The sequence below is a fragment of the Ptychodera flava genome, chromosome 12 (assembly GCF_041260155.1).
Source record: "Ptychodera flava strain L36383 chromosome 12, AS_Pfla_20210202, whole genome shotgun sequence".
Taxonomy (NCBI): domain Eukaryota; kingdom Metazoa; phylum Hemichordata; class Enteropneusta; family Ptychoderidae; genus Ptychodera; species Ptychodera flava.
This window is the reverse complement of record NC_091939.1, coordinates 5,573,842-5,718,020: the sequence shown is the minus strand read 5'-3', so window position 1 is coordinate 5,718,020 and position 144,179 is coordinate 5,573,842. Positions and strand designations below refer to the sequence as shown.

Sequence of the window (144,179 nt, the reverse complement as noted above, 5' to 3'; positions counted from 1 at the left end):
GACCTAGGCTCGGTCCAACAGTCAACCCAGCTTGACACAGAAAGGCCAGACTATGACTTTGTTATGCAAATTAAAATGCGACAGTTCAGTCGAATTTGTTGCGACACACTTTCAATAAAATATCATTATATGAAGTTATATGTACTTGGATGACAGGCTGGATAGAATCATGCAAAATAAATCGCTCATTGTCTAGATTATAAAAATCACATCCTTTACAAAAAAATCTCTTCATTCATGTATGGGCTACCAGACCTTGTCACTGGGCTACCAACTTCAGAAAATGGTAGCCCAATTGACTACCAGGGAAAAAAGTAAATTTCGAGCCCTGAGATGTGTACATCGGACACAAATGCGAATGCACTGTTTTTTGCGCCTCCGTCAGACTCAGTTGCTATGTCTTTCCCTTGCACGTCAGCTTTCTCGAAAATGTGTTTTGTATAAAAACAACTTTACAGTGAAGGATGTGATCCCTCGAAGTTACTAATACACTTGTCGATTTGATATGCGAAGACACACTGACGACCAGTTATTTATTAGTACTCAAACCTGGTGAAAATCATTCCGCGACACTAATCGATTATATGTCTTTTGGAGAACGTCCTAAGAACCTGACATGACCCTTGTTTGATGCGTTAGATAGTTGAGTATAAGGATTGATAAAATAATGTATCAAAATGTACACAGATTCACGCGACTGCACTATCATATTCTTGGCAACTCAATGACGTTTATGGCCGAGAGGGCGGGAGTCTCGGACCCAAGGAGCATAAGCATATGCAGTACATTGCATGCTTTCCATGCAAAATCCGACTTTGACTAATATTCCCGTCCTGTTTCCGAGCATAACTTTCGAGCTGAGTAGCTAGTAATGTTGAGGTCAAGATATCCGAAACGTTCGTGTTCGAAATGCTTCTTGATTTGCAGAGAGAACACTCGACCTTCTTGTTTGTGTTTTAACTTAGCGCATGGGGTCAATGGAAAAATTCAAAGCAAAATACCGCGGTGTATAAAATCTGAAGGCACGTAGGCACCAACCCACAACACTTCTTGTACTGCAGAGCACACAATCGGTCGTACGTAAAACACGTCTTTTGTTATTTGAAAAAAAAAGACTAATACATAAGGGATGGACCATTAGATCTTGGGAGGGGGGTGGTCACAATGAAATTGTGAATTTTTTTTACTATTGTAAATTTCTAAATTTTTTTTTTCCAATTGAGATTAGCTGTGCAATTTTTTTTTTTCAGAGTAAATTTTCAGATTTATAATTTTTTTTTTAGTTCGTCGCTGTCTGAGGATAAAGAGGGCAAAGATGTGGTGCAAAGCACCACAAGCGGCCGCGCAAGTGGTCGAGGGGGAGGTGAGGAGGGGGTGTCCCCCCCCTGCCATTGGAGCTTTTTAAAAATAGAGATGAAAATGGTGTTATTTGGTGGCACTTGGGGAGTATTTTTGCGGGGGGAGGTCAGGAGGGGGTGTCCCCCCTCTTGCCATTGGAGCTTTTGAAAAATAGAGATTAAAATGGTGTTATTTGGTGGCACTTGGGGAGTATTTTTGTGGGGGGAGGTCAGGAGGGGGTGTCCCCCTCCTGCTGTTGGAGTTTTTTAAAAATAGAGATGAAAATCGTGTTATTTGGTGGCACTTGGGGAGCATTTTTTTCAGATTACACATCTTCCTCTGAAACATGGTCTTCTTGCTCCTCAGTAGCTTCCTATAGTTTTGAAAATTGATTATTTTGGTTTCCTGGCTTTTCTTTCTACTGCCTGGTGAAATGCCTATATTCACCCACCAACATCATGCATATCTCATGATTTACAATTGATTTTGACAAGCTGAGAAGCTGTTTGCAAAATATAGTGAAATTTGCATATTTGTGTTTTAGAGCAATTGTTGCCCTTTTTGATCAAAACATCTATTTCTCTGTAGCAGCATGTCCAAATTGATTGGATGTGTATAGATGTGGTGAAATTTTAATATTTGTCTTTTTAGGGCAATTCATGCCATTCATGGTCAAAAAAGCTGTATTCTCTGAAAGGGCTTGTCCAATTTCTTTGAAATTTGCTACGTAAGTCCCTTAAGATTTGTTTAAATTATGCTCTTTTTTTGTGGTGGTAAAATTCTTCAGATAATTGTCATTCAGCATTTGCTACACATTATTCATGCAAATTTATTCAGTATTTGCTATCGAGAAACTTTCAAAGTTCAACCCTTTTGTGTTTTTGTGTTGGGATTTGTTGGATAGATGGCATTCTACGTAGTGTATTGTTAAATGTAAAAAAATGTGTTGCGGTTGTTTTATGAGGCTGTTTTTTGAGAAAAAAGAATTGAAAATGCCTTTTTAAAAGCAAAATAATACATAATGACTTGGTATGTTGTTTTATCATTATTGACGTGTTTCTACTTGTTCACGCATTCTTGCATTCATCATTGCAATTAAATGCTGTGAAAAAAAATGAACCTGATGTGGCCTGCATCTGTTTACCTTGAAAGGCAAATATAACTTTCTGTTTTGACAACCATACCATAGTTTCAATGTTTTACCTAGTGTACCTGCTTTGTTTGTATGCAGCAAACTACAAGTAGAAAACAGGCTCTATAATTTTATAATTTTCAAGTGATCAGAATACAAAAGTCCTGAAAAGATAAGATAATCACAACTTCCAGTATAAGGGATACAGTCACTCTCAATGTATACGGTACATTAAAATTAAAAATGTGCCTGGAGGATTCACTAAAAATACAGAAAGTTGCTTCCTGTTGGTAAAATCTAAAAAAATTCAAGATTTTAAAGACTTTTGCAGATTTTTTTTTAACGCATATTTCTTCTTATTTATTTTTTTTTATTTTGCAAACTAGTTTGAAGATTTTTTTTTCCTAACTTTCTGCTCTGAAAATTTTTTTTTCTGTTTTTGACCACCCCCTCCCAAGATCTAATGGTCCGTTCCTAAGTGTACGTATTGCAAGAACGCAGTTGATAAACTGGACAAGTTGAAGGCGAGCTCGAACGTCGAGTTAATAAAGTCTTTTCCGTTCTTGTTCTCGACTAACACGGAATTTTGCAATATACCCGTGAAGTCTGATTCAGTTCGATGCGGTGTTAGGCACGTCGACCAACGTGTTTTTGCCGGGCCAGCAGGAAGAGTATAAACACATCTCCGATACGTTACAAGGTGTGTTCAACACATACCACGTATTCCTGGGAGGTCCTCCTTTCCGACCTGTTCGTTTACAAATGAATATTCAAGTTTGTTTTGCCTTCTGTTTGTTTCTGAATACGTGAATATAAAGTGTCCACTACTTTTACGCACCACCTCTGGACACGGCTTTTGAGAGTTTCAGCCCTTTCTTCAGTCATACCTTGCTTGTGCGTTCGTTATTGACTTTGTCAAATTTAATCGGGTGATAATCTGGTGAGAGCGTCCACAGATTAGTAATATTTACGCTTGATTACTTTGGCTAATTAGGCACTCAAACTCATCAGATAATAGACGCAGCATGTTGATAAAACGTATACGCAAGATTGTCAAGGGCAGTGCTAAGTTAATACCGAAACACCAAAGGTTGGTAGAATATATCTTTATTAGCGATACAACGAAACACCTACCCACCCCTGGGGACGGACATGTAGACAACACCCTGTGACGTAACTCTACTCGTATCACTTTCAAGTGGAAGGCAACCTCACGAGTTTTTCCGTGAGGTACTCCGACTTCTATTTAGAAATAAAACTCTTAAGTTTTCTCGCCTTTTCCCACAAAGGTCAGGAAAAGTCGCAGCGCGGCGCCAATTATAGTGTTACCCAGTGTATAAACTCAGTAGACTTACCAAGTCTTTGTTGCACTGGTTGATTCCGCAGAAGGCTTCACTGTAGTCGTCTGCTCGCTTCTGCGGTTGGTATCATTCTGCTGTTTGAGCGAGTATGTACATGCGAGGCATTCCATGAATAGTTATTTTACCGGTTCCATGATGCAGTGCGCGCCAGGGTATACAAAGCGTACGTTACGCATAGAACTTTTTAGCCGTAGGGCAGGCCTGGCCGTAGGGTATGGTACACGCAGGGTACGTTACTCATAGAACTCTTAGGGGTTATTACACGAAGTTTGCAGTGCGGACGCAGATACCCGAGACGCGCAAAATCGATTTTCCTTCGTGGGTGGTATGGAACGCGAAAATTTCAAAAAAAAAATCACTAAATCTAGCGCTACACATTGTAAAGAAATATCGCCTGTAGTTCATCGAGAATTCAACTTATGTTAATCATAACTAGGCGAATTGAAAGATAAGTAGTTAGATTTACCAAATCGTACATTATTTAGTGTCTTATTAGTTTATATCGCTGAAAAATGGCGAAGTCAAAATGTTGTCTCGTGCGTTTTGACAGAAAATACAACTCATTCATTCCTGGATTTTCCGGTCATGCTCATTACATGTTTCGTCTCCAAGTTCGATTTTATCACTGTCCTTTTACACAGACATCCAACTGAAACGCTATGCCCTCAGTTTTGGCGATAAGGCCGTGAGACGGAAATGTTAACTTAAAATAGCACTGACAGGTATGTACAGGTAGTCCTTGCAAATCCCTTAAATAACAGCTAGAGCGCATGCGTGAAGGTTGCCCTCTAGCGACGATACTCATTGTAGCGTTTCTCAAATATTTTTACTATAACCCAAACGGGATTCGAACCCCCACACACTCGCAGCAACATCGCCTAGCTGCTAGGTCTCAAACAAAACCAGTCGGCTACCGTTTACCGTTTCTCATCCTGAACTTTTGCGCCGAAGAAAGTATCTCCCCTATAAAAGTGCAGAAAATTAAGCATAAAAAATGAGGCGATTTACTGAAGCCTTGTATCTCTAAAGTGGCCAATATAAATTTACTAAAAAAACATAAATGAACTATTACTGATTGTCACTGATTTTTCTGAAATGCACACGTGCATATTGAGCCAGAAAAGGAAAAAAATTACATGTATAACAGCTTCAAGGCTATACCTGAGTTCAGTTATTTTAACAATTATTGTTCTAAAAGTACAGGTTTAATTAATGATGAGGTTATGCGATTTACCTGAACTAAAATACGTATTTTTTATAAATCTTTTACAATTTGATGCAATAAGTATCTTATAACAATACAACAACAATAGGCCCTACTCTATAGGCATGATAGGTATTCACCTCTTTTCACAAGGGTCGAGCGCAAAGAAAACTTATACACAGAAGACAGAGTACAGGATAACAACAACATTACAACACAGACAGGTTTCATGTAAAAGTGTCGAAAACGCTTTGTCGATAAAATTTGTAACAAGCCTGCTTAAAACCTCTAACACTTGTAGAACTTCTTATTGCTGAAGGCAAATTGTTGTACAGGTAATTACTCAAAAAGACTGCTCAAATAATTCGGTTCTAGCAAATGTAACTTGTAGAGCTTTATTACCAATAAATCTTAAAATCTTTGTGGATCTTTGTACTTCGTTGTTATATCCCGGATGTATGGAGGAGACTGGCCACAACATACCCTTATAAACAGACACTACTAGGTTGTACTTATAGCGATGGGATAGCAGATACCATTGTAGAAGTGTAAACATTTCAATGGATGAGGTACCAATGTCACAATTCAAAATCAGTCACATTGCCCGCTTTAAAAGACAGTTCAAGTGATCCACATCCTTTTGACTACAACAACCAAAAATACCGAGACCATAATCAAAATATGGTAAAATGAAACTGTTATAAAATTGACGCCCTGCTGAAACTGGTTAAAATGCTTAAATTCTGGCAAGAAGATACAGATTACTCTTTATTTTTTCACAATACTATCAACATGTAATGTTTATGATAAATGACTCTGAATCTTCCATACCAAGCAGCTTTTCGCTTTCTACATTTTCAATATCACTGTCACCATCTTATAGGCCTAATGGAACTTTGAGTTCATTTTCAACCAAAATTCATAAACTCCAGCAAATCTAGATTGTAATAATGATTAATGTCTTTAATGGCAATAAATCATTGTTGTAATGACATGTCAAAAAGAAATTTAAATGTTTCAGTCTTGTCACGCATCACGCTCACTGGCCGTCAGTTCATGTAGAGTTGATCTGAAAGAATAAGTTCACACCACTTATTAATATACATGCATATTAAAAACAAGCAAATTTATTATTTATTATACATATGTTTAAAAGTATTTGTCAATGATTATTTATCAAGTCCTCAGTCAATTGTTAGGACAATTTAGTGCGTAAATTGTATAACGAATGACACTCTTTGAAAATATCACTTCAATGGATAAACATGCATGATATATTAACAGATATCAGTAGCAGATATTGTTATATAAAACAGGATGTTAACAAAACATCCTTCCATATCAGCTATTCTGTGGAATCGTCCGACTTAAATGCTCTCATTTGTTTCTGATAGGATCTCATCTCACAAACTTAATGCACATCCGATGTGCACTCCCAATAGACCGGGCCAATAGACTCCCTATACTTGATATGAACTTCAGCCTAATTAGTATACAGCATCGCCCTCTAGACTATAATTTTCTCTTATATGTACAGGTGAAGCTAAAATATAGCCACTGCTATGGCTAAAGACGCAGGTCATAGGAAGGGGACTTTGTTTTTTTCATGTTTAATACTACGTCACTTGTAGACACTCAGAGAAAAATCAAGAGAAGAATCGGAAATCGTACCCAAAAATGCAAGAAGATCGTTATTGACGATAAACTATAACAAGTATGGATTCAGAGACGTATTGGAAGCCATCGATGCTGGTTATTGAGTAAACTATAGCTTTTTGACAGGAAAATCCGTCTCCGAACTCGGCTGTACGTGCGTATAGCGGCTATTCCATTTCCCGACTTCCTATGTTTCTAATGCATACCAAAGCGGCCATCGCCGTATATCGAACAGCAAGTGACTGTGGCTCGAGGGTAACTTGCATGTTTGGGCGATACCGCGACGTATTCGAGTGATGTATCCGTATTTTGACCAGTTGCGCAGCAACGAGTCAAAATACGGACACATCATGAGAATACGACGCGGTATCGCCCTAACTTCGTGTAATAACCCCTTAATCATACATGCATGCTTTGGTTATGACTGTTTTCCTACAGACGCTCCGAAATTAGCAACGAAATCAACTTGAAATCGACCTTGCTTCCTCCAGGCTGTACTTATAAAAAGTTGGTTGCTAAGGAGTGATGACAACCGTATCACTTCTTGATATTATTCCGCTATTGGCCATTCCACTGCAAAGGAGGGTTTATGGAGCACTTTTACAGCAAACAATTTAAATATTACGATGTCGACACAGGTTTTCACAATTTGAAGAAGATTTATTTTTAGTTTAAAATGACGGTGGATGTAAAACATAGGCGGGAGTCCACAAAATGGGTGTGTTTTCGTGTTTTAATACATAACCCCATCCCTGCGTGAAAGTTATGAGGCCGCCAAAATCGGGTCAAAATACTCGCGCCACGCTCAAACTCTTATCGAGTATGAACAGCTGAGAGCACAGAGCAAGCAGCTCTGCGACATCTATGAATGCACATACAGTGGATATAATACCCGTACCAGTCAGTTTATCTCGAAGAATTATACATGTTCCCAGACGTCAAATATGCCGAATTTACCATCTCATTAAGCGGATTAGTGAAAACATGAAGTGAGTACAGTGTAAGCTGTAGTGTCGTAACTCGTTCGTGATTTTGGTGCTGTACGAATAAAAGTGCACATTTCAAAGGTATTTCCGTCGTCTGCTCGTATATTTTCCTTCCTTGCTTGCCAAATAGAACTAAACATCCTTTAACAACCGAAGCGAAAGTTTGACTTTCCCTAGATGGGCACATTGTATCTGAAACCCGCACCGCATCGGTGCCACCAGACACGATCATGACCTGTGAACTGACAGGTACAAATCGGAAATATCATGTGCACCTTCAACCTTGTCTGTCGCGAGTATTTTCAGTGCGGTTGGATTTTCGTGGCTCATTTACGACTGTAAACGATGTAATTCACCGCCCAGATACTCTAAGGGACGGACCATTAGATCTTGGGAGGGGGGGTGGTCAAAAACGAAAAAAAAAAAATTTTCAGAGCAGAAAGTTAGGAAAAAAAAAATCTTCAAACTAGTTTGCAAATAAAAAAAAATAAATAAGAAGACAAAGGCATAAAAAAAAAATCTGCAAAAGTCTTTAAAATTTTGAATTTTTTTTAGATTTTACCGACAGAAAGCAACTTTCTGTATTTTTTAGTACATCCTCCCGGCACATTTTTAATTTTAACCCTTTTCCTGCCAAGTCGGTGAAAATCCGCTTGAAATTCGGTGTAGCTAGAATCTGAGCAGCCACGGCCGTTATCCTGCCAAGGCGGTGGAAATCGGGCTACTTTTTGGTACCCCTTTCCTGCCTAGTCGACGGAACTACGTGTAGCAAACCCTTGCTCGCGCTAGGGGTCGTTCGAGGACAGGTTTTGGGCGAGGAACGGCGTTTGCTCTCGAAATGGGTTCACAGAGAGTCCAACGACAGGGAAAGGTGCGGAAGCTACCCAGCCAGTCCCCCACCCCGTTGGGGGACTGGTTTTTTTGGGGGGGACGAGTAGCGTACTTGGCAGGTTAGCACGGTGACGTATCCTAGCGGAGTTTGGGCTAACTTGGCTCTGAGGCACTACATAGATTGCGGCCGAAATTGACCGTCTCGGCAACGCTAATCTGTAAGGCAACCGCCTAAGACCGCCTCAGCTGGCGGTGCAATTTTTTGCCAATGGTGCGAGACGAAAATCACGGACTTAGTCCTGATTGACGGGAAGTGCGGACGGATTTGACGGACTCGGCTTGATTAGTCCCTGACATGGAACTGATCCGAACGGACTTGAGCGACATTTGTGAAGGGTAACCACCGCTTTTAACCGACTTGTTACCTTCTCGAAAAGACTACCCACTCAGATGTCGGACGTTGTCGGCTGCACTTGCTCTAGACGTTCAAGCCGTGCAACGAAACACACCGCCTCAGCCTTGCCATTCACGAACATGGCCTCAAAATTTGATACCATTGTTCACCGACTTGGCGGCTGCGGTTAGGTGCGTGAACCGTTGTTCACCGACTTGTTACGCCTATGTTGTCCCTGTGAAGTTCGGCTAACGGCCGAGTCTAACGGGAGTTGGCAGACCTGTGTTTGGTTTATACCGTAGTATGACCGACTCAGGTAGAGGTACCTGTCGGTATATTCCGAGTTTTACGCACGCGGGCGTCAATGACGGGTCGTCATCACCGCTGATGACGTAGACGTGCTGGCCACGTTATTTGAAGGAGCCATGTTTGCCCAACGGACGAGGCCGAGACAGCTGTTGACAATTTTGGCATCCTTCATCTTTGACCGCCTTAGTTGGGTAAGCCGCTCGGCAGGCGACGGTTATGACCTAAACAAGCCGCTGAAGCACTGTTCGTTGCCGTACAAGAACGAGACGGCCAGTCCATTACTGCTTAATGGGCGATCTGTCGGGTTGGCTTGTCACCGACTTGGATGACAATACGCCCTGCGCAGGCGTACTTAGAAGGGACATGAGATTAAAGATACGGGTTTCCCACCCGTACTAATCATGGGCTTGGGCCAACGTCCTTGGGTGGCAGGTGCGCATGCCACGTACCCAGTTGGACGGAATGTCAAGTTGAGATGCTAATGACATTCACTATGTTATGCTAAGTGCTCGAGGGATTTGCATCGCAAATGAGTATTATTAGCATATCAAATGGTGCGGACAGGCAATTTACATGACGGGTAGGAATGTCAGCGCCGGTTGGTGGACTGATTGCCGTAGGTCAATTATAATAACAGGTGGCTGCATATATAAACACCCCTGCGTCCAATCATGTCCAGGGCTTTGTTTCCCTGTGGCTTTAAAAGGGTGGGACCTGCTAGTCTGTCGACACTGTTCCAGACATGAGCTTGACGGACCGCAAAAGTTTTCTGAAGGCGAGCAGACGACTGAAGCTCAAAGATGCAGAGTCTCCGGCGGTAGTGGTAGCGATCGTTGTGATGTCCCTAGTAAACGTTCTAAGAAGTCGGGCAAGAAACGCTCCCGTAAGGCGAAGCTATCTCCGGCTGAAAAACCCAGTGGTAAGCGTAAACGTAAGACTGATCGTTCTGCCGATGAGGATGATGACGGGTCACCGGTTGCCAGTGGTTCTCACCCGCTGCTCCGGAGAGACTACTTCACCTGCAGAGACTACATCTGCTCTTGTGGGAGATACTTCACCTGCACAGACTACGTCTGCTGTGCTGCTAGTGAGACAGTGAGTAACGAGACGGCTGATGCCATTGGTTCTCCCCCGGCTGCTCCGGGAGAGACACCACCTGTTGCTGTGCACCATGAGCCCTCATCCTGCGTCAGGAGAGGTTCCTGTGCCCGGTGCGAAAGGGCTTGGGTCCTCGTCACCAGCAGGGGCTGCCCAGCCCGCTCCTGCCATAGTTTCGTGTGCTGCGATGTCCCCGCCGAAAAAGATAGTGCGGAGGGTTCGTTATCAGGATAGCCCACCTGATTTTGAGCCAGATATGATCCTTGATGCCGCTACAGGCATGTTCAGGCCCAGACGCCCAGACGACGGTGATATCACCGCTGAGTCCGACTCGGAGGTTGACGAGGATGCGGCAGAGGACGATGACTTTTATGACAGGCAGTATGTAGGTGAGGCAAGCTCTGACGACGATGATGACGTTGCTGCTGTGTTGGAGGAGGACGACACCCCTCCTGTCTGGCGTATGTCGGAAACTACCGATGCTAATATATTTGAGGAGACCGATTTTGACCATGAGAGAGGACCGACTTTCACCTTGCCCAGCCACTCCCGTGAGATCGATTACTTTTTTAAGTTTATCCAGCTACACAGATCAGATTGGCCAAGGACGAGACTAATAAATACGCCAAATTCCACCAGCGATATATCGCTAGGAAAATAGATAAATACTGGCGTAACGCTGACTACCGAGAGGTGCAGGCGTTCATTGGCGTCTTAGTCTGTATGGGTATCGACCGTAAATCATCAGTGGAGGATTATTGGTCTAGCGATCCCTTTCTGAGAAACCAGGGTATTTCTACTGTGATTACCCGCAGTCGCTTTCAGCAGCTTATGCGATACTTTCATCTGGCAGACCCAGAGAACGATCCACGTCGTGATCCTGATGAGGCACGCCGCCGACGTCGGTGTCAGGAGGATGCCCTTTATAAAATCAATCCATGGATGGAGCCCATAGTTGACAGGTGCATAAATAATTATAAGATGGGTAGAGAGATCTCCATCGACGAGGGCATGGTGCGATTTAAGGGCCGTTCTAAATTTAAGCAGAGATTACCGCATAAGCCTGATCGAGACGGTTTCAAGATATGGCAGCTGTGCGACTCCAGCACTGCATACATCGCTAACTTTGCACCGTACCTAGGTGTGAAATTTCGGGATCGGACTGATGGGAGACGGCAGGAGCGAGGTGTGGTGAAAAGAATTACAATGGAGCTGGTCCAGCCATTCTGTGGATATAATCACAGCCTATTTTGTGATAGCCTGTTTAGCACAGTCGTTACTGCTAGAGAGCTGATGGAGACCGGGATCTACATGGTCGAAAGTTTTAATCGCCGTAATCGTCGCACCATGCCCCCTCAATTAATTCAACCGGGTAAGAGGAAGCGCCTTCCTCTGTCTGTTGGGGATATGAAAGCCACGACCAGAACGGACTCTCGTCTTAACATCACTGCTTATCAGGATAGTAACGCTCAGGTGCTGATCTTGAATACGGTCTATCCACCCTTGGAGTGCGTGCCAGTGGGGGAGGGAGATGAGCAGCGACAAGTGCCTCTGTCGCTGTATAATTATCGCCGGTACATGGGAGGCGTCGACCGAGCCAACCAGAAGCGCAAGTACTTTCACACTGGGCGCAAGAACCACAGATGGTGGACATATCTGGCATGTTACCTGATTGATGTTGCCCTGGTAATGCATATATATGCTTCAAGCATGTACACCCTGATAGTAAGCTGACCCATAAGATGTTTCATCTGCGTGTCGGGAAACAACTCATTGGCGGTTATTGTGGGCGATCGCAGCCCAGTGTGAGAGAGGTCGAGGCCACCGTTTCTCTTGCCTCGTACATAAATCCACAAAATCAGCCGATGCACGTTGTCAGCCGTTTGGAGGGGCGGCAGAAATGCTGTAAAGTATGCAGCAGAGAGGGTAAGACCACTGCGAGCGGACGACTGTCTGAGACGTCCAAAGGATGTAGTCTGTGCGGGGTTCATCTTCACGAGGGCGAGTGTTTTGCGGCTTTTCATCATCGCATGATGCTACGAGGTAAGAGGAGCGTTGGCGTGCAGACCTCTACTCACACAGCCCCGACGACACCCATCAGCAAGAGAACCCGACGTAAATAACAGACAGGGGACAGCTTCGCCTAACAGTGGCTTGACTGTATCTTAACACGGACCATGATCACATTTTGAGCACGGTTGTGCCGTTTGTTTGTGCTTTACGATCCCGCTGATTGTAAATTGAAACACGGATTATTTTGTACAATCCCCCCGATTGTAATCTTTGTAACACGGACCATGCACTCGGACGTCGAGACAGACTCTGAGATTTATTATTCGGCATAATGTAAATTATTCCCGAATAAAATACTATCTATGGATCGCATATTTTCGTTTGTTGTTTTGTTAGACGGATTATTTTGTACAATTCCCCCTATTATAATTTTTGAAACACGGATCTGCCACCCCGATTGTAATTTTTGAAACACGGACCATGCACTCGGACGTCGAGACAGACTCCGAGATTTATTGTTTTGCATAATGTAAATTATTCCCGAATAAAATACTATCTATGATCGCATATTTTCGTTTGTTTTGTTTTTACCCCCACTTTCGTTTTTGGCAGATCCGTAAGGACGCTATAGTAATGGATGAACGTGCGTTGTATCACGTGGGAGGGGCACAGCCCAATGGAGGCTGTGCTCGTGCGACGTAGACGTTGTACCAACCATCTGTCGTTTGGGTTAGTGCATAGAGCAGTTGCACCACATGTCCAGAGCTAAGGTGGTACAAAACTGCACCTTAGTAACAACTGCACAACTAACCTGTTAGGAAACGGTAACACTAACGAGCTAAGTGTGCACTGAACTGGCCAAACTACGTACACGCCTTCCTTCAATGGCGAAGCTATGTCGTTGACACTACGTCAAAGCAGACTGCACTGTGCGACTCTTCCAAGTCGTTCAAAGTACGTGGCCAAGTGACACAACCCAGGGGAAACAGGACAGGTTTGAGGGTGCTGCCGCACCCATAGCACTAACCCCTGGGTCTTCTACTAACCCACGAGCGAGGTGATGTTTCCCCGGTGTGGCCGTGCGTGCCGGCGAACGAGCTTTACTTCCGCAAAAGTAAGCTAGAAAAGGGCATAAAAGTGCACGTCCCCCGGGGCAAACAACGCCCAAGACCTCGTCATTTTCTCGACACAACCTCATCAGCGGTTGCCCCTCTATACGGGCATGCAAAAATTTTTGAAGTCTAACACGTATATGGTCGGTAATCGTACCCCGAAAATGCGGTATTTTCCCGCCAAATGCCTGGCAGGAAAGCGTGCAGGAGAGCCTATCTTCTGTAGACACGGAAAAGGGGGCCGGTTTTGACCGACTTGGCAGGATAACGGACAGGGGCGCTCGGCAGGAAAAGGGTTAATTTATACATTTAGAGTGACTGTATCCCTTATACTGGAAGTTGTGATTATCTTATCTTTTCAGGACTTTTGTATTCTGATCACTTGAAAATTATGAAATTATAGAACCTGTTTTCTACTTGTTTCCTGCGTACAAACCAAGCAGGTACACTAGGTAAAACATTGAAACTATGGTATGGTTTGTCAAGACAGAAAGTTGTATTTGCCTTTTAAGATCAAGGGAAACAGATACAGGCCACATCAGTTTCATTTTTTTCACAGCATTTTATTGCAATGATGAATGCAAGAATGGGTGAACAAGTAGAAACACGTCAATAATGATAAAACAACATATCAAGTCATTATGTATTATTTTGCTTTTAAAAAGGCATTTTCAATTCTTTTTTCTCAAAAAAACAGCCTCAAAAAACAACAGCAACACATGTTTTAACATTCAACAATACACTACGTAGAATGCCATCTATCCAACAAATCCCAACACAAAAACACACAAAAGGGGTTGAACTTTGAAAGTTTCTCGATAGCAAATACTGAATAAATCTGCATGAATAATCGTTTTTGTGTAGCAAATTTCAAAGAAATTGGACAAGCCCTTTCAGAGAATACAGATTTTTTGACCATGAATGGCATAAATTGCCCTAAAAAGACAAATATTGAAATTTCAACACATCTATACACATCCAATCAATTTGGACATGCTGCTACAGAGAAATAGATGTTTTGATCAAAAAGGGCAACAATTGCTCTAAAAACACAAATATGCTAATTTAACTATATTATTTAGCTTATTTTAGCTTCTCAGCTTGTCAAAATCAATTGTAAATCATGAGATATGCATGATGCTTGGTAGGTGAATGTAGGCATTTCACCACGCAGTAGAAAGGGAAGCCAGGAACCAAAATAGTCAATTTTCAAAACTATAGGAAGCTACTGAGAAGCAAGAAGACCATGTTTCAGAGGAAGATGTGTAATCCAAAAAAATGTTCCCAAAGTGCCACCAAATAACACCATTTTTATCTCTATTTTTCAAAGCTCCAACAGCAGGAGGGGGACACCCCTCCTGACCACCATCCGCAAAAATACTCCCAAGTGCCACCAAATAACACCATTTTAATCTCTATTTTTCAAAAGCTCCAACAGCAGGAGGGGACACCCCCTCCTGACCACCATCCGCAAAATACTCCCCAAGTGCCACCAAATAACACCATTTTAATCTCTATTTTTCAAAAGCTCCAACAGCAGCAGGGGGACACCCCTCTCCTGACCTCCCCCCCCCCCCGTGACCGCTTGCGTGGCCGCTTGTGGTGCTTGGCACCACATCTTTGCCCTCTTTATCTTCAGACAGCGACGAACTAAAAAAAAATTATAATCTGAAATTTACTCTGAAAAAAAAAATTTGCACAGCTAATCTCAATTGGAAAAAAAAAATTTCAGAAATTTACAATAGTAAAAAAAAATTTTCACAATTTCATGTGACCACCCCCCCCTCCCAAGGTCTAATGGTCCATCCCTAAGCTCATCAACAGGAAACTTGTCGTAAACCGATTCTATCATGATGCTCTGTCAACCGATATCTTTACGTGTAATGATACTTCCATGGTGTAAATATTCAGCAGCGTAGACGACACGAAAACACTGCACCGTGCACCGCCACGGGACCGGCCGTGAATTGACAGGTGTCGGCAAATTATACAAATTTTCAATACGTTTGTTTGTATGTTTTTGGTACAACTGTACTTGTGCCTAAGGGCAATGCCCATGAAGTGACTGCAAACAACAGAATTTTGACCATAATCATAATGACGTTTCGGATTGTCATTTGTCTTATTCGCTCAGCTGTTTTATATGTACATATACCAACGAAGGTCATGCATACAGCGAAGGTCACGCGTCCGCGTCACTGTAAGTAGTTCGGTTACACTGAAAATATAATTCGTATTTTCACTAGTTAAAATATGGGCTCATATCAGTATACACATATTGACTGGTCATGAGGGCAACAGCATACGTCTGTACCCCGAGGGACTGTGAGTCACCCCCAAAAACAGACTGTTTCCCGAGGCCGTAGGCCGAGGGAAACAGTCTGTTTTTGGGGGTGACTCACAGGCCCAAGGGGTTAAAGACGTATGCTGTTGCCCTAATGGCCAGTCAATATGTGTTTTGTAACACACCTCATCCGTAGTCATAAATAAGCACGTACCATACACAAAAGTTGTCGCATGATGTAATATGTTGGAGTGTTTCAGCAAGAAAAGTTTTTGCCGACAGGGTCGCAATACTTCAGTCTACAAAACGTTCAATGCACCTTTGATTATCGTCTTCTTTCGTTTCGAGTCCTTGTTTGAAACCAGAGCATTCAGTTCTTCTTCAGAAAGTAGGATAAACCGAGAAATTTCTCGACTATCGTTTCGCTTGTCCGCAGACGGCATCTTTGTTTACATTCCAGTTCGCGCATGCGCCAATGTTTTTTTGACGTCAGCGGGCATCATTTTTCGGAACTGATGCCTGGCAGGCAACAGTTCCGACAAATGATGCCTGATGACGTCGTTTACGTGGATCAGCACAAAAAGAACGCATCCCACGTGACTGTCAATTGGCGAATTAGAACACAGACTGCGGATGAGGTGTGTTACAATACCGTCTGAACAATAGAAGAATGGCAATACAGGCATAGCAGATTACACCCAGACCTATATTTTCGTCGCTGATGGTTAGATTATACACGGGGCATTATTTGGCAATGCAAATTTGTGTCATTCTTCTATAACAATCTGTTGTACAACATAAATCAGTATGTTTTCGCTGTTTTGAGCTTATACGGTGTTTGATAAAGTCACTGCAATGCATTGTGGGATAACCAGGAAAAGGTCTATACAACGGCGGCGAAGACACTATTTCCCCATCCAGTAAAAGCAGGTCATTTGCATAATCACGCGTTTGACATATGACGTTTACAGTGGGCGGGCCTGATATGTAAATATCCTTTGCCATGTCAGTGCAAACCAGTTCTTGTCCGCCATTGATACACGACTTCGACGGACAAACCGCTCATGTTACACACATCGCCTGTCGTTCCAAATTGAATCCTTGCGTGCTGTAAGTGTTATTTTTTATCCATGATTTCTGCAGTTATCAGAGACACACTTGTGAACAAGATAGCAGTCCTTGTATCTTTTTAAGCGACGTATACTTACCTGCAACTGCATAGTCTGAACATGGTGAAGGTAGTTTCCCATCCAGTATAAAATGAATGGCTTGGCTATCCATTCCTCACCATAAAAAGATTGTGTTGTATACGACTGTGACTATTTACCATCCAGTAAAAGTAGCTAGCGTAATGCAGGCAGTCAGTTAGTATTTACCATCCAGTAAAAGTAGGTAGTGTAATGCAGGCAGTCATTTTGTATTTACCATCCAGTAAAAGTAGGTAGTGTAATGCAGGCAGTCATTTTGTATTTACCATCCAGTAAAAGTAGGTAGTGTAATGCAGGCAGTCATTTTGTATTTACCATCCAGTAAAAGCAGGTCAACAATACCCGTGACTATTTACCATCCATTAAAATAATCGCAATCATACCAATCCATAATCCAATAACACTAGGTCAAAATTTGTAAGACAATAGTTGTAAACATAGACACAAAACAGCACAGAACAGACAGTAAATAGACGGTACAAACAAAGTCAAATCCATGAAAGAAAGATATATGGACCTCTGGCCAAAAGACCAAGAAGTGATGTCAGGTGTTTCGAAAATAGTAAGCGCATCCTGCCCCACATGTGGCACCCGCCATATATCAATCTGTAAGTCAGATAGGTAGTGGTCACTAACTAAGGCCCAATGTCACCGATACCATCAGTGATCATTTGTCGAAGAGAGATATTGTATTTATCTACCAGCTTGCGATACCTGCCAAAAAAGCGTTTGAATGTAGAGACAAGTCTTGCTCTGGTGTAACCTTGATTTAACAGTTTGAAAGAGAGATGGCCATGTCTCTCTACAAAATCACCATATGAACTGCATGCTCTTGCATATCGTATAAGCTGGGAAATGTATACCCCATAAGCAGGTGAGAGTGGAATATTACTGATGAGGTGTGGAAATTAATTATACTAAAGTTGAAATCATCTCTCTTGTCATATAGCCTAGTAGAAAGGTGACCATTGGAGTCAAATTCAAGTAAAATGTCCAGATATGAAGCAGAAGAGGCCGTTTCTGTAGTTTCTTTAATCTCCAATTCTGGAGGATAAATCATAGCGAGATATTTACTGAATTCAGAGTTATTCAATGAAATAACATCGTCTATGTATCTAAATGTTAGGTTGAAAGTACGAGCTACAGAGACCTTTTTCTGCTTGATAAGGTTCTGGATAAATTCTGCCTCGTATGAGAACAGAAATAAGTCGGCAAGTAAGGGAGCACAGTTAGTGCCCATGGGAATTCCTATACACTGTTGGAAAATGTGTCCTCCAAATTCAACAAATATGTTGTCAATGAGGAAATCAAGCATACTGATAATGTCTTTCTCGGTATAAAACACTTTAGCATTAGTTGTATTTTTAACAAAATATGTAGAATTATACCCTAATACCACATATTTGTAACGGCGTGAAGTAGGTACAGTAATACAGGCAGTCAGTCAGTATTTACCATCGAGTAAAAGTAGGTAGTGTAATGCAGGCAGTCAGTCACTATTTACCATCCAGTAAAAGTAGGTAGTGTGATGCAGGCAGTTAGTTAGTTTTTACCATCCAGTAAAAGCAGGTCAACAATACCTGTGACTATTTACCATCCAAGAAAAGTAGGCAGATTAATGTCTTTGACTGTGCCATCCAGTTAAAATAGGTAAACAAAAATCCTTGAGCATTTGCCATCCACTGAGAGTAGTGGGGATATCGTTTGTAATATGGTATCAGAGAAAATATTATCTTAGATTTACTAGTATTTCACATTCAAAATGGCTTGCATTTTTGCTTTACTTTATGGAGAAAAGTGAATTTTTCAATTTTTGAAAAAACTGTGATAGTGACAATTTTTATTACTGTATGAAATTTAAAATGCGCCCAAATTGTTGGTACATCAGAAAAGACATCCATGGCCAGTAGTCAAGAATTCTGCACGTTTTACATTTTTTACATTTATCCATGCACGAAATACATTCTTTACATTTAATACATTTATTACATGAAAGGTCTGCACGAAATACATTCTTTACATTTTATACATTTTTAGCTCCACATTTGGTATACCAATGTAAGGTAATCGTATAAGCTGAATCAGTTCATTTGCATCCAATTTGCATGTCTGTATGTATGTATGTATGTACGTATGTCCGTCCACGTCAAAAACAGCTGAACGGCAGAACCTACTGTCTTAGTATTTGGTGTACAGGTGCACCTAGGGGTGGAGATGTGAATTTGTTCAAATGAACTTGTCAGTGTCAAAAATATGCAAATTAGGGGGAAAAAAGGAAAAACCCAGCTAAAACTCTGTAACCGTTGGTCAAATAGGATTGAAACTTAATGTGCAGGTTCCTTTAGGTATTCTAAAGTAGGTGTTTGAAATTTGCATGTTTCTATTTTTCAGGTAATTTTTTCAGTTTTTAGTCAAAAAATGGTTAACTCTGAAACCACTCATCTGATTGCTTTGAAAATTAATATACATGTTCCTCAGGATGACCTCAGTCAAGTGTATACAAATTGAATTGAAATTTTCATATTTGTAATTTTTGGGCAATTTTCCAAATTTTGGTCAAATTTTTTTTATTCAAGAATAACTAATCTGATAGCTTTGATGTTTGGTATAAAGGTTACTAAGGTTGATCAAAATCAGTTTGATGAATATCGTGAAGATATCTTGAATTTTATATTTTTGCTGAATTTTTTGGTTATTTTTCTCATTTTCAGTAAAATTTATTCTTCTCTGAAACCGCTAGCCCGATTGCTCTCAAATTTGGATTGGACGTTTGCAAGGGTGTTACCCTTCTAATTGTTGAAATTACGACAAAATTGGAAATATTACTGTTTTGGGGCAATTTTTGTCATTTTTGGTCAAAAAATCGTAAAAATATTTTTATTTTAAAGCCCCTGGACATACAGCTTTATATTTGGTGTACAGATGTCCAGGGATGACAATAGTCAGATATGTGGAAATTGTCCTGAATATACAAATTTGTATTTTTAAGACTATATTCAGAGTTCGCCTTTACGCAAAAATCGTGCGTATTTACGCATTGAAATTGACTCTCTACGCATTTTTTTCATCGTTATGCGTTTTTTATACGCAAAGGATGACACCGAAAGCACTCCCCACGACTGAGCTTAGGCGACAACCAGACGAAATTTGTTGCAACACATTTCTGTCAATCACTCATTTTGTGTGGAAAGTTTCGGATTCTCTGGGCGTTGTCTGAAAAATCGGCATCGTAGTCCACACATTATCACGTTAGGCGCGTTATCATGTCAGCTGTGCCTATGAATTACGTTGCTAATTTTCAGGCGAGCGATAGTTTCTGAAAGTGAGTGATTCACTGAAATGTTGCGACAAATTATATAAATGCCAACCGTGCACGATCATCGCGTCTAGCTGTTCCCGAATTTTGATCAAGCACACATGCAGCATGGCGTCGAAGCAGACGAATCTGTTTTAATTCCTTTCAACTTTGCTCTACGAGTCCGTGAAAAAATGATTCATTGGTAGAGCTCGTCGGAATCCCGATACATATTGAACACTGCAGAAGTGTCTGGATGGTAACTGGTTGTTCAGGCACGAAGTCGTTTCGGCCTCTCAATTTCCGGCCCCAAGTCACTTCGGCACCGCAACCCAAGAGGCACGTGTTTCGGCATCTGTGTTTCGATTTTTTTCAAACTATTTAGTAATTGACTGATCCGTCATATTCGTAAGCGTGACCTTTGCGTTCTGACCAGTACTTTATGTGCATTTTGTGTGAATTTTGCCGTGCTGTTTCCTCACCGCTTTCAAACTTTTGCCCTGTCGGCGGCTATTGATATCGATAAACTTGTGTCACAGATTTGAAAATGATATGAAGTTTTTTCTTACGGTCTCTTCCCATGTTCTCACAAAGATTAAGCATGTACGTGAATGTTAGTTGACACTATACTTTTTAGTACTTTGATTTGTAACATTACGCTCCAGCACTAGTGCCCACAGGTAGCCTTCAGCGGTGCAGAAACGTCTTGGGTTGCGGTGCCGAAACGACTCGGACTTGGGGCCTGAAATTAGAAGGCCGAAACGACTTGGTGCCGAAACGTCCAGAAACCGTCTTGATAAGCTGCCATAACTCTTAACTTTTGGGTTGCCCGATGTGTTGTGACGGTTGCATGTATACCCTTCGCTGTTACGTTTCAACATTGTTCAAGTTGTTCGTTAAACTGTTTTCATTAAAATAATGTTACATCGTACAATCCGAATATGTAGTGTAGGTTTATTCAACGGCACATTGTATTTTGCTGTCAGTTTTTTCATCAATCGAGTGCGGAAGTGAAATTACGCACTCAAATCCAGCCATTACGCAATTTTAGCAGACTAATGCGTATGCCGTACGCGAGGAGAAAAAAGTCACCGCGAACACTGTATATTGTCATATTTGGTCAAGAAAACTTGTTCTCAAAATTACTTGTCTAATAGCTTTGTAAATTGGTACAAAAGTCCCGAGGGATGTTATAAGATAAATTTTCTGCTCAAAGTGTTGGGAAACCCCCAAATAGTTATATTTTAGGTAATTTTCTTTTGTGACCTTAAATGACCTACACCAACCAAAGATTTGTTGTGAGACAGTTTCGAAGGCTGTGAACATAATTTTGTCATATTTAATATCAATTTGTAGTAAAATTTGATCCTGAAAACAAAGCTGAGGTAAATTTTTTCATTGCGAATCCCCCCCCCCCCACAGTGGAAGGAATTTCACTATCTGTAACTGATTTAAGTGCTGTTTACATTTGAATGATAGCACTCATAGCATTAATTAAAACATCCCCAAAGTTGTAAATATACTGCCAGCTGGTCTTATGTAAACATGGTCAACCAAGGGGTGGAACATTTGATATTCAGGAGGGGGTAGGGGATAGAAGATTGATGAGGTAGCATTCCTTTTTAAAAGATCCCTTTTATATTTTTTCCCACTCTTTTTCCCCCCTCTCCAACCTTTTCTTTTTGTCAAGCTTCTCTAGCTAATTTTTTGTTGACATTTGCTTATGTATGTAGGATCTGCTTGTCCCATTGCTATAGAAGTTGGTATGCATGTTTCTAAAGTTTACCTCCAGTACCTAAGTTGCAGACCTTACTTGCTTTTGTCATTCTTGTTTTTCTGGTTGATCTTTGGTACCCATACTGGTATGTACCAATTCTGATAAAATGTGAGCGACACTGTATAATTGCGGTATTTTTTACATTTATTACATGAAAGGTCTACACAAAATACATTCTTTACATTTAATACATTCTTTACATAAAAGGTCTGCACAAAATACATTCTTTACATTTAATACATTCTTTACATAAAAGGTCTGAACGAAATACATTCTTTACATTTAATACATTCTTTACATGAAAGGTCTGCACAAAATACATTCTTTACATTTAACACATTCTTTACATGAAAGGTCTGAACAAAATACATTCTTTACATTTAATACATTTTTTACATTTATTACATGAAAGGTCGGGTCTAGCTGGGTCCAGCTTGGCTTGCACGAAATCCATTCTTTACATTTAATACATTTTTTACATTTATTACATCAAAGGTCTGCACAAAATACATTCTTTACATTTAATACATTTTTTACACGAAAGGTCTGCACGAAATACATTCTTTACATTTAATACATTTTTTACATTTATTACACGAAAGGTCTGCACGAAATACATTCTTTACATTCAATACATTTTTTACATTTTTTACACGAAAGGTCTGCACGAAATACATTTTATGATCGGGAACGCGTCTAGATGGGCTTGCACGAAGTACATTCTTTACATTTAATACATTCTTTACAATTAATACACTTTTACATGTTTTACATTGATGACATGAAAGTTCTGCACGAAATACATCATAAGCTCGGGGCAGGTTGTAGATGTGGCTTAATGTAAAAGTTCAAAATTGGCGAAAAATTGTCCTAGCACAACGTACATTACCGCTGAGCGACACTTAGAACAAGTTTGACACGACAAAGTGTTACATAATCTATTGTTATTCAGCACCCATTCACACCTATGGCCATGTCGAAGTCCAGATAGTTAAACCACGGCAACTTATTATTTCGTCTAAGAAATGTAAAAAATGTATTAAATGTAAAGAATGTATTTCGTGCAGACCTTTCGCGTAAAAAATGTAAAAAATAGTGACAACATCACTGTTCGCTCCCACATATTTATCAAAACAAGTCAACAATTGTATGAAACATGGACATACATATACAGACAGACTGACATACACAGACTGGCACAGAGTGATGACATTGACCCCAAGTGTGCCTTGGCCCATGGAGAGTAGCAAAGATATAACAAACAGCTGAAAGTAATGATAAAATAGTCAAGTATAGGCCTATACAGGCACTGAGAGTGAATATGTTACAGCAATTTGATTAGTTTCTTTCCCTTTTCTACTTCTGTTATAATCTTTAAGACAATCAATCTGCAAGGCAGTTTATGTATTGACAAATATGTTATCTTTTACAAGCACACAGCAAACTGTTCTTGATTTCAGAGAACAAGATTTATTTGACTAAAAAAGGGAAAAAATACCCTAAAAATACAAACATGCAAATTTCATCCCAATTTTTGCACACATAATTTAGAATACCTAAAGAAATCTGCATACCAAGTTTCAACCAAATCTGACCAATGCTTAATGAGTTTTAGCCATTTGCAGGATTTTTCCTTTTTTTCCCCTCATTTGCATATTTTTGGCACTGACATGTTCATTTAAAGAAATTCACATCTCCAGCCTAGGTGCACCTGTACACCAAATACTAAGACAGTAGGTGCTACGGTTAAGGAGTTTTTGATGTGGACGGACATACATACATACATGTACATACATACAACAGATGACATTTTTCCACCTTATAAGAATACCTCCCATTTGCGTATATACATATGCATATATGGGAGCTAAAAAATGTATTAAATGTAAAGAATGTATTTCGTGCAGACCTTTCGTGTAAGAAATGTATAAAATGTAAAGAATGTATTTTGTGCAGACCTTTCGTGTAAAAAATATATTAAATGTAAAGAATGTATTTCGTGCAAGCCCAGCTAGATCCGACCCGACCAAAGAATGTATTTCGTGCAGACCTTTCGTGACATAAATGTAAAAAATGTATTAAATGTAAAGAATGTATTTCGTGCAGACTTTTCGTGTAAAAAATGTATTAAATGTATTAAATGTAAAGAAAGTATTTCGTGCAAGCCCAGCTAGACCCAACCCGACCAAAGAATGTATTTCGTGCAGACCTTTCGTGACATAAATGTAAACAATGTATTAAATGTAATGAATGTATTTCGTGCAGACCTTTCGTGTAAAAAATGTATTAAATGTATTAAATGTAAAGAATGTATTTAGTGCAAGCCCAGCTAGACCCGACCCGACCAAAGAATGTATTTGGTGCAGACATTTTGTGTAAGAAATGTAAAACATGTTTTAAATGTAAAGAATGTATTTCGTGCATACCTTTCGTGTAAAAAATGTAAAAAATGTATTAAATGTAAAGAATGTATTTCGTGCAAACAAAGCTAGACCTGACCCAACCAAAGAATGTATTTCGTGCAGACCTTTCGTGACATAAATGTAAAAAATGTATTAAATGTAAAGAATGTATTTCGTGCATACCTTTTGTGTAAAAAATGTAAAAAATGTATTAAATGTAAAGAATGTATTTCGTGCAAGCCCAGCTAAACCTGACCCGACCATAGAATGTATTTCGTGCAGACCTTTCGTGTCATAAATGTAAAAAATGTTAAATCGGCAACTATTGGCCATAGCTCAGAAAAGAATTGTAAAATTTTAAAATATGAATACTAGTGAATAGCCATCTCTGTTTATTAGGGTGGCTCTCCTGTACATGGCCTCAAACATTTAAAATGTCAAACGACTATTAATGTGAAGAGGTAACCGCTTTGATAGGGACCGCTGGAAAAGGTTTGACTGTGTAGCTTTTGACAGTATTTCCTATCACCTGAACAAGGTTATTATTGCAGAGATGATTTCCCATTGACAAAAATGAAGTTGCAACAAGTATTCTTGTATCTGATATTTGAATTGTTATTTACGTGTGGCTTCTCTTCTCAATAAATCTGTCTTTACCATTGTTGTGAACTGTATTATAATTGACCTGCACTCTTGCTGAGTGTCATATTGCAGTTACAATTAAGGAGTCGAATGGTGAGTTACTGCTTCAATGCTTGAATTGTCACTGGTAGTTCAATGCAAAAAACAATAAACATAAGACGAGTATGTATCAATATTGGTTGAATAGAGTATCTTTTATCAGGCTTATACCAATAGATCTTTGACCAGGTGAAAAATTAGCCCGAATAACATGAACTGAGCAATAATAGTGTAGTAATATGAATTTTATTTCTCCATAAAGTTTCCAATCCACTTCAATGGCATCCTCTATATTTTCAATCTTAAAGATGCATTTTTGTCATTGTAAATATTTTTAGATCATGTGATTTCACACGTGTAACATTCATTTAAAAATGTGATTTTCTGCAATGTGTCTCGGTTTTATTGAGACATTCACAGCCTCTATGGCTGCGCCCCCTAGCGGTCCAGAGACAATAATTCTTTACTTGAAATATTTGGTTTCAACAGAGTACTGCTGAGGAAAGAATTGTTTGTCGCTTAACCATGAGCAGAATTCAATCGTCATTAGTTAACGCAGCCTGAGCTCGTCCAAAAGTGAATGGCCGGACATGGCATGCCAAGTACTGACTGAATTTCGGGTCCCAGGCTTTGGTAGTCTGTGTAGGCTACCATTTCATGGATTTTGGTAGCCCCAGAAAAAAGTTGGTAGTCTGAGGACGTTGGACTACAGCTAATTTCAAGTCCTGCTCTACAACTAAACTGCTAACACAATCCATTAACACAGCTACCCTGTGAGCATCACAATAGGACTGTGTGAGATGTAGTGTATGAATTAATTCTTTACCTTGAACTGTTGAAATCGAATAACTTCACGCATAATAACTTGTGCAGGGCAACCAACCCTCTTAGTTGGTTGGACAAGGAATCTCTTCTTCTTATAACTTCCATGATCATCATTATTCTGATAAAAAAGGCAGTTGTTGTACAAGAGGGTTATCAATTTGCTGAAGAAAGTATACAGTGATTTGAATGACAATTGGGAGACTTTGCTGGTTTTCAATGTTGGCAACCAATACAATCTAAACAAAAACTTGGTGGAAATGTAATTGACAGTCGAAGACATCATCTAATGTTAAAAGTGAAACATATAAATCAGAACAGTGAAGTTAATTGCACATAATTACCATGATGTGACAGTTGAGAATCTCCACACCATCAAATTAAAAAAATAACTTTATTTTCATGTGGATTTGCTTCATCAGGCAGACATGGTTATGCTAGTTATTGATGTCATATAACAGAATATCTCAGTGTTATCAGTTAGACTACCCATGTATAGCATAGTATCAACCTATTTCATTTGTTTTCTTTTATAAATGCAAGAAAACCATACCATTGTTATGAAACTGTTACAACATTGTAATGTAATTTTGTACAGTTATGGAAATCTCATATTGGTTTCATTTCATATTCAAATTGTGTATCAATCAAGACAAGTCATTGACAATGACATAGTCCCCACTTTTAATAGGAGTATTAGTCTTATTGGGGCAGGGAAATGTGGTCATTAAGAAGTATCACTGGAGTGTATATGTTGAGATCTATGGGCACATAGGTCTATGTCGTTGTTTCCAATTTGAAACACATGAGGCATGTCTAAGTTATGGTTCTAAATCGGGAAAAAAGATCAGACCTTGGTTTGGTTTATTACCATGAAAAGTAGTAGTACACTTCACAAGTCATAACAAGCAAATACAAAATTTACATTTCAGTGGTAATGTGGAGCCAGAAAATATAGCTGTTCGCTAGTCGAGCCTGGCCCATTTACAAAATTTAAATTAGTTAGGTAACATGTACGCTGTTATACAAAGAGTTCTACAATTATTATTTTATATTTATATGATACAAGTTCGATATCAGAGCGAGGTATTCCTGAAAATTCTTACACAATGATGTGACGACTATTATGATGTAACTAGTTCACTGTAGGTATTCCTGTAACAGATACTCTCTCAGTGCTTTCGTAAAGCTATGCCTGGAAGTATGAACTTTAATTACATTAGGCAACGAGTTCCATAATTGAGCACCCGTATACGAAATTGCCGATTGACCTTTACATGTGTACATTTTCGGCAATGTTAAATTCATCCCTACTTTTTGATGGGTGTCATAACAATGATCCACAACTTGGAAATAGTCTATCAAGGGATGTGGTACATTTTGATGATATAAATCAAATACACAATTACCAACAAGCAGCTTGTAAAGCTTATAAACATCTAAGATGTGTAATTTAAAAAATAAAGGTAATGACGGCGTTCTTAATCCAGAAAAAGTTATTGTTCTCATACACATTTTCTGGGTGATAAGAATGGAATTAAAATAGGATGAATACGTATTTCCCATTACTTCTAAACCATATGTTAGCTGTATTGGCCAGCCACGAAATACACATGCGTATAATAATGAGGTACAAGATGTGACATCTTAAGGTCTAATATCCTATCAGAATTGGAGGGTATAGAACTTGTGGTTACTGAGTTATGCATATATATGTATAACCAAGGTCATAAGGTCACGTGACATTTTGAAAAAAAATTGTATTGCTAATTAATCCCTATATGCCAAAAATCAGACCTCTAGCTCTATTCGCTTGCCCAGAATTAGATGTGTGTATAATTAATGAGGTAAAGCGTGTGTTGTCATAAGGTCTCCCACCCTACTAAATATAAAGGACATAGCACTTGTGGTTACGTATTTATCGACATAAACATATATTTAAGGTCAAAGGTCATCGAGGTCACATGACATTTGGTCAAAACATTCCTATCCTATAGTTATCCCTATATACCAAAAATCAGACATCCAGCTCTATGGGCTTGCTCAGAATTAGATATACGCATAATTAATGAGGTACAGTATGAAGCATCATAAGGTGTCCAATCATACCATATATGAAGGGTGTACCACTTGTGGTTACTGAGTTATGGAGAAATATGTACATTTGAGGTCAAAGGTCACCGAGGTCACGTGACATTTTGTCAAAAAAATTTTATTGCTAAGTTATCCCTATATACCAAAAATCAGACCTCTAGCTCTATTGGCTTGCTGAAAATTAGATATGCGCATAATTAATGAGGTACAATATGTGGCGTCATAAGCTGTGCCACCATACCATACATGAAGGCTGTAGCGCTTGTGGATACTGAGTTATGGACAAATATGTATATTTGAGGTCAAAGGTCACCGAGGTCACGTGACATTTTGTCAAAAAAATTTTATTCCTAAGTTATCCCTATATACCAAAAATCAGACCTCTAGCTCTATTGGCTTGCTCAAAATTAGATATGCGCATAATTAATGAGGTACAATATGTGGCGTCATAAGCTGTGCCACGATACCATACATGAAGGGTGTAGCGCTTGTGGATACTGAGTTATGGACAAATATGTATATTTGAGGTCAAAGGTCACCGAGGTCACGTGACATTTTGAAAAAAAATTTTATTGCTAAGTTATCCCTATATACCAAAAATCAGACCTCTAGCTCTATTGGCTTGCTCAAAATTAGATATGCGCATAATTAATGAGGTACAATATGTGGCGTCATAAGCTGTCCCATCATACCATATATGAAGGGTAGCACTTGTGGTTACCGAGTTATGGACATATATATATATTTGAGGTCACCAAGGTCACCAAGGTCACGTGACGTTTTGTCAAAATATCTGAGATATCTGCGTGAAAGGATGGACTCACGGATGGACTCATGGACGGACATGACCCAATCTATAAGCCCCCTGGACTTCATCCGTTGGGACTAAAAACTGTGTCACTGCATCCTTTTTCCAATATGAATACGATGAGAAACTAATTTTTTATTTTTCTCGGCCTTATACATGGGAGTCTATGGAGACGGCCTTATACATGGGAGTCTATGGAGGTGAAAACTAAAAAGTCCTCTAACACGACCAAATTTGATCGCATTGTGAAACAAATCGACGTGCATCTGTATGGGGTAGGGTACTATCCTTGTGCAAAGTTTGAAAGAAATTGACCTGGGCATCTCTGAGATATCTGCGTGAACGGACGGACGCACACACGCACGCACGCACGCACGGACACACGCACGGACATGACCAAACCTATAAGTCCCCCCGGACGGTGTCCGTGGGGACTAATAACGACTAAGACAACGACAACAATCAGATTATTACGCTTCCCTCCTTTTTTTTTTGAGTTTCCCTCTTCCGTCTTCGTCTTGTTGATCGAGTGCGCCGCCAGGCGCGTCAATTCAGCTTTCATTTCTATCTGAAGAACATATTTTTACCGCTAGCGGGCGATATGTATTTTGACGCCTACAGTCTGCCTATCACCTTCCTCTCACACCTAGGTTTGGTCATGTCTGTGCGTGCGTCCGTCCGTCCGTTCACGCAGACATCTCAGACATGCCCAGGTCAATTTCTTTCAAACTTTGCACAAGGATAGCACCCTACCCCATACAGATGCACGTCGATTTGTTTCACAATGCGATCAAATTTGGCTGTGTTAGAGGACTTTTTAGTTTTCATCTCCATAGACTCCCATGTATACCGTAAGGCAGTCTCCATAGACACCCATGTATAAGGCCAAGAAAAATAAAAATTTAGTTTCTCATCGTATTCATATTGCAAAAAGGATGCAGTGACACAGTTTTTAGTCCCCACGGATGAAGTCCAGGGGGCTTATAGATCGGGTCATGTCCGTCCGTGAGTCCATCCGTGAGTCCATCCATTCAAGCAGATATCTCAGATATTTTGACAAAATGCCATGTGACCTTTGTGACCTTTGACCTCAAATATACATATTTGTCCATAACTCAGTAACCAGAAGTGCAACACCCTTCATATATGGTGTGATTGGACACCTTATGACCCGACATATTGTACCTCATTAATTATGCGCATATCTAATTTTGAGCGAGCCAATAGAGCTAAAGGTCTGATTTTTGGTATATAGGGATAACTTAGCAATACAATTTTTTTGACAAAATGTCATATGACCTTGGTGACCTTTGACCTGAAATATACATATTTGTCCATAACTCAATAACCACAAGTGGTACACCCTTCATATATGGTGTGATTGGACACCTTATGACGCGACATATTTTACCTCATTAACTTTGCGCATATCTAATTTTGAGCGAGCCAATAGAGCTAGAGGTCTGATTTTTGGTATATAGCGATAACTTAGCAATACAATTTTTTTGACAAAATGTAATATGACCTTGGTGACCTTTGACCTCAAATATACATATTTGTCCATAACTCAATAACCACAAGTGGTACACCCTTCATATATGGTATGATGGGAGACCTTATGATGCTTCATATTGTACCTCATTAATTATGCATATATCTAATTCTGAGCAAACCCATAGAGCTGGATGTCTGATTTTTGGTATATAGGATAACTGTAGGATAGAATTTTTTGACCCAATGTCATGTGACCTCGATTACCTTTGACCTGAAATATACGTTTATGTCGATAAATACGTAACCACCAGTGCTATGTTCTTTATATTTAGTAGGGTAGGAGACCTTATGACAACACACGCTTTACCTTATTAATTATGCACACATCTAATTCTGGGCAAGGGAATAGAGCTAGAGGTCTGATTTTTGGCATATAGTGATTAATTAGCAATACAATTTTTTTTCTAAATGTCAAGTGACCCTAGGACCTTTGGCCTTGATTATACATATATATGCATAACTCAGTAACCGCAAGTTCTATACCCTCCAATTAAGATGTCACATCTTGTACCTCATTATTATGCGCATATGTATTTCTTGGCTAGCCAATACAGCTAGAGGTCTGATCTTTTTTACCGATTTAGATGCCTCATGTGTTTCAAATTGGGAACAACGACATAGACCTATGTGCCCATAGATTTCAACATATACACTCCAGTGATACTTCTTAATGACCACATTTCCCTGCCCCATCAAGTCTAATACTCCTATTACAAGTGGGGACTATGTCATTGTCAATGACTTGTTAAACTAAAGTCTCCCACTAACTTCGGGGAGCATCAAGATGTCTGACTACATTGAGGCATCACTCAATGTTGGGAGGACAAAATATGCTACTACGAAGAGAGATGTTCGCGACATTAATGAAATACGAATTCATTCATATTTCACATCTTGTTGAGCAACTTGCACAGGCCAATTAGACATTGTTTGAGTTGATTTTTTCCTGTTATGATAAAAAATTATTTATCAATATTAATAAATTATGAATATGAATGTTACTGAATAATAAAACCTTTAAAATGTCGTCTATTTTGTGTAAATACCTTCTGGAAACTCCCATTGTTATAATTATGATTATTGATAAATAATGATTATGATTAACAAATCATATTTTACATGTTGTAATCTCTTCTTACATAAACACTCTCTGGAAACCCATAGTTCACAATCTATGCAAAAATTTACAAGTGACATCATAACCCATGTTCAGTTTATGGCGAAAGTTACTACACTGTGTACACTGGTATTTATATAACATTAGCGGAATACATGCTTAATGTTTTTGTAGCCAAGTCTTTTTGTTAAGGGCAGAAATACAGCACCAACGTTCAGTAATTACTCAAGGAAGTTAAGTTCTTTGAAAGTATAGCACCTGTAGGAAGGCTGGTTTTTTTTGAATATCATTGAAATATTTTTGTGAATGATGGATCACAAATGGTAGTAAATATTTGGAGATTGAAAAAGGTAGAGTTTCGCATTTTATCATACTATTTGAACACATCATCAGTAATTCGCATATGATTGGCATTTTCACACAGGATGAATATGATGATTGCACTGTCAGATTGATTTTTCTATTCACAAATTGACACTGCACCCGACTGATTGTCGGACTTTGTCTATTTGAGGGACAAACTGAAAAAACTGTAAATACTCATCAATTCCTTTCAATTCTTATCATTATTTATTAAGTTGAAAAATATACACTTTGTATTCTGTAAAAATTATTTTTATGTCCAATTTCGATTTACAGTCAAAGCAGTCTCCTCAACACTACATGATTGGTGAATCTCACTCAATACAACCCTGTCACTGTTGTAAATTTGTAAAAACACAGCACACATTTTCCACTTCAAATATTTACACTATGAGGAATTATGCAACAATACAACCATGGACAACAGTTATTCTTCTTTTGGAGTACACTGTACAAGAGGCTACAAGATTCAGCCGTGTCCAAGGTGCTCCTTGACCTCTGACTGGGTCAGAGGTCGTGTGAGCCGGAGCACTCATACACACCCGAATCTTTCACTCTAACTTATAAATTTGTCCTCTAAAGTTACATGTATTCATGCTGAATATCTTTAAGAGTAAGGAAATAATGTACTTAAAAATCTGCTTATCCATGTAACAGATTTACAGATGCATTTATAACTGCATCTGTTTGTACATATATTTTTAATCTCTAAAAATGTCATGTATAAATCATCATAATTTCAAAGTTCGTATTCTCCCAGCCCAAGATATTCAAAGGAAAATAAAATCACGTTTCCAAAATCCAATCCAGCTGTCAACAGAAAGACACTCATAGAACCAATCATGCAATTATGATAAACACGTACAATCTTACATCAATACTGTAAGGTTGGAAACATAAGGCCAATAATGCTCGTGTCAACATACAAACTTTACTCTTTTCAAATCATATATATAGGCACACTATACCTCTAGGTCTACTAGCAGGAATTATTTTGAAAGGAAATGTTTTCGTAAATATTATTTACTAATTCAAAACTTCCAACTGTTCAAAGTTGATGGTATGAGAGTTTCTTAACCTGATTTGCATACATTCTTCTTTGCCTTCCCATCATTCATGTCCACAAATTGGTGAAAGCAAACAATTAATGTATTCATGAAACATGATAGATAAATATTAAATATTTTGATGTATGCAAACCTCTGTATGGTACTTAAAAAAAAAAGCTTTTTTCAAAAATACAGATGGTTGACAATTTACATAACAATGCATAATTAGCATATGCCTTTATTGTAAAAATGTATTCACTTGTATATGTATGTGTTTATTCCTTGAAAAAACAGAGCGTTGGCCAACCCCTCCAAATCATCTTGTGGAGAAACCTTATTGCTATTGAAAATATATATAGTGTACTATCCTGATTGAAAAAAATCCTAAACAACTCATATAGTAAACCTTACAAGCTGTTTCCAGGTTGAGTTCTCAATATGGATAAATGGTAGTGCTAATGAACAGAAAAAAAATAGGGTGGGCAATTTACAGATATGAACTATTTTCTCTTCAATGCCATACAGAGATAGTAAAGACCTGTCCATCAAAATGTATAATATTAAGTATTTTTTATCATATTTGATGAATCAATCAACTCTGTCATTTCTGAGTGGTCTGAGCAGTTGTTTTAGCATCCTCCTTACATAGATATAGTCCTCTTACAGGTCCCATGATGTGTTCTATGTGAGGACAAGTAACTTACAGCAATTGTGGCTGATACTACCCTGGATGATACATTCGTTGCTGATTGAAATACAATGAACCAAACTATTTTGGCATTATGAATTATATTACTGGGACAATGTGATACAACAATGTGTATATAACAAAAATAGCGTCAATGACACTGTAGCTCCCATCCTGGACTATTTAGTGTTTGTTCTCTGGTCAGATATTTGAACATGTGTGAAAGGGATAAAGTGCATGAAGTGAAAATACTTAAATGAAATGTACTAGAGACAGTGAAATATGTTTAATGTAATTATTCAGAATATAAAATGAAAAAATACAGAATTAGATATATCGAATACTGTGATACAACCATTAACTCAACAAGTCATTTACAATGACATAGTCCCCACTTGTAATAGGAGTATTAGTCTTGATGTAGGGAGGCCAGTAGGTCACCCAGGACGTGCTGAATTGACACTCAATCACCAGTGACTTAGTCATGTTCAAAATTGAAAAACATCGATAACGGGAAAGAAAATTGTGGAAAAAAATACATGAGGCTAAAAATTAAAAATGCAGCTATTCTCTCATATGTTTTTTATTTCTTTATATGAACTACTTACTTTTTGAATAAACTGCAAAATTGAGCTAGAAACGGTACCGGGAGCGGCGATCTGAAACATGGCAGCACCTAATATTTACATCGCCGATTTTGAAACGCATGTTTGAAGGTGAGCCAATCAAAACATCCCTTACATCGAATACTCATTTGAAAGCCCAGATCTCGCTCTTTCTCGCGATATAAGGTTCTTCACCAACATAGGGCAGTGTATATGACCAAATCCGAGACAAAAATTGAGAGCGATTTTTCCGAGACCTAACCCGACCAACTCTCAGTGAAACGTCCTCTAGTACGCAGTTTATCATTATTTCTTTTGAATTTTTGCTAGAAAAATGAGAAATTTTGAACAGCTCACATATTTATTGACGGAGATATTGACCACGCTTCACAGTAAGTGAGGCTACCCACAATTCTCCATGATCCGTACACATGGAGATCACTCATTGAACTGGAGCAAATTTCTTCTGTACACAGAACAGCTCAGTCCATATATCAAAATTCTGGGACCATAGTTTTGATAATCATAATTCTCTAATTTCTCACGGTGAATAATGAGAAGATCAATCCCTTTTGCGCAGAGGAGATAGCAATTTTGTGATTTTGTCGACATAGATTTTTGACAGCCATACACAATATTTTCAAGGAAACTAAGGGAATAAGTTGCATCTGTGTTGGCAAAAGAAAGGGTATTGATTTTTTTAAATGTTTGTAACAAAGGAAATTTGCATGTCTGACAGGTGGTATGATGAGACCATCTTAGTTGCTGATAACTTTACCATGACAAGTATGCAATTTTTAGCACCTCCAAACATCGACTTCTCATTCAATTTACTCCTGAATTTTAAAGATGATCTGTAATTTTGGAACATAGTTTTAACCAATAATCCTTAAATTAAATTCTAAGTTTCAAATTGTTCAGAAACTGATAAAATTGAAGAAGCCTTTACCAAATAATGTCAAAACTCCACATGGCCCCAGTGGTGATGTTTTGAAAGCCTTTATTTGGATAAAATACTTTTTGTAGGGAGTTTTAATGCAGTAGAGCTATTCAAAAGTGTCATCAGCTCAAAAAGACCTTCAATTTGATATATAACTTATGCCATTTGAGCTTAATATTTTCATTTTGTCATTTCTCGTTAAGTGTCGTTCGTCCGTTGCCATGGATAAATCCAATATGGCCACCATCGTAATCGCGTGATTTTAGGATACATTTGTGTGTGCCATTGAAATCTATCTCCATGCCAAATTTGGTACAAAAAGACGTTTTATTAACAAAGTTACAGCAAATTTACTGTAAATTTCAGCTAAAACTCCTTCATTTTTGTCCCATTGTTCCCATTGTTATTATATGTATTGTCTTTCTACAGAAAGAGTAAAAGTGACTGTTTTAAAAAGCTATAAAATTGTAACCGTTCATCCAATTTCGAAAATTAAAAAAATGTTTAGCTTCTCTCATTGAAATCTAAAAAACTACATTAATTAAAATGCAGATTGAACATTTCAAAATTTCAGTTGGCCTCCCTACTTGATGGGGCAGGAAAATGTGGTCATTAAGAAGTATCACTGAAGTTATATGTTGAGATCTATGGGCACATAGGTCTATGTCGTTGTTCCCAATTTGAAACACATGAGGCATGTCTAAGTTATGGTTCTAAATCGGGAAAAAAGATCAGACCTCTAGCAGTATTGGCCAGCCAAGAAATACATATGCGCATTATAAATGAGGTACAAGATATGACATCTTAAGGTCTAATATCCTATCAAACTTGGAGGGTACAGAACTTGTGGTTACTGAAATATGCATATATATGTAAAATCAAGGTCAAAGGTCATCGAGGTCACATGACATTTTGGAAAAAAAAATTATATTGCTAATTGATCCCTATATGCCAAAAAATCAGATCTCTAGCTCTATTCGCTTGCCCAGAATTAGATGTGTACATAATTAATGAGGTAAAGCGTGTGTTGTCATAAGGTCTCCCATCCTACTAAATACAAAGGACATAGCACTTGTGGTTACTTATTTATTGACATAAACATATATTTTAGGTAAAAGGTCATTGAGGTCACATGACATTTGGTCAAAAAATTTCTCTCCTATCCCTATATACCAAAAATCAGACAGCCAGCTCTATTGGCTCGCTCAGAATGAGATATGCGCATAATTATTGAGGTACAGTATGTGGCGTCATAAGGTGTCCAATCATACCAAACATGAAGGGTGTAGCACTTGTGGTTACCGAGTTATGGACAAATATGTATATTTGAGGTCAAAGGTCACCGAGGTCACGTGACATTTTGTCAAAAAAAATGTTTTGCTAAGTTATCCCTATATACCAAAAATCAGACCTCTAGCTCTATTGGCTCGCTCAAAATTAGATATGTGCATATTAATGAGGTACAATATGTGGCGTCATAAGGTGTCCCATCATACCATACATGAAGGGTGTAGCACTTGTGGTTACTGAGTTATGGACAAATATGTATATTTGAGGTCAAAGGTCACCGAGGTCACGTGACATTTTGTCAAAAAATTGTATTGCTAAGTTATCCCTATATACCAAAAATCAGACCTCTAGCTCTATTGGCTCGCTCAAAATTAGATATGCGCATAATTAATGAGGTACAATATGTGGCGTCATAAGGTGGCCCATCATACCATACATGAAGGCTGTAGTACTTGTGGTTACTGAGTTATGGACAAATATGTATATTTGAGGTCAAAGGTCACCGAGGTCACGTGACATATTGTCAAATAATTGTTTTGCTAAGTTATATCTATAATCCAAAAATCAGACCTCTAGCTCTATTGGCTCGCTCAAAATTAGATATGTGCATAATTAATGAGGTACAATATGTGGCGTCATAAGCTGTCCCATCTTACCATATATGAAGGGTGGTAGCACTTGTGGTTACTGAGTTATGGACAAATATGTATATTTGAGATCAAAGGTCATCAAAGTCACATGACATTTTGTCAAAATATCCGAGATATCTGCATGATGGACTCACGGATGGACGAACAGACGGACATGACCCAATCTATAAGCTCACTGGACTTCATCCGTGTCGACTAAAAATTGTGTCACTGCATCCTTTTTGCAATATGAATACAATGAGAAACTAAATTTTTATTTTTTGTGGCCTTATACATGGGAGTGTATGGAGATCTGCCTTATACATGGGAGTCTATGGACGTGTAAACTAAAAATATGCAAATTTCACCACGATTTGCCCAAATTTGGGAAAGGTCACTCCTATGCACTTCCATACCAAGTTTCAAATCAATCCGACTTGTGGTTTCAGAGCAGGAGATTTTTTGACCAAAAATGGGAGAAAATTACAAAAAAATTCATGAAAAATAGCAAGTCCAAGATACTGACCCAAGATGCGCACAATCATTTCATGTCAGCCCAAAGTACTTACATGCTAATTTTTCATGTAATCTGCTCAGTGGTTATTGAGTTTTTTCAATTTTGACTGTTTTTACATTTTTTCACTTAATTTGCATATTTTTGGCAATGACAACTTCATTTGAACAAAATCTCATCTACAGCCCATCATCCATGTACACACCAAATATCAAGATGAAATGTACAGCGGTTTTGGAGTTTTTGATGTTGACATACAGACATACAGACATACAGACATACAGATATACAGACATTTTCCTAGCCTATAAGAATAGCTTCCATTGCCATATATACATATGGCTATGGGAGCTAAAAATCATGTTTTGTTTCAAGCGTGTAGGAAGTTTTGCATTGCTCAAGCAATGCATTGTGGGATAAGTGTAAAAAGGTCTACATCACTGAACTGACTCATCCCTTAACCTAGGGCTACAAGTTTGTGAAATTAAGATGTAGTTAAGTTTAAAACATTGACTGGCTGGTACTCTTACTAAAATGCTGATTTCACTAACATATATGCAAGCTTTCAGCTTTCTGCTACCAACACAAAGCTTTCCATCAGTCATAGTAGAATGAAGTACGTGTCATCAGCAATTGTATTAAAATTGTGCATTTTCAGAAAGTTTACCTTGACATACTTAAGTTTAAAACAGACTGATGAAAACCGTTGAGTTGATGGCGGCCTACAAACATATCATTCGTCACGAAGTATGCTTCTCGAAAGTGAACGTGAAAGACTTAACCTTTTGCTCAAACTTTCCTGAATGAAACTTTCAACCATTCTCTTACCAAATCAACGATAAAAATTGGGGTCACCGTTCAAAGTTTGGAACTAGCGAAACAAATTACCCAACATTTTGCGATATTTGAAATTCAAAATGGCCGCCACTAACTCTATAAGGGAAACATTAAATTTCATATTTTCAAAAAAACTAAGCCAATGAAAGTTTTTCTTTTTCCAAGAGCTTTAAAATGAGCCCCCACAAGTGGTAGATCAGAAAAAAATTGAAAAAGTTTGAGAGTCCGATTATCTGTCCCCGAGGCGCGTTCTACCTTAAACTGGGTTCAGCACAATAGTCTGCAGTCTCTCACAACCCAAACTGTTCTTTCCACTGCATCAGCTGTTGAATGCTGATACTGCTTCCACCACAGACAATGACAACTACGTTCTTCAAATCTGCTTTCAGCTTGCCTTCCTTCTGTAGTTTCGGTATCACGTTGCTATAGATACCGGCCAGGGCAGCACCGCAGGCAGGTTCCACCATGATGCGATGGTCATCTGCAATTTGACAAAAGTACTGTTACTGAAAAACAAACAATGTCTCAATGTAAAAGGAGCTATTGTAAAATCTGTCATTAAGCCATTTCAAGATTGTTCGTGACCTCACATCAGGGAATAATTTGAAAAGGAAACATACCTAAAAACCTGAGACAAGCAGACACTGCCTCTTTGTCCTTGACCACTTCAGAGTGAATGGTATGCTTACTGTAATTCTCAAAACTTCTTTCACAAACACGCAAGGCTCCAAGACAATGAGCGACACTGTTGCAAACAGATGAAAAACACTGTTAATTTAAGCCATACATGACTCGTAGAGCTTTTCAGCCAACAAGAAATTGTCCACAGATGCATTTCAGTATTGACACGACTAAGGCTGACCAGGTTAGAACATTTAGAGTTGGGCAGATTTTTCCATAAATCATCAACACTGTGAAATTGTGCCTTTCTCAGTGTGTGTACTCTCTAGGCAAGTTAAAATTCAAGGACTTTCAGGAACTTTTGTCAGCAAAAGAACTCTTTGAAGTCCAAATACTATATACAACATACAATTTTATATGTTGTTCTACATATAACTTCTATGACATTGGAAAACCATGGCTGGATTATCATTTTCCCACGTTTCAATTTCATTTTTAAGGACTTACAAGGCGGCTTTAAAATTCAAGGACTATCAAGGACTTTCCTAGACCATACAGACCATGGTTTCTGTTTGAATGCATGTAATATGTACTAGTGTGTATACCCGTGTGTGCTTCATAAAAATTAAGCCCTATGGAATAAATATTGCACATGCAACCAGTGAATATTTTTGTTAAAAATGGCACAAATGAATCCATTTTTCAAGAAATTTACCATAAAATGGTTATCAGGATACCAAACAAAACTTACAACTGCTTAACTTGGGTATTTGAACCACTTAATTCAGGATGGGTACATGGCTGGGTACCTTCGGATGACAACTTCTTTGCAAAGAGTACATATACTGTAGGTTGCAGGTTCAAAGTCAACAGGAAAAGGACTGAGTTGTCTCTTTTTCTGAATTTGTTACTAGTTTATATATCTACATACCAAATCACAGATACTAGAGGACTGCTCTTTCAAAGGTCTTTGCACCCAAATGTATTCCAAATAGCCTGGGGTGACTTTGACCTAGTTTGGCAAAGTCACCTAACAACAAAATTTGATTTTCTTATCTCATTATGCTTGATATGCTAAAGTCATAGCAATGACCAGTCTATTTATTTCTAGTTAAGTTTGGTTGAATTAAAATTGGACTTGATTTGAACTGGTTTGGTTGATTAAGTCACCACATGTTGTTATGGTCAGTAAAATCACCAAATTTTTATGGTTGGTGAGGTCATGAATGACAGACTTTGATTTGCCTACCTGGATATGGTTGGTAAAGTCACCAAATGACCAGCTTTGACTGCTTGGTTGTATGAATCAGCACCGACTGTTTCCATGGCGATGACAGGAATATCATTCCATCCTACTCTCTGTAATCCCTGGACGACGCCATTGAGTAACCCACCACCACCGACCGAGGTAATCACAACGTCTGGTTTCTCTTTCAGATCCTGTTGAACTTCAACCATCATGGACTCGTGGCCTTCCCTGTCAGAAATGAACATGAGAATTGATTAACCAACCAAAAGATGGAGAAACAAGATTCAAATGGCCTGAAGATGTAACTTTTGATGATTTTTTCCCACTATTTTTGTTTTACATGTCAATCGCAAGTCCATGTAACCTCGTCAAAACAATGTACTGTGTATGAGTAACATGCACTGCTATTGTTTACATTTGAATTTTGTTCCAGACTAGAACTCACTTGTCAACAATAACAAGTCATCGTTGATAACACAGTCCCCACTTGTTAATGGGTAGTACTTTGATTACAGGTCCTCCGAGAGGATAAGAGTCCTCTTCATTAGGTCTGTGATAAAAATACTTTTCAATAAATTCGCTTGATACATGTCTGAGCTGTAGTTCAGTACATGAAAAAATCGTAATAAAATGGCCACATGGCAGCCTTATTGGATCGTATCACAGAACAAATCTATGTGCATATGAATGACAGACATTCAGTTCTATGGGTTTGCTCAGAATTAGATATACGCATAATTAATGAGGTACAGTATGAAGCATCATAAGGTCTCCCATCATACCATATATGAAGGGTGTACCACTTGTGGTTACTGAGTTATGGACAAACATGTATATTTGAGGTCAAAGGTCATCGAGGTCATGTGACATTTTGTCAAAAAAATTGTATTGCTAAGTTATCCCTATATACCAAAAATAAGACCTCTAGCTCTATTGACTCGCTCAAAATTAGATATGCACATAATTAATGAGATACAATATGTGGCGTCATAAGGTGTCCCATCATACCATATATGAAGGGTGTAACACTTGTGGTTACTGAGTTATGGACAAATATGTATATTTGAGGTCAAAGGTCACCAAGGTCACATGACATTTTTTCAAAAAAATTGTATTGCTAAGTTTTCCCTATATACCAAAAATCAGACCTCTAGCTCTATTGGCTCGCTCAAAATTAGATATGCACATAATTAATGAGGTACAATATGTGGCGTCATAGAGTGTCCCATCATACCATACATGAAGGATGTAGCACTTGTGTTTACTGAGTTATGGACAAATATGTATATTTGAGGTCAAAGGTCATAAAGGTCACAGGACATTTTGTCAAAAAAATTGTCGTGCTAAGTTATCCCTATATACCGAAAATCAGACCTCTAGTCTATTGGCTTGCTCAAAATTAGATATGCGCATAATTAATGAGGTACAATATGTGGCATCATAAAGTGTCCCATCATACCATACATGAAGGTAATAGCACTTGTGGTTACTGAGTTATGGACAAATATGTATATTTGAGGTCAAAGGTCACTGAGGTCAGGTGACATTTTTGAAAAAAAATAGTATTGCTAAGTTATCCCTATATACCAAAAATCAGACCTCTAGCTCTATTGGCTCGCTCAAAATTAGATATGTGCATAATTAATGAGGTACAATATGTGGCGTCATTAGCTGTCCCATCATACCATATATGAAGGGTGTAGCACTTACGGTTACTGAGTTATGGACAAATATATATATTGGAGGTCAAAGGTCACCAAGGTCACGTGACATTTTGTCAAAATATCTGAGATATCTGCATGAACGGATGGACTCAAAGATGGACTCACAGACGGACATGACCCAATCTATAAGCCCCCTGGACTTCATCTGTGGGGACTAAAAACTGTGTCACTGCATCCTTTTTGCAATATGAATACGATGAGAAACTAAATTTTTATTTTTCTTGGCCTTATACATGGGAGTCTATGGACTGCCTTATACATGGGAGTCTATGGACTGCCTTATACATGGGAGTCTATGGACTGCCTTATACCTGGGAGTCTATGGACTGCCTTATACATGGGAGTCTATGGACTGCCTTATACATGGGAGTCTATGGAGAATGCCTTATACATGGGAGTCTATGGAGGTGAAAACTAAAAAGTCCTCTAACACGGCCAAAATTGATCGCATTGTGAAACAAATCGACGTGCATCTGTATGGGGTAGGGAACTATCCTTGTGCAAAGTTTGAAAGAAATTGACCTGGGCATGTCTGAGATATCTGCGTGAACGGACGCACGCACGGACGCACGCACGGACATGACCAAACCTATAAGTCCCCACGGACGACTAAAAACACAATGTACTGGCTGAGACTGCAAGCTAAATACTGTGTATCATCAACATGCTTTTTGGAGTAGAACAAGAAACAGTAGTTGTCTGACATAAAAAAAGAAAAACAGTGAAAAATCATCAAAAGTTATAGCTCCTAGCCATTTAGAGAAAGCCCAATTTTCGAAGGTCCACTTGACAAACGATATGGAGTTTGTGTGAAAATTTAACAGCCGTGTCTGTGATGTTTAATCAAACAATATGATAGATCCTCAAAGGCTACTTTTAACAGTGACTAGAGGAAAAAATGGCTTTATAACCCAATAGTCATGAAAATGCATATAAAGGAAAAAGAAAATTACACTCTCTGCTTTATCAAATTGTAGACTAACTTGGACAATGGATATACTGTACATGGAATCAGAGGGTTGTGAATGCATTATAAGACAGAGGCACGTAAAGGAAACTAACCAGACATCTGGATGGTCAAATGGATGTACATAAGTACAGCCTGGCTGCTTTGCTAATTCCAAGCCCCTCTCATGTGCATGGTTCCAAACCTGAACAAACGCAACGAATAAAACATTGACTTGTTGTTTCACTGAAATGAAAAACATGAGCTATGAGAAAGCATATCTTTCCAAATGTGGATATTTTTTTTTCACTCTCTGAATTTGTCAAAAATTTCCAAAACCAGAAAATATGCCAATAAAATATTGGGTTTAAGCATGACTTGCAATGCTAGCTGTTCTCATACTGTTAAAACAATTCACACCCAAGCTTATCCAACACTAAATAACCTTCCAAATTCTCTTACAGGAATCCCGTTGGAACTCTCCTATAGGATTGTCACAGGATTTCTAAAGAACAAAAGGATATACAAAAGATGATGTTCAACGTAACAATCAAGTCCCTCAAACATCAAAGTGGGCTCCCACTTGATTCCGGGGGACTTTGTCCTATGGAGATTCATATGGAATTTTGGGAGAGGTTTCAACTACATATATTTGTTAAGTGTCAAAGTTACTACCAACTTAAGTTTACAACCTTGTCTTCAAACATTCCTATTTACACTATCACTTTCTTTAACAATTTTAGTGTTAATAAACACATTCATAAAAACTTTTGCTTCTTACTCAGTCATAGTATGCCCAGAATAAAATATTGTGATAACTCCTTTTCTGTAACAATACACTTATTCTCTAGATCTACAGAACTACAATTCCACCATTGAATGTAGGTCCCACCTCACTGCTTGGCAAGTGTAGCTATTCCAACTAAATAACAAAATTTGGTGACAAGCTTCACACAAACACTAATTTTGTTTACCTGACCATGTATTTCTACGTTTGCACCCAGTTCCTTTCTGAGTCTCTCAGCGGTGAACTTCGGTGTGCTCTCAGGTATGATGATTGTACACGGGATTCCCAACTTTTGAGCTGCATACGCTGCTGCTACTCCTGCATTCCCACCTGTCAAAGGTCATCACCATGACAACAACACTGTCAAATTTCCACATACAATAAAATACCAGATTTTATTGTGTGCATTTGTTTTCTGTGTTGCATACTTGCTGGTTATCTGCAAAACACTAGTATGTACCCTTATATTTTACATTGAATTATTTAATGTAAATTCACAAAACAAAAACGTGAAAAATGTACTTTAATGATAGGTAAAAAGACTGACTGCACATTTTTTAATTTAAATAATGATGATCAAAAACACAGTTCTGCTGTTAAATGCAAAGATATTGTTTGAAGTTTCTTTCAAGACTAGAGCACATTATACATGCAATAATGATAAAATGTAAGTCTGCTGCCTTCATTGATTAGATGAAAGTCAAAAAGTCAGTCACAAAAGGCACACATTGCTAGAGTTTCTTTTGGTGCTACCAATTGTCATGTTGCTATTAATATTTCCAAGTATTAAAACCTAATGAATAATTGTGAACAGTGTTATTAAACTCACTGTTGGATGCTTTTTAGCCATCATGTCACAAGCAATTGCATAATGCTAGTGTGCAAGACAAATATGGAAATTTATAAAAGCATTGATATGGAAAGGTTTACATTTTTGCTCAAATCTTTGTACATAATGAATAAACATACATGTAAGGGGCTGTAAGTGGTTAGAAAAGAAATACTAGGATTACAGAAACAAATTCAACTCAAAATCTTACCAAATATTTGAAATTCAAAATGACTGCTGGTGCCTTAGGCTAACTCAGTTGGAATTTTGAGTTTCAAATATACTTGGAAACAAGACAAAGTACACTTTATTTACTCTGCAGACTTCAAAATGAGTCTGCAAAAGTAGGAGACAAGGACCAGGAAAGTATTGTAACATTTGAGAATCCTAATATCTGTGCCCAAATTCATAGGTACATTAGTGTATTTCTATGGTGTATTTTGAATTAGATTGAAATTCAAGACACTTACAGATGTAGTTGAACGTGTTGCAAGAAGTGAATGATTTAATGACTCAACATTTCCACAGCTAATATGCTCTCACTACGATGGTCTCACATCAATCATAATTTCTTCTTTACAATTGCGCATTTCTTACCTGATGCACAAACAATGTGTTTGCAGCCATTTGCCTTGGCCTAAAAATAACAAAAAAAATCTAGATAATGAGTAAAAACTTATCATGAAAACCTGATCAGCGTAATGAAAAAGTTTGGTTATGGAAACATGTTTTTACTACCTCAGTGAGATGGAAAGACCAGATCAACAATGTACTCTTCATTGTATTGTTTTCTTTTTTAAAGCCGCAATTTTCAATCCCAGGTTCTCGCATTAGTGGAGTTCTCCTCCCAGTCAAACATTTGGCCAGTACAATGTTTGATTTCTACAACATTAATTACACGAACTGATCTCAACATTTTGTCACCCTTTGCTAATCCTGCAAACAGAGTTTAGACAAGCATTTGATTGACGGTCAGTTTGAATTGTCAACGGTCATTGATTCCCCACCACCAATGCTCGAATTTCCCAAAAACTCGTCTTCCAGTCATATTAGAATTTGAATATAACCACAGAGTTTGATCGGCAGCAGCTTTGCGCTGACCGCTTGGCAGTCTGTTTGCGTTTTTGCGGCTGGAAAAAAACTAAAAAGTGGCATTTTTTGGAGTGTGTGCCCGCATGTTGCCTGTTTGGTGCCCACTTACACAATGAATGCCGCCACAACTTCGCGCCCTTTTAAAGGGAAGCTCCACCTTTAAGGTAGTATGCGACTTGGAAGTAAAAGACTTAAACTTTGCTCAAGCTTTCTTCGATGAAACTCCACCATTCTCTTACCAAGTCTCTGTGCAAAATTTAGCACTTGAGAAACAAGTCACTGAACGTTTTTGACATTCAATCTGATTGCCATTCCTGCATTAACTCTACAGGAAAAATAATGAAAATTTGGTTTTTGGAAAACTCAGACAGTAAAAATTTTTCTTACACAAAAAGTGCACTTTCAACTTTAAAACTACTCACAACACAGAAAATCCCTGAACGTTTTTTTCTACAAGTTGTCATGAGAAGCGAACTTGGCCCACCTTCTTGCAAAGGTTACCGACTCCTCTGATTTTGAAGGTGTCTGTTGGTTGGACATTCTCACACTTCAAGTTCACAGTCAAGCCAGTCAGTACTGACAGAGGACGGCTGTGTATCAACGGCGTGTGAACATGCAATTGTACATCATCGTCTTGAGTACTTCCCATGTTGAACAATGATCTAATATGAATAAATCAATAAACAAACAAATAAATAAATAAATAAATAAATAAATATTTGAATGATAGCTTCTAATAATCAAAGACAACATGGAAGATACTGAAATAAATTAGCTTTATGGAAAGGCAATATTTTCATGCACGGAAAAATGTACAGCATTTTACACATTCATGACAGGCCAAAAGATGCATCGCTTTATAATTTGTTGATATCATAATATCCCGCAATTTTTTTTGTTATTCTTTGAATTCTACCAGTTAAATGAAACAGCCTCTTACCACATTACAAACACATTCATTTTTGCCAGAAAAAGCTACCAAAGTTCTGAACTTCAACTTCATTTTAAATTTATCTCCACTTGCAAAAATTTGGTCATTTCGTATGAAACAAAGCATATACCATTGAAGAGGAGGCATTCAGTGCCACATATGCACATGGATGATGACATGTCAAATGTAGAGATTCAAATGTTCCTATGCACTATTTATCATGGAGGTGGCCATACATTTGTATTTTAGTAGATCATCCATGTATTACTTATCTTGTTGAAAGTTGTACTTGCATATTGAGTTCAATATTCAGAATACCCTTGTGTAAACACACTTCAATAAGTACAATTAAATGGTCTAACTTTAGTTAGATAATAAAATCATGAAAATAATGTGAAAAGTTGTGACATGGCTTCTGAAGACTATATATCCCCAGAATGAGCTGGCCACTGTAATGATCATCCCAGAGGACAGCAAGGCAGCAATTATCAAGTTCATAAAACTAGGTCAGATTTCAGAGTCACAATATTGATATGCACTTTCAACAGGAAATCTAAGGGCCAGTGCATGAAGTTCTTTATCATCATCAGATTTTTTCCGATCAAACCTGTCCTGGAACCCTACATTTTGATTTGATAGTGGGAAAAATAACAACGTTGTTATTGCAAACATCTAGAGAGGTGGCAAGGCTGGTTATTACTGTAATATGTTACACTGTCCTATTTTTCAATGGATGATGGATTTCTCATGCCACAATTTCAACTCCTGAGCTATCATACATGCGATGTTTAACGACCTGCAAATCTGAGACAAGATTCATCTACACACTGAAATGAATAGGTAACACAGTGCTTTCAAATAACATAAACTTGAAAAAGAAACCAAACCCTGCATGTTACATACATTACCTCTGGTGGTTCAATGACAGAACTAGTCCAATTGCCACATTGTGGCCCTGGACCCTATGCAAATGACATGACCTGTCAGAAAGTCTTCAAGCTCTTTCAATACGTGTCAGTTGACATGTGTACAGTGTGATGTGGCATTTTATCAATATATTTGATATATTGAGTTTAAAAGTGGGATGCAGCCATAAGTAACTAATTTATGACTCACAGAAATCGCTTGACCTACAGATAATTATTAATTAATAAAGATCATTGTCCAGAGTTGACCATCTACTGACCAGTCCGGGTTATGTCCATAGAGAGGATAGTACGATTGACCAATCAGCGAACCTGCCGCCGCCAACGTCATGAATAATTAACCATGCAATCCTTGGCTTGCAGATTGTAATGAGTTCGGAACTTTCGGCCAGATTTCACTCTTTATTTTTAGCACTAGGTAGTTTTTAGATGTAGACATTATGCACAATGTTCAGTACGGTCGAGATAGCGACTGACACTGGTGGTTATTACATCGAATATTACTTCTTTGGATGATTTTCCTGGCCAGGTACCGCTCCCAGAAATCAGGATTTGACCCTTGTAAATTTACAGCAAGTTATTTGTCGCCAAATATCGCCTATTTTTGGTCAAATTTAATTTAACCTTTCCATCTGTAGCATGGAGAATGTTTCAAGCTTTGCAACGATGGGTCAACTGTTCTTGTCAATGATCGGAGCACGATGGAGCACGGTTTTTTCGATCACCATGCATTTCCCGGTACGATTGACCCTTCGCTCAGAAAAACGCGCGCAGAATCAATCGCCGAGAAGTTAACCAGAAGCTGGTAAAGAGTACGAAAAACGTCCAATAACTATTTGTCGAACATAGTCTAGGGTAAAGAAACTCAGAAAACTATTCCTGAAGAAATCCTTACAATTTTTAACACGGTAGAACGTCGCAAATTGACTCGACACAGCTGGGTAGCCAACATTCTCACTCGATTGGCCACGGTGGATCTGTCAGGTCAGATCGCGATGTCAGCATAACATTTCAAAGTGAACTCACTTAACCTTTAACCGTCATTACATATACAGTATGTGATTGGTTCTTGCCTTAACCTCATTACATATACGGTACGCCATTGGCTTTTCCCAACTATCCTCTCTATGGACATAACCCGGACTGCTGACAGTTGCTGCATTGCCTAAGCTGTTACACTGCCCCAGTTACAGTTTGTTGCTAATATCAAACACAAATGACCCTGAATCCCAATGAATCAATGCTTGATTAACCCTTTGAGCGCCAAAGTCTAGTTTTGTCTCCTTTATAAAATAAACCCTTGTCAATTTTTCTCAGATTTTTATCAAAATTTTGAGAAAAAACTGTAGCAAATGAAATGTGATGTCCATTTAGTCCAAACTTATCAAAAAATCGGTAACATTGGTAAAATTTTGCACTAAAATTTTGGCGGGAGAAAATTACAGCCCTCAAAGGGTTAACTGATTCAAACATCTTCTGTTTTATGCACTTATAAAGCTGTTGCGAGTAGCTAGCTCTTCTGATGCTAAAGTGCATTCATCTTATAATCTGAAAAACATGTGTTCAATCGTGTGTTCATCATTGTGCATATCAATGTGGGGTTTACACAGAAACCCAATTCAAGATCTTGATTTTTTTCCTTGACAAGCTACTATCAGGGAGTAACAAAACGAAATAATGGGAAGATACAAGCTTTTCTCTATAAACTGTAGCAGCCTCAATACAGGTTTCATTGCAAACTAAATGTGACTTCATTTGACAGAACGCCATCCTAAAAGTGGTGCCACTCAGAAATTACATTTGTTCTTAATCATTTCGTCTCAAAACCAACCCGTCCCAAATTACTGTTCACAGTAAAGGCTGTAAATGCATTAAAGATGCACTTCTTGAAAACTGACAAGACTAAGGTGAAGAGAAGCGCCAATCTTTTTAAAAGACTTTGTTCTATGATTCTATGATCTTCGCTTCCACAGTCCTAAACTCTACTACCGCTAAAGCACAGACCATGGTGCCTATATGATCTTCGCTTCCACAGTCCTAAACTCTACTACCGCTAAAGCACAGACCATGGTGCCTATATGATCTTCACTCCCACAGTCCTAAACTCTACTACTACTGCTAAAGCACAGACCATCGTGCCTATATGATCTTCGCTTCCACAATCCTAAACTCTACTACTGCTAAAGCACAGACCATGGTACAATTGCAAAAAAATGACTGACACATTTCTACGTATGATTTTAATCAACTTGCATGCACAGTTGTGGGGATCTTCTCATCATGATTGTCAAACACATTGCAGGTTATTTCCCCTTTTGCAAGATGGCATTATTTGCAAATTGGTTTATTGTCTGGCCTAACATCATGGGTGAAACACAACTGGGAATTTTATTGTTTATATCCCAAGAAATCATTAGCTACACCACACAAGATGTCCGGAGAGAAAACTGTTATAACAGATATGCTGGAATGGCACATTATGCTCTAGAGTGACGTTCTGTTGTATAAAATTGTTAGGGTGGGCCAAAAAAATTGCAGAAAAACTGTTTGATGTCAGGTGGGTACTGTGATGAAGTAGTTTGGGGATGTTGTAACTCTAACCTTTTAGACAATGAGCTTTTATATGAGGTGTCTGAGCAACATTAGGAACATGCAGACAATTGCAAACAGCATGTAAGTACTTGCTATATGTAGTCAAAACATTCTTAAACATTTGATCATGAAGTTGTAAGTTAAAGGAGAGCTTGAAGATGGAGGTCAAGCAGTAAGGAGTAGAAAAAGCGAATCCTTTCTGCTCAGAATTTCAGTATCAACCTCTGATTCCATTGCGATCCTAGCAACATGTTAAATGAAGAATGGGAGAGGGTAGTCTATACAGCTCTGTATGCAGGTGTCTGTGTTAAAAGGGGCAGCTATTTTTACCAGCCTGGTCTTTTAACATACTGACAATTTTCAAAGGAGATCAAAGGACAAATATCAAGTAAATAATAAATATAACAAGCGTTAATGAAAAAACTGATTGGGGTCTGCAGTTTTAACAACTAGTATGTCTTCAATTGACAAGTGAGCTGGAGGCTACATGACCATGATTCAAAGGGATAAAGTCGTAGGAACTGCGCTCAAAGGTCGTATGGACCAATACGACCAATGGCAATACTGTATCCAAGATACGATGGTGATTGATGAAAGTTAAAACATGTCTGTCATAATCTACATCGTATAATTTAAATGTTGCAGCTATGATGATGAGGTGCATCTTGATATCGTGCACGAAATACATTGCTTGTAAACAAGAAACTCGCACAGGCGCAGTTCTGACGACTCTTTCCCTTTAACTTGAGGCATAGAGTACAGGGTTTTCTCTCGACTGCGCAAATTGCGCATTTCGAGCCATTTTCTGCCCTTTAAAACTTACTGATAGTGCAAAAATCGCACACAAAACACACCAAAGAAATAAGCCCATTTGATGGTGACCCAAGCACATAGTGTAGTGATCACATATGAATTTGCTGTTGTCACTGTCCCCTAATGTCAAGTCTGCCCCCTAATTTTGATAAATGGGGTAGAAATGGCCCCCTTCAGTGAACATGCAGAGAAAACACTCAGAGTATATTAAAAACATACCAGTCGTGCATAGCTACTGGTAATAAGTGGGTGTAGAGATGTCACCTCCAGCTTTCTCAACGTATGTGCGTAGTGGAGACTAGTCAACAACCTGGACGGCCAAAGACGGAGTCCGAGGTTCTAGAGTAAGTGGAGATAGACTGCTGCCCTCTACACACGTACATTGAGGAAAGCCGCAAGCTAGCTACATCAGTGGGGTTTAAAAGGGAGTTTACCTACTAGAACCATACAGTACCTCCAGGGTCTATGCTAGAATTTGTAAAATATAAGTCCGAAATATCCATAGGATGATAGGGCATTGTGAACATAGTAAGTCTACGCATGGAGACCTCCATGGTCTGAGCTTATCATTAGAAATGAAGTCTGCACTTCTCTCAGGTGTTTATCTGGAAATTCCCCATTGGCTTAGGCACGGTTTTATAATTTGTATGTGACAATGTCAGTCGTGGGTGTAGTTTGCGAATGAAGATAGCACATAGATAGTTTGAGTCACAGGCATTCGACTCAATGCAAGCAAACCGTCACTGATGCAACATGTACGGTTGCATCAGTGACGGTTTGCTTGCATTGAGTCGAGTGCCTGTGGTTTGAATGACGTTCACGAGGGAAGCCTCTATTTTGTACATCCATAGATAGAGAAACCATGGAGGTAGGAGAAATATAATAGAGCCTATTAGAGGTAGCATGGAGGTAGGAGTGTAACACTGGCCGGTACCATTCTGAAAAGCAACCCCATTCTCATCCAGGACATTACAGAAAGTTTGCAAATATCCTCTACGGTGTAAATTAACAGTTCCCCTTTTCCTAAAGAAATTTACTCAAAAATGACGATTTTCCAGACTTACCAATTTCAGGGTAAAGACGAGTTGCTGCAACAGCTGTGTGCGAAACACAAGTGGCTGGGATACCCCTGCGCAGACAGTAGGCGCAGTAGCAACAGATCAATCCTTTACTGATAGCGAGGCTACAGGATTTCCCACATACGACCCGGTGTGGCGAAAACGATAAAAAGTACACCACCCGGCAGCATAAACCCCGGGCATAGACCCTCCCCAAACCAGATATGAACTGAAAATGCTCACGTGTTTCATAATATATTGCAGTTATGTGTAAATTTGAACCTTTGCCTTTATATATGTTTGCAACTTCATTGAAAGTGTTATGATCAACATAACGAATAATATTCACCACAGATTAATTCTAAATCTAAGTATATATCCCCCATCAGGAACGTTTATTAAAAATATGCAAATAAGGAATTGACTGAAATGTTCTAATTAAATATGTAAATTAGGAATTGGCTGAAGTAAAAATGTTAAATGACTTTTAATGATATTGTATCATAGTATCTTTAATGTACAAAGCAATTTGTCAGCTTTGGTCTAGTCAAGACAGATAAATATCCTTAATTAGGAAAGTTCATTAAATTTGCAAATAAGGAATTGGCTAAAGTAAAAATGCTTAATGACTTTCAATGTTGTATCATAGTATCTTTAATGTACATAGCAAGTTTCGTCAAATTTGGTCTAGTCAATAAAGATAAATATCCCTAATTAGGGAAGTTCATTAAATATGCAAATTAGGAATTGGCTGAAGTAAAATAGTTTCATGACTTTCATTAATGTTGTTTTATAGTATCTTCAATATATGTAGCAAGATTCATCAACTTCGGTCGAGTCAATTCAGATATATATCCCTAATTAGTGAAATAAGGAATTATGTAAATAAGGAATTGGCTGAAATAAAACTGCTTAATGATTTTCAATAATGTTATATCATAGTATCTTCAATATACATAGCAAGTTTCATCAACTTTGCATTGGTCAAGTTAATTCAGATATATATATATATCTAATTAGGAAAGTTTATTAAATATGCAAATAAGGAAGTGGCTGAAGTATAAATGTTTAATGACTTTCAACAATTTTATATCATAGTATCTTTAATGTACATAGCAAGTTTCATCATTTTTGGTCAAGTCAATTCAAATAAATATCCCTCAGTTAAAAAGTTCATTAAATATGCAAATTAAGAGTTTGATGAAGTAAAAATGCTTTAATGACTTTCAATAATGTGAAATCATAGTATCTTCAATATACATACCAAGTTTTGTCAATTTTGATCAAGTCAAATCAGATATATGTCCCTAATTCGGAAAGTTCATTAAATATGCAAATTATCCATTACCTTTTATGTCACCCCTTAATATCTTTCACAGCTGATATATCTTGGTGTGATCAACATTTGTAGCAAATCTCATCAAATTGTGTGCAGTCGTTGTCAATATATATCTGTTTTTTCTAAAATCATTATTTATGCAAATGAGCAAAAATTAAGCAAGCCACACCCACCAAAAACTAATCTGTTCTTGCCATTTGCAAACTGAATCTATGTACCAGATTTGATTCTGATCTGATGAGCCGTTTTTGAGATATCGAGCACACAGACAGACAGACAGACAGACAGACACACTGACGGACAGACAGTCAGACGGACAGACACACAGACACACAGACAGACAGACATCGCTGCAACATATGCTCACGTGTGTCAACACGTGAGCAAAAAACGGTAAATGGCAGAACCCCGGTCAGAACCACCATCGTCCGCTCTCACGGGCCCGTTACTTCGACCCAGCTGACAAGAGCCCTTGGCAAGCGAAGGTGCAGAACCACACTCCCTCCAGGAACTATAGGTCAAGGAGGACCACCTTTATATACTCCTAGCATGGAGGTAGCTCCTACTAGTGTACGGGACGCTCCGGCCTGCCGTCCTTGTTATACATAATCTTATACACATACAGTGATTTTATCGAGTGCTTCTCCGCAGAAAGGAAGCTCAATCCTGATGAAATACTAACTCGGTTATGTGATATCAATATTTCATAATTACGATTTATTACTTTTAAGAATTATGAAAATAATATCGTATTTTAGACTATTCATTTCAAGTTGGCCTGTGCACATGTACAATTACAGAGCGGCGTGGTTCTTTTATCTCAGTCATGTTCAAGTCTCGTGTGGTTCTGAAATGTGGACTGAACAAGTTGATGTCATAGGTGTTTGTTGTACTACAGACTATAGCCGCACGAACAGTGTGTTTTGCATTAATATCAATAATAAACATGACGTTTGAAGAGAAACAAAACGCTGCCATAAATTGGATGCCGCGGGAAAAGCATGAACACTTCAAGTTGTCATTAGGGAGTGTTCAGATTTTAATTTGGAGAGGATTTTCCTCTTTTCTGGTGATATATTTATGGCCCCAGAATGTCATGCCCCCTTAGAATCCTTGTTTTTACACTCACAATCTAATAATTTCATCACACTTTGGAGGGGAGGAGCAAGAACTTAATTTATTTTCAAAAACGAAGATAATTATTACTAACATTTGTCACAGATTTTGCCCAGTTTGCTTACATCTATCACTGGGATTTTTGGGAAAATATTTAATAGTTCACCCTAGACTATCATGAGAAGTAAATTTATATTTTGAGTGAAATTCAAATCTCATATTTGTTGTTCCCATCTGCACTTTCAAACACCCTATTCTGATCAAGTACATTTGTATCACTTTTCAAACACTTATAAAAAACACAAATTAAATTAGTTTTTTATTGTCAAAAGTGTTTATAGTTTTCTCATAGACTCAAATGTATAGTGAATCAACATTTCATCAAATTATTTGTACACACATGCACTTGTAACCACTCTAGTCAAACCAAGTACATTTATGCAAAATATCCAACGTCTATATATGCAAAAGTATTCCGTATTTATATTGGAAAAAATATTCACATTTTGTCATGACTCCAAGTATGGCGGATTATACGTCAGTATATACGCCAGTATATCTGATTATTTCTCAGGCTGGAAAGAGTGTGGATGATGGTTCAAGGCGATGTTTTCAAAAGGTAATCTTGATTTCGTCAGAAAAATCGATTTTATCATCAATTGCCAACAATATCACCGACTGTGGTCTAGATCTTCAAACTTGACCTGGTATGTTTGAAACATTGCTACTTAGTTTACAATCGCAAAGATGAGTGCTTCTTAATTTAGATCGCGACCGAAATGTGCTATCGCATCCTTATGTGTCGTTACTCCTACCGACCGTTCTTCACAACCACTCTGGGTTTTGTAAATCTGTGAATTAAATGTTTAAACGTCAATGCAACTGTAACAAAGGCAAAAGTATGGATATCGACCCATCACATCCATCGAAGTAGCTTATAACCGCAGTGTTAACATAATTTTTGTCACTAATGTAACCAATAAATACGTGCGGTACATCCATCTGACAGAATTTAGGGCGTGAGGAAATGTTGGACCGATCCAAAAGTTAATTGATATATTTTTTCAGTACACGTGCAAGTTCATCATCAATCGACCGTATTTTATTTTGAAAAGCATTATGTTTTCATTACGATTGAATGACAAAGAAAGGCATGAACGATAGACACGTATCTCACGTATCATATTTGTGTATTCCATCTGCATAGTCTGCCTTTAAGGCAAAATCGTTCATTCTCAGTTAATTTACGTCGTTACAGCGTTACATGTTGAAATGTAAACACTTTCCTGCTCTCACTAAATATTATTTCGTTGTGTCTTGGCAGCCATCGATGGGTTCCAAGACTTTCCAACGTCTATTTAACACGATGGGAAATTGATAAAATAAGGAAGTTGTTGATGATGACTTGAAATTTTTGAGACTCACTCTGATCTGTCTGTCTGTCTGTCTGTCTACCTGTCTGTGTGCCAGCCTGTTGCTCTCTCTCCCACCCCTCTCTCTATTTTTGTTTATGTATGTATGTATGTATGTATGTATGTATGTATGTATGTATGTATGTATGTATGCATGCATGCATGCATGCATGCATGCATGTATGTATGTATGTATGTATGTATGTATGTATGTATGTATGTATGTATGTATGTATGTATGTGTCTATGTTGCCCATATGATATCAGATTTAAGGAACAGTTCGTCCGCCACCGGTGGCTTCAAAATGCGTGATTTGTCTTGTATCACTAAGTAATTCCAGCAAATTGGCTGAAAATGGAAAAATAATGATTACTAGCAAATTAACAGAGAAGTAACAGTAATAACTGCTTTTGCAGAATGTACCATATTCTTGTAAATAATTAAAAGAACAACATATTTGGACTTAGCGCCCAGGAGATTGAAAATTAATAAATTGCCGAACAGGCCTATATTTCCATCTTTTAGTGTTTTTTGTGTATTTTCTCCGTTAGGAAGTTGTCATTTTTCAATTATTTTGATAGCTCTTTTTTCATAACTGTCCATCGTCGGAGAAATGTAACATATTGCGCGCAAAATTGATTTGTTATTCTGAATAACCATTCTCTTTCGGTCAGAAATGACACAAAAGTATGTCCGGGATATGCAGGCAAGAATTCGGAAAATTATGAAAGAAAAACAACAGTCATAGTTAGATATGTATTATATGAACAAGATGGCGGATTTGGCAGTTGAGTCTATTGAGTCTCATGGACATGAAAGGGCCCTGTACTGAGCTGTAGCTCTTGATAACTTTTTCTCTCTCATTATTTTTCTTTTCTATTTCAACGATAATTTCTTGTTCTAGGCCTACCCCACAGAGTATGGTGAGCTTGCCAACTCAGCCTATGAGTAGAGTGGACTGTTATTGTTGACAAGTGATTTCTGGACCGGAGCGGACTTGAATTCAAATGTTAACAATGACATCGCATTTTACACATAGCTTTGTCAATACCAGTAAATTTGTGACGTCATTCCCAGATTATTACTGATAATGTGTCCGATCATCCAGTATAGTGGCGCCAGATGTTTTATTCATCCACAAAGTCACTGGCATTGCCAAAGCTTTAAAATAATGGCAATAATATACCCCTCCCGGCCCATAATGGACTCCAGTAAACTTTGCACTCCATAACTTCGCCTCGTACGAGTCAAAGGTACGAGTTTGCTTTCGTCCATTATGGACAGGGGGACGCTGTGTTGACAAGCTAAATAGCAGGTATTTCAAAGTACTTTGGGAAGTGGAAAAAGAAATTGTACTTGACATACAAAACAAAGCTATGATGAAAATATTGTCAAAAGTTACAGCTACTGGCCTTTGACCGATTAAAGTTCAATTCTTAATTTCTTTACACTACTCATGCATTCTTTAATATAAACGACATAAAATCAGCATGGCGTTACTTTTGTTTTTCATTAGCTTTGTTATGCACATGGCAAATTTGCTGAAGTCCCGTCTATCGACGTTCCTTTGTGTCCAAAGATGGCTCTTTATAGCTGTATATACACGGATATACAGTATGCATCTCGTGAGTTGATGCCATTTGTCATAATTCCCATAGAAACCTGTATTGCAGTATCTAAGTTTAGTAATATCAATACAGTGTTTCAAAAAGCGACGCCGTACTCGTGTTTCTGGAGTTAAAGAACATCCAATAAATCTTCACACTAATGTTACATATTAGGCATTGTTAGTAAGCAATTTAATCAGAGAGCTTGTTTGAACACAGTAATGTATATCGGCGTTATAGAATCCATAACACAATGGTACTCTCTTGTATAAGTCGATATACATCGATTCATCTAGACTCTATTCGACTCACTGGAGATGACATTCACAAGTGCACACATTGATCTGAAGTTAATAATACTGATGGACAGGAATCCATTTCAAGCCTCCATTTTCGTTCAATTCTTAAATGTAAATGATATCTAACGTCAATTGTGACTGAAACTTGTCACATGAGTAAGCAAAACTTAGGCATTTCACTGACCAGCCGTAGGTGTATGTAGGCTAAAATGTACAGTTTAACCCTTTTTCGGCCAAGTTCATATTTCACCATCAGGTCAAGTTGGCTAAAAGTAGTGGAGCAAAACATGTCCCATATTGTGCATTGTAACAAAGACTTGCAGATTTGAAGGTTCCTGAAGACATAGATACTATATACACATTATTTTTACAGACTAAAGCTGCTATAACATACCAAGCTAAAGTGGGTGAAAATACATATAGTTTGGGCTCAATACCACTCTTTACTGACTTGTCAGATGGGGAAGTGATACTGACTGGCAAGTATAGGGTTAATGTTATGTTCGTCACTAGCTCATCGCTACGCAATTGTTGTATCCGCGTCACTGTCAGGTTATCTCAAAGGGTTAAATGTCATCTGGGTCCTCGATAGAACTTCAAAACTGCTCATATTCACATTCAAAAAACTGTTCTGTGGAATGTTTTTTTTGTCGACACAACAATCATAACTCGTTGTTAGGGTTATACAACTTTGAGCGCGTTCTTTTTACAAAAAAAACCTTCGATTTAAAAGGACGTCTGAAGTTCCCCTTTTTATTCCAAAAATCGATAATTCGATCAAGTAAACAAGTTTTTATTGAAATATGTAATTGCTCGAAAGGTTAAAATGCTTTATTCAAATCGTCAGGGATCCATATGCTGATCAATGTAACGCCCTTTAACTTTAAAATATTTGCCTTGTACAGCGGTTCACAAATGGGCCTGTAATAATAGTAAACTCAGTGACAATTTTCATTTTCCTATGGGCCAGTAGTTCTAACATTAGATTTTTTTTGTACTCTTTTGTTTTGCATGTCAATTGCAAGTTCTTGTTATACTCCCCTTAGCATGTTGAAACATCTGTAATTTAACTTGTCACAACAGAGCGTTGATACCCGAATACTGTGTACCTCGGCAAGTTTTGGGGAGCAAAACAAGAAACTATAGTGAACATTACAAAAACCAACAAAACTGGTGACCAAGAAAATCATCAAAAGTTCCAGCATATACCCTGTTAAAGCTACTGGTCCTTTCATCAATCTGTCGAATTTTGTGTTAGAATTTCTGATTGAGAAGGACCTGTACTCCTCGAAAGTCGAGGACAGTTAGTGATTGTGTTTATTGGTTTTGGATCAGTATTTTTAAGTCGAATGGAAACTAACAAGACCATGCTTATTTTTTGTACATTTATTCAACAATTTTTACCCTTATGTAGTCACCATACAGGAAAATAAATCTTTGAGGAGGAAGGACTTTTAAACGGTTGTAATCGCTCCCTTACAGAAGTGGAATGAAACTCAATGCGTTTAACTTAACACCCCTTCCCTGACAAAACTTTTGGAGGGGCGACAATTCGACAGCGAAATTTTGATTATTCTTACTTGAAAAGACGATATATGCTCGATCAATATGATATCAAGGACGAAAAGAATTGAATAGGATTGAATGCTGAACTACTGCACAATACAGATTTGCCTCGATTTTTTGATGTGAACTCACTCGGCTACTTTGAAGTGATGAGATTCTCAAAGTGTGGAACTTATGTAACACATCCTCATCCAAAGTATCTGCTACGGTTTATCAATTTGCGGTCACGTGGTGTGTATCATTTTGGCGCTGATACATGCAAATGGCCAGTTAGGAACAACTTGTTGACTGGGTAAGTTAAAGCGCCGTCTACGTGTGCGCACATTCTGGAACGGCGGCCTACGGGAACTTCTCGATTTTGCAGTGAGAAAATCGAATGAGGTGTGTTAAAAAATACATATTTTGACTGTCCATATTCGGGTAACAGTGTACCTTTGTTTTCGGGTCCGAGAGTCGCCCTTAAATAGTCTATTTCCCTCGGTTAAGGCGTCTTGGAATGTAATTTTTGGGGCGACCCTTTATAGGGTCGTCCGGAAAACAAACGTATGCTGTTTCCCCATGGCCTCTCAACATGAGTATACTGTCTCAATAGGGCTGTTCACATTTTACGTCATCGTTTTCTCATTAATATGCAAAAATAAATATTTGTCCGCATTTGTAGATTACGATTTTGAAAATTACGCATGCAGGAACGACGAAAACATTAGGTGACTACTAGTGTAACAGTGAATACTAAAAGCCATATTCACAACTCAGAGTACAAGCTGTAAAAACAACCATGCATGCAACATTGATGAATTATTTCCGCATTTCAAGCAGCGTTGTTTGATGTCGCGTACAGCTATATTTAGTGACAAACCTGTGACCGTGAAAAGCGCTATCGCACTTGTACATCATGAAGAAAAGAAAAGCTAAAGTTTCCATTCGAACAATATGACTGCTTTAAAAGGTAGAGGAAGAACACAAACAGCCTTAAGTTACATTTTTTTTTTCAATTCTTAATATGCTGTAACATGACTCGCAATTTTTCAGACCGATTGAAATCTCACACTATCCCATTAAATTTATGTTTGATTTTGTGTAGCATGGACTGTTCAATTACGCTTACAGTGACTTTACTTTGTGCCTACCCACGGTCCTACCTAACATGGGAAAATGTTGAGAGGAAAGCAGGTGTCGAAACGATATCAAACAGGCTGATGCAAACTAAAAAAAGCGATGTTGTTCGATTTACCCACTTAATAAGAGAATAAATTTTATGGTATTTGAAGCTATGCTCAAAGTACCTTAGTTACTCATCCACATAAATATTCCCAAGATTTGATTTTCCTTGTTTTTGCTGGGTAATCCGTTGATTACACAGGCTAGCCTGATAGACATGGGCAGGGGTTACCCCATAGACAGGTATACTGGAGTGTCACCATCCGAATGAATCACTGTTAACTTTTTAATAAAATATCCCCAAAACCCTAAACAAGGCTCAATAACATAGGAAATGTCCTTATGTGTAAGGAAATCCTTCACATCCGTTGCAAAAAAATAAAATAAAATAAAATAAAATAAAAATAAAAAATAAAACTGTCAAAATTCGTCTGAAAATCCTTAACTAAGGGTCATTTTTTGAATGAGAGATAAATGGATAGATGTTTTTAACTTTATTGGCACACTCCCGACTTGTAAATATTTTGATGGAATCCGGGAAGCATTGGGGACAAACATGCCTCTTCTGCTGAGGGGCTTGTTGTGTTTGTGCCTGGGTATTTTACAAAGAACGTCGCCCTAGCCCCGTAAACATTATCTTATTGATATCGCGGCAATGCGTTATGGGTTCTTTTGGAATGTTTTGTACCATTTTCTAGTGTCCGGATTAGTAATGTTTCACTGCGTCATTTAACACATACTATGACCACTTCTAATTATTATCTGTGGCATGGAGGTCCAAATTAATAATCTTAATACACTTATTTCTGATATTTCTCCATTTGCTATGATCATTGTTAACAAAAATTGTTAACATATGTCAGAATTTAATTTATTTGGCATTCAAAGTTGTCGCGGTGGCGCGTCAGCTTAATGGAATCCAATTTTGCGTCGTAAATTGCGATCATTTCCGTCGATACGGTCCTGAAAATGAGTTCCCTATGGTCATCGATTCCGCACAAATTTGATTAGAGTTCTGTTATTCAGGAACTTTTTACGTTCTGGCGTTGTCATGACATGGGTTCGCTGCGATCTACTTGATCAATCCTCGATGGAGATATAACAAGCTCGACTGGGTAGGAATCTGTTCACATTGTCCGCCTCCGTATTCGGGAGACATCGTTCTTGCGCATGCCAAGGAAAGTAAGGAGGAGAATGACTGGGCTTTCGGCGGTCCTTCTGGTCTTTCCCGTTTGTTTTCCAGGTAAGCACGTGAATTCAAAATACAACGAATCACGCCAACTACCTATTTTATGTACGTGCGTTTTTACAACGCATGTGTGCTATCGTCACTGGCAATTTAACGACTGGCGACACATTTAGAGGTCTCATTCGTCTCACTGTTTCGCATTTTATCTAATTGGGACGTACTATGTATGTTTGAAAAAAACCTGCATCTTCCCGCTCCTTTAGTTATGTCTTGGAGCATGTTCGTAACTCCGCAGCCGTAGATAATTGACAATTTGTGTAGCTCGCATTTGTCAGTAAGTGACAAGTACACACATTAGGAAGAAAACATATCTCCGGCGCAAATTTTTGAGTATCTGAATAGAATAAAACCTTGTCAACAGTTTGCCAAGACTCATCTTAAAACTTCGAGCGAAAACTAAATTATCATTGTCTTGGCTCTTGTTCAAATTCGATATTTTCCCCGTCGAGTTAATAAAGAACACTACGATGGCCATTTTGAACAGCCATCGTCGGTGAATATTATTGACGTAACTTGCTTCCACGATTCAATAATTGTGTTATAACGTGTCAACATCACACAATTGTGAAATATTAAATGGTTTCCCATTATTACCTTGTCAACAGAGAGACAAGTGAATATCCCAATAGAAAACATTTCTATTTTCCACTACTTAATGCAAAGAAATGCAAATTAGGCCTTCATGCAAAACTCAAAATGCAGCTTCTGCGTATGGATGTGCTAAAGAAGTGCTTAGAATTTCTCATGTTTCAAAAGTTTATGTGATACATTGGTTAAAATTCAGGGTATGGCTACTCATTTGTGAATGCAGCTTCTATATTATATTATGTATATTATCATGTGTATCCTATAACATGCTTTTAAAGACAAAATACATAAATAAATTAATGAAAATATGAAGACACTTATAAGAAGGTCTATTTTACGGCAAAGTTTTGCACCCTTGTCTGACCTTCATCACTTTCCATTGCAAATGCTGTGCTGTAGAATGCACCTCGGAGACAGACATTCGGACTCTCAAACTTTTACAATTTTCTTCTGATATACCACATGTGGGGGTTCATTTTACAGCTCTTGGCGAAAGAAAACTTTTCATCAGCTTAGTTTATCGAAATTCGAAAAATTTTATTTTCCTCCATAGAGTTAACACAGGTATGGCGGCCATCTTGAATTAAATATCGGTAAATGCTGGGTGATGTGTTTCTCTTGTACCAAAATTTGCTCGGTGACCCCCCTATTTTTATTCTTTATTTTGAAAGAGAATGATTGAAAGATTCCTTGAGGAAAGTTAGAGCAAAAGTTTAAGTCTTTCACTTTCGAAGCGCATAATACCTTAAAGTTTTTAGAAAGAGAAAGAGAGTAGTTCTAGAAACATTCAATATTTGAGTGCAAGAACAACTTTGTGATAGAACGCGCCTCGGGGACAAATATTCGGACTCTCAAACTTTTACAATTCTTTTCTGATCTACCACTTGTGGGGGGGTCATTTTGAAGCTCTTGGTGTAAGAAAACTTTTCTCTGCTACCTCCATGGTTTTCCGAAAATCGAAAATTTTGTTTTTCTCCATAGAATGTCAGATATCGATAAATCTTGGGTAATTTGTTTCTCCAGTATACCAAAATTTGCATGGTGACCCCATTGTTTTATTTGCGATTTTATTTTTAAAAATTCGCTAGTAAAGTTTGAACAAAAGTTTAAGTCGTTCATTTTCGAGGCACATACTACCTTATGGGAAACAACTACTGTTATTGACAAATCATGATGATGTTGAAAAATCATTGTAAAGACTAGCAATGGACTCACGATATCCAGTGCAGGCTATGTGGACAAGCTGAATTGGGTATGTAAGACATTTTCAGGTGTAAGGATGAGAAACTGTAGCAGATGCACAACAAATGAATAATGCTACTTAATGTTTCAAATTAAAACACTGTGTACATGTAAAACAACAGCAAAGTGTGAGATAAAACATGAATCAAATCAGGGCATTAGTGAAACCAGATGTCATGAATTCAGATGTAATGAAAATGTCGTGACCAAAGGGTGCGCAAAGAATATCTGATGATATGAAAATAAGAGCGCGCCGACATCGAAAGTTTGTATAAAGATTGGGCATACCGAAAATTAAAATGGGGCGCTAAAAATTGAAAGTATTGATTTAAAGTTAAAGAGATACAGTCGTCGGAATTGCGCTAAAAGGTCGTACGGGGCCCATAAGACCGATGTAAACACTGTATCTAAGGTACGATGGTTATTGATGAAAGTTAAAAATGTGTCACGGTCACAATCTACATCGTGTTATTTGAATATTGCAGCTAGGTGCATCTAGATATCGTGCACGAAATACATTGTAAACAAGAAACTCGCACAGGTGCAGTTCCGATGACCGTTTCCCTTTAATGTCCGTGCATACTTCATATCTACTGGCCATCTTTTCTGTATTTTTCTGCCGTCCTTCGCTGAACCTTTCTCGGAATCTTTTCCCGTGAAATCTTCCAAGCCCCTCCACCGACGCGGTATCGAATTTTATTTTTTTTATTATTTATTTAGTTCAGGAATCTATACATCCCATATCAAAAATACATATCTTACTATGGTATAAAAAATAGTAATTAAAAGAACACAGGCAAGTGTGAATATAGATACACATTATAGACAACAAATAAAGCAGCCAGACTAGAAAAGCAGCGAGAAAAACGGACGATAAAAAACCCACGAAACATGACTGTTTTAAAAGTTAAAAAGGATTAATTAAAAGGAACCAAGCGGGTACTCCCGATTACACAGTATACATCGACTTTCTATACGATTCATTATATTTTGAGACGACGAATGCATGAGACTTCACAATGTGGTTCAGAACACAATTCTTACTATTGTGCAGTCTGATGAAGAAATTATACGATAGTTTGCGTCTGAGAGCATCAAAAGATGGAATGTTGTTTGATACAAACATTCTATTTGCACTGCAGTCACGTGGTAAACTTAAGAGAATGCGAAAAGCATTATTATATGCCACTCTGACGTTATTCATGTTTTTCTTAGTGTATAACCACCATAAATGGGAGCAATACATATTAGTGCAATAAGAACGAAATAGAGACACTTTTACATGGTTATTGCAATTTGAGAATTTACGAATCAATGAATTAGCTTGACCATAAAATCTACGAATGATCCACCCATGTGAGTTTTGTATTCATTCATCTTTGCAGTAGTGGTTATTGGCGGTTGCATTAACACAGGCTGGCAGAAGCTCGGCTCCTTCTGTTTTAATTACTTCAACGATCCGAGGAATTGGATCGAAGCTCATTCAGAATGCATCGCCATGGGTGGAACATTAGCACAATATTCAGACAATTTCCAGTATGGTCACTTCACAGGTAATATATCGGTCTCGTGCATAATATCTCTTTTTTATCTCAGTATAATATCTCTTTTTCAAACATCTCGCTCATCTGTAATAAGTGAAACTGTTTGCCGAAAAAGTGAAGTGAACGTATAGAAGAGAGGAAAGGTTTGTTTTAAGTAGACATTTGAAACTGAAGGAAATCACAACGTTATCATTGCATAGGCACAAGTACAACTGGGTCCCTTGCACCCTTTTGTCTTATATAACAACCACAGAGAAACATAGACAGAGTGGCAACACTTGCATGCCTTTTGTTCCATGGTCGTCTTGGTAGACTATTGGCTTTTCATATTAAAATGAGCTTCAAAGGTGTTAAACTTTTTGGAGGCTTTGTTTGTGGTTGATAATTACACGAGATTATGCGAAAAATACGAGGAGATGGCATCGTACTGCCAGTCGCGTAGCAACCATAGTTACTTTGTGAGCTCTCAGGCCAGAAACACTGCTTCACGCCAATCAAAACATAACACGCCAGCAGTTTCATAAACATGTCCTTCCTTGACGCACGTGTAAAAGACGGTATGACTGACCGTAAACCATTGAGTAAAACCAGACAGTATCGATAACAGACTTTCAAATTTGGTTCAAACACACTCATTATATATTCATAAAAATATGAGAGGAATTTTTAAAACGGTAAAACTCATTTTCCTGAAGCTCAAAACACTCCCGTTTTCGCCAGCACGTCAATTCTGCTCAGCACCACACGACAACTACAACACAAACTTTGCCGAACATACTTTCGCTTAACAATTGGCGAAAATCCGAAAATTACCGAAGGATTCATGGTCGGCACTCTTCGGAAAAGAGAGGCGAGAGCAACCTGAGGCGAGGCGAACATGGATGAGTTACGTAACCGCTTCACGCCTTAAACAATACCCGTTGCCACTCTATCTATGTTTCTCTATGATAACAACGGAATGCAAGTGACTGGAATATGTAAAGGACTGAGTCCAACGATCCACAGTGTTGTTGTTCATTGGTTGGTTAACTATATCGTTACACCACAGTAGTTGCGTAATTTGAAGACAGACCAAATTATAAGATTTTCTTAGATAGATTTATAAGTAATGCAAAGTTATCTTTCATGATAAATAAGGCTTGTAAATAGGATACTCAAAGAAGGTGAATTCGCGGCTCTGTCAAAACACACTCTGTCACTAGCTTATCTATTCCGTCAAACCTGTCAGCTTGTGTTATGGCATGCGTACTTACGTCATCCAATAAAACAAACACAGGAATAGAAGCCCCTGCTTGGGTTGGCGCCTTACGCAGGCAAGATGGTAACTGGGTATGGTTTAAAGACGACTCGATCAGCAATTTACCTTGGGCAAATGGTCAACCAGACCCAAATCCCGACAGTCTTTGCGTACAAGAAGATAACAGTGGGAAATGGTACAGTGCAGATTGCGGTCTAAAGACGGGATATATATGCAGAGAGGGACATGAAATTCTGCACTACTCGCTTGCTCCTTTGGTCACAGGATGGTTTAGAGAGGGAAACAAGTGTAGGTACACCTTGAAAAATAGTTTAGCCGGATGCAAAATACAGCATCACGACTGTATCACTGCTGTAGCATGAAGAAAAATAGATATGTGAACTTCCTTTTTCACACTACAAGATAAAATCAAAGGTTATTATTTTTGGCTTGAATAAACAACAAAATTTACAGGAATTTGAAATTCAAATGAAATTGATTCTCTATTTTTAATCAGCGGGGAAATATGAATTCGATATTTACACAAAAAAGCATCCATAAAAAGTTAAATTTCCTTTCCAATTTATTTACGATTACTCCATGCTTGCTCAGGAGAAGAATTGTCGAGAGTCTAAAATCTATCTCGAAGCAAATCCAGTAACAGTGGAATGTGAAACCACCTTTCTTTTGAACAGTGTGTCCCTATACAGGATCCTTAGGTATGGGACCAGATGACCCCGTTTTAAACCCATACACTGGATTCTGCTACGTCAATATGGGAAGTGGAAGCTGGAATGACATGATATCAACATGTGATCACAGTGATCCTGATTGGTTAAGTCGAGCAATGGACATATTGAGTCAAAACGAGAACTTCGCTCTATACGCAGAATATGTGGTGCACACTAGTGGGTAGGTTTACATGTTCTACGAACTTTTCAGGGTTTTTTTCAGGGTGATGAGTACTAGTTTTGGCAAATAAGCTTATTAAAGTCACTTTCCGGACTTGCGAATTGTAATGTGGCAAATGTAGACTTACCCTCCACTAGAGAAGTTGATGACCTATTTGCTTAAAATGTGGAATTGCGTGCATTTGACAATCATGTGATTCATGTCGATGCAACTCTGTTTCCATGGCTACGCATCGGGCAGGCATTTGGAAGAGGGCCGAACCATTCGCTTTTAGACGGTCGACACATCCCCGGTTCCTACAGGTATTGGAAGGCCAACTATCATGGACTTCTTTTACACGATCGTATGTCATTGCAACGATTGTAAAGTGGCTGAAGCAACAAGAACAACACATTTGGTTGTCTTTGAACAGTGTTATTGTCAACTTGGAGAATAATGGCAATAAGATCACTACGTCCTGTGGTGGGTACCTTATCAGCTCACTAGCACTGTGGAATCATGAGAAGACGTTTTGACATCCACTCGAATACGTGTATTTATGTTTTTTTAAACAAACTGTAAGAAAAGTGCTCGAAATCGGGTCTTTGCCTTCGTTATCATATACATCGAGCCACGCTATGGGAAAAGACGAGCTCACTTGTGTGTAATAATTTGCCTTATATTACCACAGGGCACCCAGACATCTGGTCGTTGTTGTTTGTATTGTTGTTTTCGCTTATTAGTCATGTTCTTGGTGACCAATAAAATTCAACGAACATAACTGTTGTGTTGCTGTTGGTTCAAACGTAATGTAGATGTCATAAGAAACGCTACATGGACACTATCATTATTTTACCTCCCTGCCAACGTAAATGTAGAGCGTACGTTGGCATTGGCGTTCCTTATGACATCCACATTACGTTTGAACGAACATAACACAACAATTATGTTTGTTGAATGTTATTGGTCAACAAAAACATGACTAATAAGCATAAACAACAATATAAACAACAACCTGATGTCTGGGTACCTGTGACAATACCAATAAGGACTAGAAACATGTATACTTCCAGGTCTAGGCTGGAATATTCGTCGCTCGAAGCAGGGCAGCACCTTCCTACAGAGGAAGTGGGGGGGGGGAGGGGAGAGACCTAGGGAGACGAATGTTACAGCCTATCAGCCTATTCCAGGTGTTAACTATGTCTTTTGACTGCAACTTACTATACCAGGGACGAAATCTGGGTCGGCCAAAACACCATCGATAACAACAATCAATTCGAGTTGTCGGACCGTTCGAGTGTGGCGTTATACACCAATGTGCACTCTGATGATCCAAATGAGTCTGGTAAGAATTGCCTGAGTATGAAAGTGTATGATGGAGGCACATGGAGGCGTGATGAGTGTACAACCACGAAAGAAACGTGGTGCAAGTTTAAACCCACAACGTGTAAGTATTAAAATAGTCTGTCCGCCTCTGTCTGTCTGTCTGTCTATGTATGTATGTATGTATGTATGTATGTATGTATGTATGTATGTATGTATGTATGTATGTATGTATGTATGTATGTATGTATGTATGTATGTATGTATGTATGTATGTATGTATGTATGTATGTATGTATGTATGTATGTATGTATGTATGTATGTATGTATGTATGTATGTATGTATGTATGTATGTATGTATGTATGTATGTATGTATGTATGTATGTATGTATGTATGTATGGCTGGATGGACGGATGGATGGATGGACGGATGGATAGACGGATGAATGTTCGCACGCACGCGTGCATGAATGCAAGTATATATGTTTTTTTGCTAGTAATCTATGTCAATAACATTTCTCTTCCCTTTGTTTAGCGTTTTGCTCTTCGGATGCAGATTGCGTCCACGGGAAATGCAGACTCGAGGGTGTTTGTAAATGCGAGCGTTACTGGACATATGGCACGGAGAACATTTGCACTGGTAGGAAGTATAACAAATGATCAAATGATTGTCACACATCGATAGTTTACGATGGGTTATTCTTTACATTTAACCCATTACTTGAGTTTTTATCACAGTCTGTCCTCGTATGGTTTGATTTTTTAAATTCTTTTGTGTTTCAATCACGTCATTCTAAATAAATTAGTCATATTTTATTGTAATATATATATATATATATATATATATATATATATATATATAATCGTTATATAAATTTTATGTGTATTTTGATGAAACAAAAAAGAGAGAAAAATTAAAAAGCTGGGCTACTCAGTTGCCTTCAAGAACATGAATAGTGTTCATTTTAACGCGTATGTTGTAATTTGCCCAAGGAGTCAAAAGTCTGGCCTGGCATATTTTCATTTGTTTATGAGAATGAAATCGGTTTACATGGTCTGAGAAGTGACACCGGACAGAAAAAGCTCGTCGCAATCTAACGGCTCCTCGGATCTTCCCTTGTAAAATATACATCTGAGAAAATACCCATAATGCCACGTCTTTACTTGTAAGCTTCCACATGTTATCTTTCAGGATAAGTTTCTTATTAACAAACTGGCTGAAATAAGTGTTCAAAATAATAGACAAAACTTTTTCTCTGATGGTGACACCTCTAACATCTCCTTATATGTAAAGGACAAGATCTTCTGTGAAATTAAATTATTTGTTGTACAGATTTACTTCGTAACGATTTTTTTATATACAGAGTGTTCAAAAGATGAGGCTTGCGTTAACGGCTGGTGTAATAACAATGTATGCAGTTGTGATGGCGGTTTTCCTTATAACCCGTATACCTTTGACTGTACAGGTGAGGTTAACTTTATAGGAAAAAGTCATAGAAGCTCGTCTTGTCATTACTTGTACTTTAGACATCCGGGGAAGCTGTCCAGTTGGTTTGTTTACACTTCATCCCAAAATTCAATTCATTTTATATAGATTCATAGTGTGTGTACATACAGCTCGATAAATCCAATTAACTCAGTTACATAGCCATGACGCAAGTTATTTGATTTGTGTGTTCTACGTAGCGGTCGTGATTTCCTTACTGAACATTTCCAGTCAAATTTAATCAAACCCAATTTAATATACTTAGACAGCATATTACCAATATAACGACTTGCAATACATGAACATGAACAACACATCAACGCGTCGCTATTAACAAAAGAAAGCAATATTTTGCTTGGGGGTTCTTGGGCACCCATTGAAAGGGCTGTTATAGCCAGAGTAGTTTCAAAAAACTTATATAATAAAAGTTTTTTTGAAACTGCTCTGGCCGGCTTAGCATCATTGCATAGAGAGGATACTCAGTTTATATCAACGTAATTACCAGAGCTCTGAATAGCTATTGTCTACTTTCATACACAGACGTCTCTGGCGCTGTGACGGAAAACTTTGAATGAAGAGTAAAAATCACATCAATATATCGCCTACCATTCTATCTGGCTGTTATCAAATGTCATACTGTTTTAAAGGGATATTCAGATGGGCTTTCAGACACCTTCACTTGTCGAGTCAAAGTATTTTCATAAACGATATAATATTTTATATTGATGGCACAAATACAGCGATCTGGTTGGTCGAGACGTGTAAATAACCGTGCCGTATTCGCGATAAAGCACAACTGGAACACGCTGGAGGTCCCATCTAGAGAACAATGCCTATTTCGACGTTTCAATCCAGAATTTCAATATATACGGTATATTAGCAATAAATCACACCCAGCGACGATACCAGTTTTGACCAGTTCACTTCACATATATGCAGATAAAATTACAATACCGGTAAACGGCAGAGAGAAACACAAGGTGTAGTTGATTAAAAACAGACGTTTCGGGTACAACCCTTGATCATATATGCACTCGCTATTGCTCGTGCAGACATATCATTAACTTTTCAAAATTTCGTACTGTACCGTCGCTGGGTATGCTTTATTGCTTAATTATTGTACTGGATAGTCGAAACCATTGAATTTTGTGTACGTGAAAACGAAGTTATATAGGCCTAACTGCGATAAGTAATGCTTTCTTTCTTTTTTTTTGATTTTGACAGAATTCACTACGACGTCAGAACCGACGACACTGGCTCCAACAACAACGGTAACAACATCACCGCCAACAACGGCTGCTCCAACAACAACGGTAACGACACCACCGCCAACAACGGCTGCTCCGACAACAACGGCAACGACACTACCGCCAACAACGGCTGCTCCAACAACAACGGTAACAACATCACCGCCAACGACGCCTCCTCCGACAACAACGGCAACAACATCACCGCCAACAACGGCTGCTCCAACAACAACGGTAACGACACCACCGCCAACAACGACTGCTCCGACAACAACGGCAACGACACTACCGCCAACAACGGCTGCTCCAACAACAACGGTAACAACATCACCGCCAACAACGCCTCCTCCGACAACAACGGCAACGACACCACCGCCAACAACGGCTCCTCCGACAACAACGGCAACGACATCACCGCCAACAACGGCTGCTCCGACAACAACGGCAACGACACCACCGCCAACAACGGCTGCTCAAACAACAACGGTAACGACATCACCGCCAACAACGGCTGCTCCGACAACAACGGTAACGACATCACCGCCAACAACGGCTGCTCCGACAACAACGGCAACGACACCACCGCCAACAACGGCTGCTCAAACAACAACGGTAATAACACCACCGCCAACAACGCCTGCTCCGACAACAACGGTAACGACATCACCGCCAACAACGGCTGCTCCGACAACAACGGTAACGACATCACCGCCAACAACGGCTGCTCCGACAACAACGGTAACGACATCACCGCCAACAACGGCTGCTCCGACAACAACGGCAACGACACCACCGCTAACAACGGCTGCTCAAACAACAACGGTAATAACATCACCGCCAACAACGCCTCCTCCGACAACAACGGTAACGACATCACAGCCAACAACGGCTGCTCCGACAACACCAACGACAACGTCAGGACCGCCAACAACACTCACTGAAACCACTGGCATAAGACACGAAACAACAACGCAACCCCAAACAAGTCTCCAAACAACACCAACATTCACTTCGCCTTCATCTTCACTGACCACCAGTCAAAGTACTCCAAACGAAACTACATTTGCCAATGAAACAGAGCCAATAACAACCCAACAGCGAACACTCAATGCAACAGAGGCGTCATATGACGCAGGCTCCATGGTAACGATTGCCGACCCTGAACAGGTCGAGAAGAAAGGAGGGATACCGGAAGAGATTAGGCGACAAATACCGTACTTCTCTGTGACAGCCTTACTTGTTTCAATTGTTACCGTTGTAGTGATCTTAGATATTGTATTCCTCATCAGACAGAAATGTGAATATCGTGCAAACAGGAAGAAGAAACACATTAAAAGCTACAAAAGGAAAAGATATAGAGGCAAGGAAGGTATGAAACGCTCGCAAAACACTAAAAGCGTCTAGATTCGGACGTCATCGGTTTCATAATCAAAAATAAAAATTGGGCTGATATGGTGTTATACGGACTAAATTTTGCCATTTTCATCATTAAACATGTACTGAATTTTACCATGTTCGCTATCGAACACGTACCTATAATGAAGACATGGTTTTTAACATATTTACCTTTTCAGTTTTGAACTTTTACTTTCGACTGTCATTCACTAAAGCCGTTTATTAGACTTACACGGACCAATCGAGGACCATGGTCTGAAAATAGATGGAGTACACAGCGTACACTGTTCATTCGTACTTAACTTTAAATCATGGTTGTTGGACAGCTGTGGTGACTTCTTGTTAGAGGCGACATTTCGAAACAAAAGTTGCGAGCTTCGTGTCGAGCAAAATTTGGTGGTTATTTTCAAACCAAAAACGCATTTCCTGACCGTGATTTCAGCATAAACGTTAAAGGGACAAAGTCGCCCATTTTTTCATGTATTTTGTTTGACACGAGACACTTTTTATATTGTTTGACATGTTGAAAGATATTGAATGAATGGGTGACCACGCATATATTCGATACCGGTTTTAGACACGAGACATGAAACCAACGCGAGCATGAATTAATGGTCATGACCATTAATTCATTTTCGCAATGGTTTCATTTAATTTGTCTAAAACCGGTATCGAATATTTGCATGTTCACCCATTCATTCAATATCTTTCAACATGTCAAACAATATAAGTAGTATCTCGTATCAAACAAAATTCATGAAAAATGGGCCACTTTGTCCCTTTAGGCGCATTTATTAACAGAAGCTCTACGTAACAACTATGGTTCTTTGTAAGTAAAGATCCGAAATTTAGTGGATATCGCGATCGGTAGCAAACTGCCAGGCTGTTCAAAGAAACACTCCCAAACAGCAAGCTCTAATATAAACCTACCTACTACGAGGTCTTATTTCTGCAAGACCCTTCTCTTCAACTAATCATGGATAATACATTGTGACCATTACCAAGATTTTGGTCATTTCTTCCCTTCCATTTCATACATAGGGGTCGTACAAATGTCCGTCCCCTGGATGGGACAAGGATAGGGGTGCCTTGGTCTCAGCACAGGTTTCTTCTTGCTATGGTTTATTTTAATACGTTTGGCTATGATATGTATTGCCAATAAAGATTTATACTGTCAACCTTTGGTGTCTTGGTCCAGCTCCAGGGTCTATCGTCTTGTTTGCTTTGGCGCATTAGGCAATCAAACGCATCAGATAATAGACACAACACAGTGACAAAACTTCGCGTAAGATTGTCAAAGAACAAATACGTGAGACAGCGAAGGAGAAAAAGAATTTGTCACAAAACCAGTGCTAACATAAGGCCAAGACACCAACGGTTGGCAGTATAAATCTTCATTGGCAATACGTATCATTGTCAAACGCATTAAAATAAAATAAACAATAGCAAGAAGAAACCTGTGCTGAGACCAAAAACACCCCTATCCCGCCCTTACCCCTGGGGACGCAGATTTGTACGACCCTCTATGTTTCATACAAGTTTATATGCGATAACACGTTTGTTCTGTGCAATTATATATATATATATATATATATATATATATATATATATATATATATATATATACATACATTTTGTGTGTATATACATATATATATATATAACCCTTTAATGCTGAAGGTTTTATATATATATATATATATATATATATATATATATATATATATATATATATATATATATATATATATATATATATATATATATATATAACCCTTTAACGCTGACGGTTTCAAGAAATGGCCTTACTCGGCACATATATGGCATCCTGCCACTTACCAAAACATTGTTCTCGTTCCAAATTCAAATGTGAGTATTTCTCCTACGCTGCTAGGTCAGATGTTAAAGTAATGACTGGCACTTTAAAACAAAATCATGGAGTAGGGATTAAAATAAATACTTATATTTTCCTATCTATCTTCAGAGCGTTCCTCTGATAGATTTCTGTCAATTTCGAGAGTTACAGAAATGAAAAAAAAAATCAACGGGTTAACCATGACAACTTCTGACCCTCATCTCCCCCCCGGCGTATACTAGTCAGTACCACATGCAAAGCACAATTTCACTAAACATACAACTTGTTTGCTAACTATCCGAAAAATCTGCACAGGGATTTTTGATCGATACGTGTTTTATCGAGACCGTTGATGGACTCGGACAAGAAACCGGAAATTCTTATATGTGTGTTTCATAACATTTATATATAATGTATTGTACAGCTATCGTTGATTTGTACTTAAAAGCTTTAATTAATCATTATTTCTAAAAAAGTTTGTGGAAGTCGGAGCAATTCTAAGTATTTTTTCCTTGGAAACATCGAATTAAGGGAACAAAACATCGATGAGTGTCATATATGATATAAATACCCGTAACAGTTTTTGTTTACGTATTTGCTACAAGCCTAATATTTTTGCATGATTACGGTTTGGTTATTCTACACTGTCATTAAAATGCAACGCCTGATGGCCAAGTATATATGGTACAAATGAAAAGGGTACAACTGATGTTCGTTTGTGTTTCCTAACTTGAAAATCTACGTCTTCCACGAGTCACGAGTATCTCTATAATTCTTCACGCTTTATTCGGTTATCGACATTGACTCGACATACTCATGTGTAGTGGTGATAAAAATTTGATAACAACACGTGCGAGACTCTTGCCCGCCCGATGCGATAGTGTTGTGAGCTGCAAACGCGTGCGCCATTTCTGCGCAAATACGACGTTCATGCATGAAATTGTAAGTGAAAAACGCTGTCTACGAAACAATGATATCTCCTTTTTTTAGAAATCATTTGACAGCCATTTACTTTTGGTGATGTGAAAGTGGAGCCATTGACAGTACCGACTACTGTAACTACCACGCTTTCTATGCGATTGCTTCGGACATCGGTTAAAGGGATACAGTCGTCGAAACTGCGCTCCAATACGACCAATGTAAACACTGTATCCAAGGTACTATGGTGATTGGTGAAAGTTAAAACATTTCTGTCATAATCTACATCGTATAATTTAAATGTTGCAGCTATGATGATGAGGTGCATCTAGATATCATGCACGAAATACATTGTAAACAAGAAACTCGCACAGGCGCAGTTCCGACGACAGTTTCCCTTTAAATTAATAACGCAGTGTACAATGGCAAGATCATAATTTGTTACCTGCCTTCGGGACTATGGTTATCATGACGTATTTCATCGTTATCTTGTTGGATTGTTATATGCCTTATGTAGAGCTTATCATCATGTAACGTTGTTTTCCAAGAAGTATGTTGGTAACCACGGTCCCTCCACACACGGGACTGTGTGGTAACACAACTGGACATAAAGCCATCAGTGGCCCAAACTTGCTCGAAACTACTTCACCATTTAGGTCGACACCGGATGGGAAAAGATTAAATTAAACGCACTGTGAACTTGTAAACGGCTAAATTATGATTTATTTCTGAACATTCTGGGCCACAATAGATATAGTTGACAGAGAATTCACTAATCAGAGTTCCAAAAACATTCTCTTCATTACAGAACAGAAATATTTTAGTACACTCAGTTCGCTGTAAAAGTTCAATATAGTTTTGGTTTTCGTCAAGTAACTGCGTTACTCGAAAAGATAAAGGTCACATTAAAACCACATAAGCTTGTATGTAGCCGAGGTTGAGAGATATTCCATTGAAAAGTCATCGACCGAACACGGTCATTTCAATATTTGTCCGCCTCGGCCACGTTAACTGAAATTCATAATGTGATAGGAATACTAAGTTGACGTGAAAGTTCCCGAGGAACTGCTGGCAAGATGCAAGTCTTTTGCGATACATGCAGGTTTGGTAAAAATTCACAAGGTAATTATCTGACCCTGATATTTCTATGTACTTGTTCCAAGAGATAAAACTTTGACGCGTTTCTGAGGATTGAACAACTTTGGGAATTTGCTGCATGTGATTGTTCAGCACGGGATATACTTTGTGTAAACTTTAAGACTCAACGTCATCTTTGTTTTGAAGATCGCGACGTGAGTGTCCTTAAAATTTCATTGGTCTTCGGACAAGTTTATTTGATAGTATGGATGACTACAGAGGCAATCATGACAATAACGGTTTCCAGGCGACTTTTCACTTCATAGCGCTTCTTATCCAACGTTGCGAAAAGGTAGACTGTAGGGTTCAACTTTGAAGCCACGTTTACGTACGTTTCAAGAGACAAATAAAACTGTGATGTCAGCGGCAGATACGTGCTGATATTGCAGCACGTTTTGCGTTATTAAAGGTATACTATCACCTGTTCCAATTTTGCCACAGTTACCATAGGAAGAGAAAATCTAAACAATCATAGATTTTAAGCGGGTGGCTGCTTTTTAAAAACAGCGCCCTCACACGGACATTTTGAATACCAAGGAACGCCCCATTGACCATATATGGGCATATTTAGAATACAGGTGACTGTATACCTTTATTGTGTAAAGATGTCCTTGAAGACGACATTCAAAAAATATGTCACTTTGAAACAAGTCACCTAGGCCTACAGACAGATCATGTCTAGAATGAACCTGAGCAATCATTGGTTTTGATTGGTGGAAATGCTGTTGTTTGTCACAAATGCTGTTGTTTGTCAAGCAGAATTGCAGCCCTTCCTGGGAGTCCTACATGATGAATTTGTTTGTCGTTGAGAAAGCTGTTTAAAGGATTCTTGAAGCAATATGTGCAAAATTTATAAAAAAAGATGCAAATTAAAATCTTATGCCAATGTCCCCTAGTCCAAGGACAGCCAAACAAAAGTTTGAAAGCTGTCAGAACAGCTATCCTGTGTTGTGTTTTAAGGAGTTCTTCCATGCCAAATTTTGTCAAGAACTTTTGTGCACAGTACTGTTTGAGGAAGGGGCTTTATTTTTTAAAATCACCACTACACACTTTAAAAGAGAGAAAACAACAACGGAATATAGATTCTCATTTGAAAATGTTAAAACATTTTATTTCTTTGTCACTGAAAGACTGATAAATTACAAAACATGTCATGAAATGTTTGGGTTGTAAATACAGCTGCTCAATCCTGGAAATTAAAATTTTCCGGATCTCCTCCTTCCGGTAAACTTGGAATCAGGCCTCACATCCCTGTAGAGAAACAAATAAGTTATGGAGGATGAAAGAGGTTACTTTGATAGTTAAAAATATGGCTGAGAATACACTTTTCTTCCAATTTCTACCATCTGTCCAGACTTATCGTCATCAAACTTGTCAAATGCTGTGGAATGGAATCATGTAAATTCTCATGATCGCAATAGCTCTACCAGTTTCATTCACAAACTTGAGAACTTTAAATCCTGTTTGCCTGACTGATGTCTTGACACAGTCCATTATTGATTTTCATGCCATGTCTATTACCTGCCAAGTCAGTACAAAGTACAAGTCAGTATTGAGCCAAAACCTATTTTCACCAACTTGGCATACCTCAAATGCATAAATGGAACACACTCATGCTAAGATTTGCAGTTTGAGCACTTGACAATCCATAGAACATGGTGTATGTCACTGGCCTTGACTGACTATTATGTACATTGCTGAATCTGGCAGACTTGGCAGGACAGTGGCCCCCGAATACCAGTAGAACACACTGGCCTCGCCAATCAATGCAAATTACACTGACGTAGCAGGATTTGGCTCAATTAACTAATTTAAAATAAAATTTTAGAATGTAACATACATAAAAATACCGCAATTATACGGTGTCGCTCAAATTTGATCAGAATTGGTACATACCAGTATGGGTACCAAAGATCAACAATAAATGTTGTTTCTATCTGTTCAGTGCAGGAAAATTCTACGTTGATGTTATGACAATGATTTCTGCACAGTACAACCAGAAAAACAACAAGAAATATTTAAACCAGAAAAACAAGAATGACAAAAGTAATTAAGGTCTGAAACTTTAGGTACTGAAGGTCAACTTTAGCAACATGCATAGCAGAAAGGCAGCTAGCCCCCCTTAGTTTGACCATAGGCGATCTTCCTCCCCTCCACTGACGGTCTTCCTCCCCTCTACTGTCTATGGTTTGAGCAGGTCTGTTAATATGTAACAGTTCATAAACAATGACAGGAAATGACTCAAGTCAGTGGAGTAAGATTGTTTCAAGCCTGTTTCAGAATTTCGCTTTTTCTTACCTCATTTGCACATTTTTGACACTGATGTGTTCATTTGAACAAATTCACATCTCAACCCCTACATCTACCTGTACACCAAATACTAAGACAGTAGCTTTGGCGATATGGGAGCCTTTGTGTGTGACGGACATACATCTGCACATACCCACAAATATACAGACACTTAGACTCATCATGTAAGCTCTTTTTGATATTTATATATAAAACCAAATATGAGCTAAAAAGCGCCCTCTAACAGCCCACAAATACAGCTAGATACATTTTTTGACCATTGCACTCCAGTTATTACTCTCCTTAGGGCTTTCAGTCTTATTCTTGTAGTATTTCACAAATTTTAACGCGTCCTAAAACTGATGCAGAGAGTCTGAAGAAATGTTTGTAAGACTTCACACTGACTTATTTTTTCACTATCAATCAAATTATACTCACCTTCCTTGCCGCCGCCTCCTCTCCTTCTTCTCCAGAATCCAATCCCTGGATTTCTTCACAGATTTTCTGTCTTTCCTTCTTTTGCCCATATCTCTGGCATTGCTGTAGGCCACTTGTGTCTGTGCACCTTTCCCTTCAGTGCCCAGACCCTATCAAAGTGCAAAACAATTTTTATTTCAGTAAACCATGTCCCAGTGAGAGAATATTGAAAATAAAGTCATGATATATTCAGTGATGTAAAAACATGAAAGTAGGAATTGAAGAGATGTTGAAGAGTATCAAAATTGCATCAAAAATCAAATGTGTAATGTCAGTGAAAACAAGTGGTGACTTTGTAATACATGTCCATTATTTCACAGCTTGTCAACATAGCATCTGTATGTCGGAAATTGTTGTTCACATTTGAATTCTACTCCAGACTGGAATTCACTTGTCTACAACAACAATGCAGTCTACACATGTACAGGCTGAGTTGACAAGCTGAATACTGGTATCTTAACATGCTCTGGGAGTAGAATAAGAAATTGTAGTTGACAGTAAAAACGATAATGGCGATTTAAAGTTTAAGCTACTGTTCCTGTAAAAGAATGTCTGAGATGTTACCTTTGGCAGCTGCTGATTGGCTTGTCCTCCGGCAAACAAACAAAGGAACATTCTGCAAAGGAAATGACAGGAAAAAGTACATATACAAACTACGCATAAACTGACCAAGCGACAACAATAGAAATAGGGATGTTGGAAAAGGCAATGGTACTGCAGTAGATGAGGATACCTTCAGTCAAAACAATGGGTGTAAAATGGATGGAGTCAAGGGCCAAACAAAAAGCATGATAAATCAATGAAAATTTCAACCATGCATGGAAGAATCTTCTGTTTTTTGGTGGGAATAATTTACACCCAAGAAATACACAAAACATTGTAATTTTACACATATTCACTATTAATCTGATCTGAACATATCAACAGACTCTTATCAACAGTGAGGGCTGAAACAGACATACTGACTTTTTGGCTTTTGTACTGTTGGGGAAATCCACCACCATTCCGCCGGTAAATCCAGCTTTCATTGCTTGTGTTGTGATCAGCTCAACTTGTGAAGAGTTCTCCGGGTAGAACTGAAATACAGCTCGACTGCCTCTTCTCTGTTGGTGAAATGAAAAGAGGCAACATATGTCAGCAGAGATAGCAAGTCAGTTTGTATTAGCTTTCCAGTTCTGTGACGCTTATTCTTTCACAAAGCTAATTTTTAAAATGATACAAACATTTGAAATCTTGAAACGGTGACAGAAATACTGAATGATATATAGCAAATGATTAACAATATACAGTAACAAATTTTTGTCATCCTTTTACATTGGAAAGCAAAATACACACAAAACTGGTCAATTCTTCATAATTTTTGCAAACAAAGGCCTTTTCTGATTACATGCCTGCTTTAAATAGTAACACATGATAGCTAGGACAAGATCATGATTTGATGTCTGCTGCAAGGGATGGTGCTCATGACAGTAATATTGATGATGCCTGAGCTAAAGGTGAGAGTCTCTTAAACCAGGTTTTACCACTTTTTCAATATACCATGTGACTAATTCTAAGCCAATCACCATAATTGAGTGATACATGAGGTGTAATAAACATGTATGACCTTACAATGGGTCTGATATTGCAACCATCAAGGACTAAATGAGTCCGATATTGCAACCATCAAGGACTAAATGAGTCCGATATTGCAACCATCAAGAACTGAGCTCTTTATGACAATAACAAGTGTATATTGTCACCAGTGTCAATTAATTAGGGACCATCTCAGATTGTTCATGAAGTTCTGCAAATAAAATTTGTTTCTTTCATTCAAAATACCCTCCCTCTGGTCAGAGTTTTGCGAAGCAAAGTGTTGACGTCTGATTGTAGGAAAATGTGATGGCTTGGATATTGGATATTGCTATTGGAAATCTACATAGGTAACCATTGCATCATCAAGTTAACAAAATGACAAAGTTCAATGATTAAAACATATTTACCATAAAGACTTTGTTAGAGGTTTTTGAATGTATTTTGTTTGGGTAGTAGATAAAAATATGTAAATGCATGAGTGTTCGTAGTCACAGGTATAGATACAGGCATTTGGGTCTACTGTGATTTTGAATTACAGATCTGTCTCCTTTTTTCTCAGTTTTCTTCTGTCATGCTACTGTGACATTTTGGCTAAATTGCACATCATTGTGTGCATGTTCCTTCTACAAACAGTGTGATTAACACGACATGGTGATGGATGAAAGTACGTAGATGTTCGGAAAAAATAAAAGAGTTACACCAGTGCTTCACTTCATTATTGCCATGACATTCAGGAAATGAAAGTTATGTATGCTCTACCTATAGGATGTTTATTGCTGACATTCAGACCACTGGGACAGAGTAGAATCAGCCAGGACTTCTTTCAAGATCTTCCTATCATAACATTCTTGTGGTCACAAAAATGCATCATTAATTTCACACATTGCATTGTGTGCGAAGCTGTCTTCCCCTCATAAGATTGAAGTTTGCATTTTTGAACTACCGCAACAATTTCAGACTGTCCCTCAGAGCCACCTGAAGATGACAACATGGCTCTCGAGTGACTTACCATAGCACTGTACAGTGTACTGAAAAACTTGTATAATCTCTTTGGTGGACTGTGAGTTTTCTTGTCTGCATTACATAACCACTGTAAAGCTGAAATACTACAAAATAACAAAAATATTTGATTCTATCACGCAGAGTGTCCATTTAATTTGAAAGAAACATTACTATTAACAGTAACAATATGAAAGATGAATTTTTATTTTTTTGTCTTTTCGATATAATTTTTTGCAAAAAAACAGCAAAAAGACCAATTGCATACTGGTTTACTTAAGATACCAAAAAATCAGAAGTGAAAACACTACCACGCTATTGCCTATCACGGTACTTATTACATGGCGAGGCCGGGGGTATAAATGTTGGAAGGTAATATTGTACGCCTTGAAACTGAAACAGAAAGACTTACAATTTTACTCAAACTTTTCTCTAAGTAGCTTTAAACCTTTTGTTCCAAATCCAGATTAAAAATTCGGGGTCATTTTGCATATTTTAGTATCAGAGAAACAAATTACTGAACAGTTACTGACACTTGAAATTAAAACTGCTTGTTATCTGTATGTTCATTCTTCAGGGAAAAAAATTACATTTTCAACCGGCACAAAGGCAAGAAGGTGAGAATTAAATGAATTGCTCTAGCTTTAAATCAAGTTTACAATCCACACCACATGACACTTACCTAATGACTCCATCAAATGTTCCTGGCCTGAAAAACATTCCCTGTCCCATGTCAGCAAGGAATATGTCACCTTCGACTTCCCTCTCAACAGCAACATCTACATTGTCGATATTGAAAATTGCAGGTCACTATTACTACAGAAGACTATGGACAAACTAACACACAAACACAATAAAAACTGGGAAAAAATATTTATTTCAAAGAACTGCTTTTTTTAAATTCGACCGAGAGAAAAGATTTTCAAGATACTGAAAGGTCCTAGTTTTTAGTTTTTTTGAATCAAAGTTACTAAATTTCACAAATCATCCAAATTTAAGATGTTTCTTTAGTTGGCAACAATTGTCATAATCAAAGCTTGACTATGAACTTATCACAAAAACCGCAAAAAATTGGTATTTCTAAGAGTAACAGATCTCTGTGTTGAGAGTGTAAATAGTAAGTGGGAAGTGTAAGTAGTCATTGAAGTAAGACTTACCAAGCATATGTGAACTTATATCCAAACCAACCCAGACGTGATCTTGCATTGTTAAGGCTTCTCCACTCAAACCAGAGCCACAGCTGTTAAAACAATATGGCGATTTGTAAGGAAATATATTGTAAGGTTTCAATTCTCCATGATCTGTGAACGTTGATTACTTTGCAATGCATGTTATTACAACTTGTATGGAGGTGGAGCATTTGGATGATCAGAAATAGACATTCATTTAGGATTCAGTGAGTGAGAAATATCAATAGTAAGGTTTTCTTCTGCAAATATTTAAAGCGCATGTATATAAACAGGACACACTGCGACACATTGAGGCTGTTTTCCTGTTGATTAAGATTGCAGCTCATGAATTGAAAGCATGCTCTTCTGAAGGAAAATAGCTGTGGAGCACAGGAAGATACAACTTTTGTTTGTTGCACTTTGTATGCAGCCGACTACTTATCATCAACAAAACTGTAATACGGATACTTCACTCTAACTGTAAAATGTTACCTGCCTCAGGCGCCGCCGGGCACTGATTTCCTATTTTCCTTCAATCGATGATGTGAGGGCATTATTGTCATGGTAATAATAATTGATCACTACTCTACTGCTTATTTGGTGTATTGATTTACACACATTTTGATCTCAGTTATTCAAGTGTACAACCTAGATATGTGATTCAGTATTTGTGTATCACATTATCAACTTTACCTTGAAATAGGTTGTAATAAGATGCATTTCCCTGCTGGCCAAGTTGGGCTGTCATGCATCCTGCTTGTTATAATCAACTTACTGCTTTACGACTGCGCTAAGTCAAATGGCCCAGTCAAAATGCTCCTACGGAAATTTTATGTGAAACATTAGTGCTTCACTATTGCTAAAATACACAAATTCATAACACTGCCAGTGAGGCAGTAAAACTAACTGACATTGTTCTCCTCTTCCTTTTAAAGGTATACTGTCACCTGTTCCAATTTTGCCCCAGTTACATGTACCATGGAAAGAGAAAATCTAACCAATCCCAGATTTCAAGTGGGTGGCCGCTTTTTAAAAACAGCACCCTAACATGGGCATTTTGAATACCAAGGAACGCCCCTTTGACCATACATGGGCATATTTAGATTACAGATCACTGTATATCTTTAAGCTAAATGAATGGTTCTGACATCAGGTAGCAAAGAGCATTCATAAATGATTAAAATAGACAAGATGTAGTTATCTGTTGGTTAGATTCAACTTTACCCTAAATCAAGGATGTAACACGGTGTGTCTTCCGGTAATGCCAGTAATTCCACAGCCCTCTCGGACATCTGTTGCTGGATCTCAATCATACGAGAACTGATTAAATAGGACAAAGACACGAATTTAGATATGTTGATGATAGACAATGGCTGACAGTTGCTGAAAACTGAGTATGATGTCTTGCTTACTAATCATCAACCATTTAGTGGCAACTACTTATGCAACTGCAGTGACAACCACAAATGGTATAAACAAAGGTTTCTACAATAACAGACGAAGCATGCATGAGATACTTCTGATTTTGTCTTCTTTTTAACATAACTGAGGCAAAGCCTTTATAACTTTGACTCTAGTGCTGACACACAGTCCCCCCAGCCACTGTGGCTGATGTATAACAGTAGGATCGTCCAACTGAATGAACTGAACTGGAGTTATGGCACAGTGTGTAAAGATTAAACAGTGTATTGCTCATGACAGAACATGTGATTGCTACCATGGATTCCAAACTATCACTGGAAGGCTTGATGACAAAGACTTGATGACAACAATACTGAAGACGGCCAATATGTATATGGTGACAACAATGTGTAGCTGTCATTGAAAGGTCAAAGTGGCGTTGAATTCTTCACAGTTTCTACATCAATATTATACAATATGGCACAGACGTTCTATAACTTTAGTGATCTGATGCAGATCTAGGTAAACAGTCAGTACCAATGGGTGGGTACCAGTCAAATTGCACCCTTTCAAACCTGCCCACAACCAACTTGCCCGATTCCAACTCGCGACACCAACTCAACCAATGCCAACTCGCCCGATACTATTTTGCAATTTATATGAGTACCTGGTATGTATAAAAATGTTTTATTTCTTAAAACAGCCTACGACAAATATTTCTAGTATTGAGAACCACAGGTGCGGGCTTGAAATATGTGCCAACACGGAAAGGTTTTATTTGCGAATTTCACATTTGCAAATCTCTTGAAAGAAATTTTGTTCGGTTTCTTTACGTATAGGGAAAGTTACTGCAGTTACTGGGTCACGTCTTTAGGAACAGCAGGACCGTCTTTCACGAGTGACTGGCCTGGCATGAAATTATCTGGCCTCAGGCCATCAGGTTAGCATACATGGAATCTACAACCTTATTACTACATCTCAAACAATGGGTGAGTTGGCATCGGGCCAGTTGGTTCTGGATGAGTTGGAAAAGGTGCGAGTTGACTTTACTTATAGTTTAATATTGTCACTTCATGGTCTACCATAGCAGCAGTGCTGTAGCTTGACGTTTTGCCTGGGTAATTGGGTCAGATGGCAAAAATCTGGTTTTGCCGTCCAACCCATATACCCAGGTAAATCCTCGAGCTAGAGCACTGCAGCTTGGTCTGCCACACAATGCGGTGAATCAGCTGGGAGGGGGCCAGTATATTGATTCTAACTGTGCTGTTTCTTGGTCGCACTGCAGTGTTGTAGCTGGCGGCTTTACCGACTAGCCTTCCTTAACGTCACTACAATTAAACTGTTTCTATGACACCATGGCGCTACAAACGGACTACTGCCCCATAAGACTAGCATGTCATGCATGATCGTTTTTAGCTGTCGGTCCATACATGTTGCTGTCGCTGCAAAATTGTAGCGCTACAGTGAGGCGGTTGGTGATTTTTGGTTTTTGCGACTTTGCTCACCAGTAGCGCTACAATGCCAAAGGCCCTGAAGAGGCTAAAATAATAATAATAATAATATTTTATTGCTTGCTTGTAAATATAGGATTTACATCACATTTGTGGCAATAAAAGTGTGATACAAAAATAAGTTAAAATTTTCTTCAATAAAGATAAAGTATTACAGTATAATAATAGTAGCTAATAATAAATATAACTAGGTATTTCTTTGTTTGTATAAAGTAAAAATATAATCTGCAAGTTGTTCATTAAAAGAGAACTCTTGTTTTGTTAGTAGAGAAATGAGCTGATTTTCAGTATTGTCGTTTGGGAAGTTGATTTTACTGAAAAAGTTCTTTCTTTGGACTTTGTATTTCTGACAGACTAATAAAAAGTGTGTTTCATCTTCAATACTGTTGGTGTTACACTGATTGCAGTATCTTTCAGTAATTGGGGTTTTTGGAACAGTGTGTCTTCCTTTTTCAATTGCTAGATCATGATTGCTAATGCGAAGTTTGGTGAGTAATTTTCTTTTCTCACCTTGTAACTGTGTTAAGTAGGGTTCTAATCTAAAATTATGCTTTATTTTGGCATACATTCTTAGTTTACTATTTTCATCAGTGATCAATTTTTTCCAAAAGACCTCATAATTGTTTGTTAAATTTGTTTTCATTAATCCAGTTATAACTTTGTGGTGTTTAAGTGATGGAGCTTTATCAAGGAGAAAGTCCATTCCATTGTCTTTAATTAAAGCACTTAAACAGTTAAACCAGGATCTATTGTTAGTGTTGTTTACCATTTGCTCCAGAAAAGCTTCTTAGCGAGATTATAATGTGGCAGTTGTACGATATGAAGCCAGTGTTTAACAATATTAAGTTTGATCTCAAGTAGAAGTGGGAATTGTCCTAGTTCACCCCTCACAGCGGCATTACAAGCTTGTCTATTACACTGTAAAATGTTCTTACAAAATTTGAGGTGAGTTTTTTCAATTGCTGATTTATCCCACTTCTTGTAGTCCATGAAATCTTGTCCCCAAATCTCTGAGCCATACAGTAAAACAGGTTTAATGAAAACATTGAATAGATGTAGGGAAAATTTTATCTTTTAAAATAAGCGCATCCCACTGGACCAGGCGTGTTGATGTGAAATGCTACATATTTACTGCATTTGGTCGTACCGATTTATTACTACTGAAGACTAAACACTATTCTACACTAACCTTGTCGTTTATGGGCCTTGGAATTTGTTCAAATACGTCGATCCCGTTCCGAAACATTTCTGGGAGCCGCCATTACCAACTTCCGGTATGCAGTAAATATGTAGCATTTCACATCAACGCGCCTGGTCCAGTGGGGTGCGCTTCACCTCTACAGGGTCATCGGCATTGTAGCGCTACATACTGGTGAGCGAAGTCGCAAAAACCAAAATTCACCGACCGCCTCACCGTAGCGCTACAATTTGACTTGTACGACTTTCAACGTAAAAGTCGTAAAAATGGATGTACAATTGCATGTATGGACCGACCGACAGCTAGACTGTTTGTTGCCACTGGCTGTGCAAGCAGCTATCTGCGCGTAAAAAACACGTGCGCTACATTACATTTACACTGCAGCTGATACGGAACCCACCATCACTACTCACTTTGAGGTGTATTTTCTAGCTTCATCTTCGCTGTAGAACTGAAAGAAATTGAACGGTGACAGATGAACGGTCAGTTTTAAGAATCAACAGCATGAAATAAAAAAAAATATTGATAATATTTGAAATTATTACCAATTCTGGAGGAGCTTGATGTTCTGGACGCCTACCGGAAGCCATTTTGCCGTTCGGTCTTGGCGAGTCGACTTATCGAGTTGAGGGCAGTTTTCGTGTTATCTGTATTTCCCATTCTTGATAAAATTTCGATTCATGGTGTGAGACAGGGGACAACTTATCTGGGATTTCCCGGTTATTTTCACATGGGAAGTTGATTTTCATCCCAATACATGAACTGCTATGGTAGATTTCATTTTTTCACACTCTGAAACCCCTATCATATTTGGTTTGGTCCCAGTGGAGAGACGCCCGACAAAACAATCAACCGCACAAAATTTCACTCGTTTCAGTTGCATATGCAGTTCCGGATTCTAAAGATTCTGGTCACTTTCGACGATATTTATACAGTAAGAGTTAAAAAATGGCTCTTAGTTAGTGAAAAAGGTCATTTGAAGTAAGGAAAGGGCGTGTAATAGAAGATCAGAGGTTTTTGATGTCCTTGAAAAAATGAAATCCGACAATTAGCTAAATTATATTTTGTTTGACCTCTTTCCCTGGCCAAGCTTGAAAGTGTCACGCAGTTCGTTTCATGTCACGTCTGTTCGACTGTCAACCAGCAGGTGCGAGATCGAGAAGCAGAGACATTTGACTAGAAGGGTCAGTGTATGGATCGTCGGCGTAAAAATCGTCATCCTTATGTAGACAGTTTTAAAACAGTATGACAACTCAAGTGATTTTAGGCTGATATGGTATCAAACGTTCAAAATACAGTGAGGTAAAAATCGCCGGCCGGCAAGAAGACTTTGACCTTTGGGACTGCCCAGCCAGATCGTTGTACCGTGACTATGAAACCCGGTGGAGTGGCTTTTTCTTGATCACCAGTCCATTATAGAGAAGCGAGAACAGGAAAGGTGTGTATCTAAGCGGAAAACTTTATTGAATGAGTGGGTAGATTTACTGTCATTCACAATAAGCCTTTCGTGGTCGGGGTCAAGTTACGCAAGCGAGGAGCTGCCATTTTGACCCTCACTGCATACAGCGGTCAGTGCCTCTCTGCAATCTAAGACGAGGTTTCTATGCGGGTTTTCTTCACATTTACTGAAGGCCATGTTCAAGTTGACGCTACCATCATCTCTGAGCAGATGTCTTGCTGGTGCAAGGACATACAGGACTAGTACATATTTACTTCAAGCTTCTAGACCAGCTGTAAACAAACGCAAGAACTATTATGATGTTCTAGGTGTCTCTGCGAAGGCGACCCATGCGCAAATTAAAAGTGCTTTCTACTCTTTGTCCAAAATGTACCACCCTGATGTGAATCAGGGTGATGTCTCAGCGAGTTTGAAATTCTCTGAAATCACTGAAGCCTACAATGTACTTGGGAACCATACCCTGAGAAGGCGCTATGACAAAGGAATACTCGGCCCAAGAGATTTCAGAGGGGAAGTCAAACCAGAGCGAACGAGCGCCCCCATGAAGAAAGAAGGGAACATCTACACAGGCACCATGAAAAACAGCAGAGGTGAAACTGTGTTTGATTTTGATGAATTTTATCGACATACCTACGGAGCGCAGCTGGCGGAGGAACAGCGAAGGCGAAGACTGAGGGAACATTTCAAACAGATGGAGCAGGTTAAACAGAAAAAAGAAAATAAGTTACTTATTGGAGAAACTGGACTTCTGATAGGAGGGGCAATGCTAGTTTATCTCATTTATATCCTAGGTTTTAAAGATCCAATACAAAGTGTGAAGAAATTGGAAAAATAATGATATCGTCAGTTACTATTAGGCAAGGCAAGCTGTTCTCTTTTGGTTAGAAAGGTCTTCAAGATGTGAAGTTTCGTGTATATTTTACGTTGAATAATTGGATAAATCAAAAATTTTCTCATTATTTTATTGTGTGTTTATAATGCCACCTCCGTAGAGTGAATGTAACGTTAACTTTTGATGATATTTTATGTATTTTTCTCAAGGTGAGCCTGTAAATTTGTGCATTCTTCTTCTAAAAGCAAGTCAAAACGCTGCAAAACACTGCAGTATGTGTAATGTGCAAGGTAATTGTTTATGGAATGAATTATGGTCCAGCCTAATTTCATAAAGTCAACAATAACATATGGACATTACACTCATATAAGGTGTGTGTACAAGTTGAACACTAGGCCTATTGACATGATTTCTGAAGCAGCAGTAGAAACTTGAAATAGATCAAAAATTTCAGATAGAGAGCTTTAAAAGTTTAAGAATTTCTACAAGACATATTTATGACTATGAATTATCTGTGCAGCAATTCCTGTACCCTCAAGAGGTTCCATAAGGTCTTTACTTTCCTTTGTTTGTCCATGTTGATTAAATTATGAAGTTAAATTTCAATACCTCATTCAATATCAGAGAAACTCAGTTTTTTTGAACGATCAAAAGTTCAGCTTAAGATGACACTGGCTGTAGTTGCCCTTTGTAGTTTTTAAAGCACTCTTTTTACTCTGTCTTGATTAAGTAAAGTGTGCATGCAGCTGTTCATTGAAGACAACTTTATTTTTAACTTTATTTAGTATTTTTAATTGAATATCATGATGTTCTTACATTCATATGTGAAAATCTGTCAGTTCTAAAGAATAGAAACAACCAGTGCATGTACTGGTGCAGTGAGTTGAACCGTAGACAGTAGAGGGGGGCCCTCCACTATGGTTGAACTTGCCATTCATACCAGTAGAAAGAGATTCATTTGTGTGCACTGAAGAATGCAGTGGTAACTCTTTTCCATCACAATGAGAAGTTATGTGTGATTTGCAAACTACATCTTGTAAATCTTGATGCATGTATTTTTGCCTCAGCAGATTTTTGGTCTTCACTCATACTCCTTGTAGCTGCAAGGTCAATGATATAGCTATAGTATGCAAAACTGTTCATTTTCATTTTAATGGTCTTCAGCAGAGACCATGGCAGCACTGGCATCCCTTTGAAAGTCAATCACTCAAAATTATGCTCACATTTGACTTGTTTAGGGCGTAACTACAATGTAATTACCACGAGAAAAACTAATCAGAGAACGCATGCCATAATTTGGCAAAATGAATATGAAAGAGCAAGACCAATCACGGGCACTCTGTTGTTCTGAATTGATAGTCTGAATAAACTAAGCTGCTTATATGTAAATACGAACTTTGATGATAACTGTGTAAGAAATTTATAACGGAATGCAGTTCAGATTGAAATGCCTACTTAGCTACAAAACCAGATCAAGGTCGGACGTGACGTGTCTACGGGAACGTCACAAGCAACCACATCGACCGTATTCTTTCGATGCTAAACGTCGCGGCGGAACGACGCACGCATATATACTCGTACTATAGGTACGCGCGCGACCTGCACTGTGTCGTTTCACATATTGATATATATACACAAGGGTATGCAAATCATTTCTCGACGATATTATTTACCGATGAAACGAGTCGAATTCCGTCGCGAAAACGACGTATGAAATTTGAAATGGCATCGTAGCACACATCAAGTTATGAAAATGATAGACATGTAGTAGATATTCGAAATATGACCGAGAATAAATGCATCGCTAATCCTGACTATGTGCGTTACAAATTGCCGTTATCCGGTAGCGACTTTGGATGTTCGAACGTCGCAAAATACGCTAATATAGCAAATGCCGTTCTGCGGTTTCGTCATGCGCAGAAGAAAGGACATATTTTTTATTTCTCTTCGTAGTAAAAACCTTCAAATACAATATTACAAAGAAGAACATTTAATTTTTTTTTCAGTTTTAGTGAAAGCCTTTCGATAGAACCCGGAAGATTATTTCAAATGTGCATTTCTTTTCACTCAGTCTGTTTTGGTCGAACGGAACGTGAACAAGCCTGGCAGGTCAAGGGTTACATTTTCACATTTTTTTCTTTGTTTTCATTCTGTATTTTACGTTCTATCGTCAGTGAGTTACATTTTAAAAATAAAAAATTTGTTTACCTTTTGCGGACGTTTTAGAGGGTAATAGTATCTGTCCCCCCTGTCCCCCCTTTTTTGTAACGCACATCGTCAGGTTCCATGTTCATATGAGCATACCCTTGTATATATATACATCTCTGAGGCCGGAACAGCAGACGACAGTTCAGAGGCGCTCGCTGACCAATTTAATCATAGGCCAATCATGAGAGGATCATTTTTACCGATTGACTTTGCAAGGGATGCCAGTGATGTCATGGTCTCTGCTGGAGGCCATTCACATTTAAATGAGCAGTTTTGTAGACTATAGCTTTATCCTCGACCTCGCGGCTAGAAGGAGTATGGCCAAAAATCTCCGAAGGCAAAAATACTGCATCAAGATTTACTAGACTACAAACTATGCAGAAGATTGCTTTTCAATGGCGAGCTTTGTAGTGATATCGTTCACTTTTATCATTTGATATTGTCTGTGGGTTGCAGGTCTTTATGGTTAAATTCTTGAATTCGACCTGACAAGTCTTGTTAGTCAACATTTATTAATTCCCTCACTATTGTTGCTCCTTTGAAATTGGCTGATACTATTTTTAGGCTTGTAAATGGCAATGAAATACTGCCTGCAGTGTAGGAAGAAGATTTTAAGATGATACCCTAATGCTGTTTCCTTTTTGGAAATATGAATCATAATTTACCCCAGTCATTTTGATAGTCAATATGTACAGTGTATATTTTATAAGAACTTGTCCAGCTCTTCCAGACTGTTATAATAACCATGATTGATGCAGTCATACATGCAATGTTCACCAAATAGCCAACTTGGGCCTAAGGAAGGTTAGTACGCAAGAATGCAGTTTTAATGTTTTCTGTATTACAAGCCTGAGAATTTCAGAGTTATTTATTTTTAAATTGAGATACTCTAACATTTTAGTGTGTTTTATCTCTGCATGTATGATATCAGAATAAAGTTTTAAGAAAGTCAGTATAAGCAATGTACATTCATCAGTAACACACTCAAAATAGACAGCTTGAGCCGATGTACAAACTTTACAAATATGAATTCTTTATACCATGACCTTCAATACGTGTATAGGGAAAGAGGATTGCATATTGGTAATGTGTGTTTTTGTTCCGAAATTTAGGGTAACCTTGTAACTTTTAACTGTAAGACAATGGAAAGTTTTTTATCAGTAAGACACTGTTTTTCCTCTTATTTTTGATTTGGATTTTAGTTTCTTGAATGATATTTTTAACATTCAAACACAGCAATTGGATGAAATCACTGTTGAGTTAAATATCATTTTCTTGATATCTACATTCCGACAACTGCTCAAGCATTGTGGAATGAGGAATGTGTTTCTGTCAGTAAAAAAGTAGAAGCTGCATATGTATGCCTTTACAACCCCTGTTCAGCGCATTTCAACTGTACATGTAGTTTGACAGTAAAACGTTGTACCATAGACCCTATGGTAGTACTATCTGTGAAAGAATTGATTGCATTGAAAAGTCATGATAATCTACTAACTAAAGTGAGATAACATTCAGTCCTTCATTTTTCAAAAGAAAATCTAAATTTAAATGAATCAATTTCTGGCATTTACCAGAAATTCAATTATTATTTGTAGGTGTTATTTTTGTATGAAGACCTTTTGATTTACGCTGATGTGAAGGCCAATGTTTGATCTGCAGAACAAAAAAATCACTTTGACGTGACACAAAAATGATCGAAACGATATCAAGAGGTAACAGCATTTGTTATTCAGTTACTTATTGTATTGTTCTGTGTGAAAGACCGTTCATATTTGACCATGTAACACACTATCAGACATTTTTTGTCAATTTTTGCATAACTTGCAAAGTGTATTGCTTTGCATCATTTTTCACGATGAAGGAGTAATTTGCAACCCTCACCTCTAGCCCAGCTGCAGAGTCTGAGGAACAGACAAACAGAGAATGAATGCTTGGCGTATATGCTTGTGAATGACTTTACTACAGTGTGCTAACTATTTCATGATCAAGTTCAAACATCAAGTTCAAGAAATAGTACTACCACAGGTTATGAATGTCAAGGAAAGTTGTAGTCTGAACTTAAACCATCAACCTTGAACACAAACTTCATATCAATAAATGCTTGAAGCATGATATGTCAAATTGCCAAGGAAGAAATTAATAAGTCAATTTTGTGATTTATTAAATATTGTGGCCATGACAAAAAGGGATTACTGGTAGGGTGGCATGGGAAAATGGTGCTGTGAGAGACCCATGCCATGCCTGTGATATGGTTAATGCTCCCTGGTTCTACTTGTGGTATCTGTATCCGTACGTGTTGTAGAGTGACGTGAATAGGCAGTTGTATTGACTACTCAATAATTGCATTTACAGACATGCAGCTTTGAAATTAAGTATAACACCTGGGAACAATGTTTGGATGATTGGAACTCTTTTTAGTGTAACACAGTGTGTAAGTTGTCATTTCCTTCCTTTTTTGGGAAAAAAAATTGTGAGATGAATTCAGTGTATGCCAATGGAGATACACAGGCTGACGGTTTTTAACCCGTGTACAAAATTTATAAATTCAGTACCACTTAGAATGTACCTTATATCCTTCCAGTGTTTTTTAAAAGTTATGTGTGGAGTCTGAATTTCTCAGGAGATTTTGATGGTATTGTACAGAACACACTCATCATTATTCCTAGCAATAGGGATAGATAGGTTCCCCTGTAATGGTGGAGTAATACTCTTTTTCTCATTTTTACCCATGTCAGATTAACACTGTCACCGATGTGTGCCCATTACTGAATTTAATGTGATATCTGTATTGACAGCACATGTTTGCAACATGGAATAAAAAAACGTTTTGGAATAGTTTCCTCTGTGTGCTTTGAACCATCTTTTTTTTTATCATGGCTTTCCATACTTTGTGATACAAACAATGGTTGTGACACGCTGCACTTTAGTAATCTAGTACTACTACGTGCTGATGAAAGGTCATGTTTGAAATTATTATCAGTCGTTTGCGAATGCTCTTTCTGAAGTTACAAATTTAATCTGCTTCAATCATAAGTCGTAGATTCAGAATTTAAAACCTCATCGTACCAGATGATAAAATAAGCGGTTTATTTCAAAGTATCAAAATCCTGTGCTGTCCATTGACTGAAAGTACTACATGTATTTGACTTATGTGATGACTGATTTGTATTAGCTCCTGTATGTGAACTAATGTAGTGCTGATGGCTATCTCTCTATGAGTCTGTCTGTCTGTCTGTCTGTCTTTCTGTGAACACAATTTCTCAAAATTTCAAATCAGATTCAACTGCAAGCGGGTGTACATACGGGACCTTTAAGTATGCAGACGTGAAAAGAGCTTGGTCGAACTACTGGTCCGAGTGCTCTGCTATTCTATAGTATAGGTTTCGCATTCAAATGCCTTGTGGAATTGTCCAAATTGCGTGAAGAAAACCGTAAAAACTTCACCATGTCTACTAATCCAATACTGGGAGAGTCATTTGAAAGTGACTGTTCCCCTCAAGGCGTATTTTGGTTCAACGGCTGTTGTTCTCAACTCCAATAATGCATGAGTGCAGAAAATGGATACAATTGACCGCATCATTGAAGAAATCGAAACATGAAATTTACATTCCCTTGATGTTCACGTTGTTTCTTTCAAAGGCAGTTTTCAGCGCTCATTCCATCGATCCCGGTCATAGCTTCCATGAAAAGGGAAAAGCTGTAATGTTTGGCAATATTGAATAATTCTTGGGCTTCTTTGTAGTCGAAGGTGTTAGAAACGATTCTTCGCAGGATAACATTGTGGAGGAATTGGTTTTGATTGTTGAAAAGACGGTAATCCCATGAAAAGCTGCCTTGCGAAAATTAATCGATTACGATATACAAGCTTGACATAGAAAACAGGAAGTTTGGGTGTTTAAAAACTGGAAGAAAAACCCATAAGTACACTTATTAAAATACTTTGTACAAAATAAGCGGGGAAACATATCTTTAATGACTTTTTGTTTTATTACACTTTCAAAAATGCGTATAAATAGCTCGGTAAGTGGTACCTTCCGGGTTCACCACGCTGATAATAGGAACCTGTTGAATGGCCGTTTGTTTCGTTTGTGATATTAAATCACAAATCAATATATGTTTATGAGGAATTTCAATTTAACTATAGAGTCTACTCTGCATCACTGTGTGTATTACTTTCGTCGAAATAATATTGTCTCCAGCGAAGATGATCAAGAGATCCTTGAAGACGTCTATCGGGCATCTAACGTTTGGTGAGTGCTACGCAGTAAGAATGGGTTATTTGAAAGCAGATGGTATTCTCCCACATGACTGTATGTACAAGGTCAACTAAATTTCATCAAACACATGAATCACTTATGTACATTATTAATTTAAAGATAACTCTTTTCCGGTGATAACATATACAATGTCGGAAATTGACAATTGTCTCAATATCTTAAGCCATCGTACCGACGGCAAAGCTCTCACATCGTGGTGAGACATCGATACTCTGTTACGAAAACGTATTGCACACAACCTTACACGTAGACCTGACGTAGACCTTGATGTGAAAGCCCGAATCATAGAAGACTTAGTTCAAGGTCACTCTTAAGCTACGTGTCAAATATCAAATATAACACGTTGTTTTTAGGACATATTTATGATATCTGCATTAAGTTGTATATGCCTTCAATACGCCATAGTTTGGGACAAAATTCGCAAACGTTCTGAAAACTCTTAAGTTATAAACTTCCATGAGAATCGCTGTTCGGTTTATTTAATTTTACTGTCGGACTTTGGAAAATATGCTTTTACGTAAATCGAGATATTGTGTAAAGCTATTTCACAGTGTGCACTCCAGTGGAGAATAAGTTTCATATAGTTTACTATACAAACCCAATATTCATTTAGGGATTTCACTTCAGTTGCTGAATTTTCAACCCAGCCTCTAAAATGAACATGTACGTTTTTAAAATATAAATCCACGATGAGCATAAACTTTTAATAATTGAAGTCGCTACCCTCTTTCAAGTCGTTACCCTGTTTCGCTGTGAAGGTAACTAGCTGACTGCATCATACGTTTTAAACGTTAATTCGTTAAGAATTCCCGCCCAAGTATAAAACAAATTGTCACGGACCAAAGTTTGGGGTTGGAGAATCAAATTACTTAAAAATTCACAGATGTTTTAAATTCAAAATGACTGCTATCTTGGTTTAAATTTTTTGGGGAAAAATACTGTAAAAAACTACATTTACTCTAAGAATTCGATCAAACAAATAATTCATAATGTGCTTCATCAAATGACAGTAGTATCCTTACCTTCAGTGAGTCGCTATGTCAACCAACTGACTTCGGAGACGATGAGTTTGGAGTTATTTGTACGTTAGAGAGACGCATACATCATCAAAACGAATGGGAAGTTAATTTGTCGATTGTACTTTCAATCACTTCACAGGAACCAGCAGAGGGTCGTAGCGTTGTTTTTGTTTGCGATCGAAGTAGTATACTCGAAAGTTTACCTTGCAGAAATGTTCAGAGCTATGGATCATTCGTGTCCTGAACAAATTTATATTCGGTAACAACCGCAAGCAAGCTGCATCGTTGGTCGATTATCTATTAGATCTGCAAGGAAGTAGCCAATACACTGAAAATCGACGTACACGGGGGCGCCATGTTCAAACTTTCAAAGGCCATTATAATTTTGTCACTTTGGTTACCAGGTAAGGAGATCACGCACATATCACTAGATACTTCCTATTTAAAACTAGTTCAACGTCTGTGTATGGTTATGTAAGGTAACACAATGTACGCCCGTGAGTCTCTAAGGTAGTAAGTGCCTTGAAGGTGAAAGACTTTTCTCAAATTTTCCCCAAGGTATCTTTCAGTCGTTTTATGAAAAAACAGAGGTCAGTACTAGATAAACAAATTACTCAAGATATATAGATATTTGAAATTTAAAATGTTCGCCATCCCTGAGTTAATTCTATATGGAGAAAAGTAAACCTTTTGATTTCGAAAAACTGAAAAGGTGAATATTTTTCTTGCACAAAGAGCTTTAAAATGAGCCCCTACAAGTGATAGATCAGAAAAGAATTAAGTTTGAGTGTTTGAATATCTGTCCCCGAGACGCATTCTACCTGACAAATATTTGAATGGCCTGTGTACGAATTCTTTCATTGTGAAAATCAACGATGTACGATCAGCACTGCTGATTAAACCAGAGCAACAATTTTAATTCAGTGAATATGCTTCGCGCGTACACTTCTCTGTCTCAAAGTCTTCACTTCGATCCGCGATCCTTTGTCTGAATGTCGACAATGCAGATAATGTTTCAAAGTCATTATCACATAATTGTCCTATAGGAATTAATTTTGTTGTCACGAATCGAGCGTACTGAAGGTAGATTCGATTCAATTCTTCAGTCTGTCCACACACAAAAGTTTCTCATACACTCGCCAGCGATTCAGGAAGATTTAAACACCATGACCAGTACTTGGGATTCACAGCATGAATGTCAACACGTCATTGCATTTGTCTTCACGTATGTCTTTACGGGTATCGTGGATGATTTGGTTTCCGTCAATGCGGATAGGAGGACACGTCACCCGGCCATACATGTATGAATTAATGCTTTATTTCCAGCATACCAACCTAAGGCAATGCCGATGCTTATTTCCAATGTTCAGGATCAACAAGACATGCAATTTCTTTCTCAACTTGTAAAAGAAATAGTGAGTAGTGATGGCGTCGCATCTTGAACATGTTGAATATGGCGCAGGTGTTGTTTAGTCAATTATTTCAATTCTCCTTCAACTAGTTGTTTTCTGTTCCATTTGTTTGTTTGTATGTTTGTTTTTGTTGGTTAATTTGTTTGTATGTTTGTTAATGTTTAGTTTGTTTATTCATTTGTTTGTTCGTTTATTTTGTTTGCTTGTTTATCCTGGCTTCCCAGTCGTATGGCATGCTCGTGATACGTACTTGCTTTCACGTGAACAAGATTAACGTAAACGTAAACAGCAAAGATCGTATAACCATACCAGACCATAGATAAACAAAGATTTGTTTGTTTGTTTGTTTGTACTTTTAACAAGTGGTCTTCAGTGGATGTGCACGCGGCGACTGGCAACAGGTTGGTCCAGACTACTTCCATTACTACAGAGCACCAAAACACTGGTTGGCGGCTCATGCAGATTGTATCTCCAGAGGTGGCACTTTGGCACGATATTCAGTCGTACCAAGTCGGATATTACACAAGTGAGTAAAGAGACGTCCTGGGAGAATAAAATAAATTGTTCCTCGAAATCGCCGCTTTAAATTTTACTTTAGCTACTTTGGACTCCTTTTTAAATTGCAAATAAGCTGATATACTTCCCATTGTAATTATTTTAGTACTGCTGGTTAGTCTCTTGAGTTTTCGCATCAGGGAACTTAAGATGGGACTTTAGTATGGCGTCTAAGCAGAACGACTATGGACGAGTTGACTATAGCTTTACTATTTGTAAGTGGTAAAACGCAGCGGGAGTCGACTTTCAGCAGTACTATCCATAATTCATAAAGGTTCGTACATCGTTAATATCCCATTGATCACCGGCATTCGACTTGACGGCCGCCAGTCTGTTCCAAAAGATATTGCTCAGCGTTTGCCTGAATGATACGTTCATCAGGGATTTTTTCAACTGTTACTTAAATGTGATAAAACTGCATCAGTTTGAGCGAGAATTGCGTTGTTTAATACTATAAACATTATCTTCACGAGAAAACGCGATATCAAAGCTCGGTTGACGGTGGCCGTCTGAAGTGAATTCAACAGTCATGTAGTTTCTTATGTTCAATGTTTTGTTTTTCGGCGGTGTATGCAAGCACGCAAAGATCGGACGAATGAAAAGTGAAAAAGCTCAAATTGCTAGACATCTTGAAGGCGTAACTGCAGTTGTTTTACTTTTGGAGCGTTTTTGTTGTGCATATTTTTGGAGTTTTTGTTTCTCTCCGGGAGTATTTGGAAATGCTCGGAATTTTTCTGTCAACACTGCCGGTATAAAGGTTGACGGTTTGCAGAATCTAAACTTCAAGTAATCAGTGACAATGTAACTAAATTGATATTTTAGCTGTTATTAAAAATATAGCTCGTCGCCTCTGAGGAACAGTGATTTTTTTCTCTCTTGCCAAACGTACCTTTTATGTAGAGGTTTGATATTTGATCTGCCACTGTTATGAATAAACGCGATGTACGCGATATAAATATTATTGGTCGATTCCTGACAAAATAACAGGTAATGTATGGAAAAATGTGTAACTATATTATTAATATTCTTATTATTTTTTATATTAAGTAACTGTAATGTATTTATTAATAAATACACACAATTATCAATAAATATGGGTAGGAGGCGATACTTTCATTCGAATCTTTACAAACATGTGAAGTGAGCACGTGTGTGTTTCTGGACTTCCTCAATGACTGTAAGAGACAGAAAATGCCCTATGTAAGGGTTGTAGAAGTTTTCCTTTGCTTCTGTCGAGTGGATGCACATCACATTTTTCTACTTTTCTTTACGACCGCTATCGTAGACAAGGAGGCAGCAGCCTGGATCGGTGCGTGTCGGAGGCCAGACGGTCAATGGAGCTGGTTCAACGATAACTCAATATCTGACCCAGTTCCCTGGGCACCAGGTCAACCGAAGGCCGACCCGGAAAAACTTTGTGTTCAGGAAGATAATAACGGAAAATGGTTCAATGTTCACTGCGGTAGAGAGGCGGGCTACATTTGTCGTGAGGGATATGACTTCCTGCATGACTCACTCTCTCCTCGTGTTACCAAGTGGTTAAGGGAGGCAGATCAATGTAAGTTCAGTAAAACTTTGCATTTTGTAGGGGAAGTGTGAGGGGCGTAAACATACCCGCAACAAGCTGACCATAGATACGAGCTGAAGCATGTCAAAAACCTTGAACAATACTTCCATGGTATCAGTAAAAACTAAAAGGAAGGATAAAGTAGAATGCTTCACTATGTAGTCTGACCCAAGGGATCTTCTGAAAACATTCACTTTGTGTAGAAAGTCTAATGCACAGGTCCGTGTCAATAGAGTAAATAAGTGTAAATAATACATTTTCTGGTTTTTGGATTTATTGAACGTTGAGGTCGCACATATCGAAATCAGACACAGAGTAAAGCAACGATAAAAAAAGATCAAGCCCAAAACCAAATAACAAAAACAAAAACACCGTAAACAATCAAAATAAGAGGTGTCGTAGTTGAATTTTGCAAACATACCACGTGTGGTTTCCTATCTGTTGAGTGACAAAGTTATCCATTACGGGTTTGGGTGTTGTCTGTATTTGCTATGTTGTCTTTACAGTGTGTCCGTACACGGGCTCGCTGGGCCTCGGATCCGACGACCCCGTTTTGAATCCGCATACAGGATTCTGCTATGGACCTTTACTGACTGTGTCCACGTGGTCTACCGTACCCAACCACTGCAATAACGCTGCACCGGGTCTTGGCAAAATTGTAGATATTCTGGACGAGGAAGACAATTACGCTTTTTTTGCTGAAGTAATCACAAAGACCCAAGGGTAAGGGGTACATCTGTGATCTCACGATTGTGCTCCGGTGTTTTTTAAAAGAACAGAAATAATTTTGACAGTTACCTCAATAATTCTTTGACAATTTTAATTGAACTGTTGATCTGTTATCGCCAACTGGTGTACATTATACGAGGTTTGTCCCTGTTCAATCGATGAAATCAAAGCAAGACTTTCATATATACAAGAGTGCGATAGCTGCAAAAAATGACACATTCACGCAGAAAAACGCACACACATGAATACGTATATGTGCACATACATCTATAATTTATATCACGGACAAACACAGACAGACTTGTAACGGGTATTGTTTAAGGCGTGAAGCGGTTACGTAACCCATCCATGTTCGCCTCGCCTCAGGTTGCTCTCGCCTTTCTTTTCCGAAGAGTGCCGACCATGCATCCTTCGGTAATTTACGGATTTTCGCCAATTGTTAAGCGAAAGTATGTTCGGCAAACTTTGTGTTGTTGTTGCCGTGTGGTGCTGAGCGGAATTGACGTGCTGGCGAAAAGGGGAGTGTTTTGAGCTTCAGGAAAGTGAGTTTCACCGTTTTAAAAATTCTTCTCATATTATTATGAATATATAATGAGTGTGTCTTTCATCGATACTGTCTGGTTTTACTCAATGGTTTACGGTCAGTTATACCGTCTTTTACACGTGCGTTAAGGAAGGACATGTTTATGAAACTGCTGGCGTGTTATGTTTTGATTGGCGTGAATCAGTGTTTATAGCCTGAGAGCTCACAAAGTAACTATGGTTGCTACGTGACTGGCAGTACGATGCCATCTCGTCGTATTTTTCGCATAATCTCGTGCAATTATCAACCACAAACAAAGCCTCCAAAAGTTTAACACCTTTGAAGCTCATTTTAATATGAAAAGCCAATAGTCTACCGAGACGACCATGGAACAAAAGGCATGCCGCGTTACAAGTCTGTCTATATTTGTTTGTGTTTATATATACGTAAATGGACATATCAGTTGTTGTGCAATAACCTTATTTCCCATTTCATTCTCTTACTTGCATTTTTGACTTTTCCCTATATATACTGATATGATGAAATACCATGACTGGATGACAGTCAAACACGGCCATAATTGTACATATGCATAAAAATGAAACATCAATGGTTCAGGTCTGCAGAATCCTTGCACATTATTTTGCCACGTAACTTTGATTTCTGTGTCCTTCATCAATCCATTTTCTGTCCCCTCGATATGTGAAATGCGTTGTTATTTTCACTAAGCACAGAAATATACCATGGATCGGTCAAAACACCATGGATGTCGACGGCCAGTTTGAATTGTCTGATCGTTCAACGGTTGCCCAATACACGATCGCCAACCCTACGGACGATGTTGATTCATCTAGGAGGTGCTACGTTATGCCCGTCTTGGATGGCAGCTCATGGAGACGTGAAGAGTGTAGTGTCGAAAAAGACGTTTGGTGCAAATTTATTCCAGAAACGCGTGGGTACCCTGTAAATTTATTTCGGACCGTTCTTCCATGCAGTGCTCTGTTTATACAAGCTTCAAGAATACTTAGCCATATAAGTATTTTGATGCAAATATGAATTTGCAAAGCATACCAGGGTCACGTTATCAAATTCTAGAAGGTTGCAGTTTCGTACTTTTATATGCTCCCTTGCATATTTTACCAAAGTTCATTGAACAGTTGCCGGTCATAAATGACGTACAATTCTATATTCAACAGCGGTCTGCACAACTGATGCACACTGTCTTCATGGAACCTGCAGAGCAGAAGGGGTGTGTAGATGTGACCGATATTGGACTATAGATATAGATTATAGCTGTACAGGTAGGTGGCACTATCCCTTTACTTAAACGGCCAAGGATTTATAACGTTGATATTTCTAGTAAAAGCAGTATTAAGCAGATTTATCAAGATCGACATCGTCATCGTTGCAATAGACATATCAAAGGCCGCAGTATATAAGTTGCCGTGTCCACACATTATTTTAGAACAATAACATTAACATTTTTGCGGCAATTTTGGGGGCGACTCGCAGCGATTTCGAAGCTGTTATCCAATTGGGTGGCTGAATCTTACCAATATAATGAAAACAATACAAATAGACTCCCTAAGTGGCTGTGAATAGTGACAATCGACCAATCAGATATAACCTTGCAAACACGCTGCGAGTCAGCCGCAATTTTGTTAAAGATTGAAGTTTTGACGATAACTGTCGCTGCTACGTCGCAGCTTGCAGTTGCCTTGGGTTGTCACATGTAAATGGATTCTGGTAACTTCCTTCCTGGAAGTGATAACGCTACTGTGAATCCTTAGTTTCAAATTTATTGTCAGTGAAATGCATTAAAAATGTCCAATATTATGACTAACTTTGTGCGAAAGGATAACCAAAGTATGATCATGTGTACACAAAGGAAATTCCATTCTTATTTCTGTATGGATGAATATTTTTTTTTAGTTTGTTACAAGGACAAAGCTTGCGGATATGGATCTTGCATCGGTGGAGAATGCGTGTGTGACTCGCCGGAAGGATTTTTCAATCCGAATACGCTAACATGCACTGGTAAGTAATAATACGGCTAGTTTTCAATCGGGTTCGAACCCACAACATACGGCATCAGTCGCCTAGCGGAGAGGCCACAGAGAGAACCGCTCGGCTAAATCTCCACTCCCAAAAAAGAGTGGTTCAGTAGCCGGCTAAGTTGTTACATTTTTCTGACTGAGACCACTCCACACGTTGTAGAGTTCGTGAAGCACTCACGCACGCATGCTCACTATCACACATCGCACATACAAACTTTATCGAAGCGAAGAAACGAATTCATCCGATTCGCTTTAACTGGGCGAACGATAACCTCGGGGACAATTCTGTCCACCAGCAGAGTTACCAACCCAGGGTAGAAAATACGGCTAGCTTCCAATCGGGTTCGAACCCACAACATAAGATAAGTATTTAACAGGTGTCTTTGGGATTTATTTGTAAAAGTTAACAAAATGATATAGAACCAGTATGGTAAATTTGTTTTTCTTCCTTGTAAGAAGAAATCAAAAGAATATTCTCAGGTATCGATGGTGATGTTATTTGCAAAATTGCCGCGAGTACTGACATTTCACAAATTGCAGGATTATTAGCACCTTGTAGCTGATCCAGTTTTTGCTATTTTACTCACTGAATACATTTGCTTTAAATAATATTTAAAATTTACTTCAATCACGCGAAAAGGTTTTCTTGACATTTATCATCATCAAATTGTTGGGAAAATACACATATTCTCAAAAACCAAATAGGTTTGGTCACCACTACTGTCCTCTTTCACGGAGTTCCTGTTAAAAGTATTTTCGCCTGAGTATAGAGGTAAGGCTTAAAGTACAAAAATGAATTAACGCCGAGGGCGATCAACATTTACATACTAATACCACAGAGTAATATCATAGACAGAGTGGCAACAGCTATTGTTTAAGGCGTGAAGCGGTTACGTAAGCAATCCATGTTTGCCTCGCCTCACGAAGCTCTTGGCTCTCTTTTCCGAAGAGTGCCGACCATGCACCCTTCGGTAATTTTCGGATTTTCACCAATTGTTAAGCGAAAGTATGTTCGACAAAGCTTGTGTTGTTGTTGTCGTGTGGTGCTGATCGGAATTGATGTGCTGACGAAAACGACAGTGTTTTGAGCTTCAGGAAAGTGGGTTTACCGTTTTAAAAATTCCTCTCATATTTTTATGAATATATAATGAGTGTGTTTGAACCAAATTTGAAAGTCTTTTATCGATACTGTCTGGTTTTACTCAATGGTTTACGGTCAGTCATACCGTCTTTTACACGTGCGCCAAGAAAGGACATGTTTATGAAACTGCTGGCGTGTTATGTTTTGATTGGCGTGAGGCAGTGTTTCTGGCCTGAGAGCTCACAAAGTAACTATGGTTGCTACGCGACTGGCAGTACGATGCCATCTCGTCGTATGTTTCGCATAATCTCGTGTAATTATCAACCACAAACCAAGCCTCCAAAAAGTTTAACACCTTTTAAGCTCATTTTAATATGAAAAGCCAATAGTCTACCGAGACGACCATGGAACAAAAGGCATGCAAGTGTTGCCACTCTGCCTATGATATTACTCTGTGCTAATACATACAACATTTGGATTTTTCAAGCGTATTGGAAAATGTACATCACTTACATACATGTAGTACGGAAGTCATCAATATTTTCTGCCTTTCGCATATAGAGAAATCTTAAACATTATTTCGTCTTGTAAAAGAAAACATTTACGTACAACTACTATGTGTAGATTATTTGGTATCATTAAATAACCGCGATTGCCACTTTACTGTTTCGTCAAAGAAATCAACATTAAGCAAAATCATATAAGATATGTCAATTAGAACATTTTGAAATTCAAAAAGTACTTTATTGTAATGAGTCTACTATATGGGCATATCCAAAACCTAAGCACGGAGAGATATCGAGTGACTGGCAAGAGAAGGCAAACCGTAGCATGGTGATCCCTGCTCATGCGTGCCATTATCGCGTGCAAGCTCAAGAAACTGGGAACAAATATATACTGCGAAAACGTCACGCATATTGCGAATCTATGGTGCAATTTAAACATTGTTAAAGATGCGAATCGATTTCTTCTGAAAACCAAAGTGGTAATTTGAAAGAGTCGATCACTGCAAATGCACAAATCAATATCTAGTATGAGAGGCGTTGCTGACAGAATGTCACTTGAAAACTTCTTTTGTACGTGGCCGATAATTAGTTTAAAAATAAATACTCTTTCCCTAATTCCATGCTAACGACCTTCACATTTATGAATTGACAAATAATCTAAAATAAAAAAATGACAATGTTTTAAAGAACGTGTTGCGTCTGTGTGAGGGCAACGCAGTATCAATACAGCAAGGTACATCGAATTCGTGGAGATTCAAGAGAAATGTGTGATTTGTCTGAACTAAAATTACGCACATTGCTTAAATGATCCAGGCAAATAACGTAATCATATCACCATTCTATAATGTATTATGCCAGGCTTGGAAATGCTGTGACCGAACATTTCAACGAAAATTATATACGTAAATATACAACTGTCCTCGTGAGAAACTGCAGAGCTTGATGTCAATAGCAGAGCGTTATAGACATTAACATAAAATTAAAATGTAATTAATCTTACTTTGTACTCACACAAATATGTATACATGTATGTATATTAAGCGTATATATGCCTTGGACACCGATCGATATATTGAACGTATCGACTTTAAAAGGGATCATGTTTTGTTCTAGACCGTCGATGACGCTCTCCTGTTGTCCACATTGTCTAAAATCATTAATCCCTGAGCAGGAAGACGTAAAAAACAAAGAAGTAAACACAAAGAAAATCATTTCAAGCGGTCCATTTCTTTGGTGATTGGGACCATTGAATAGAGATATGTTCTCTTCCAATTGTTACACTAAATTTTAGTGGTGGGAGCATTACCATAGTAAGGATGTACACACATATCCTGCGGTTTTGAATCTCCTTTTCGCCTTTTGACGACGAAAATGTTATTAAAATGTTGACTTTTTTACCCATTTTTAGACCCTTGCTCAACTATTGACCACAATCCTATCATTTTGTGGGAATGAACTTTCGATCTCAGTATTCGGCCAAAAGTATCCACTTGATCCCCTACCCCATTTACCCAAAAATTAATGCTTTTGTACTTTGAACTGCCGAGGTTACATCTGTAGCTGGGGAAGGCAAGTATCCTTCATGAGACACAAAATATCACACAAAATTATGTTCGTGGAGCTACCAGGCATTTAGCCTTAGGTTTTCTCAATAACTGTTGTGTATCTCTGATGTAAGTTTAAGTTTTTCTCACGTGATTACCATTTGATCATACTCTCTCGTCTTAAATATTTTCCGTTGTCAGCAGACACAGTGATCCAGGAGAACGGAGATTCGAGAAGCAGCCATTTCACAAGCGTGGGTATCGGCAGGTTAGGGGAGACATCGACGCCGATGCATCAGATGACAGTGCTAAGCAGGATAGACTGCGCTCGAGCTTGCGTCTCCACACCCGGATGTCGAAGCTTCCATTACGGAGAAGTGAATAACTCAAGCTACGGCGATGTGAACAACTCCAGCTGCTCCCTGTTTGATGGACTGATGCCCGTGTCTGCACTTTTACCCAAGCCTGAATATCGCTACTATGTAGTTGGAAGCCCATGAATTCCGGTTATCTTCTGTAACCTCAAATCATAATCGTAATTACAATATTTAAATGTTTTGACTTCAGACAGCTCACTCTAGATAAAGGATCACTTATTTGATGCTGTAAAAACATGAATATGCATATTCACTAGGGATTAAGTAAGCAGATTTTATCTATCAGCGTATATTGCTAAATTAAAAGTCAATGAGTATGATTTCACAGTATATGCACTCGTCATTTACACATGCCCTTTAACATGTGGTTCAAAGCCTTGGCCCACTGAAATGCTACTTTTTTCACAGAAATTAATGCAAGAAAAACACAGATGCTTGTAAGGTGGCTTCTTTAAATTTGTCCTGATGTGTAAGGATCGTAAAATCCAAGGAAAGGGTAGACAAACGTTCATTATTTGGAATTTCAAAGAAGATGAGCATTGAACATCATTTTTACAGATTGTACCGTAGGAATGGAAATGTGTTATTTATTGATTAAAATATATAATAACGAGTCAAAATCTGACGAGCGTTTTCGCCTATTTAAGCTGTATTCAATGGATTGACAATGGACTCCTGTTTTGTGGTTCAATTGCGGATAATACCACTTTCTCCTTACAAATTTTCCTCTATCATAGGTATTGGTCGTATCGTTATGTATTTGTTTCCAGGGACCACTCATGTGAATGATGTCGTGCATATATGGAAAGCCAAGTGAAGTTTGCAACACTTGGCTTGCCATAGTATAAAGTTATTTCTTTCATCTTTTGTGAAAAAACTCGTCTTGAACAGCATGTACAACTGCTTTGATATTCTCGTCATACTTCCATATAATTTTTCTCTTCCCAAATTATGAGACGCGGATAAGGTTAAAATCAATAATGGTACAACTATCGATTTACAATTTTGACGCAATGTTCTGCAATCAGCAGTGACTTTTTCTACCTTTTGGTTAACATTGCATCGTCTCTGCACTACGTATTGATCACAGGCGCTTGTTAAGTACCGTACCCGTAGTTCCCTTTAACTATACTACCCTTGGCGCTCGACTTCACGAACGCCTGTGGTACTGGAGCACTATATTAAATTATAGCTAAACAGTCTAATTACGTATTAACACTAAAGATATACATGCTGTCATGTCTCTTGATTCTAAAACTATTCAGAAAATGCGAAACGAGACCATTTACAAAATGTTGATATTAAGAGACAACTTTAAGTATGTAGAAACATAAGAATGAAAAAAACATACATTCATCACATAAGTGGGTGAAAACTTGCATTTAATTGACCAGACCATGGCAATATCTATAATGATACTGATAATTGTAAGATAATTATTGAAACCATGTCACATTTGGCATCAGCCACAAATCGAACCGTCACATACTTAGAATATTATGAGCATCTGAAAGGAACATGTCTGTTACAGAGCTTTTGCCCTTTAAAGGATACTTTTCAAGATTTTAACGAGATACCATCTCGCCAAAATTCGAAAAATGACATTGTACTTTCAAAATTACCGCCTTTCTTACATTATGGTTGTAAAAGCGAACATCCCGGAATGTATGTATCAACATCTCGGAAAGAACAATTCCACGACTGTAACTGCAATACACCCAGATAATAGTGTACAAATTTCGCGCCTTCAGCCGTCATTGGCACCCTGGCCTATGATGCACAAAATCATAGGTGGCTGTACAAATATTTGAAAGAAATGTCGGCAAATGCAATCCGAAATTGTATTCCTAGAGCTGGAAGAAGCCATGCTACTCATCTCTGCTCCATCCTTTGCAATTGTAAGAAATGGTGGAGAATCCGGGTCAAAATCACGCCACATGTAGACGAAAAAGAAGTAATTTTATTTCATCTTATTTATTTTAAAGATCAACGGGCAAACCCAGTAACAGATCTGCGAAACAAGAAATAACAACATCGCAAAACAAATATACAAGACTATAAAAACACTATAAAAACATACAAAAAGAATAATTTGCAATGACGATGAATCAGATATTGAATGACCCAAAATTATCCTCGGGAATCGATGACGGGAAAAACAGACTTTAGTATTATCGAATCCAACATCATTACATTTTCCGAGCAAGAGCTTTATTTACAACCCTAACTAAGGCTCTGACAGACAAGGTAGCGCGACCCTTTTGAAATCTACAAACTTAGTTCTAAATATTCATCAACAATAACACTATCAGAATGCGTCTCGAAAGTGAACGACTTAAACTTTTGCTCAAACTTTCCTGAATGAAATTTTCAACCATTCTCTTACCAAATCAACAGTAAAAATCGGAGGTCACCGTGCAAAGTTTGGAGCTAGCGAAATAAATTACCAAACATTTTGCGATATTTGAAATTCAAAATGGCTGACATTCCTGTGCTAGCTCTATTGGAGAAAATAACATTTTGGGTTTAGGAAAACTAAGCGAGTGAGTTTTTCTTTTTACAAGAGCTTTAATATGAGCCCCGACAAGTGGAAGATCAGAAAAGAATTGTAGAAATTTGAGAGTCCGACTGTCTGTCCCCCAGACGCGCGCGTTCTACCTTGTGTAACAGTGTATTTGAAGACACTTAGAGACCACACATGTTTCAATCTGTAGGAAAAAAGCCAAACTTGTTAGCTACTGAACTTCTTTTTGCTGAATGTCGAAGGTCAAACGTCGGAAAGTTAAGTGCTATGTTCTTGGGGACATCAAACCCAATGTCAACGTAAAATCGAGATATCCAATATTGAGAATGTACTAGAGGCGTGCATATAGGTGATTGTTCTCTATTCACATAACTTCATTGTTCTGTCACTATTGTCAAATTTTATCATCTCACACCTGTTTATCGTATTTAAGGACTTTCATTGGTAACACTAGTACACATCTACAGTGCGTTTTATAAAACTGTACCAGTACAGTTCTTCATTATCGATTATTGTTGGTAGTATTTTGATCCGTTCACAACAATATGTCTCTAGGTTAACTTATTTCATTGCAATTTGGTATTCCAATTGCAAGTGGTAGCTGTGTTTGATTAGTAACAAATGGCACCTGCTTCTTTAATCGTGGCATTCACAAAATTATCTAGGCCTCTCATACAAGGACGTTATTCATACAGCGAAACGAAACTAACAGAATGATAAAAATTATTGATTGTTGATAGTAGAATGATAATTTGATTTCCCGCTTTGTATATCATGATTGAAACAGGTTTCGTGACTTGCATAAGTCAGGCACCGTTGGCAGTAGTTACGGTACCGGCTTCACTGTGGAAGGATGGTGAGACCCAGTAGGTCCAGAGTGACGGACTCACTGTCAGAGGATTGTGAGTTCGAGACTCCAGCACGGTGTAACAGTTGTGCCCTTGAGCAAGGCACTTTACTCCTCATTGCAATGTTTGGTTAATGGGTTATGGATGCCTCATCCTGTAATTGGATTCGCCTGCTGGATGAGTTATAATATAACAAAGGATATAAAGTGAAGTAGTGCAAGAAATACAACGAGTTGGAGTGCTTTAACAATGGAAAATCCACACGTTTGGTCAGAAGTATGTACACGTCACGAGTCGGAAGAATTGGTCATGTTTACAAGCTTCGGATCAAAAGTATGAAGTTACCTTTGTTAACCCATATGACGAGAGGTATTTCCGACTTATTGCTCAAATATGATCAATTTTTTTGTTTCAAACTGATCTTACTGACCAATGCAATCAAACGGCAACATGGTAATGAAAGATAAATACTAATTTACATATGAATCAGCAGTGGCCTGAAAAGAAAAAATGTGCATTATAAATAAGCAAGTGGTTCGGATTGGTCATTAAAAGTGTTTAACACCTGCCATGGTTGTATTCATTATCTGTACACGTGGAAAGACGACATCGAATGTACACGCGATGATACTTTTATTTCCGTATAGTAGGTTTAAAAACAATATGACCATAAACACACCAATGTTCTACATAAAGGTGAAGTTTGCACAAAATTGTTTTTGTGTGTCTCTACGCGAGTGTTTGTGATGTATGAATATTCATATACAGTTTAGTAAGCTGCCACTTTTATTCATATTGAAAATAGTAAGCGGAGGTCATTTTTTATATACTGATAAATAACATTCATAAAAGTATAATGTTTACCACTTGTTTACTGATTTGCATGAGGACAATATGATTTACTGGATAAAATGCACGGCAGGGACAAAGGGTTACGTGGCCAAAGGTGGTAAAAGTTTATAGTGCTGCAGTTATATGAAAGGCTCTCTCTAATTGGCTACGTTGCAGTAGGGCTGTAGCTGGACGATGCTTTTTAAAACACTTGAGCAATTCACTTCTCTTGGCAACACTTCTAGTTGCTATGTTAAACAGGTATCGGAGTTAAAGGTGAAGTATTGATGGAAAGGCCGTGCTCGTACTCCTACACCTTTAATGCTTTCCATTATGGTCTTAGATGCGGCTGTATCGGTCCAGTCAGTCGCTACACAACAACATCATCTTTCACGATCACGTCACCGAGAATTGAACAAAAATGCAGACGCCAATCATCTGAAGAAACCGATAAAAAGGTCACACTCTTACAATAACATGCAACAAAATGATGGCTTATCTACAAATATAGTCGAACGACTAAGGTCTTGTCGTAATTATAAGATAAAAGGCTGCAGGTGTGGCCACGTAGTAATACGGCGACAACAGGTGTACGGTATGAACTTGACCAGGTTTATTGACTGTGGTGCCGTGCGGGAACGGCTTATCACCGCCGACCCTAGGTCTCCGTGAGAGATGGGGCTCTGTGTAAATCAGAATCTCGAGTGAATCCGTCCCGCCATAATCACGAAAGTAACCTCAATTTATACATTATTACAGTTCTTTGTCGGCTCAATTATCTTAGAAAGTACAATAAATATAACTGAGTTCTACCGACATTTGAAAAGAAACAATGTACAAGTTATCAGTTTGCCCACATAACACTATTGTTTAAGATCCAAGCCGTGAAAGTATGAAAAGCATCCTACCAGCGTCTTTCTATTGCCCAACTTTGTACACAAGGGCATCTATGAATAATCATAAGAATTCATACTATACGGGTTTCCGAATGGTGCCACAATTTAATTAGAACAAAGAATTTTGAAGTTTCATCTTCGCGCCAATTTTGAAAGATATGCGGGACATAATCTCACACCCATGCGATTTTTAAGAAGGTAAATAAATTTACAGCAATTGAGAAAAATTATAGAAATATGACAGTCCCTTAGTTACCTTCACAACCCTTCATATGTCATTCATCGTCTGCGGTGTAACGTATTTCATTTTTCTAAACATCTGTAGAAGGTTTTGCCTTTGAGTTTAATGTACTCTAAAATAGTCAAAATTTGAAACCACAGACAGATTAAGCACCTGGTGTCTATATATTGAAACCTAGGATGTCCAACAACACACCATTTGAACTTATATCCTGACTTTTTTGCGATTTGACCAAACTTCTCAAAATGTTATTATTAAGTGAAGTTCTACGAATGATGTCAAAGTACGGATGAACTCAACCTAGTTTTGCAAGCGCGTTTAACATCTGTATAGTTTCCGGCGGTTAGCACATACACATGTAAAAAGCATGTTGTTCAGTCTACAAATGATCATGCGCCAATATTTAAGTATCCGTTTCTATTCTGCAGCCACAATCGATCAGACCATCGAATAAAATAAATAATTAAGCAATCATTCGCCCAGCTAGGCAGTGATTTTTCGCACGGATAGCCCTGAGAGCACTTAAGAAGGCCCTAAGGTGTGTATAATTTCCTGTTACTAGCGATGAAAGCCCATTTTTAATCGATTCTAAGCCACATACCCTACGGTCTTCATTATTAAGATCAGAAAATGGCAAAAGCCTTATATTCAATCGGCCACATTTTTAAGTACATGCATTGATCAAACCCATTATCACGGATTCCTGTAGATCCTGTAAATGGATTTTTTAAAGTTCTACTGGCTGCGACGTTTTTTGTATGATTCCATAATTATACTTTCACAAAGGAATAAATTCATGTAGGCGCGTGCTTATTAAGGAGTTTGTTTACAGATAAACAATACGTGCAAGTTTGACCGAGATAAATTGAAAATTGTTAGAGTATACTCAAACATAGCCGCCACCATGTCAATATGTCAGAAAAGCGGCTGCCAAACACCTATTTGAATCCTCACAGAACAACAAGTGGACATCCATTCGAATCTATACCACCGAATGCCCTCAACACACACGGTTATTCACCCCGGTTATTTGAACGAAGGGCAAGGCAATGACTTGCCCAATCGATCACAAATTAACTCTATGTTTCTTTGATACAGATAAATTAAATTGTAGAATTCAAAGATCACCTGAGGATATCGGAAGATAGTAAAATAATCGCAATCATACCAATCCATAATCGAATAACACTAGGTCAAAGTTCGTAATACAATAGTTGTAAACATAAACACAAAATAGCACAGAACAGACAGTATATCACCGGTACACACAACAAAGTCAAATTCATGAAAGAAAGATATATGGACCTCTGGCCAAGAGACCAACTATTAAATGTCAATTAATCATGAAGATGTAGCTAACCGCTTTTTAAATTACAAACAAAAGGAAGACCTGAGAAATTTTAATGAAAGGATTCACAAAGCTATTTACTTCATCTTTATCTACAACAGCCGAAATGGAATCCGGGCATAGGGATCAAAGTGTGCACGCATTTGTACGTTACAGACTTCATGGAAAGAACCCCGTCCGGGATCCCTTGATGCTGCACTTTTAGCTGGCGGAGATTCACTTTCAGCCTTTAACGGAAATTCACACTCGTTTCAATAACACCATTTTCCCAAGGATTAATGAGTTATTTTCCTGCGAAATGCGACCATTTCGATAGTTTGTATGATACGAACTGCAGAGCAAAGCCTAAGAGTGAGATGCCGCGGTACGTCATAGGTAATCTATTTTTAAGCAAAATTTCTGTCAAACCACAAAACAAACTTAAAGTGAACAAGTTGATTCCAGATGAGAAAATAAATAGGTAAACGTTACAATACAATTAGCAACTTAAAATAGTCGGTTACAAAATTACATTGTACGGAACAAGGCTGTTGACTTTTGAAGTTCTACAACTTCCTTTTTAAAACACTTGGAAAAATGAATTTCAAACCGTCGATGAAGAGCGGATGCACAATCTATAGCGATTGGCCAGATTTCAGGCGTCTCACGTCACTTAAAGGTCCAATGTTAGACGATCGGGACCATTGATATAAAGGTAACCAACAACGTTCCTTCATAGCAACTGCTGTACGTCATCAGCAGTCTACAGTTGCGTTAGCTAGACAACCACGGCAAACAGTGTCAAAGAACGAAAGATTTGTGTTATAAATACCTTTTTGGAAAATTAAAATCGATGAAGTGTTGTATGTTCACCTCCATGGAAACACGTGCTGAAAGCACATTTTCGGTTTGTGTTTTCACCGAAGTGAAGTTCTTGTAATGCTATCGTCTTATGTTCAGAAAGGGTTTGTCAATCTGCACGGGATTAATTAGTAACATTATGTTTGATATTTTCGCGCCTTTTGTTATTCTGGTGTCATGCTTTCTGGGTAAGTGTAAAGTATTTAGTATATTCGGATTAATTTTTTGTGTGTAAACGAGGACATAATCTTTATATTGCTATCAAACGAAAAAAAAAGTCGCGCTTCTTTTAGCTCTAAGTTCCGAGATATTTCACCCATCTAAGATGTGGTTTTATTATATCTCGCGTATCAGATAATTAATTTTTAATGTAAATCGGCTTGATGAGTCTCATTCTATGTCGACAGAACAACCCATTCCGACTCAACTAAATCTAGTTTCTTGCGTAAACCTTCAAACCCTTCCTTGGTCTGGCAACTTGTATAGGGTACTCGTTGCTCAAAATGCGACGTTTAATATTTTTGGTTATTCCATATGCTTTTGGGTTTTCTCAGATTCTGGTTTTTACGCTGTCATCAAGAAACAAACAAAAACAAACCTATATCATCTTCGTAGTGACACAGTAGCATCACGTTTTGTATAAGCCTTTCCATACTTAAATAAGTTAGAAGAGACGCGACCATAAGATACTTACAATAACTTTACTTGTGTCTGTATCACTTTTTATCAATTTAACAGACGTTGTTCCTGGTAATTTAGTGTGCTGTTTCTATTGCAGCTAGGTCTTGCATACTGTTGTTATAGATACTGGCGCTTTACTATGTTATTATTATTTCTGTTGATGTCTGGCTCCTGAATTAAGGTTTTAGTACGTACAAGCTTGTGGAATATATGGACGTCCGGTACACAAAACTGTTCATTGTGTTGTAAAGAAATTAGTATACACAGTTTGCACGTCTTTGAAGATATCACCTTATTTATCACCACCTCGCAGTATTCTACGACCATTTAAGCCATAGTTTTCTGATCCCTGAATGCTTTCAATATTGCTTGCACTTTAATCGTGACTTAGTAAATAGATACTAATCAAACACTTACATATTTCACGACAGTGCTGGTCAATGGATGTGAACACTCCGATTGGCATGATATAGAATCTGAATGTTTCATGTACTACAGCCAACCAAAACACTGGCTTGCGGCTCACTCTGACTGTGTATCCAAGGGAGCAACTCTCGCTATATTTAAGAAACAGTCTCAATTCGGGTATTTCTCAGGTAGGTTGATACATACAAACACCATTAGAACTAATTTGGGATAATTGGATGGTGAAGTAATGCCGATTTATCTACAAATATAATCTCATCTGCTTTTCTTTTTACATTACACACTTATTTTTATTAGTAATTTGCAATATTGCAACATTCAGCAATACGGCACCTAAACATGTTTGAGAAATTTGAAAAATATGAAAATCCGATTATCCCAAATTAGTTCCAATCGTGTTTACAGTGAATTCAGGTGTGTACATTGCTGCAGATTTCCCGCGACATCTTTCTCAATCTCACGCCTTGGTACGAGAAAAAGGCTGACGACATCATCGACGTCACCCTGCAGGGTTTTCATGGTGAGATGCAAGCCGCTCTTGTAAGCGAAGTAAAAGAATGAGGTACCGGGCGACGTCATATTGCTCTTTGTGAAAAAGTTATGTGTCTTTCAGCAAATTTCTGTCAAATCAGAACACAAACTGAAAGTGGATGAACGATTTGATTTCAGACGAGAAAATAAATAAGGAATCTTTAAAAACACAATCGGCATTACATTGGAAATAACATGTTACAACATTGCATTACACTGAATATGGCTGTTGGTTTTGCCAGTAGCTCGCAATTTTTACGTTTTCTCGGAAAAATATGCCAAATAGACACGTTTCATTTTATTCAGATTTTTGAGTTAATGTACGTAAACGTCGTATGATCATGCTGTTACTGTGTTTACTGTGCTTTAATGTTCTCACTTGTTATGGCAACGCAAATTTCTTCGCCAAAACAAAACCCCGAATCCCCATTTTGAACCTGATGATGTACCCTGTTGAATCCGTCATCGACGGTATTTTCAAGATATCCTACACAACGAGAAAGCGTTCGTTTTCGTTCGTTTGGTGAAACATATCGCCAATAAGCCAGTTTTCTAGTTCCACTGTACCCTATGTTGTGCAAGTCGCCCTCCTTCTTCCTTCAACCATGTGAGCAAATTAAGTCCACAATCGGTCCGCAATTCCAATGTAGAGTGCTATGTTAACATGTTCGTTACTTTATATGTGTAAATTGTTACAAAAAGCACAAATAAAACCAATCATAGGATCGTACAATTCCGGATGTACTTAATCCTATTTTCAAACTTTTACCGATAGGCAAAGTGGCTCCGGCATGGATCGGCTTCACCAAGAAGGACGACGGCTCATGGCGATGGTTCACTGATGATTCAATATCTTACTCAATACCCTGGGCGCCCGGTCATCCAACCTCTGAGGCTGACAGCCTTTGCGTACAAGAGGATAATAACGGAGACTGGTTTACCGTCGACTGTGGTGAGGAGACGGGATACATATGCCGAGAAGAATATGACAACTTTAAAGACTCGTTTGCACAACAGCCGACACAATGGTTACGGCGAGGTGATGTTTGTAAGTATATGTCATGCTAATAATAATGGCATTGACGACGACGACACAAAACGACGCCGGCTATGACGATGGATAATATGGATATTTTGCTCTGTATCACCGCTTTATTTGTCTCCACTGTCAGGAATCGATGGCAATTGCCTCTTCACTGTGTGGCATAACCTATTCACATAAAATTAAAATTAAATGTAAGGCCAAGAAAAATAAAAAGTTTGTTGCTCATCCTCGCGGGCGTCAATTCAGACCCGCCGCGTCATTCTTTTTTTTCTGCTCATGAAGAAATAAAATGAAAAAACCCTAAAAAACGCAAAAATATGCGACGATAGTGCATAACACAGTGTAAACTGTAAACAAAATAACTGACACAAACATTCCATTCAGAACTATACACATATGTCACTGTTATATTAAGCTGTCAAAACTCTGCATTGCTGCACTAAAAGTCAAACCACAGAGCTGTTGCTATACAAAAATAATAAAGCAACACTACTGTGCATCTACATCTGCGTGCATTCCTATGGTGTTTTCATGTTTTTGCGCGTTCTTGTTGGTTGAAGAATAAAAAAAAAATTGAGAAAAAAACCCGCGTCACCGCATCATTTTGCAATATGTCTGGAATAAGAAACAAACTTTTTATCTTTTCTTGGCCTAATAAGCAAAAACAATCCTTGCATAATTTTGGGGAATAGTTTTCCAGTCGCGCTCGTCGTCTGCAACAATGAATTATCCGTCTTTTCGAAATGACTTTGCAGGGTCGAGTTCCCTCAGACAGGATCGCTTTCGGCATGAAATTCGGGCTGCTGACATTATTACTATTTAGTTTAGTCAAGTTTGTACTTCTCATTTGCATGTAATCAAAATTAAAATGTGATGTATAAGGATGTGTTTAAGGATAGGACATATTTTCTACTACAAAAAAGGTAGATTCATGTAAGTCATTTAATTTGATAGAATGTGAGTCTTTGAGTCCCGCCTGACCAAAAGCCCATTTGATGGGCGTTTGGTTGGTAGAAAGCAAACACGTGAGAGTAGGAAAAACATTCTTGATACAGGTAAATGTACTGGACATAAAACCGGTGGTTTCCATGCGAAACGACTCCGGCAAGTGAGTACCCTTCACAATGCATGACAACGCAAAAAACGTGAACTGTATACTAAAGGTCTTAGAGTCTCAAGAGGGTTATTGCAAGGGAAAGGTCAGCGCCACCGCTGCACGGTAAAATATTGAACTAAAAGTTGCTTTTGGCAATCCTCCTCGATAAAAGATGCATTGTGAGAAATGCTGGTCCGCAGTCTTCACTGACTTTGTTGGGTATGCCCTGTAGCCATAGTGATCATAATGATAAGCCGCTAGTGCAGTGAGACAGTGACTGAAAAGGTTCGCTGATTTCTTGAAAAGTATGGCACCCGGATCGCATAATTCAGTTGTTCGATTTAATGTCATTTGAAAAATGCATTTCTATTTCTGTTCGTTGCAGCATGTCCATACACAGGATCGACCGGGCAAAACGATCCTGTCTATCAACCGTTTACTGGCTTCTGCTATGCATACCTGTCGAAGACCGATAGTTGGTCGAAGCTTGGTTCTGAATGTGCCACAAGTGTGACAAATGCAATAGGCGAAGCAGTGGACATTCTGGACGAGGAGGAAAACTATGCTTTCTGGGCTGAAATTGTGACCACAGCTCCTACTCCAGGGTATGTGACTAAACATTTCAAAACTCCTCGCCGACTATGTAGCATTTTTGAAACTCGAACTTTGTCCATGCTTTCCCAGAAAATGCAGAAGATATAAATGAAGCACATCTTAACTTTCTACATGTTATCAATTAGTGTGTCGTCAACAAACTTACCATTAGTCAGGATAAGACAAATTTTGCAGTCATTTCCTCTCACCAGCGTCGCTTCAGCAAAACTGGTCAAATCGACATTTACTTACGTAAGATCAAAGAGGCAGATTATATACCTTACATTTTAGTGCATCTTGATCCTTCTACATATTTCTCGTCTGGAGGTATTGTGTAGTACCTACCCCTCCTACTTTCAGTTCCTAATTTGCTCTATGCCCCTTGCAAGTGCAGCCCTTTCAGAGAATGTTGAACGTCTATGACCAATTTCGTTTCCAGACGGGAATTTTCATTTAATTATCTCAGGTATATCAGACTCGCCCAACAAAGTCTCAAAACATTTTTCTTGCGTTAGTCACCAGTACTATACCATATCTGTAGTCAGTTCTCACTTATAGTTGTACCAGAAAGAGCATTGCATCTGGGCCAGTTTTCATTTACCTACCATGGAACAAAATTTAGGAAATTTAGGAACTGATTACCTGTTTCTTTAACAAGGATATAAAATATTCATCAGTTTAAGTAAGCTCTAAAATCTTGGATTTCAAATCACTGGTAATATTTTTTGTTCATCTTATCCTGCGTTCTCTTCTAATTTAGAACCCCGCAACTTTATTTAATTCTCAGTTACCACCCAACAGGAGCAAGACACTCATTATAGCTTTGCATTAGCTATTTCTCTAGCCATTCACATTCATTCCAATCACTCAATAGAAGACAATTCTTACAATTGTTGTAGTTCTAAGAATTATGTTTTGACCCTGTATTTTTCTATTTATTTATTTATTTACTAATTTATTTATTGTTGTTATTTATTTTTTGTTATATACACAGCAAGTAATGATAATGCGAAGTCTTCATACCTCCGAATAGCAACATTTGCAATGTTCAACGATAGATTGCAATGCAATTACAGTGATTGTGATTGTGAATAAGGATGAATGAATGAATGAATGAATGAATGAATGAATGAATGAATGAATGAATGAATGAATGAATGAATGAATGAATGAATGGATAAATAAATAAATAAATAAATGAATGAATGAATGAATGAATGAATAAACACGTATACATAATTTTACCCTCGAAGCGTCCTTACTAGTTCTCTGGAGTGTGCTGAATATGACAGGCGATGACTAGTACCCGACAAGAAAGACGGAGAAGCCAGCTTGGCGAGGTTTGGGAGTTGGCACTACATACCGTCGCTGAAATGTTTACTCGTACACATACCTATTCTTTTAGATAACTAATTGCTTTAAAACAAGGGTATAGGGTCCGGATTTTCAAGATAGCATGAATGATACCTATAAAACGGTTTTCTTCTGTAGCATGTCATCAGATGACGCCATAATATACAGGTGTGTTTTGGTTTGCAGGGATACACTGAGAGGTTAATAAGTATATGCATAAACAGAAAAGCCGAAAGACATTGATTGTTTTTGCAAATGTCATGCGAATATGAATGATTAAAATAATGACACAATTAACTTCAAGTGCAAAGTAATGATATATGTTACTTAAGTGTCATGCCTCTCGCAGTCTTCAGACTAAAAATCCCTTAGGTCTTCACCCTCGTTCATATTGTTCAGTCTTAGGTGGTGTTGAAATTCGATATCGATGGCAACTCTTTGAAACCAACTCAGAACGTTTGTTTAACAGGGTATATTTAAGCAATAAAGCACACCCAGCGATGGTATATCACAAGATGTTGACAAGTTCACGACACATATGCACGTGCGATAGTGAACTGGTCAAAATCCAGTGGTATACCATCGCTGGGTGTGATTTATTGCTATTATATCATAACAGTATATTGAAATTCTTGTGCGCAACGTCATAAACGGATTTTTACTCAAGTTGAGAGCTTGTGCATATGCTAACCGTGGTATATCGCCAATATACCACGGTTCTTTTCGCGTCTCGACCAATCAGATCACTGTATTTGCACCATCAATATACTGGTATGATATAATTATCACTATTGATTAGGTGTAGCTTTTCTGATAGACAAAGTTTACATCGCTCGTTTATGTTAGAGTAAACTCGATGCTCTGGAAATAATTGACCATGATATATCAAAGCCCTGGTCCTTGCTCTTGAGAGACCAAATAAAGTACAGAACTGTTTTTCATATTTTTGTTACGAAACGATAATGGCGACGTGTATCTTGAAGGTGTTATCAGTGAGGCCGCATAAGAGACAGAGCCGTTTAATAATCCAACAAGCCAAAACAACGTAGGACTGCGCTCATCTTTTTGGGCTGAAGAGCGCTTGAGACTGTTTGACGTATTTCGAGTCCATCGCGGTTTAAATACTCTAAGTGTGATGTAGGAATATTTCTTCTTGTTTTGTGTATGATGTATACACGTGTTCACGCCTTGCCTGCTGTTTCTTCAAGGTACGAACCATGGATCGGTACAAATGACAAAGATGTTTCAGATCAATTTGAACTGTACGACCAAACAACTCCAGCTGCCTACACGAACATCAATCCGTATCACACGAGTGGGGGTCGCTGTTACATGATGACGATCGATGATGGAAGCACCTGGAAAGTAGGAGACTGCTCCGATCATTTCGACGTTTGGTGTAAATACAAACCGGAAACAGGTAAGAACAAGTCGTATCACGACGGTGTCTGACAAGGCGAATCGCGTTCGCTGTCCTGGCCGTCTTTCCATCGCGGACAGCCTGGTTCAAACGTCGTTGACACAAAATGTCTTGGCATTGAACTTGAAGTGAACCATAAAGGACGATATTGAGTGGCCGTGAAGGATGCATGTCTTTGATTTAGTCTTGTTTTGTCTTAATGATGATTCAAATTTCTTCCCGATTCATCGTCATTATCAAATTTAGCTTATTTCTCAACGTTTCTACCTCTGCATGGTAAGTCTGTTGATTTGCGCGAGAAGTCATGGGCTGACAAGATGCATTAAATACAAAGCCACCTATCTGGTGCACGAAATCGGAGAGCATCAGTTAACGTCACAGAACACCACACAAAATTTCAAACAACACAAACAACTGTCAAATGATAGAGAGGCCTTATTGAGTAATATCTTAATTTTAGATTTTAATATTTTTGAACTGAGCAATGTTGCGGCACTTTTGCATCTCAATGTTCCGTATGTTTCCACGGGGTTAATAAAAACGCGATTAATAATTTGATGGTTGTAACTGGCATTCTACTGGACCACGAAGCATCACCGCATTATGCTGTATTGCAAGAAGTATCATGGCATTAGATATTGGTACAAAAGGAAACACAGGTGTTGAATGAGAAAAAAAATGGTGTGAAAAACATTTTGACATATTGAATAAAAAAGAAAACAAAGACAGAAGTCGGTAATATGAATTAGCTGAATGCAAAACTTTACTTTTTAACGGCCAATGATGTTAATAATTGAGACATCTTCAATAGACGAAAAGGAAAAAGTTGTCGTTTGGTGTCGTTTGAACATGGCTTTGAAAATGTCTTCTTTACTTCCCATGTGAGTAAACAAAATACGACAGTAAATGATTAAGGTAGAACGCGCCTCAGTGACAGATATTCGGACTCTCAAATTTTTACAATTCTTTTTTATCTACCTCTTGTTGGGGTTCATTTTAAAGCTCTTGGTTTAAGTTTGGCTTAGTTTGTCGGAAATCGAAAATTTTATTTTTTCGCCATAGAGTTAACACAGGGCGGCCATTTTGGATTTCAAATATCGGTAAATTTTGAGTAATTTGTTTCTCTAGTTTCAAAATGCACGGTGACCCCCGATTTTTATTCTTGCTTTTGAAAGAGAATCATTGAAATATTCTTTGAGGAAAGTTTGAGCAAAAGTTTAAGTCTTTCACTTTCGAGGCGCATACTACCTTAAGATGCACTATGTGTAAAAATTGCGAGACTAGAGTGAGAAAGTGACGCTTTCTCGCAATTGGTGAGAATCTCTTGTCATTCTCACTGCTACCGGTAAGAATTCAAAAATTCTCACCGGTGAGCAATTAGAAATGCACTCCTTGGTGAGATAATTGATTCTCCCCGAGAATCAACCAGAATTCAAAAATTCTCACCGGTAGCTGTGAGAATGATAGGAGATTCTCACCAATTGCGAGAAATCTTCACTTTCTCGCTCCAGTCTCGCAATTTTTAGCTCACGTGTGTAAACACGTGGGCTATTGTCATAGCGATGTCTGTCTGTCTGTCCGTGTGTGTGTGTGTTAGTGTGTGTGTGTGTGTGTGTGTGTGTGTGTGTCTGTCTGTCTGTCTGTCTGTTTACACGATAACTCAAAAACGGCTGAACGGATTCAAGTCAGATTAGGTACACAGGTACCATATGCTACTTGCAAGAACTGATTAGATTTTGGTTAGTGTGGCTTGCATATTAATGAAGTTATGCAATATCGTTTTTTTCCGTACAATGGTTTCCCTATGGAGACGGTAATGACAGAGTAGACATATATCAAGAAATACTGCACAAAATTTCATGAAACTTTTCACAGATGACAATCTCAGAACATTATGATGGTACTGTGAGTGTCATGTCAATTACCTTCTCATTTGCATATTTAATGAACTTTTGTTATTAGTGAGATAACTCTGAAATTCCTGTACCAAACTTGATGATACTTGCAACAAATATTGATCTGATATATATCTAATTATACTTTGAAGCATTGAGCAGTGTCAAGTTAATAAATAGGTCATTTGCATATTTTATGAAGTTTTGTAATTAGTCATATAACTCCAATATAACTTGACCAAATGTGATGAAATCTGCTGCAGATACTGATCCGACTGATATCTAACTGTAGTGTAAAGCATTAAGTAGTGTGAAATTAATTGAGGGTTCATTTGCATATTTAATGAAATTTGTAATTAGGTATATAACTCTGAAATTACGGCACCCAAGTCTTTGAAATTGGGTACAGATATCGTTTTGATAAATATCTAATTGTACTGAGAAGCATTTGGCAGTGTCAAGTTAACAAATAGGTCATTTGCATATTTTATGAAGTTTTGTAATTAGTGATATAACTCCAAAATAACTGCACCAAATGTGATGAAATCTGCTGCAGATACTGATCCGACAGATATCTAATTGTGGTGTAGAGCATTTACTTGTGTGAAGTTAATTAAGGGTTTATTTGCATATTTAATGAACTTTGTAATTAGATATATTACTCCAAAATTACAGCGTTAAATTTGATGAAACGTGTACAGATGTTGATCTGATAAATATCCAATTGTACTGAGATGCATTGAACAGTGTCAAGGTAATAATTAGCTCATTTGCATATTTCATGAAGTTTTATAATTAGTCATATAACTCCGAAATAACTGCATCAAATGTGATGAAAACTGCTGCATATACTGATCTGACAGATATCTAACTGTGTTGTAAAGCATTTAGTAGTGAAAAGTTAATTAAGGGTTCATTTGCATATTTAATAAACTTTGTCATTAGGTATATAACTCTGAAATTACGGCACCAAATTTTGTGAAACGTGCTACAGATATTGATTTGATAAATATTCAATTGTGCTATTAATCATTGAATAGTGTCAAGTTAATTTAGGAATTATTTGCATATTTAATGAACTTTGTAATTAGTGACATTACTCTAAAATTACAGCATTACATTAAATGAAACGTGCTACAAATGTTGATCTGATGGATATCTAATTGTCCCATGAAGCATTGAGCAGTGTCAAGTTAATTAACAGCTCATTTGCATATTAAATAAAGTTTTGTAATTAGTGATTAAAATCTGAGAGTACTGTGCAATGTTGAAAAAAACCTGCTCCATATAGTGATAACATATATCTTATTGTTCTGTGAAGCGCACTACTATTAATGAACCTGTTGTAAAACACGTGAGCATATTCAGTTCATATCTGGTTCCTATAGTGATGATAAAAATCAGATAAAGAGTTACCATAAGTCTCAGCCAGCCAAGATGACCACAACAGCGAGCAATAACAGCAAAGAATAAGTAAAGGTAGAATAGTCGCATGGAAGAAATAATTTCATATGGAATCATTTCAATCATGACAAGGCGTTTCAATCATCAATTCAATCACGGGTGTACGTTATTGTGCTCATCGTAAATTCTCATCAAATATATACATTTTGATGTGTCAATTCAAAAGAATTTGTTTCGATGTCTGTCCTTCCCCAGCCATCTGTACCTATAACCATGAATGCTGGCGAGGATCCTGTAGAGCCGAAGGGGTGTGCAAATGTGAACGGTACTGGACAGTTGACGATACAGCAACTTGCAAAGGTAGGTCGTATGACTGTTATTTGGACACAGTCATACTGTGGAATAGCTAACAACGTTCAACCAACGAAATAGCAGAAAAAAGGCGCGAAACAGGCGTCTGACCACAAATAATGACATTGCAGCTTGCATTAAAGGTATACAGTCACCTGTCATCCAAATATGCCCATATATGGTCACAGGGGCGTTCCTTGGTATTCAAAATGCCAATGTGAGGGCGCTGTTTTAAAAAGCGGCCACCCGTTTAAAATCTGTGATTGGTTAGATTTTCTCTTTCCATGGTAACTGTGGAAAAATTGGAACAGGTGACAGTATACCTTTAAGGTAACAGGCGCTTCTGAAATTATTCTTTGAAACATTGCCCATACTTTACACACGACAGCTTGAACTTTTCCCCGTCATAACCATTATGACAATTTGCACAGCTTGCAAAGGCATTTTATGTGTTTTCGGGTCAATTAGGAAAGATCTTTATACCTACAACCAATGAATCATCTCACACTTGATAAATGTAGCAGTTCTTGATTTCGTGTACAGATTAATGGGTGAATGGATAGACAGACGAATAGACAGACAGACAAATAGATAGGTAGGTAGATGGATAGTCAATAAATATAGAGAGATTAACTGTAAATAATTTTAACTTAAATGTTTTATGTGCACATTATTTGTATGTTCTCTTTGCCCCCAGTTTGTTACGATGACAAAGCCTGCGGTAGTGGACAGTGTAATTCAGGGGAATGCGTCTGTGACCTTGGAGTGCCCTACAACAGCAACAGACTTGACTGTGTACAAAATGGTATGTAAAGTTAGACACACAAAGTATCTAACAACAACAATACACTTTAACTGCGTTCAAAGTTGTTGTGAGATTAGAGATACAAAGTACGACTCATTCGTTATTTGTTACTTTTGCGAACCAATTAATAGCTTAAAAATATTAACAAATTAAGCAATGTGTCGCTATATGCTGGAAAAAGAAAGAAATAACAACGTTCTGAATCTGGCGCCATTTGCGCCTGCTTTTGTAACGTATCTGTGTGATGCATTTTAATTCCATGGTTACTCGTCAAAGTTTGTCATTATTTGCGTGCTGACAACGGTAACCGTAGAGAAAGCAGATTTGCAATTCAGGCCTCTATTTAATCTTATTCTGTAACTCAGCACCGACAACTCTAGCGACGACGCCTGAACCGTTTGTGTGCGACAATGACAACCAGTGTTACCATGGCACATGCGCAGACAACACATGTACGTGTGACTCTGGCTGGGACAAAGACGTCAACACTGGTCTGTGTTTACGTAGGTAACTTTGCTTTTAATATTGAGTGACCACTACCATGCAGACTACATCACGTGACTCTCACTGACGGCATATCTTACCGTCTCAATCGATCACGACAAACTAACCATTTGAATACACGTCACTCTTCATAAATGGACAGTTTCATACAATACCTTGTACAGCATATCAATTATTTCATAATATTTCTTAGAAATCTAAGTATAGTACCGCCGATTAAATGTCAAGGGCAATCCGTGATTGCAAATCACCAGCAAATCTGTGAAAACCAGTGATATGTTTTATTGCTTTCATTCTGTTTGTATTATCATAATATGACTCCATGGTCTCACAAGAAAGTAGTTAAAATTAACAACTGTTTTAAGAATTCTTTTCACAAATATTTTACTTTCAATGCAGACTGCAAGTCACATGCGGCGTGCGTTCATGGATATTGTAACAGTGGCGTCTGCGACTGCAGTAGCACGTCATGGGGATATAGCAATGTCACGTTGGCCTGTACAGGTAAGCTCGCTAAATTATTATGGGTAGCCAACAGAGCTCTTGAAGCAAGTAGCTGGTCTGAAGGAACTTCTTGGTAGGCAGGTGGGCTTTATTTGTCCGTATTAGTGGCTGGGAACAGACGGATAGGAAGATATTCCTCATGAACAGGCGACAATTTTAAATGTCTTGCTTAGCGGTTAACTTGAATAGGCGGGCAAAGTTGTTATCGGGAGTCTGCTCTACGGGAGTGGGAAGCATAGCAAAAAGATAGCAGATGGACCTTTTCCTAGTTTTTGAGCAGGTAGTATGGGGTATATGAGAGAGAGAGAGAGAGAGAGAGAGAGAGAGAGAGAGAGAGAGAGAGAGAGAGAGAGAGAGAGAGGGATTTCCTGTGAGGAGTAGCGAAAAGGGAAAGCCATCGAGCGGGGGTGGGGTGAGGGGTTGTTCGACCTCGACGAGGGGTCTGTTAAGGTAATTTGTTCAAAATACATTATGATCGCATGTTTACTAGTAAAAAAAGACCTCTGATTACAATCAGTCAAAATCAGATAGTTCGAATTGGTTGTATCTGAAACATCAAATAAGCGTTTTGCCCAGCTTATTTTCCCGCAGTACATTTAACGAAAGCGTCTGTCACGCTAAATACCAAAGAGTGTTTAAGCATGGGTGTTTTACATCCATGGTTTAAGGTAGAACGCGTCTCGGGGACAGATAGTCAGACTCTCAAATTTCTACAATTTTGTTCTGATCTACCACTTGTGGGGGCTCATTTCAAAGCTCTTGGAGAAAGAAAAAACTACCGGCTTAGTTAGAAAATCCAAAATTTAATTTTCCTCGTAGAGTTAACACAGGAATGGCGGCCATTTTGAATTTCAAATATCGCAAAATGTTGGGTAATTTGTTTCGCTAGTTCCAAACTGTACACGGTGACCACCGAATTTTATTGTTGATTTGGTAAGAGAATGGTTGAAAGTTTCATTAAGGAAAGTTTAAGCAAAAGTTTCAGTCTTTCACTTTCGAGGCGCATAATACCTTAAGAGATCACCTACATTTGAGCTCTTGTCACTTTGTTTCATACTGATAGAACCATTCGTGTGTGATAGCGACACACACTGTTACCATGGTACCTGTGCTAACAATGCTTGTCAATGTGACGCTGACTGGGACAATGACTACCTCACTGGAGTATGCTCAGGTAGGTGGGTGCGCCATCGAGTATCAAGACTTTCTTCGAGCATCACGAATCCTTACTTGTATCGATAGGTTTTGTAGATATCTTTGTCCTCTCTGATACAAAGATGCAGTCAGTATTTTGGCTGTGAACAAGTGACAAGGCCTTTTGCTCTTTCTAGAAGACTGTCCCTCCCTAAAATATTTTCTGTTTAACCTTGCAAACTCTAATACTACTTAGGTCTCGTTAGCCTCATATGTTTTGTCAATTCTATGAATTATCGTCTCTTTCCACGTACATTCGTTAATTTCAATACTGTAATGATATTTCTACATTTAAACATTTTACTTCGTTGATGAACATGGTAAATATACATGGAAGTTATAATATAAACAGACAGACTTACGGATTTTTGCGTCGGAAGGACAGATATTCGGACTCTCATATTTCTACAATTCTTTTCTGATCTATAACTTGTGGGGGCACATTTCAAAGCTCTTGGAGAAAGAAAGATTTTCATGGTCTTGGTTTTACGAAAATCGAATTTTATTTCCCCCCATAGGGTTAACACAAAAATATATGGTCATTTTGGATTTTTAAATGTCATTAAATGTTATCGGTTATTTATTTCTCTAGTACCAAACGGTGCATGGCGATCCTTGTTTTTTATTCTTGATTTGCTACGAGAACGATAAAAAAATGATTTCATTTAGGGACACTTTGAGCAGAGTCTTTCACTTTCGATGTGCGTTCTACCTTAAAACATGCCAGAGGCGTCAAGTGATTTTTGTCTGCTTTCAATCGATCCGGTGTTTGCTCTATGACAAAACCAAACATGTCCTAAAGGCATTGACTTTCCGTATTAAATATGATCACAGAAGTGATATTAAAGTATTTTTTTCGTAAACCGATAACTAATAGCAAGACATGGAACTTCCGTTCGGGGAAACAGTGTGGATTATTTGCGGATTTTTCAACAAACACCTATTGGAATTCAGACAAATTTTCTTTTCTCCCGCTCCCAGGTTGCTTGTCCAACGCAGCGTGCGTGAATGGAATCTGTAACAGTGGTGATTGTGACTGCAGTATGAGTCCAGCATGGGTTCTGAGCAACACCACCTTGGCATGTACAGGTAAGATACCTCGGACGCTTGTCTTTATAAGCTGTACGCAAGTACAACACTCACTGTAAAAACTGACTCTGTCGAGGCTGTCCCAACTGCAAGCTATTGGTAACCTTGAGTTGTATTTCTCTGACAGAGCCATTTGTGTGTGACAGCGACAGTCACTGTATCCATGGTTATTGCTCCGACAATGAATGCCAGTGTGACGCTGCCTGGGGTGACGACGCCCTCACAGGACTGTGTTCAGGTATGTTGTCTACAAGACTTCAACATTTTTTCTGACATTACAAAAGCGCGTACTTAAGTGTGGCTTGACAATCAAATTCACTTCTTGAAGATAATGATAAAAAGGTTCAGTTGATGATGCCTTATGGAGCCTTCATAAACTCTATAGGTTTTGGTAAGGATGTACCTTTTGGAAGCTTAAGCTTAATGCAATGAAATGCAATGTTATTTCCTGCACCAACAAGAGAAACGTTATTTTGTATGATTATTCTATAGAACACGATTGGAATTAATTTGGGATAATTGGATGGTGAAGTAATATTGATTTTGTCTGCAAATGTAGTCTCATCTGCTTTTCTTTTTAAGTTATACACTTGTTTTATGAGTAATTTGTAATATTGCAACATTCAGCTCTAGGGCACCTAACAGTTGAAAAATTTGAAAAATATGAAGATCCAAGTATCCCAAATTAGTTCCAATCGTTTTATAGATGGTTGTCAGTTAAATAGAGTGTCTGAGATCATAAACTTGGGTGTTATCTATCATTCGAAAAACATATTGCAAAATGTGTAAACGAGCTTTCAAAATTATGAGTTTGATAAAGAAATCCTTTAATACATTTTCTTCTCCGAGAGATCTGACATCCTTGTATGTATCTTTAGTAAGAAGCAGATTAGACTACTGCTCTGTGGTGTGGTCTCCAAACTGTCAATATTTGAGTGACCATGTAGAAAAGGTTCAAAAAAGGGAGAAAAAATTTTTTTCTGAAATATATGTGTCTGAAGTTTATTGGGTCCTATAATGGCAATTACAAAAAGTCCTGCATGCATTTTAAACTCCCTTCTCTCTCGCCCCGGCGGCAAGTTTTAGATCCGACTTTCTTAAACGGAATTATTTCAGGGATATTTTCTTGTCCCTATGTTTTATATCAATGCAATTAATTGTATGGCAGAGATTTAGGGCTCCGTTTTTATTTCAAGTTCCACGTTGCGGGTTGAATCTTAGAGAATGTGTTTTTATTCGTAGGACTATTACACTGTGTAATGACATTTCTGTGGATTTTTTTTTACCTAGTACTGCTTTTAAGACATTGGTGTGCAGACTATTTTATTCTGAGAGTCCAATCTTTGTATACATACTGTACAACTTGTATTTCCAAATTCTTTCTGTTTATTTTTAGTTTGTTATGTATTTTCTCTGAGTCTGTTATTGAGCTTTTGAGTCTGTTGGGCCGTCAAATGAATGAATGAATGAACGAACGAACGAACCAACGAACGAACGAACGAACGAACGAACGAACGAACGAACGAACGAACGAACGAACGAACGAATGAATGAATGAATGAATGAATGAATGAATGAATGAATGAATGAATGAATAAATAAATGAATGAATAAATAATAAATAAATAAATAAATAAATAGATAAATAAATAAATGATTTTCATGCTAATGACGCTATGCTGAAAGTGGGAAAGTCCTGTGACAATATTGCCGTATATAACTCTCTATATCTAAAAGTATTAACTGTTTAACTTTGGTTGATATCTCTAATTTATCGTGATTTTTCTTTACCTTTCATTTCTTCACAGTTTGTCAGTCTAATGTAGCGTGCGTCAATGGACTCTGTCCGAGTGGCGCATGCAACTGCAGTCCCACGTGGGTTTTAAACAGCACCACCTTGGATTGCACTGGTAAGTTTAAAACAGTATACCACGTGACATTGTACGATAAAGTATGAAAAAATACCCTGTGTTTCAATTCACATGGCCTCGGGATAGAGGATTGGTCGCCTCAGGAAATATTTTATATTTTATTTTTACGTGGATGAGACATCGAAAAAATTGCGCGCGAGTTTATGGACATGCGAAAAAAATTAATGTTCGCCGGTTTTTATTTCGGATAGGTCAGGTCCTTATTATTTATTTGATGTCATTCGAATAATCGAATGTCCATCATGTGGTAGAGCAATATTTAAACATTTTCATCACACACTAGTGGATAGACAGTATTTTCTGAAAATTCATCTTTATTTTTATTGGCAGTGCCATTTGTCTGTAATACTGATTTTCATTGCAACCACGGTAGCTGTTCAAACAACACATGTGAGTGTGACGCTGGTTGGATTCATGACTCTTCAGGAAGATGTTCAGGTGTGTACGTCGGTGGAAGTTTGATACCGTTTCGATTATCAAGAGACCTCGTTGTATTTCATCAGTTTAATAATAGCGGATAATTTGGCACTGACCAGGAAGGTATACAATGAACGTTTAGATACAATCATGGACCTATCTTCTCTTTCGGTAGATGTCGGCTCGATTTTCTTTTGTTTTAAGCTTTCAGAGGGACAGACCTGTAAATGATATTCTGCCCTAATCAATGTCATAAACAACGTACGAAGTCTGAAGGTCTAAGCGTAGTATTTCATTAAAGTTAAATAAAACAAAAAACAAACAAACAAACACAATTTACACACTTAGTTTAAGCATGGGTGTATTTCCAACTCGCGTTAACTGCCTCTTACAGCGCTATGTAAAGTGATTTTCATTCATTTTCTAGTCATGAATTAACTTTGAAATTAACCATCTTGGCATCTTAGAGTAATGACTTTTAATGTGACAAAATTTGACAAAAGGTGATCAACTACTGGCAGTATTTGATAGTACGGCAACACTATTTGTGTTCATATGTATGCTGTATTCTCATTGTCCTAATGCAAAGTTTGAAACAAGGGATGTTGGCCTCAGACACAAAACATTCGGTGTTGTCTCAAGCGATCATCGTGGAAAAGAATTTGACATAAAAAATCACACTCATGCAAGCGACAGCTCCTAAAATCTTACTATTCCTCACCATTTTCGCGATGCACAAAAACAATGAGAGGCGACTGTTTTTGCCTTCTTCTGAACTTTTTATAGTTGTGAATTAGTTAGATGACAATGTCTTTCCTAGCAGTTGTCAAGGAAACATCATATCACCATAGATTATCATAAATAAGGGCTCTTCCTTCTTCGAGATATTGTTACGTGCAGAGAAAACGAACAAAAGGGTGAACTCAGCAGTTAACGTTTAAACAAAATTTATTACGAAAATAAAACTAATTGCTAAGTCAGGGATAGAGTACAAGCTTTAAAAGTGTACAGACTACTTATCTCAGCTGGGACGGCAAAGCTCCAGTCTCAGAGTTGTAACAGTCAGTTGGATGAATGAACAGTCCTTGCAGGCTTGAAGCTGCACAAAGTCCACAGTATAAATCCAGCGTTGGCAGTGAAGGTCTTGAAAAGTCTTGAGAATGACTACTGCTGGAGTTTAGTAACACACAAGAGACACGATCCCAAAAGTCTGACTGGAAGCTGAGCACGTCCCTTTTATAAAGGCATATAAGAACAATCTAGAACTTTTATTGACATGCTAATTACTGTTCTAAAATTATCTCCCTTACACAACTAATCAACTTTCCAGAACATTCCAAAACATGACTATTGAATTCAAGGTTGTGAGGTCATCAAGGGCAGTGACCTTGAGAATGTTCTAGACTAATTGAACTCAGGTCATGATGAGTGTGGGGGAAATGACCTACATAACACACCCCCTCTTCAAAAAAAAGAAAATTTTTCAAAGAAAAATCTTTCTTTTGCAAATGTAATCTTGAAAAAGATTTAAGTACTCAATTTTGTTTTACTCTAAAGTAAAATTTCTTGAAAGTGAACAACAATAAAATTTCTTGAAAGTGAACAACAATAATTTCTAAATACGAGAGAGACAGTCTGCAATTAAATTGTCTCTGCCTTTGATATGTCTAATATCAAGATTAAACTCCTGTAACATTAAACTCCATCTTAGCAATCTCTGATTTTTGCCTTTAAATTTCTGCAGAAAAACAAGAGGGTTGTGATCAATATAAACCACTATTGGCTGATTTGAAGAAGTAACATAAACTTCAAAATGCTGTAAAGCTAATATCAAAGATAAACACTCTTTTTCAATTGTAGAGTAGTTTCTCTGGGATTTGTTAAATTTGCGTGAAAAATAGCAAACAGGATGATCTATACCATGACTATCCTCTTGCAATAAAACAGCACCAGCAGCCGTATCACTAGCATCTACAGCTAATTTGAATGGCAAAGTGAAATCTGGTGCAGACAACACGGGGCACTTTGCAGTATGGCTTTAAGTGTATGAAATGCCTGTTGGCATTGCTCTGACCAAACAAACTTTACTTTCTTTTTAAGTAAGTTAGTCAAAGGCTCAGTAATTGTGGAGAAATTTGGACAGAATTTTCTGTAGTAACCAGCCATACCGAGAAAGCGCATCAGTTGTCGTTTGCAGTTTGGTATGGGAAAACTTGAAATGGCACTGATTTTGGCATCAACAGGTTTTACCTCACCCTGTCCTACAGTATGTCCGAGGTAAGTTACCCTTGCCCAACCAAACTCAGATTTGGCAAGGTTGACAGTCAACATTGCTTTGCTCAGTCTCTCAAAGAACTTCCGCATGAGCTTGATGTGTTCCTCCCAGGTGTCACTATACAGGACGACGTCGTCAACGTAAGCTGCACATCCGTCTAGCCCGGATATGACGTCGTTGATCATCCGTTGGAACGTTGCCGGAGAGTTCTTCATTCCGAATGGCATCACCTTGTACTGGAACAATCCGTCTGGTGTAACAAAGGCGGATATTTCACGAGCACGATCCGTCAGAGGGACTTGCCAAAATCCCTTCAGTAGGTCAAATTTCGTCACGTACTTAGCTTTTCCCACTCGGTCGATGCAGTCATCAATCCTCGGGATTGGGAAAGTGTCTGTCTTTGTTAAAGTGTTGACCTTCCTAAAGTCCGTGCACATACGATAACTGTGATCTGATTTGGGAACAAGTATGCACGGCGAACTCCAGTTACTTTTACTGGGTTCAATAAAGTCATTGTCCAGCAGGTATTTGACTTCTTCCTGGAGATATTTCGCTTTTGTTGGATTCAGTCTGTATGGATGTTGTTTTACAGGCTTACTGTCCCCAACATCAACGTCGTGATAGATGACGTTTGTCCTCGTTGGAACATCTTGAAACAGGTGTTTATATTCATGGAGCAGTTCTTTCACCTGTTGTTGTTGTTCTGGCTGGAGGTGTGCCAACTTTGTAGACTCCAGCTTCTCCAGGATTTCTGAGTTCTGAAGCTTGACCGAGCCCAGCTTTGAGTTTAGAGTATTTTCACTCGAGTCAGTTTCAGTATCACTATCTTCATAATGGCCAGAACTGACGGTACTGACAGGCTGAGTTATAGTAGGATTATCCCTATCCAAATATGGCTTAAGCATATTTATGTGACATAGCTGTTTTTGTTTTCGCCTGTCAGGTGTTATTATGATGTAATTTAAATCACTAAATTTCTTATCAATTAGATATGGCCCAAAGTAACGAGCATGGAGTGGTTTGCCAGGAATCGGAAGTAGAACAAGAACCTTTTGACCCGGTTCAAACTTCCGTTTTGAGGTGCTTTTATCATATTTGGTTTTCATTGACTGCTGAGATGACTCAAGATTTTCTCTGGCTAATTCACATGCTTTAGAGAGTTTTGTACGAAAATCTGACACATATTGCAAAATATTCAGACAATCATCATCGTCTGATAGGAATTTCTCTTTAACGAGCTTAAGTGGGCCACGGACTGTATGTCCAAATACAAGCTCAAATGGGCTAAAACTAAGAGACTCCTGAATTGACTCTCTAACAGCAAAGAGCAAAAAATGAATTCCTTCATCCCACTGTTTCTCTGTGTCAAAACAGTAGTTCCTGATCATGTTTTTCAAAGTTTGATGAAATCGCTCAAGAGCACCCTGACTTTCTGGATGATAGGCGGATGACCTATACTGTTTAATGCCTAGCTGATCCATTACTTGTTGAAAAATTCCAGACATAAAGTTGGAGCCTTGATCGGACTGGACACTTTAGGGAGGCCAATAAAGTGAAAAATTTGACTAAAGCTTTCACTATAGTCTTTGTCTTTATATTTCTCAGTGGTATGGCTTCTGGGAACCGAGTTGATGTACACATAATGTCAACATGTACTCATTTCCTGATCTTGTTTTTGGTAGGGGCCCAACACAGTCTATTAGAATCCTACTAAATGGTTCTTGAAATGCAGGAATTGGCTGTAAAGGGGCCTTTGGAATGGTCTGATTGGCTTTCCTACCATTTGACATGTGTGACAAGTTTTACAGAAATGTGCTACATCCTGCCTGAGATTAGGCCAATAAAAGTGACTGAGAATTTTATGATAAGTTTTCCTTACTCCCAAATGACCAGCCCAGGGCGTTTCATGGGCCAGGCGCAATATTTCAGCACGATAGGGCTTTGGAACCACAATTTGATGTTTTATAGCCCAGTCGTCATCAACCAAGACATCTGGAGGTCTCCATTTACGCATGAGAATACCAGATTTTGTATAATAGGAAACAGAGCTATCTGAAGTTTTATCTTCATCATCTACCCTGTCAAACAAACACAAAATATCTGGGTCTTTGTGTTGTTCTGCAATGAGATTTGATCTAGAAAATGTCTGACTTTGGTCAGCAGAAGTTTTACTGGAAGTTTCAAATCCACGAGGGATAACGGAATGCTCCGTGTCAAACACCTGACTGAGAAAGGTGTCATTTAAGTCAACATCTGTGACATTATTTTTGAGAGTATTTTGATTCTCAGAAGTTTTCTTTGACATGGCTCGAGTAATGGCACATGATGGGAAAAGGCCGGGAATGTCTTCCTCTATTGGCTCTGGATTTTGATCTAAACTAGGATATCAGTCACAGTGGATTAGTAATGACCTTGTCCCCAGCAAGGTCGTTTCCAAGAAGAAGGTGAATCCCTTCAAAAGGCAAAAAGGCCTAATACCTAAAGTCACAGTCCAGAAACAAAGTCCGAAGACAAATAGACATTATGGAGAGGAACAGAAATGTAGTCATTACAATCTACCCCCTTAATAAGAACTTTAGAACCTGAAAATGACTTTTCAGAAAACGGCAGGGTATCTGCCAACAAAAGAGACTGGGACGCCCCGGTATCTCTTAAAATTTTGACAGGGTAGCGGAAGAGAAATCACTAGAAAGTGATATAACCATCATGAATAAATGGTTCGAAAATACCCATAATGCTATCTTGAGAAGAATTGACCTTGACCTCATTAATTGGGGATAAGAGGGGTTTAACCTCAGAAAATGTGTTGCACACATTATTAGACTCTAATTGAGTTGATGAAGAAATAAAGCCGGTTGGCTTAGATCCACTTTGACCACTTTGACCTTCACGTTTTCTTTTCAATTTGAAACACTCTGACATTAAATGGCCGTCTTTCTTACAATAATTACAAGAAAGTGTACCGAACTGTTTGTCAGAAGGAGATTGAGACTTGGGATTTGATGATGTGGAAGTGTTACTTGAATTTTGTGAACTGCTGTCATTTGATTTTCTACTCTCCTTTGAAAAATTCTTGGATGAAAAGGACGAGTTAAATTTACCTGCATTGTTTCTGTATGAAAAGGACTGGGATGGTTTGCTGAGAAATGAAGATTTGTGGGTCAATGAATAATCATCGGCCAAACGTGCAGCAACCTCCAATGTATCTGCCTTTTGTTCATTGATAAATGTCTTGCTGTCACTCCGGATGCACCTTTTAAATTCCTCAATCAAAACAAGTTGTCGTAATTTGTCATAATTCTGACTGACCTTTTCCGAAGAACACCAACGATCAAACAGTTGTTCTTTTGTTCGAGCAAATTCAACGTAAGTTTGATCTTTCACCTTCTCACAATCCCTAAATTTCTGACGGTAAGCTTCAGGCACCAACTCATAACCCTTGAGAATTAATTCCTTCACAGAATCATAATCTGAAGCCTGCTCTACTGACAACTGAATGTAAATTTCTCTGGCTTTACCCACCAAAGCACTCTGCAAAAGCATAGACCAGGACTCCTTAGGCCAATTCAGACTCTGAGCAATTTTCTCAAAATGGAGAAAATATTTATCAACATCCTTTTCTTGGAAAGGGGGAACTAACCTGAAATGCTTAGTGATGTCAAAATTGTCTGAAGGGAAGAATTTTCCTGACTTTCCAAGCTCTAAACGTCTCATTTCTAACTGCAGTCGGTGTTCAGCTAATTCTCTTTCCTTTTCTTTTCCTCTCTTTCTTTCTCCCTTTGCCTTTCTTCCATTTGCAATTCTTTTTCTTTCATTTCCAATTCCCTCTCTTTCTGTCTTTCTTCCATTTCTAATCTTTCCTGCCTTTCTTTTTCTTTCTGTCTTTCTTCCATTTGCAATTCTTTTTCTTTCATTTGTAATTGCATTTGTATTTTTTCTTTTTCTAATGCCAATTTTTTAAGCTCCAAATCTGCCTGAATTTCTAATTCTAATTTTTGAGTTCGAAGGAAGACTCAGGCTCATAATCTTTTAAGGCAGACTCTTCAAAATGGCCAGAATTAACTAAATGTTTTGCAATCTTGAATTGAATTTCTCGCTTGCGCATAGATCTTTTGACATCTACTTTAAGGAAATTTGCCAGTGCTATGAGGTTGTCTTTTCTGAGGGAATCAAATGCGTCCTGATCAAGGTCATCCATAAATTCGTCTGGCTTGAATTCCGCCATGATTAAATTTCGCTGAGTTCACAGTGTAAAGCAGTTTTGAAAAGGCTGTCAAAATGTTGTCAAACGGCTCAAAATATTCGTATCCCGGACAAGCCCCCAATTTTGTTACGTGCAGAGAAAACGAACAAAAGGGTGAACTCAGCAGTTAACGTTTAAACAAAATTTATTACGAAAATAAAACTAATTGCTAAGTCAGGGATAGAGTACAAGCTTTAAAAGTGTACAGACTACTTATCTCAGCTGGGACGGCAAAGCTCCAGTCTCAGAGTTGTAACAGTCAGTTGGATGAATGAACAGTCCTTGCAGCTTGAAGCTGCACAAAGTCCACAGTATAAATCCAGCGTTGGCAGTGAAGGTCTTGAAAAGTCTTGAGAATGACTACTGCTGGAGTTTAGTAACACACAAGAGACACGATCCCAAAAGTCTGACTGGAAGCTGAGCACGTCCCTTTTATAAAGGCATAAGAACAATCTAGAACTTTTATTGACATGCTAATTACTGTTCTAAAATTATCTCCCTTACACAACTAATCAACTTTCCAGAACATTCCAAACATGACTAATTGAATTCAAGGTTGTGAGGTCATCAAGGGCAGTGACCTTGAGAATGTTCTAGACTAATTGAACTCAGGTCATGATGAGTGTGGGGGAAATGACCTACATAACAATATGAACGCAGATTCGATCGTTGTGATTCACTGTTTATCCTAGACTACAGCCATTTTGTTTACTTGTCAAAATACAATCACCGGTATGTAGACGATATACATGCAAGTTAAAAAAGGCAGCCGAAATGAAATTGCTGTTCTGTGCTGTTGCCTTAACGCATGTTCGAGACGTTGTGGTCTCACGAATATCGCCAATAGAAATGCCATACAAGGAAAAACAACATCGCCTTATACAACAGCAACATGAAATATTGATGGGTGATTTGGCACAGTAAAATGCAATCAAGTATTTTGGAAAAAATGAGCCCATCCTTCTCCTGAAAAGATAATGCCCATGTAATGCTGGCGTATTTTATTCCATACATGTCCATACTCCAGAAATATATAATCTGTTGGAACTGTTTGGCTTGAAGATATCCCATCTTCTTCACCAACACGCGAGACTTGCGAACAAACTTTTCCAAATCGTTTTCCAAATCAAACATGATTTATCAATTTCTACGAAATTTGTACGTCACCATAAATTCAGCATGGTACAATGTGTTTTGGAAACTTCACTTGCCCCAAAAGTTTAAACATTAGTCCATCCAAGCAAGAGACCCTAGAGGTATTGGAAAAACTTGAGAGTCAGAATATCGGTTCCATAATCGCACTCAACTTTTGATAGATAGAAACAGGTGTACAGAGTTCTAATTTCTGAAGTTGGCTTGACTATCACTTATAACAATTATAGCCACTGCAAACAATACATTTAGCAAGAGCGGGCAAATGATGATGGTCGCACTCAAGATGTCAAAATCATCTTGTCAGCTTTAGATTAATTGATCATAAGCAAATGTAAAACAAAGTTCAAGGCATGTTATGAGCATTTTTATTAAATATTTGTATTTTCACAGAACAGTTTGTCTGCGATGACAATGCTGACTGTTACCATGGTATTTGTACAGACAATGAATGTCAGTGTTCTGCTGATGCAGGCTGGGGAAATGACATCGCTACTGGTTTGTGTTCGGGTGAGTGTCATGTTGTCAAGAAGGGGAAGCAGTCGCCCATTGAACAGCAAATTGACATATAAAGCTACGTAAAATTTCTTTAACTACCCAAAGATAACGAGAAAAGAGAGCATGTACTTATTTATAAAGCTTATCACCGCAACTTTAAAGTGTTGGCTGGTAGTATTCCAACAAACGACCTGAATTCTTACATGACGGAAATGTGCCCCTTTTCTTGTAAGCTACAAGATTTAACCATAGACCCTCGAGAAAAAATGAGGGTCTATAATTTAACCCATACGAAGCACGTTTTTTTTTCTAAACTTAGCTAGACTCAAGGCACCCTCAACGGTAAAAGCTTTGGATTTGACATTCAGGGTCATTGATGACATACCTTGAACATTTCTAAATTCCTGGAATGCTTTCAAAGAATGTGTCCACCAGAAAAACAGCGAACTACAGAAAGGACTTTTTCTAATTCGCATTTAGACACATTTCTTGTAAATTGACAAAACTGATCACCTTTGCACAACACACTGCGTGACAGAAGGGGAGATTCCGATTTTAACATCACCAATTTCCAATGTATTAACAGCAAACTTCCGTTTTAGCCAACCTTTAGTGTACATACTTTCTGATTCATTACGCAACAGCATGTTTGCAGAGCCACGGGGAGAGGGTGATGATGATGATGGCATTGGTGGTGATAGGGATCAAAATGGTGATGATGATAGCACTTTTCTCCAATGCAAACTTCTAGATCGCTGATTTTCTAGGAGCGACTTACGTGTAGATTCTAACGATTTTTTTTCAGGTATTATTTATTCATTTACCCTTTAAACGAGCCCCCTATTTACTCGACTTAATATTCTTCGACGATCTCTCAATGAAAAAGAAAAAAATGACATTACACAAAACAATCTCCAACATGCCTTGGATTGATATTGAACACGATTGGAACTAATTTGGGATAATTGGATTTTCATATTTTTCAAATTTCTCAAAAGTGTTAGGTGCCGTATAGCTGAATGTTGCAATATTGCAAATTAGTCATAAAAACAAATGTGTAATGCAAAAAGAAAAGTAGATGAGATTACATTTGTAGATTAAATCGACATTACTTCCCCATCCAATTGTCCCAAATTAGTTCCAATCGTGTTATTGGCAAGTACCACATTTTAAGCAGGGTGCCAAAGCATTTTGTATTGAAGTGATAACCTTGATAGGGATATAGTGGATTCATCTTTGTTTAACTCTTCAATGTTGACTTCAATGGGATCATGATGGTAATGGGGGGCATAGATGATAGTGTTACTATATTTCAGACAAAGCAATGGCAAAATCGTTGCCCATAAAGGCGATGGAACATTGAAAATATATATTTTACCTTGCAAATGCAGTCTGTTCATCCGATGTGGCGTGTGTACAAGGTGTCTGCGAAAACGGTGTGTGTAACTGCAGCAGCACGTCTTGGAGTTACAGCAATGCCACCTTGGCCTGTACGGGTAAGGAAAGTGAATTAATGAGAGGCAATCAAAAATTTTCACACGGTTGTACTCAAATTAGCCGTTGCTGACACCAAGTATAGCTTCAGTCGCAGTTTTTTGCTCACGTGTTTACACACGTGAGCATATGTCGCAGCGATGTCTGTCTGTGTGTCTGTCTGTGTGTCTATGTGTGTGTGTGTCTGTCTGTCTGTTGGTCCGATATCTCAAAAACGGCGCGGCTGGTCAGATCAGAATCAAACCTGGTACATATATTCAGTTAGCAAATGGCAAGAACTGATTAGTTTTTGGTGGGTGCGGCCTGCTTACTTTTTGCTCATTTGCATAATTAATGATTTTAGAAAAAACGGATATACATTAAAAACGACTACACACAATTTGATGAGATTTGTTACAAATGTTGATCACACCAAGATATATCAGCAGTGGGAACCATTAAGGGGTTACATGAAAGACAGTTGCTAATTTTGCATATTTGATGAACTTTCCTAATTAGGGATATATGTCTGATTTGACTTGATTAAAATTGCCCAAACTTGGTATGTATACTAGTATTAAAGATACTATTATTTAACATTATTGAAATTCATTAAGCGTTTTAACTTTAGCCGAATTCCTAATTTGCACATTTAATGAACTTTGCTAATTGGGGATATATATTTGAATTGATTGACGTTGATGAAACTTGCTACTTGTATTTAGAGCTACTATGATACAACATTTTTGAAATTTTTATTTCAGCCAAATTTGCATATTTAATGAACTTTCCCAATTAGGGATATATATCTAAATTAACTTGATTGTAGTTGTTGAAACTTGCTATATACATCAAAGATACTATGATATAACATTGTTGAAAGTCGAAAGACATTTTTACTTCAGCCAATTCCTAATTTGCATATTAAATGAATTTTCATAATTAGGGATATTTATCTGAATTGACGTGATCAAATTTGATGAAAGTTGCTATGTACATTAAAGACACTATAATACAATATTATTGACAATCATTAAGCATTTTTACTTAAGTCAATTCCTAATTTACATATTTAATGAACTTTGCTTATTAGAGATATATACTGGGATTTACTTGATCAAAGTTGGCAAAACATGCTATGTACATTGATGGTTATACCTGGTTAAAACAATGTCGAAAGTCATTTCACATTTTCATGTCTGCTAATTTATAATTTGCATATCTAATGAGCTTTCACAGCTCGGCATATATGGCTGGAAGGACTTGGCCAAAGGTAATTACACTTGCTATATAAAATGGTGATACAATGACAGCAGTCAAAGAACTTTAATATTTTTATTTCAGCTAATTACATATTTGTATACTTCATGACCTTTTAGAATTAATCGGCGGTGATTATTGTTCATTATGTTGATCATAATACTTTCAATGAAGTTGCAAACATGTGTCAAAGGTTCAAATTTACACATAACTGCAATATATAATGAAACACGTGAGCATTTTCAGTTCATATCTGGTTTATATTGTTTTTCATTTCCTTTGTGAAATCATTTTGAAGACAAGCACACACACATATATGCATTTGATGCGGTGAACGGGCGTAATATCGTGATGTTTTGCACTTCGCCAACTTGTAGCTTCCGCTTGACAGTGTGCATAGCAGAGATCGTTGGCATGGTTTTATGTCGAGTGTTCTATTTACTTAAATGTTGCCGAATAACTGCAGTAATGTCAGGTATGCGAAAGTTCAAGGGCATGCCGATAAATACCTGTATATTGCTTCCCATTGAGATTGTTGGAAAGTATTCCAACACCTAAATTTACCTTGATAAATATTACAGCATCAAATATAGCGTGAAAATGCCTCATTGACGAATCGTACCAAAGGGCGACTAAGGTTGTAGAGATGAGAAAAAGAAAAGAAAAAGTATACGCAATGATAGTTTGATTTTTAATATGTTGTAATGGATTTACATTCTGTATACTTCACTCTGTTGTGTAGAGACACATTCATTCCTTGTTTGCCTTCACAGTGGAACCCTTTGTATGTGATAGCGACATTCACTGTTACCATGGTAACTGTTCTGACAATACATGCAATTGTGAGTACGGCTGGACTAATGACGTCATTACAGGACGATGTTCAGGTACGTGCGATGGTGAGAGTTTGATACCATTTCGGAATTTATTTGGGTACTATTTGAAACTTGTGAAGGTAATCTATTTTGATGACAAATAAGCTTATACAGTGAAATAAATTTCATACGTTCAAAGGTAACTTTACCGTGAAATTATATGTAAATTGTTTTACATCCATATATTAGTACTGCTCTATAAAGCGTTTCTATATCATAAAAAGTGTTCGTATTTTAAAGAATACTTGTCCAAAGGCTGAGCAATATAATAGATTCTCATGTAGCCGAGGGTCCA

General features: G+C 38.1%; 5 protein-coding genes and 2 long non-coding RNA genes across 7 annotated transcripts in view; 4 read left to right on the top strand and 3 right to left on the bottom strand.

Moving 5' to 3' along the window:
• LOC139144787 (ABC-type oligopeptide transporter ABCB9-like) overlaps positions 1-4,077 on the bottom strand; it is a 26,254-nt gene extending 22,177 nt beyond the window's left edge. Inside the window, exon 1 of the transcript XR_011554858.1 lies at positions 3,826-4,077. The gene's annotated coding sequence lies outside the window, so the exon portion shown is untranslated. The remainder of the gene's footprint in view (positions 1-3,825) is intronic.
• Positions 4,078-32,023: 27,946 nt separating this feature from the next.
• On the bottom strand, positions 32,024-52,034 carry LOC139144786 (L-serine dehydratase/L-threonine deaminase-like). The gene is made up of 8 exons (XM_070715556.1): positions 51,966-52,034; positions 46,124-46,301; positions 45,145-45,184; positions 43,906-44,048; positions 43,048-43,136; positions 40,262-40,489; positions 39,012-39,136; positions 32,024-38,872 (listed from the first exon to the last, which is right to left on the bottom strand). Exons 2-8 carry the CDS (start codon positions 46,286-46,288, stop codon positions 38,682-38,684), a joined length of 981 nt encoding a protein of 326 aa, XP_070571657.1. The 5' UTR covers positions 46,289-46,301; positions 51,966-52,034; the 3' UTR covers positions 32,024-38,681.
• Positions 52,035-67,041: 15,007 nt separating this feature from the next.
• On the top strand, positions 67,042-72,676 carry LOC139145974 (mucin-2-like). Its single transcript, XM_070717423.1, has 3 exons — positions 67,042-67,232; positions 68,441-68,556; positions 71,248-72,676. The coding sequence occupies exons 1-3, from the start codon at positions 67,042-67,044 to the stop codon at positions 72,672-72,674; spliced, it is 1,734 nt and encodes a 577-aa protein (XP_070573524.1). The 3' UTR covers positions 72,675-72,676.
• Positions 72,677-77,658: 4,982 nt separating this feature from the next.
• On the bottom strand, positions 77,659-87,884 carry LOC139144785 (18S rRNA (guanine-N(7))-methyltransferase-like). Its single transcript, XM_070715555.1, has 10 exons — positions 87,740-87,884; positions 87,608-87,645; positions 84,309-84,404; positions 83,073-83,155; positions 82,598-82,694; positions 81,926-82,022; positions 80,308-80,444; positions 79,906-79,957; positions 79,303-79,451; positions 77,659-77,826 (listed from the first exon to the last, which is right to left on the bottom strand). The coding sequence occupies exons 1-10, from the start codon at positions 87,782-87,784 to the stop codon at positions 77,772-77,774; spliced, it is 849 nt and encodes a 282-aa protein (XP_070571656.1). The 5' UTR covers positions 87,785-87,884; the 3' UTR covers positions 77,659-77,771.
• Positions 87,885-88,077: 193 nt separating this feature from the next.
• Positions 88,078-91,201, top strand: LOC139144784 (dnaJ homolog subfamily C member 30, mitochondrial-like). The gene has a single exon (XM_070715554.1). It carries the CDS (start codon positions 88,829-88,831, stop codon positions 89,486-89,488), a length of 660 nt encoding a protein of 219 aa, XP_070571655.1. The 5' UTR covers positions 88,078-88,828; the 3' UTR covers positions 89,489-91,201.
• An 11,765-nt stretch (positions 91,202-102,966) lies between these two features.
• Positions 102,967-107,960, top strand: LOC139146093 (uncharacterized). Its single transcript, XR_011555077.1, has 3 exons — positions 102,967-103,076; positions 103,708-103,812; positions 107,165-107,960. It is a non-coding gene; the product is annotated as an uncharacterized lncRNA (long non-coding RNA).
• Positions 107,961-140,171: 32,211 nt separating this feature from the next.
• Positions 140,172-143,881, top strand: LOC139146092 (uncharacterized). Its single transcript, XR_011555076.1, has 3 exons — positions 140,172-140,288; positions 141,668-141,772; positions 143,783-143,881. It is a non-coding gene; the product is annotated as an uncharacterized lncRNA (long non-coding RNA).
• Positions 143,882-144,179: the final 298 nt, after the last annotated feature.

What these genes read in the sequence shown, in the direction of transcription:
- LOC139144786 (XM_070715556.1), bottom strand. Translation starts at nt 46,288, where the DNA reads ATGGGAAGTACTCAAGACGATGATGTACAATTGCATGTTCACACGCCG. An exon ending in ACACATTGTTTGTGCATCAG is followed by an intron (nt 44,049 to 45,144) that starts GTAAGAAATGCG and finishes GACCTTTGACAG; the next exon opens with GTGGGAATGCAGGAGTAGCA. An exon ending in TTTGACCATCCAGATGTCTG is followed by an intron (nt 40,490 to 43,047) that starts GTTAGTTTCCTT and finishes CATTTCTGACAG; the next exon opens with GGAAGGCCACGAGTCCATGA.
- LOC139145974 (XM_070717423.1), top strand. Translation starts at nt 67,042, where the DNA reads ATGGGACCAGATGACCCCGTTTTAAACCCATACACTGGATTCTGCTAC. An exon ending in TATGTGGTGCACACTAGTGG is followed by an intron (nt 67,233 to 68,440) that starts GTAGGTTTACAT and finishes TTACTATACCAG; the next exon opens with GGACGAAATCTGGGTCGGCC. An exon ending in TGATGATCCAAATGAGTCTG is followed by an intron (nt 68,557 to 71,247) that starts GTAAGAATTGCC and finishes TGATTTTGACAG; the next exon opens with AATTCACTACGACGTCAGAA.
- LOC139144785 (XM_070715555.1), bottom strand. Translation starts at nt 87,784, where the DNA reads ATGGCTTCCGGTAGGCGTCCAGAACATCAAGCTCCTCCAGAATTG. An exon ending in GCTAGAAAATACACCTCAAA is followed by an intron (nt 84,405 to 87,607) that starts GTGAGTAGTGAT and finishes CTATTTAATCAG; the next exon opens with TTCTCGTATGATTGAGATCC. An exon ending in CCAATCAGCAGCTGCCAAAG is followed by an intron (nt 79,452 to 79,905) that starts GTAACATCTCAG and finishes GCACTTTGATAG; the next exon opens with GGTCTGGGCACTGAAGGGAA.
- LOC139144784 (XM_070715554.1), top strand. Translation starts at nt 88,829, where the DNA reads ATGTTCAAGTTGACGCTACCATCATCTCTGAGCAGATGTCTTGCTGGT.